We start from the raw sequence: 144,179 nt of genomic DNA on the forward strand, positions 1-144,179 counted from the left end.
TCAAGGGTGTTGGCAATTGTAAATCAATTGAAGAGATATGGTGAGAACTTGGTTGATTTCCATGTAGTAGAAAAAATTCTACGGTCATTAACTTCTAAGTTTGACTATATCATTGTGGCGATTGAGGAATCAAAAGACTTGGAGTCAGTGACCATTCACCAGCTCATGGGATCATTACAAGCCCATGAAGAAAGGCTCAATAAAAAGAAGCAAGAGCCTTTGGAGCAAGTCATACAAGCAAAGGTCACCTTGAATGAGAAAGGTTGACGTGAAAGTAGCCAAAGAGACCGAGGACATGGACGTGGCAGAGGGAGAGGATATGGAGGAAGGAATGGTCAAAACTCTCCTAATTATGAAGCGAGGGGTCAAAGTTCACAATCCACTAGAGATCGTGGAAGAGGAAGTTTCTAAAGACCATATAGAAGAAGGTATGATAAGTCTAATATCAAATGTTATAATTGTCAAAAGTATGGGCATTATGCTTCTGAATGTAAAAATGCTGCTAACACTATTAAGGAAAAAGCTAACTATGTTGAAGATAAAAATGAAGAAGCGGAGCCGACTTTGTTGTTGGCATACAAAGGAGAAGACAAAGAAGAAAATGGTGCGTGGTATCTTGTCTCTGGTGCTAGCAACCATATGTGTGAGAATAAAAGGATGTTTATGGAGATTGATGAATCGGTGGTCAGGAGTATTACCTTTGGTGACTCATCTAAAGTTTCAGTGAAGGGGATAGGTAAAATTCTTATTCGTTTAAAGAATGGAGATCATCAATTTATTTCTAATGTATATTATGTGCCAAGCATGAAAACTAATATTTTGAGCTTAGGACAACTTCTTGAGAAAGACTATGATATCCAGTTGAAAGATCGTAGTTGCTTAATTGGAAATCATCGAAATAATGTGATAGCTAATGTGCCTATAACAAGAAATAGAATGTTCTTGTTAAATATTCAAACTGATGCTATTAGATGTCTGAAGGCTTGTTTTAAAGATTCTTCTTGGCTTTGGCATCTAAGATTTAGGCACTTAAACTTTGGAGGACTACAGTTGTTGACAAAAATAAAGATGGTGAGAGGATTGCCTTCCATTGAGCATCCTAACCAGCTTTGTGAAGGATGGTTAAACTTGTTTCTCAAGGATGGTTAAACTTGAGAATCTTTGACCCCAAATCAAAAGGAAGCCTTGCAAAAAGCTCGAAAGAAAGATCAACAAGCTCTTATGTTGATCTATCAAGGTTTGGATGAAACTATGTTCAAGAAAATTGTAAATGCAACTTCATCTAAGCAAGCATGGGAGATTCTTAAAAACTCTCTAACGGGTGTTGATAAAGTGAAAAAAGTTCGCCTTCAAACATTGAGAGGCGAGTTTGAAGGTTTGCACATGAAAGAATCTGAATCTATTTCAGATTATTTTTCAAGGGTGTTGGCAATTGTAAATCAATTGAAGAGATATGGTGAGAACTTGGATGATTTCCGTGTAGTAGAAAAAATTCTACGGTCATTAACTTCTAAACCAGTTAGCACCCCTATAGAATGTGGAGTGAAGTTGTCAAAGCATGTTGATGAAGAGAGGGTTAATCCAACATTCTTCAAAAGTTTTATCGAAAGTTTAAGGTATCTAACATGCATAAGACCAGACATTCTTTTTGGTGTTGGGCTAGTTAGTCGTTACATGGAAGCACCAACGATGATTCATTTGAAGACTGCTAAGAGAATTCTTCGCTATTTAAAAGGTACACTGAATTACAGATTGTTGTATTCACCCTCTTAAAATTTTAAACTTGTTGGTTACAGTGATAGTGATTAGGCTAAAGATACAGATGATAGAAAGAGTACTACTAGTTTTGTATTCTATATGGGTGATACTGCATTTACATGGATGTCCAAAAAGCAACCAATCGTGATGCTTTCCACTTGTGAAGTTGAGTACGTTGCTGCTACCTCCAGTGTTTGTCATGCAATGTGGCTTAGAAGTTTATTGAAAGAGTTGAATATGTTTCAAGAAGAAGCTACGAAGATATTTGTGGACAATAAGTCAGCACTAGCTCTTGCAAAGAATCCAGTCTTTCATGACCGAAGCAAGCACATCGACACAAGGTATCATTTTATTCGAGAATGTATTGCAAGAAAGAAAGTTCATCTTGAGTTCGTGAAGTCACATGATCAGGTTGCAGATATACTCACTAAACCACTCAAGTACGATACATTTAACAAGCTGTGAGCCTTACTTGGAGTAATCAAGAAAACAAGTTTAAGGGGGGATGTTAGAAGTTAAGCCTGTTTTTAATTAATCTTTCATAAATAAGTGAGTTTTATAAGTTAATGTAGTGGGAAATTTATTGAAGTTATGTGTGGGATTTATGAATGTAAGAGTTAGAAAATAAATGTAGTGAGAGTTAAAGGTTGGATGGTGTACTATATAAACTCATTCATCCATCAAGTTCTAAGCAAGAGTTGAAGAGAAATACAAAACTTTAAAGAGTTCTAACTCTTCCCTCTCCACTCTCTCTCCCTTTATTTAATTTGTGAGTGTGAATCTCTTCTACACACTAAGTAGTGTGTGGATATTTGTGAGAGTAAGTGAGGAAAGGTCCATCAGTATTTTGTTTTATTTCCAACAAAACAACAATTATTTCTTCATCATTCATAATTTGTTGACATATCAAAATTATGACAAAATTAAAAACAGTATTTTGGTCCTAGATTTTTTTTTTTTTTCCTTTTCATCCTCTTTCCTCTCTCTTCCCTCATTCTAGATACAACAAAAAACACTCCTTTCTCTTTTCGCATTCTGTATATGCTACCAAACACAATGGCAGGGTCTTGAATTGAAGAAAAGAAAACAATTTAAAAAATATCAGAGACCATTGAAAAAGATCTTCTACAGTCTAACCTCACAGCCACATAAGATACTTTCGCAGGCCCAGGCCCAGGCCCACGACCACTACTATTGTCTTAGTCACAAACGTCCTTTTTGTTTTCGGCTTTTGTTGATTAAAAAATACTTAAGCACGTGCATGCCAAACAAAAAGTTAAATTGTTCCCATGAGCCATGACAGCAACCATGCAGAGCCTAGAGGTTCAGCCTTCTTAGGGCACTAGCATTCATTATTTCAATTCTATCTTATTTGACCATCCCAAAAAGCCACTTTATCAATTATACAATACCATTTTCCACTACACCCAACACCCAAACTTCTATTTTCTTATTCTACTCATTAAAATAATATATTTACACATTAAAATATATAACCAACAAAATGTCCTCTTAGAGAAACCCTGTACAAAAAAGAAAAGCCCAGAAATCCACCTTGCCACCACCACGCCACTGGCCAGCAACCACCACCACAACCAAACTCACCACCAACAACAACCACAAGAAACAACCACCAAAAGGGAAAGAAACACAAAAAATTGCCAAAAACCATCACCACCGATCGAGGAAATTGCCAAGAAATCCATTAAACATACCTAGCAAACATATCCAGCAAATCCATTAAACATACCCAACAAACCCATTAAAATACCCAATAAACCCAGCAAACCCAGTAAAATCTTAACAGTATCAGGAAAACCCATAAACCGATCTCTACACCGATCTCCACATCCCACGCCCAACGCCGATCTCCACATCCTACGCCCAACGCCGATCTCCATACCACACCCAAACACTGATCTCTGCGCCAAATCCCAAAGGCCGATCTCCACGCTACCACACTGATCTGCAACGAGAGAGAGAAGAGAAATAATGAGTGGGTGGTGGCTTGCCATGGCCGGTGACAGTGGGTCAGGCCATGGTGTGGTGGCTATGGGGTTGAGTCTAAAGAGAGGAGAGTAGAATGAGAGAGAGAAGGAAGATAGAGAAAAGAAAAGAAATAATGAGGGAGAGAGCAGAGAGACAATTAAAAACTACTTTTTAGAAATACAATTGAGCTACAGTAGCATCTTATTAATAAAATGCTACTGTAGCTCAATTGTAAATTTTTTTACAATTCTGATTGTTTACAAGTTTCAATGCTGGGTGTTTTTGGCTCTAATGGCTAAATAATCCTTACATTTCCCATTTGGCATTTTTAGTGGAGATGCTCTTAGACGTGTTTGCATTCCAAACTGTGGTTCATGTTTTTTTTACCTTTTCTTTCTTTGTTTTTAAGTCATGTACTGAAGCAAAAATTTTCTTAAAAAGTTCATCAATTATTAAGAGGTCATTTGGTAATGTTGTTTTAGTAACGTTATTTGTATTTATTGAAAATACGTGTGGGTGAAAAATGTGTGAAAATACGTGTAATATTGTTTAAATACTGAAAACTGTTACTCAAAACACCCTACCAAACAGCCTCTAATTGTTCAACTTTCAAACATGTAAGATATTATATTTTGGTAGATGTAGAAAAAAGTAACCAATGTTCAACTCACTCTATGCTATAGCTAATAGCTATAGTGTATTAGCATGTACTCAGATTATATATATTTTTCTAACGATGAAATTTTGGGTGTGGGTTTATGGTTGTGACTTTAACTTATAATAACTTCACTGTGATGGCTATGGAAGTCACATATGTTAAAGGTTGTTTATTTTATTTTATTTTTTAAAATGCTTTTGGTGGCTATCTGTTTCATTAGTTGCAAAAAGTTTAATAGAATATGGTTTTCTGAATATTTTGGAAAGCTTGTTGGAAATAAAACAAAATACTGATGGGCCTTTCCTTACTTACTCTCACAAATATCCACACACTACTTAGTGTATAGAAGAGACTCACACTCTCAAATTAAATAAAGGGAGAGGGAGTGGAGAGGGAAGAGTTAGAACTCTTTAAAGTTTTGTATTTCTCTCAACTCTTGCTTAGAACTTGACGAATGAATGGGTTTATATAGTACACCATCCAACCTTTAACTCTCACTACATTTATTTTCTAACTCCTACATTCATAAATCTCACACATAACTTCAATAAACTTCCCACTACATTAACTTATGAAATTCACTTATTTATGAAGGATTAATTACAAACAAGTTTAACTTCTAACATCCCCCCTTAAACTTGTTTTCTTGATTACTCCAAGTAAGGCTCGCAGCTTGTTGAATGTGTCATACTTGAGTGGTTTAGTGAGTATATCTGTAACTTGATCATGTGACTTCACGAACTCAAGATGAACTTCTTTTCTTGCAATACATTCTCGAATAAAATGATACCTTATGTCGATGTGCTTGCTTCGGTCATGAAAGACTGAATTCTTTGCAAGAGCTAGTGCTGACTTATTGTCCACAAATATCTTCGTAACTTCTTCTTGAAACATCTGCAACTCTTTCAATAAACTTCTAAGCCACTTTGCATGACAAACACTGGAGGTAGCAGCAACGTACTCAACTTCACAAGTGGAAAGCGTCACGATTGGCTGCTTTTTGGACGTCCATGTAAATGCAGTATTACCCATATAGAATACAAAACCAGTAGTACTCTTTCTATCATTCGTATCTCTGGCCTAATCACTATCACTGTAGCCAACAAGTTTAAATTCTTTAGAGGGTGAATACAACAGTCCATAATCCAATGTACCTTTTAAATAGCGAAGAATTCTCTTGGCAGTCTTCAAATGAGTCATCTTCGGTGCTTCCATGTAACGACTAACTAGTCCAACGCCAAAAAGAATGTATGGTCTTGTGCATGTTAGATACCTCAAACTTCCGATCAAACTTTTGAAGAATATTGGATTAACCTCCTCTTCATCAACATGATTTGACAACTTCACTCCACATTCTACAGGGGTGCTAACTGGATTGGAATTTAACATCTCAAACTTCTTGAGAATATCCTTCGCATAACCTTCTTGGGAAATAAAAATCCCATCCTCCATTTGCTTCACTTCAATTCCAAGATAATAGGCCATAAGTCCAATATCTGTCATTTCAAACTCCTTAGTCATTGCTTTCTTGAAGTCTTCAAACATACTTGGATTGTTGCTTGTAAAAATCAAATCATCTACATACAGACAAACAATTAAGATATCTCCATTTGTATGCACCTTATAATAAAACGCATGTTCGTGTGGGCATTTAAAAAACCCATTAACCTGGAAGTATTTGTCAATTCTACTATTCCAAGCTCTTGATGCCTGTTTTAGGCCATATAGAGCTTTCTTTAACTTCAAAACTTTATCTTCCTGCCCCTCTACAACATAGCCTATAGGTTGCTCAACATAAAGTTCTTCCTCAAGGTAGCCATTCAAAAATGCGGATTTTACATCCATTTGGAAAATTCTCCATTGATTCTGAGCTGCTAAAGAAATTAGCAATCGTATAGTTTCCAAACGAGCAACTAGGACAAATACCTCATCATAATCAACACCTTGCTATTGACTATACCCTTTCACCACCAATCTTGCTTTGTATCTCTCTACCTCTCCTTTTGCATTCTTTTTCAACTTGTACAACCATTTTACACCAATTGTCTTCTTTCCAGTTGGAAGAGTTGCAAGCTCCCATGTATCATTCTTCTTTATTGCCTTGATCTCTTCATCCATAGCATTTCTCCATTTTTTGTCTCGCACTGCTTCTTCAAATCCTGTAGGTTCACAATTTGCAAACAGACAAAAAAGTGTTACATCATCAGTAATCTCTATTGAATCATAAAGATCCTGGATACTTCTCATTTTTCTTGGTCTTTCACTAGAACTTCCTTCTAGTAAAGATGATGATGATGGACTTTCATGAATAGGAGATGATGCTGCTGGTGATGGAGGTGGAGTGGCAGGCTCTTCCTAAACTTCATTCCCTTGATCTTCCCCTCTTCAGATAAAGCAAAGAAATCATCCTTCTCCTCTTCTTAGGTACTCCAATCCCATGTGCCTTCTTCGTCGAATTCCACATCTCGATTAACAATGACTTTTCCAGTGCTCGGATTATAAAGCTTATAGCCCTTAGAGCTTGGATCATAGCCAATGAACACATACTTCTTGCTTTTATCATCTAGCTTGGATCTCTCTTGATCTGGTACATGTGCATATGCAATGCTCCCAAACACACAAAGATGGGAAACTATAGGCTTCTTCCTACTCCAAACTTGTTGTGGGGTTTTTCTTTGTACACTTCTTGTGGGGCAACGATTGGACAAATAGATTGCACAGTCTATAGCTTCAGCCCAAAATTCTTTAGGCATTTTCTTGCTCTTCAACATGCTTCTGGCTATATTAAGAATTGAGCGATTCTTTCTTTCTGCTACACCATTCTGTTGTGGTGACCTTGGAACTGTTAGGGGGTGGCGAATCCCATTTGCTTCACAAAATTCTTTGAATTCATTTGATGTGAATTCGTCTCCTCTATCAAATCTTAAGGCCTTAATTTCATAACTAATCTGCTTTTCTACAAATGCCTTAAATTTCTTAAATGCACCAAATGCTTCAGATTTTTGCTTCAAAAAATATACCCACGTTTTTCTACTAAAATCATCAATAAAGAGAAGAAAGTAGTTACTTTTACCAAGTGATGATGGCTTGATAGGTCCACACACATCAGTATGAACAAGTTGCAATGGCTTGGTTGCTCTTGTACTAGTTTCTTTTGGAAAGCTTTTCCTTGATTGATTGCCAAGGAGACATTCACAAAGCTGGTTAGGATGCTCAATGGAAGGCAATCCTCTCACCATCTTCCTCTTTGTCAACGACTGTAGTCCTCCAAAGTTTAAGTGCCCAAATCTTAGATGCCAAAGCCAAGAAGAATCTTTAAAACAAGCCTTTAGACATCTAATAGCATCAGTTTGAATATTTAAAAAGAACATTCTATTTCTTGTCATGGGCACATTAGCTATCACATTATTTCAATGATCCCTTATTAAGCAACTACAATCTTTCAACCGGATATCATAGTCTTTCTCAAGAAGTTGTCCCAAGCTCAAAATATTAATTTTCATGCTTGGCACATAATATACATCAGAAATAAATTGATGATCTCTATTCTTTAAACGGATAAAAATTTTACCTATCCCCTTCACTGAAACTTTAGATGAGTCACCAAAGGTAACACTCCCGACCACCGATTCATCAATCTCCATAAACATCCTTTTATTCCCACACATATGGTTGCTAGCACCAGAGTCAAGATACCATGCACCATTTTCTTCTTTGCCTTCTCCTTTGTATGCCAACAACAAAGTCGGCTCCAATTCTTCATTTTTATCTTCAACATAGTTAGCTTTCTCCTCAATAGTGTTAGCGGCATTTTTACATTCAAAAGCATAATGCCCATACTTTTAACAATTATAACATTTGATATTAGACTTCCTCTTCCATGATCTCTTGTGGATTGTGTATTTTGACCCCTCTCTTCATAATTGGGAGAGTTTTGACCATTTCTTCCTCTAGATTCTCTCCCTCTACCACGTCCATGTCCTCGGCCTCTTTGGCTACTTTCACGCCAATCTTTCTCATTCAAGGTGAGCTTTGCTTGTAGGATTTGCTCCAAAGACTCTTGCTTCTTCTTATTGAGCCTTTCTTCATGGGCTTGCAATGATCCCATGAGTTGGTCTATGGTCACTGACTCTAAGTCTTTTGATTCCTCAATTGCTACAACAATATAGTCAAACTTAGAAGTTAACAACCGTAGAATTTTTTCTACTACACGGACATCATCCAAGTTCTCACTATATCTCTTCAATTGATTTACAATTGCCAACACCCTTGAAAAATAATCTGAAATAGATTCAGATTCTTTCATGTGCAAACCTTCAAACTCACCTCTCAATGTTTGAAGGCGAACTTTCTTCACTATATCAACTCCCGTTAAAGAGTTTTTAAGAATCTCCCATGCTTGCTTGGATGAAGTTGCATTTGCAACTTTCTCGAATATAGTTTCATCCAAACCTTGATAGATCAACGTAAGAGTTTGTTGATCTTTCTTTCGAGCTTTTTGCAAGGCTTCCTTTTGGTTTGGGGTTAAAGATTCTTCATCTTGTGACTCCACATAACCTTTCTCCACAATCTCCCACGCATCTTGGGATCCGAGTAACGCCTTCATTCAGATACTCCAATTTTCAAAGTTTTGTTTGGTAAGTCAAGGAAATTGGAACGACGCCATCCCATTAGCAATAGCCATTCTCACCACAAACCGATTAGCTCTGATACCACTTTGTTGGAAATAAAACAAAATACTGATGGGTCTTTCCTTACTTACTCTCACAAATATCCACACACTACTTAGTGTATAGAAGAGACTCACACTCACAAATTAAATAAAGGGAGAGGGAGTGGAGAGGGAAGAGTTAGAACTCTTTAAAGTTTTGTATTTCTCTCAACTCTTGCTTAGAACTTGTCGGATGAATGGGTTTATATAGTACACCATCCAACCTTTAACTCTCACTACATTTATTTTCTAACTCTTACATTCATAAATCTCACACATAACTTCAATAAACTTCTCACTACATTAACTTATGAAACTCACTTATTTATGAAGGATTAATTACAAACAAGTTTAACTTCTAACAAAGCTTCCTTCTCGTATGGTGATGGAGATATATTAGTCTTTACTGTTAATGGCTAAACTGCCATTGTATTGTTAAATAGTGCTTTCATGATTCATTTTATGGTCATTGTCATTGCAATAGATACAAGAACCTAACAGCACCCTTTCAGGGTGTATTATTGCAATGTCATTACATGGGGCCATTTTATTTATTTTTGTGAAGCAAAGAACAAAAATAAAAATTGACTTCTCGTTAGCATACCGTATATCTTTCTCTTCGGTTTCTGTGATAATGGGATTCATTTTATGGTCATCTTTTCAGCTAGCATCTGCAAAAAAAATTGTCTGCCATTTAACCCCCATATTGCACTAGAGCTACATATTTGGTTGCTGTTTCTTAATCGTAAGTCACTGGACTGTTTTCAATTTTCACTGTGATGCCTTGAATATGTTATAACACTTTTAAGCTGAATTTTTGTATAGTACTAATGTTGGATTTTTATTTTTCTTTCTTTTTCCTGGTTCATCAGAACATTACCATACCACTAAAGCTATAAAAAAAAAATGCCTTAGTGTTCAATATACAAAGCTCTCACTTTTGTAGGGTTTGATTGTAGGGTTTGAAAGAGATGGTCCGTATAAAGTCTTACCACGGAAGTGTTATGGTATATATAAGCCATGCTGTTTTATTATAGTAATATTTTGGACCTGTCAAGTTTTGTATAATATATAGCTTATTATTAAGTTGCTAGCTCAATGGCAATGGCTATTCAAGTGAAAGTGATTCTAGGCTCAATTGGGTTTGCAATTTTCTGGATATTGGCGGTTTTCCCTGCTGTACCATTTCTACCCATTGGGAGGACTGCAGGGCCCCTTCTGGGGGCTATGCTTATGGTCCTTTTTCAAGTCATATCTGCAGATGAAGCATATGATTCAATAGATCTCTCTATCCTTGGTCTTCTCTTTGGGACAATGGTTGTTAGTGTCTATCTTGAGAAAGCAGATGCATTTAAGTACTTGGGGAGGTTGCTCTCATGGAATTGCTTAGGTGCAAAGGACTTACTTTGTAGAATCTGCGTAATATCTGCCATTTCAAGTGCTCTTTTCACCAATGATACCTCATGTATGGTTTTGACAGAATTTGTACTCAAAGTTGCAAGGCAACATAATCTCCCACCTCTTCCATTCTTACTTTCCCTTACCTCAAGTGCCAATATTGGGTCTTCAGCAACTCCAATTGAAACCCCCAAACAAGGTTTTGAAACCCGGACCGGACCGTACAGTCCGACCTGAAAAATCTTGAGCTGCTCATTTTTGCAGTTCTTTTAACCTTAAGAACCGCTCTATGGGAAAAAATCAGGGACCCGTGCAAACCGTGGTCGGACCTCACGGTTCTCGCGATTCTCATAGGTCCCTTTTTTAAAAAAATTAAAACCTTAAATGGCACCATTCCGGAGTATTTACTATTTTTGGTCGGAAAAAAAATATCCAAACAGAAAACGTAAAAGAAATCAGAAAACGGAGGATCTAACCCAGAAAACATCTCAGAAAACGGAGGATCTAACCCAGAAAACGTCTGATCTTTGTTTCAATCTCTTTGCTTCACTCTCAAAAAACATCTCACGTAATCCAAACACAAAACACAAAACAAAATCCAATTCTTACAATAAAGTTGAATCAGAACAAGCAAATATGAAAAAAAAAAAAAAAAAAAAGACGAACAAGCCGATCTGACCCAGTCTGGTGGTGGGGAGGAGGACGAGCGACAGTGGGGCGGCAGACAAGGTAGTGCTACATGGGGAATGCCGATCTCCACTGGCTTTGCCCTTTCGGCTATCTCGATCTCCACCGACGGTTCAGATTCTCCTCTCTCTCTCTCTCTCTCTGATGTGTTGTGAATAGTGAATACTGAGTAATGAGTATGTGATAAATGTGAAGGTTGAGTAATAAATTGGGTATGAAAAATGTGTGGTGAAGGTTATCCTTATCCCTTAGTTTTATTATTATTATTTTTTATGTAATCGTGTGTTTTTTTTTTTAATATTCAAACATGTGGTATTTAATATTAAAAAATGGGAATTATGAAATGCTACCACAATATTTATATAATAAATTTTAAGTAATAGATTGTTATTAGCTAATATTGGTGAGTAAAAAAATAATTTCAGTGGTGAGTTCAAATTAGAATTAGTAACAACTTTCCACATAAGATTTTGATGTGATTCTTGTGAAAATATTGCAAAAAAATATTGTGGATATAATATAACAATTCTTTCTTCATCGGCTTTTGTTTGTATTGCTTTTTATCTCTTTCTTTAATTTCATTCACTTTTGTTTCTAGTGCTTTTTTAGGTTTGTGAATGTGAGCTAGACAACTGGTCACGTGGGCATTAGAAAGTGGACATTAAAAAGACAATCTGATGCTTTTAATTTATATATATATATATATATATATATATATATATATAAATATAAAATGGTTATTATTATTATTGGATAGATATTTCATATTTGGGTTTAAGACGGATATATTAGATATAGTTAAAATATGGATTTATAGTTTTAATTGGATTATTTTAGTTAATTTTTCTATTTTTGACTAATTTAATATTTTTATATATATATTTAAAATAATTATTAAATTAATTATGACGTCATCCCGGTTCGACCTCAGTTCGACTTCCTTGAACCTCCCCCTTTTACAGTTCAACGAACGGTCCAGCCTTGCCCCCAAAACATCTTTATAGCTTTTCAGAGTAATATTTCCTTTCTAGATTTTTCATGGGAATGCTTCCTGCTGCGCTTGTGGGGGTCTTGTGAATTCTATAATTCTTGTATGCATGTATTGGAGTTTATTATCTGGGTGCAAGGAAGAAGAAGATACTGCCGCAGAAGTTGTTGCTGAGGATGAAGAGAGGTCTCAGGTTTTCACCAGACACAATGTCACGTTTGAGCGATGGAAATACGAATGGCTCCCTGAGTGCCACTGTGGACTCTTCATATTTTGTAACTCTTAGAAGCCTAGTTCGTTCAAGTGAGAGTGAAAGACCTATAGTTCAAAATGGTGCCTCGAAATCTATAAGGAGTTCAAATGCATCATTGAGATGGAGAATGATATTTTGGAAATTTTGTGTTTATCTTATTACATTAGGAATGCTGATTTCTTTGCTTATGGGTGAGAACATGTCTTGGACTGCAATTGCTGCTGCACTAGCTCTTATTGTTCTTGATTTCAAGGATGCTCAGCCATGCCTAGAAAAGGTAATGTTGACCGCTTGTTAGATGAAGACTCTTATACTATTACAAATTTGGAAAATGTCTAAAATCTTGACTTGAGGTCACCATTAGTTTAAAAAAAAATGTGTGTACAATGTGTAAGTAAGTGTGTGTAATAGACATTGTCCTTAATTAACTTTTTATTGATTTATCTCATCAATTTTTTAAATTTATACAATAAATTTGAAAGGTTAGTGTCTATTACACGTACTCTACTCTAGTAGTGTATCCATAGTACTCACAGCTGCAATTTGCAGCGCTATGCGTACTATGTATACACTTAGCGCCGTGTATTAGTTATTTCCGAATTTGCAATATCACTGTGTAATTGGGATTTATAATATAATTAATTCTGTCCTTATTTACCTCCTTGAGCAGGTTTCATATTCCCTTCTAATTTTCTTTTGTGGAATGTTTATCACGGTTGAGGGCTTTGACAGAACTGGAATTCCAAGTTCTCTATGGGACCTAATGGAGCCCTATGCAGGGATTAATCGCGTCAGTGGGATAGCTGTTCTAGCCCTTGTCATCCTTGTCTTGTCAAATTTGGTTTCAAATCTACCAACGGGTATGCTCATGTCTCTCCTTTCTAGTTCATGTCTCCCTTTTCTATATTGTTCTTTCATTTGTCAAGTAGCTTTTTGAGTGATGATAGACAGATGCTACAACTTTTGTTTCATAATCTCATATGTCACCAATGACAAGTAATTTAGACACTTATTTATTATATTGTTGAAGTGGTATCAATTATATTTATTTGTTACGTCAATCTATAAGTCTTTCGTGAGAAAATTGATGATAACATTTTCCTTAACTTTCTATAATACATAACCTCCTCATCTCAGCCATTGGAAAGAAGGGGGGAAATGATGAGTGTTGAGCAGAACTTAATTTATTATTTGATTGGGCATTTTTGTATTCTCGATGATTGCATTCATAGAGTGCTAGAAAACAAATTCTTAATAAAGCAATTATACTTTTATACTCAATTTTTACGTCAACTTTTATATGTTAAAATGTGAATAGTTTCATATCAAATGAGAATATTAACATAAAATAATAGAGATAAATGAATTCTTCTTAATAATGGGTTTTTCTTGTTTATTTAGAGTAGTGATTTGCATTATTATCGCATATAACATCAAAAATATTTAGAGATCTTAAAAAAAAACACACACACACATGTTACAGTTTTACTATTGCCTTTAGCCTCATCATCATGCTTATTAAAATTGTTGTTCAGATTATATGAGAGAAAAGAGAGAATAAGGAGCGGAAGCTAAATTAATGTGATTCAAGTTCAACTTTAAAGGCTTACATCTACAACATGCAGGATGAAGCTTGCTGCAAAAAGACACTAGACACAAGCCTTATTCTCTACAGCAAAGTAGGCTACATCTATATATACTTATATAGAGACTAATACTCAACTATCTATAAACTAACCCCTATATATCCCTAGAGTGTAGTACTAGCTATACTTACAGCACCAATATATATAGTACTATAGTATACTAAACATTGTTAAATGTCTCTTAACAATGTTAACATTAGCTCAGTTCCGTTGCTTGGAGCACGGGTGGCAGCAGCAGCAGCTGCAATTTCTTTAAGCTACGAGCAATAAGGCTTGGCTCATGTTATCTTGGGTTAGCACATGCAGTGGCTGGGAACCTATCGCTATTGGGTTCAGCTGCCAACTTGATAGTGTGTGAGCAAGCTCGCCGTGCTCCACACCTAACCTACAACTTATCTTTTTTGGAAACATCTCAAATTTGGGGTCCCCTCCACGCTCATAGTCACTGCAATTGGTTTGACTCTCATCCAGAGCAGTAGTACGTACCCCCCAGCTGCCAAGACACTGATTTGTGTGGACAACTTTTAGAATCTGGGAAAAGCACTCAGAAAAGTGACAGTGACCTGAATAATTTGGAAGGTAGCATTTTGGAAGAGAAGTTTCTGTTGGAAGTTCTCAAATGTATTTTTTTTTTTTTCCCAAAATAAATGAATAACTGCTCGTTCACGAATCCTGTTACCTGTACCCATAATGTCAGTAGCTATAGTCTATAAATACTTAGTCAATGGTTGAGAAATCAAGATTCAAGAATGTAATGATGTTGTTGGTACTTAAGCTAGCGGTAGATGCAGAACACCAAATGCGGGGTTAGCAGGAGTTTGGTTGGAGCTATGAATCTTCTTGCATTGCCTATATATATGGTTATATTAATCTCAAGTAAACTTTATCGATTCTCTTTTACACTCGTGAGCGTATATCGTTTTTTCACATTATTCATGGACGTGAAAGAAAACGTGTACATCGCGCATGAAATTTTTGAATATAATATTTTTTGTAATTATAATTATTGCTTTTTTTACTTTAAGGCAAAAAAAAAAAATTGAATCTTGAAATATATTTGATAAATTTTAGGCTCCATTGGTTTTGGTAAAATGCTATTATTTTCTTAAAAAAATTGACTCATTTTTTTTATATATATATTTTGTTGCGACCTTGAAAATAAAATAGAAAACGTTTATTGTGGAATTTATTTGTGATGGTTTGTTGGGTATGTGACATTTGAGAAAACATTTTCCACTCTTAATGGCACCTCCCTAGGTAATAGGGGTTGAGAAAAATGTCTTCCATTTTGTTGGATTTGTTTTTCATTGTATCAAACACCATAAAATTTAGATAGTGCTTTCCATGGAATTAAGGACATTTTTCTTAAATTTTTAATTATTTTTTAGTACATTGGATTCCATTAAAGTTTTTGAGTTATTTGTAAAACATTTTGTATATAACTCAACTAATTAGTATTTCTTAGTATTTTCAATAAAAACATCAATTAAATTCCCACTCCCTCCATCATAACTATCAAATTATCCAAAAAAGAATGATATATTTTGAGCTATTCAGTGAGTGATAAACCCTCTTTTCCCTTAAATTTTCTTCGCTGGGCCCAAGGAGGATTTGATTTCTTCTAGTCCACAATCCGCATTATGGGTTTCAAAGGAGATAGTCTCTTCTTATTAATCTATGGTTGTCGTTTTGATCTGGGCTTGGAAGAGGTAGTCCACATTATGCGTTTCTAATGGACCAGCACTATCTTGGGCCATTTCTCAAATCTACCAACTGGTGATCCAATTCCTGATTCATTGGCAATACAAGGCCATCCATAGAGAGCAAGGGCCTGGATCTGTTGGTTTGTTGGCATAAAAAAAAATGTACATTATAAAATCAATAAAAATGAGAAGCAGCGGGAAAAGAAACTTGGGTCAACATATTGAGAATTTGAGATGTCTTAAAACTAAAAACAAGAGCTACTCATCCTCAAAAAAAAAAAAAAAAAAAAAGAGCTACTCAACCAATAAATAAAGTGAATAATTGAATAATACTCCTAGTATTTGGATTCACTCCCATTTCTAAAGCTCTAGGTCTCTTAAAACCTTTATAAGCTTAGTAGTAGGTTGTCCTGTCCTTTCTTTCACTCATAGCTTAAACATTTGACCATATAAATAGAGTCCGTTTGGATAGAACTTATTGCTGAAAACTGAAAACTGAAAACACTGTAGCAAAATAATTTTTTAATGGGGTAAAAAAACACTGTTCACTCTTTTTTTACTGTTTATATGCCTTGGTGCACTGTTCATGTCCCATGAAAAGTGCACCAAGCGCTGGTCTTTAAAAAAAAAAAAAAAAACGCAAACGTAACATGTAAACGGGGATCCAAACGGGCAAATAGTGATATTGAACTTATGCTAATTACTATGCCATATGTAGGTGAAATTTAGCAATATAGCCTCAAAAACCCATGTTATTCAGTCTTAGAGCATTCTTATCAAATATTGTAAAAAATTTAGCATTTACCATCTTAAAACACTACTTTTTCAATTTTGACACTTCATTTTACAATATACCAAACATCAAAACTTCTATTTTTTTTACAACTTCATTTAAATATTATTTCTTTATAATTTTTTTATTCCTTTTTTGTTTTTATTTTCTTCATCCTCTCTTTCTCTAGTCTCACTGTCTCCCTCTCTCCCCCTCACTGTCTCCCTCTCTCCCTCTCGATGACCCACACCGATGAGGCCGATCAAGTTGACAATCCACACCGGTCAACTCGACGATCCACGCCGGTCACGTCAATGATCCACGAACGTAGACCCACAAACTCAGACCCATAAACCCAGACCCACAAAATCGCCGGAGCACATCAGACCAAGACCCAAAATGCCAAATCCATAACCCACACAACCACTGCTAAATCTAACATCGAATCACAAACTTTAAAATAAAAAAATAAAAATCACTGCGATAGAGATTGGCTTGGCTTGATGCTCTGACCTAGGTTTCGTCGGAGAGGGAGGCAAAGACGTCGAGCAGAGGGAGCAAGAGAGCAAAGAAATGGGATCAAGAAGGGGAGACAAAGAGAGAAAAGAAAGTCCAGAGAAAGAAGAAAAGAAAGAATATAAAATGATTTTTTGTTTTAGAATCTTGCTATAGTGGGCTGCTAGACATAGCAGTCCACTGTAGCTTTGTTGCAAAATAAATAAGATTTGAGAGTATTGATGGAACATACTTTTAGTATTTATAGCATTTTGTATGTTAAATTTTAGCATTTATAGGATTTGCCCATCTTGATAAGAATGCTCTTACAATTGCAAAAAAATTTGCAATTGTGCTATAATGTCATCTTAAATGTAGGATGACACTGTAGCAAAAATTGTATAATGTTTATTATATGTTATTAGGTAGGATGGCACTATAGCACTGTAAGATGGCATTATAGCACTTAGCAAGTTTGGATTATATTATTTTATTAAGTAGTATATATTATTTTAATAAGTTGAATTGAAAAATAAAAGTTAAAATGTTAGATGTGTTGTAAAATGATATGATATAAATGATAAAATAGCTTTTAAAATAGTAAAATAGAATTTTTTTTATAGAAATCAGATATGAATGCTCTAAGTACAGCCAAAACAAAGAAACTTTTATATATTTATACAACTTGTACAAAGTTGACCATCATAGAAACTCATGAAAGTTAGCTTATATATATAAATGGACTGTAGCCATTCATACCCACAAAAGTTAAATGCAGTTGATCCAAACCATGCTTAAGGATCAAATGCTTCAACCTATGAGGATGAACTTTTTCTTGACTTAATTATATGCTAATACATATGTAACTTTTTTTTTTTTTTTTGAGAAGTATATGTTAACTATTTTGTTTCGTTTGCTTTGACTTAAAATTTTTTATAACAAAATTGAATCATTTTCTTATGTCTGGCCAGGACTTGATTTGAAAATAAGTTTAAAACGAAGAATCATTAAATATTTTCTATATATAGTTTCATATTATTATATGAGTCAAATTTCCATTCACTAACATGAAAGTTTCTTTTTCTGGTTTGACCTTTTTTTATTTTTGTTTTTTTGCACTTTGATACAGCTTCCTTTGTTTAGATGAAAAAGCATAAGCATTTTCATGTTAAATACACCATTGACAATTTTATAAATCAAACTTTTCTACCATGTCAAAACGTATTTTTCGCAGAAATTACTTTGAAGTTTACTTCCATACATATTTGATTGATTCACAGTCATTGGTCATCCACACGAATCATTGGAGTGAAACACATGCTAAGTTCAAACCTACCCACACGTGTATGTTTTTGTCACGAGGTGAAAGAGAGAGAGAGAGAGAGGAGAGAGAAAATGGCACGTGCCAAGCTGATATTGGAGGGTTAGATATAAAAGGACCCCACAATAATAAGTAACCCTATTATATACATCTCCCCTAGTATAGATTAGGCCGATCTTTCGTCTCCGACATCAACACCCATATACATCTTCCTTATTTTCCATAAAATATTGAACTTGTCTCTTACGTTGTGCCCACTTCTCGGATTTTCAGGAAGAAATCAGATTTTCAGGGATAAAAAACAAAACAGCCTCTCATTTTCTTGCTGTGCTATATATATGGAATACAAAATAATATGGAAAACCCTTTACATACACATCAACATTAATTTGGGACACCTAATCATAATTAGCTTCTTTGTGATAGATGCAAAACTAGTTGACATTTAGAAGAAATTGCTCTAATTTTGTCTTGAAATTTCCAACAAATTATTTATTATTTGAGTGAGAATAAACAACCCCTCTCTAACAATAGTTATCAAAGACAAGAATTTGATCTGGTGTACGTTTTGGGTCATTGGGCCACTAGTAAAAAAAAAAAAAAAGGGAAACACCACTAGTTAAAAATTGATAGATCAATTTAAGAATGATATAGAATATTTCACAATAAAATATATAAGCATATAATTAATGACATAGTTATTAAGACAGTATTAATTATTAAATAGTCTTTATATAAGGACATAAAGAACCCAACAATTTTTTCTTACATAAATTTTTTAATTAATGATCAAATTCTAAAGTTTACAATAAAAATATATATGGAGTTAATATTCAAATAAATACTCATATGATAAATTGTAAAAGAAGATTGAGTTTAACTTTCTTTCTTTTTTTAAAGATAATATTGACAGAAGATATAGGAGATGACAGAAGATTAAATTTAACTTAAAAGGAAAATATGCAATTATTAAAGAAAAGTTGGATTTATATATAGGCCAACACATATAGAAGCACATAATTTTTTTTTATAGAAAAACTAATTACTATTTCATACTCGTGCAATACACATGAAAGTTCAACAAAATATGGTCTCTCTTTGTTTTATTTTTTTATTTTTTAAAATATGAAATTTGATAATTATGATAGTTACTAATAGACATTTATTGTGATTGTTCTTGTATATTAAAATTAACTATTCTAATTCTACCATTTTAAGAATTAAAAATAATGAGGCAGGATTCTAAGGAAGTTTTTTCCCAATAATGCAATTTGAAAAATTATTTGTTCAAATAGAGTTGTTTCAAACTTATATCGAAAAATAGCCTCTTTTTGGAGTTGTTTATAGTGGAACTCAATTCTTCAAAAGTTGAGCTTCACATCAATCGTATCCACATGATTAGATTTGGCATGAAATTCGATTATTGAGGAGTTGAGCAATTGAGTTGTACTTAAAAATGAGTCTGAGTTCTAAAAAGTGTTTTTTTAATATATATATATATATATATATATATATATATATATATATATATATATTAAAATAAGTCAATTTAAAAAAAATTAAAAAAAACATTAAACCACTTTTGAAAGCTATATCTTTCATCATAATAATTTTAGATAATTTAAGAAATAAATTATGAAAATATTCATAAATAAATAATACAAAAATATTATACTCACTTATATCTTCCCTAAATACTGTATTTTTCTTTTTAGGGATTTGAGTGATAGACTGATAATCTAATGTCCTCTATGTTGCTCTACATTTGGTCTTTGAACCCATCTCCTCCCCCGGGACCCCCACCTCCCCCCTTCACCTATAATTTTTTTTTTCTTCAAAAATCCAAAATGCCTAACTATTTATAGTTTTTTAAAATAGTAAAGATTCGTTTGTTACATGTATTTAAACAACAAATTTTAATTTTTTTGAAAATACATGTAGGTGAAAAGTGTGTGAAAATACGTGTAATGTTATTTAAAAACTGAAAATATGTGTTTAAATGCATATACCAAACATGCCCTAAATCACTAACGAACTCGTTAGTGATATGGGGTAAGTTAAAAAAAAAACAAAAACTAATGATTTTAAAGAACCTGTCTAGACTTTCCGAGTTATAAAGAATCTACTGAGTTTGATTAGATCTTACTAGATTATATGTTTAAACAGTCTAATTAATTAAATACTAGAACCGGTCTAATTACTGGATTGCACTGATTCATCTATTCAAGCCTACCAAATTTGTTCGGTTTTAATAACTATGCTTCCATCTATTTGCCTTTTTATATTAATAATACAAAAAAATACCCCACCTATTAAAGTTGAGGCTATAATTATTAATTAGAGTATATACCAAGTCAATAAAGTATTCCACATGGCTTTCTCCCAGAATGAACACACCCCAGGTGGAGAAGGGCATAAGAACAACTTGCAGGAACCATCCAATGTTATAACAACCAGTGTCCCTCTGGCCACAAACAAAGCAACATTTGTAAAGTTTATATTATTTAATTTGGTGGGCGAAGTGAAATTGCAAAGAACTATTTTCTAATACCCAGCAAATAAAAAATAAAAAAGTATTTTCAAATTGGTGGGGTTAAACTGTTTTTGACTTTTAGTAAGTAAACGCAGCTGTCCTCTAGTGAGTACAAATTTACATCATGTTTTCACCACAATGTAAACTTAAAATAATTCAACAAATTTTAATATTCAATTATTTATAATCATATAGGAGTATTACTTTGCTTCAAAGTCTTATTTTATATGACGAACATGACCTAATACAATGTGAAAATGTGTGGCAACTGGGAAAGCACTATACTATGACAAAAGACCTAAACTTTCAATAGAAATTTGACGAAGAATTAGCTGATGCAGGACTTTCATACATCATAGAAGAAACTGACAATTTTGGAAATTACAGTGATGATAGGGATTATTATGTGACTTTGGTAATGTGCTAGAATAAATTAGTTGACTTTGAGAACTTCAACCATCAAGTTGAATATAATTATATAGTTAACATATTTGACAAATAAGAGAATCCCTATCCTTTTCACATGGACTACAACAAAATAAAAGTTTGCAAATTGAGTAGGAAATTAAAAAATAAAAAGGTTTCACATTGAGGAAAAAAAAATTCGAAGGTAATATATAGCAAGCTACGCAATTGGAAATTATATGGTAAAGTCTAGAAAGAAAACCAGTGACTTTGGTAGAGACCCACTTATCCCTTTGAAACTATTTATAGCAAAAGAAAAGAAAGTGCTTGAATGAACACTTTATTTATTTATTGGAAACTTATTAAGATATAATTGCATTTAAATAAATAATATCTTTTAAAACAAAAAAAACAAAAAGGGAAAACGGCTGGCTAGTGTATATCTTAACATTAAAGTAGAGGTATTCATGAACAAAAAAAAAACTGATCTCCTTCAAAAGTCCAAACTTATAAACAAAAAAACAAAATTTTTTATTAAATTTCAAAATGGTTAATCAGAAAACCCAAAGACTTTTTGGGATCAGACTGGTTATTGTTACTCACTCTTTAGGGGTACACAACCCTTGAAAATACTGGAGAATTAATGGATTGTTACTGTGTGTCTGAAAGTTATTCAGGGGAAAAAAAAAAGCTTGAAATTGAAATGGAATCAAATCTAAAGGACAACTTTTATAGTTTTAACCCAAATAAGAAAAAAAAAAAAACAGAATTATAAACTCTAAACAGCAATTTAGTAACTAGTAAGTACAGTACAGAATCTACAGTTACATTACATGTATGGAAATAAAAGAAATATATATATGTGACAAGAACAGTAAAAATAAATACTAGTAATAATTAATATCATCAATTATAAATACCATTAAATATTTGATACTTAAAATATTAATAATACTAAAATAAAATAAAAATACTTTCATAGTCTCTCAGACAAAGACACCATGTCTTAAGTTGAGCTAAGACATATACATAGTTTCTCTTTATGTTTACATACTCTCTCTCTCTCTCTCTCTCTCTCTCTGTCTTTACGCGATCTCTTTCATAAGCTTTCAACTAAAGAAAATTCCATCCAAATCCCAACAAAAAAATTAAATTTTTTTCTCCATTTCAGATTCCTAGGGTTTTGTATATTTATGGTGTAAAGCTCCTGCAATTACTGAAGGATTCAAGGAACTTGTATCATTCAGATATTTTTTTTAGCTAAAATACCCACTTGGGTTTAGCGCAGATTCACAGCCTGGAGTATATATAGTAAGTTTGAATTTTGTTTCTCTTATCAAAATTTAGTAGATTATGTTTCTCAAAGTTAGTTAATTTAGTTGAGTTTTCAGTTTTTTTTTTTGTTTTTTTGGGAAGTTTATTAGTAGATCTGTGCTAAGTGGTAATGTTTCTGTGTAATTTGAGATGGTGATATTTGTTTGGTTTCCAAGAAAATTGGGGAAAGAGTGAATTTTTTTTTTTATTTTTATGTATTGTATTCTGGGTTTATGGAATAGAGGTGAAATTGGTGGGTCAGTGGCTTTCAGTAGAGTGGGTTTTTGGTGTTTTTCTGGAGACCCAATTGATCAAAATTTGAAATTTGAATGTGTTATTTGCTTTGTTCTGTATATTCTATTGGGGGATGGAGCATAAATGACTTTTGGATTGGATATGAATGAGTTTTTAGCTGGTTTATGCTAGTGAAACTGAAACATATCTGTTGAGGTGCGTATGTGAAGTTCAGAAGTTGAATTGGGCAGATAAATTGTAGGTAAATGAATTTGGGGTATGTATATGGAGAAAAATTATGATTTTGCTTCAATTGAGGCAGTAGATGCTGATATACTGTGTATATTTAGTTGTAAAATAGATGCGAAGTTGTGAAAAGTCAAAACCCATCAGTTTTGGTGCTTTTGTTGCTATTTGTCTGATCCAAAACCTAGGTAAATTGATGATCAGCAGCCAAGTTTTGGCTTTTAATACATTGTTTATACGAATGTGACATGAAATGGAGTGTATTTGTTGGTTGCACAAGTGTGTCTGGGTGCTGGAGCGGTCTATATTGAGATACAAACAAATTATTCAAAAGTTTCAGTTTTGTTGTAGCATACTTGTTAGATACACAATCATTTCCGAACATCCACTTGACACACAATACTGAATGGGAATTTTACATGCACTTAATCTTGTTTTGAAGATTTTGTTTTTTTATATGTACACTTGTTTAAGCAGATTCTTCTATATATTTTCTTCATGCATGTTAATTTGTGCATGATTTACAAAGTTACATAGCTTTTGTGATCATTGAACACAGTACCGAGTCTCTTTCCAAAACTAAGATGCAGCTTCTCTTCCTGCAGGCTCCAATTATGTGCTACTAATTGTGAAACTTGTTCAATTCTAGACTTGGTAGTTTTGGGCCTTTTGGCTCTCCCTAAGCTCCTTTGTGGTAAAGGTCATTGTTGGACTAGAGAATTGAACCTTTCATTGGTCTCAGAATTGTATAAGTTGTATGTGGTTATCGCATCATGTATAGGTGTTATGTGATCAATCTTGATACTGGAAAATGGATTTTATTTAGAAATCTTCCTTGCTAATTAGGTAAACTTCTAATATAAAGTAACAAAATATGCCTTCATGGTGGGTGAAGTTATCATCCAAAGAAGCGAAGAAGAAAACAAACAAGGAAAGTTTCATTGACGCATTGCAAAGAAAATTTAAGGGTCCATCTGAAGGTAAAGTGGACAGTAGATCAGGAGGGTCTCGAAGACATTGCAGTGACACAGTTTCAGAGAAGGGGTCCCGATCCCCCCAAGAATCAAGATCACCTTCTCCTTCCAAACATGTGGCGAGGTGTCAAAGTTTTGCTGAAAGAAATCATGCTCAACCACTTCCACTTCCTGGCGCACGCCCTGCAAGTGTAGTCCGTATAGATTCTGAAAATGGTATATCAACAAAACCCAGGTTGGAAAAAGGCTCCAAGCCATCGCCTCTTCCAATACCTGGATGCATTCGTGGCAGGCCAAATCCTACAGATTTAGATGGAGATATTGTCACTGCTTCAGTTTCTAGTGAGTGTAGCATTGAAAGTGATGATCCAGCTGACTCACATCACCGTAGTCCTCAAGCAACTGATTATGACACTGGGACCAGAACTACTGCTGGCAGCCCTTCCAGGTGTGTTTGCACCTAATGTTCACTTTAACACTTTCAGTACTGATATTTTCTTGTTCAAATATGTTTTCTATGGCTTCTCTTTGTGCTTAACTGCTATCAATCTTTTATACACATCCCTGACAAATTTATTGAATATTTGCTGAAGTTTGAAGCTCAGGGATCAATCCTCTACCGTTGCCCAAACAAACCCAAGGGAACGGAAAAAACCTCCTAACCTTTCATTCTGCAATCATACGTCCCCTACATCACCTAAACAAAGGCCTATAAGCAGTCATGTGCCGAATCTACTGGTTCCTTATAATGGCGCTTTCTGCAGTGCTCCAGACAGCTCCATGTCAAGTCCTTCCAGAAGTCCACTGAGGGCATTTAGCACTGAACAAGCTACGAACTCTGCTTTCTGGACTGGAAAGACTTATCAAGATGTCACATTTGTTGGATCTGGGCAGTGCTCTAGTCCGGGTTCCGGTCACAATTCTGGGCATAATTCAATGGGAGGGGATGTATCAGGACAGTTTTTTTGGCAACAAAGCAGGGGTAGCCCTGAGTATTCTCCAGTACCGAGTCCACGAATGGCTAGCCCTGGTCCAAGCTCCAGAATTCAAAGTGGTGCTGTCACACCTATTCATCCTCGAGCAGGAGGGACACCCCTGGAGTCACAGACAAGCTGGCCTGATGATGGGAAACAACAGAGTCACCGTTTACCCCTTCCTCCTATAGCAATTGTAAATTCTTCTCCCTTTTCTCATTCAAATTCAGCCGCAACATCTCCCTCTGTGCCACGAAGTCCAGGAAGGGCAGATAATCCACCAAGCCCTGGCTCACGCTGGAAAAAGGGGAAGCTGCTGGGTACAGGTTCTTTTGGACTTGTTTATGTTGGCTTTAACAGGTATATACTCTAAAAGCAAAATTCTGAATCCACTATTTGTACACTTTTACTCAGTCACACAAATGTATGATACTCATGTTTAGAGGATCTGATAACAAAAAAAAGCATCTCAGAAAGCCAGTGTTCTTGTTGCAGATGTCTTTCGGCTCTCAATGATGCCTAGATTGACCTGTCTACTACTTATAAAAAGTATAAAATAAAGTTATATAAAATATGAGTGATTGATCCTTTTTTTTTTTTCAATTTTATCATGGGAGTGTAATGAATAGATAATTTTGATGTTAGTCTTGCTTATCAATTGCATCAATGCTTATTTACTGTATCAAATATGATTAATTTTGTTTATGCATATCTGGTGCAATATCCTGATCCCTTTTTATTTTTCCAATTGTTGGTCATATCTAATTTGTAACCTTGATTGGTTTAGTGAAAATGGTGATATGTGTGCAATGAAGGAGGTCACATTATTTTCAGATGATGTAAAGTCTAAGGAAAGTGCTAAGCAATTAATGCAGGTAAGTTGATCCCCATTAGATAACTGTCCAAATAAGTCATTTAGTTGCTTGTTGTTTTGTTGAAAGAAGTTATTCTGTTCTGTTTTGGCAGGAAATTGCTTTATTAAGTCGTTTACAACATCCAAACATTGTGCAGTATTACGGGTCTGAAACAGTAAGTTTAATGTTTTATGTCTGCAAACCTACAGCTAGTGTGATAAGCATTCTTTATAACTACTTAAGATTTACTCTCTTTTTTTCTTTGTATATATTGTATCTTATGGTTTTGAAATCTGGAAACAGTCAATGTCTTAAATGATACTCACTCTGACCATTTTTACTTATCAAAAAAAAAAAAATACTCACTCTAAAGAAGAAGTTTTAAATAGAATTTTCCTATGGTGGTTCCCAAGTCTCAGAAACTTGTGGGAACTAACTTTTTTTGGTATTCTGAATAACCTAATTGCATACTACCATATATTGGTGTGGTTAATGCCGCATCATTTGCAATGCACATTTTTAATTGTCAATTCAACTTATTGTAGTATACTAAATTTTTAAAAACTCCTTGAACAGGTAGATGACAAACTTTATATATACCTTGAGTATGTATCTGGTGGCTCCATTTATAAACTTCTCCAAGACTATGGGCAATTTGGTGAACTAGCGATTCGTAGTTATACTCAACAAATCTTGTCAGGGCTTGCATACCTACATACTAAAAATACTCTCCACAGGTGAATTGAATTTCCTAATGTCTGAGTATAGTGATTCGAAATATAAAATTTTCTGCTACTATAGCTGTTTATTTGCAAACTTTACACATTGTTTATCTTATTAAACTGGATTTCCTGTGCAGGGATATTAAGGGAGCAAATATACTCGTTGACCCAGCTGGCCGTGTGAAGCTGGCAGACTTTGGGATGGCCAAGCATGTAAGTATAGCCATAATCAATTTGGATTTGAGGTGAGAATTTAGTAAAAGCAGATGTACCTGAAAATAGTAAGTTGGAATTATCATAAAAATAGTAATCATGCTTAAACGATCACTACCTTCGAAAAGTACAGCAGTGCAACCCCCCCCCCCCCCCCCAAAAAAAATGTTATCTTTCCTAGACTGCATGATCAAGCCTGCTTGTCAAACTTATTTTGTTTATGCTTTGCAGATCACTGGGCAGTCTTGTCCACTATCATTCAAGGGGAGCCCTTACTGGATGGCACCTGAGGTCAGAATGATTCTCATTTTAGCATGATTTCCTTAGTACACGTTTCTTAATGGTAGAACTCAATTCTCTTTTCTTTGGTTTCCCAGGTTTTTAAGAACCAAAATGGTTACAACCTTGCTGTGGATATCTGGAGTCTTGGGTGCACTGTATTGGAAATGGCTACAACAAAACCACCTTGGAGCCAATATGAAGGGGTCAGTGATTTAGAAAAGTAGATAGAAGCTTTAACAACAACCCACCCCCCCCCCCCCCTTTCCCCGGGTCTGCTCTCCTTTCACCCCAAACGCTCTTACTTAAATATTGTAGTCAGTCAAAGGTTCATGTAGTTGACCATTCTCTCATGTATTGGAAGCACACATCATTGAATGTTGTTAGATTCTGTCTGATATTTGCATGTTATGCTCTGAAGGTTGCTGCCATGTTTAAGATTGGGAATAGCAAGGAACTCCCAGCAATTCCAGATCACCTCTCAGAAGATGGGAAGGATTTTGTAAGGCAATGTTTGCAACGAAATCCAATAAGTCGTCCAACTGCTGCTAAGCTTTTGGAGCACCCTTTTGTGAAAAATGCTGCACCATTGGAAAGACCTATTATGGGCCCTGAGCCTTCAGATATGCCTGCAGCGGTAACAAATGGAGTAAAGGCTCTGGTATGAAATTTATTTTTACCTTAAAAGCTAATGGATGCCTTTGATACAATTTCAACATGTGAATTATTGTATAGTGGATTACTGGATTTTAATCTTCTTCTTCTTTAATGTGTATATTTTGTTTTATCAAGTTGTATGACTGCCAGATGTCTATGCATCCTGAATGTGTATGAACTAAGAACTTGGCTAATCAGTAGTGTAAGGTAGTAAGAAATCAACTGGATTGTGTTACTTTTTAAATCTTTCTTATTTTAATTTGCTAAAGTTTGGCATTTGAGTGCTTTATACATGTTGTGAGAGAAGGTTGGCATAGAAAATAATATCAGGAATTTATGTAGAATTCTCGTGAACAGCATATGTCAATACTTGGAAATGGAAGGCAATAACACTTATTTTTCCTGATTTTTGACACGCTTAGATTTGTCTTCTAAGCAAGATGGAATTGAGAACCTTTTCAAAATCTTGGTTTCATTCAAGTCAGATTAGCACAGTTCAACCAGTATCAGGTGGGAAACTTCATAGAGATCTTCTGGCTATAGCCATAAGAGATTGCATAAGGCAGATTTTGTTAGCCCAAGTATCAGAGAGACAGATTAAATAGAGGATGTTGCTTATAAAAATAGAGCTAGTAGGCTAATTTTCTTTAGGAGTTTTAAGCTAATCAGCTGTTAGGATGAAAAGTTGGATTTCTGAAGGACAAACATATTATATAGGCAATGGAGACCTCAGTTTGAAGAAATTAATAGTTCAAAACTCTAGTTAGGTGGCATCCATCCTAAACTCAAGGGAACTCGAATTCATTTGGTGGGCAATCAAGATATATGTGAAAGTTAGAATAATTCTCTTCTAGGACTCTTAAGGTGTATTAACCGCACCACTATCAGATCAAATAAGTAGTGCAATGAGTAGAATATATGTGGGCGTAAGGTAAAATGTTGGGCTAAAGGAAGCAAAAAAAAAAAAAACTGACAGGCATTGTCAGCTCATTGTACAGAAAAGAAAAACAAAGAGAACTGGTGAAAATTTATATGTACATTTGGAGGATTTTGAACATACAATTGAGATACTAAAAGACATTTTTAGTAGAGAGCATAACTAAAATAGCTCATAATTATACTATAAATATGTTCCAAAAAGAATTGATCAGACAAAAAATTGAGTCCAGCTGATCCAAGAACATCTTAGTAAGGCATGGAGTTGAGTGATGACACTGTTATGGACACAAATGTAATTTCATGCTTAGATAAATCATAAAACTATGGTTGATATTTGGTCTTTGCTGCAGTTCGAGTGTCTCTGCATGTGAATGGTGTATGTCCTAGGTTAAGCTTTCACAAGTGCCCAGCCTTGGTATATTATGACATTAGATTTTATTTTTAAATTGATGTCCTTGTGTGGAAATGTCTGTTTTATATGTGACTTCTCTCTTTGTATGCCTCTAACGCTTAACTGTTGCTGTGGTTTACTGATAATTTTTCAGGGCATGGGGCAAGCAAGAAATCTTTCCACCTTGGATTCTGATAGACTTTCATTTCACTCGTCTAGAATTTCAAGAACTGGTCCTCATGCCAGGTCTCTCTCTCTCTCTCTCTCTCTCTCTCTCTCTCTCTCATACACACGCACACACCCTAATAATGATGATGATCTTCGTGTAACACCTGTCCTCCAACAACAACAATAACAATAATCTTTTTATCTGATTTAATTTTCATTATCTCCAGCGAGATCCATATTCCAAGGAACATATCATGCCCTGTCTCACCCATTGGAAGCCCTCTTCTGCACTCAAGGTCGCCACAACACCTAAATGGAAGAATGTCTCCTTCTCCGATATCTAGCCCACGGACCACTTCAGGCTCGTCCACGCCCCTCACAGGTGGTTTTGGTGCCATTCCATTTAATCACATGAAACAGTCAGTATACTTGCAAGAGGGTTTTGGAAGCATGCCCAACCCCCGAAATGGGCCCTACGTCAATGGCCCCTCCTATCATGATTCAAATCCTGACATCTTTAGAGGGATGCAACCAGGGTCTCACATCTTCACAGAACCAATTCCCAGTGACAATGATGTTTTGGGAAAGCAGTTAGGAAGGCCTGTTCATGGAGAATTGTATGATGGACAGTCAGTCTTGGCCGATCGTGTATCTAGGCAGCTCCTGAGGGATAATGTTTTGGATCTAAGTCCCAGATCTTCTTTGCCCAGCCACACAAAATTGTTTCTAACTTGATTTATAATCATGGATCTCCACTAGTCAGAGCAGGCTCTCAAGTCTGTTAGACTGTCTTTTTGGTTCATAGGATCAATATATTCGCCATTCTAACTGCTAAGGAAGCTAATTTGTACAATAAGGACCCTAAGTGAAAGAATCCCTGGAATAAGGTTGGATCTATGGGAAAATGAAGTGGCAGGAGGGAAAGTGTTTTAAATGGCATGGCATTCAGGCTTATGGGATTCAGATCCTTGAATGAAAACCATGCCAAGCTATATGAAGAAACTGGTGCTGGTGGCTAGACCAATTATTACATCTAGAGCTCGCTTCCTAGCAAACAAGTCACTTGTTGTCATTCATAGCTTTTTATGATATGATGCGGCATTGACTTGAGTGCATATATTGTCATCTAACGCTTGACTGGTTTGAGGAACGAAGAGAGTTCAATTTTGTCTGGTGATCCAATGCATGGCGGTTCTTTCAACACAAAAATTTCACGGCAGTAAGCACTGTATATGTTGTCAAGATCATATAGAAGAAAATAGAGATTGGGTTGGTACAATTATTAGCTTTGGCACTTTTTTTTTTCTTTTTTTTTTCTTTTGGTTGGGGGGGGGGGGGGTGAGGAGGGGGTGTTCTGAAATTGAAACTGCTGTACAGAGAATATGGAAACTGAATTGTGGTACAAATAGTTAATCCAACTGTCGGGGGATTCGTGGAGGCTGTGCATTTCTGTTTCCTAGAACAGTTTATGCCGGCTCAGTTAACCGTCCATGTATACCTTGTTACATGATCTGTTGTATGTACTCACCACTTTGTCTTATTGAAGAAGTATACTTCTGTTGTCCTATAATTTTCTGGCAATGTAATTTGGCATTGGCTTGTCATGCTTATTGCAAAATATCGCGCTGCAATAGGGAAAAATAATATCGAACTAATTTATTTTTCAGTTTGTAACTTTCATAGAGAATATTTGAATATGCTGTCAAGATATGCAGTTCTAATTTCTAATCTTACTGCAAGATAACATATAACATTGCAATTTGCGTCAATTCTCATATGGATACCTACTACTTATTTTGAAGTAGAGCACAGTAAAACTGATTCTAACACATCATTTTCCAAATAAATCAAATATCCATATTATTTGTAAACCACATGAATACACCTATGATTTGTAATATTTTATTTGAACCATAAAATTGATTCATTTCAAATGAAGAGGATCCATATCCTACAGAACATAGTGGTTTATTCATTGCAGGAAAAAAAGAACCTGGGTGGTTCCCCTTTGTCCTGAAAAGCCAAACATATTGTGATTTAGGAATTTACAATGATAAATAGGTCTTCCAGATTCACAAATATATTACAGCATATATATTTTTCTCTTCAGTGAATAGAAAACACAAGTTAGTGTGAATTTTTAATACATAAATTAGAAATCAAACGGTATATAACCTCTATGAAACAGGAGTACATCCGTCAATCATATTCAAGCTGAAATTCCAGAGTTTCTTAGCCAGCTCAGAATCATTAGCTTGTGGGCTTGCTTCAACTTTGTTACTGTCTGAAAAATAGTGGCCACTAACCCCTTTAACTTGTGGATGCAATGCCACATAGCATGTTGTTGCTGCCCCCTATACCAAATCATGTCAACCATAATGAGAAACTCACACCATAATTCAAGCATTAATCCACCCATCCTGGTTGAATTTGCATGTGTGTGTGATAGATTAATTGAAAAGGACAGAATTTTGATTGTAACATTCATCTTTTGGTTGAAATCAAAGTATTACATTACAATAAAACACGGAAAAAATCCAACTGCAATAGTTTTTTTTACCAGTACATCTCATCAACAACAAAAAATGAAAAAAAAAAATGGTAGATTTAATGACCACAGGAATATGCATCTAAAAAGACAATTCTACAATGTCTTTTCTTATATTTGTAAAGTACAAAATTACCTGTTGAACATTTTTAATCATATATTTACCAAGAAGACCAATCAGACCTGCGCCAAACCGAAATGAGAAACCATCAAATGACAAACTCAAACAACTTTCGTTAAATGATGCAAAAGAAGAAAAAGTATTGTGCATTTACTTATAGCATAGATTCTACAAAGGATTAATATCAAGCTTAGGTGAATTTTCATCTAAGATGGATTAAATTATGGTGTTTTTGCAATTTGTAATCTTGTGCTTTAAAAAATATATATATTGTTTCACCCTAATTATGTTTTCCATTTATCCCTTGCACAATCAACCCAAAATTGTGAGCAAAAAGAATACTAGACATGTATATAGAGATTATTTGTTAAAATGTAGAAAAAAGCCTGAATATGAAGCGACACATATATCTTTAGGTGAATTTTCATTTAGCCTTCATTGTATTTCCTAATTTTACAGCACTTTGTTTTAATCTTCTTCAAACATGTCCCAGCATTTCATACACCTCAAAAGAAGCTACTTCAAAAGCATTATGTGACCAGAAATTTCACTTATGCATTTGGGCATCATTATTTACAATTCAAGATGTGGACTTTGGCCTTTATAAAGATGAGATCAGAATCAGATCCATAGCTGAGGATGGTTTGGCCAATTTAACACTTTAATTTTTTGGCAAATTTATCATTTTCCATTAAGGGTAGTTCTAAATCCTGTACAGGAGTAATACAGAAAATGAAACCATGGAGACATATTAGATGCACCTAACATTAATAGTCAAAATCCCTGAATCAATGCAACTAGTATGTACTTTTGTATGACAAAATTTTTCCAACCGATGAGCTGTTGTTTTAAAGAAACCAGAGGAATATATATCTCTTTCATGTGAAAACTATAAGTTTAGAAAGCATCATAGACAGTAAAGCAATTACCACTAACAAAGCTATGATGACGGAAAAGATCAGTGGCAACTGCTCCAGGATGCACTGAATTTGCAGTTATCTCTGCCCCATTTTCCTGTTAGGAGAAACATGATAGCAAATTACAGTTGTGGCGTGAACTACCATTTTCCTGCTTTGTACTGTATCAGTATTTACCATTACAACTTAACTATGAGCTTTATTGGTACTAATTTGTGTGACAAGTAATAGGGACATATAGGTCCACATATCCCATTAAGTCAACTTCCATGTTGCCAGTTTCAGCCACATTTGGAAAGTGCATTAGAGGAAGTATATTATCTTATCATCCCTCTTTATTTTTTTCAATAACAAAATTTCCATTTTCCCACTATTGCTTATGAGCAAAGGTCATCCCAAAAATTACAGTATGAAAGTGATAGGGATTCTTTGGGTGTTATACAATGTTATCGTTTATCTGATATTTTATATTATTAGAATATATTGTTCCACATTGATTGATATCCATGAACAAGGAATACCTTTAGCCGTCTAGAAAGTTCATTAGCATGCAGAATATTAGCAAGCTTTGATTGACCATATGCAGATAAACCGTTATATCTGTAGATAAGCAAAGCTGGCTTGATTAATATTTTCTGGGGAAAAAAAAAAAAAAACTAAGAATAAAAACCTTAAAGTTGCAACTAACTCCAATCTGTATGTCTTCATAATAAGCTCAAATAGTTCATGAAAAGAAACACAGAGCATACTCACAAAATTGACCTATTTCTCTCTTGAAATGGAAACACCAAGCCTCTCCCCCTTCTTTTTTTTTTTTTTTACTTCATATGGGAGACTGTAAAAGGAAGTCCCCCCCCCCCCCCTCAGAATCTCAATAAATTATAAGAAGTCTGAAGTTCATTAATTCTTTTGCCTGATTCATTGGCCACAAGCTGAGTGGAGGGGTGGCTTCTTGACATTATTTTGCCAAGTTTACCAGTAACCCTCATGGGAGAAATGCATACTAGATGAGAAGTCTGCAAATAGTTGACAGACTACTTCTCAACCACAATGGCACACAACTCAAACTTAGCATTCTGACAAAAGGGAAAACAATATCCTAAAAGTATATCCAGGATGCCCTCAGAATAGTTGCAGTGTTACCCTGATGGATCATTGATTTTGTCAAACCGAATCCCTTCACGATATGAAAATTGGTGACGGCGTGAAGAGACATTCACAATCCTTCCTTCTCTGCCAGATTCAAGTGCTGTTTTTTTCATTTTCTCCAACAATAGATTTGTCAAAAGAAAATGACCTGCAAAAAATACAGTCTATCTTGTATTCCCTTTAGAGCAACACTTAACAAATCCAATTATCCCAGTTGAATATTTTTCCTTTTTTTTTTTTTTCATTCCTTGTCATTGAGAAAACAAAAAGAGACAGAATGAAAGGAAATAAATGATATGCAATTCAGCTGTATCATTACATTTGAAACCATCTCAGGGAACTGTTAAAAAAGCCTCTAGCATTTCTGAATCAAGCTTCAGAAGGAAGCACTGAAAGTTAAATACTTTTTCAGTCTTAAACGATCACCAGTGATGGTTGAAAGTCCAAATAAATTCCATCTCAGTAGCACAGGATGAAAGCTACCACTTAATTAATGTATTTAATTTCACACAAAATATTGCATAAGGGAATGAAACATACCTAGGTGGTTTGTTGCAAATTGTAGTTCGATGTTGTCTTTGGAAAGCATGAATGGTGTTGCCATGACTCCTGCATTGTTACTTACAAGGAAAACAAATCACTCTGATAATATGCACTATGTAATCTGTTCGGAATTATAATGAAAGGTAAAAGCGTTGGAAAGTGACATAATTAATTAATGTTAATAACATATAAATTATAATCACCATTCTCAAAGAAAACATGTAAGAGAAATGATTAAACCAGACTTGCACGCATGAGTACTAAGATGTGTTTTTCCTCCTCAAATCTAAGATCATTAACTAGACTCTATTCTCTAAATGAGTAACAGATCTTTTCATATGGTCAATAGATAAACTTGTAAGTAGGTTTAGATGTTTTACAAGAAGGAAAGTTTGTTTGAGCTAACAGTCTCAACTGTGATGAGACCAACACCAACTAGGATTTAACAGAAATAGCTGCATCCAAATATAGCCTGACCTCTATCCAAGCTCAACAGGGATTCTACCAATCCAAGCATGACATGCAGTAATTGGAATAAACTGTCTACACTCCACATGTATTCACACACACGCACACGTACACAATACAGAGATCAATGCTGATATATAACTACGTAAAAACAGATTTAAAAAGAGGATGTAAATTACAATACATTGCAGCTGATCCTATTGCCATTCATCTTACATGAGAATGCTTAGTGGAAGACCCGAGGAATTGAACTCTTCTGCAAATTTTCTTACTGATGCGATCGAACTTAGATCTAACTCCATAGCATCAATTTTTGCAGTGGGGTTTCCTTTGACCATTGCTTCTTTGACCTCCCTACCAGCTGTCATATTCCTAACACCCATAACTACATGGACACCACGCAAGGCAAGAACACGTGCAGTTTCAGTGCCAATACCACTTGATCCTCCTGCAAAGACAGGACCACAAAATGACAAAGTGATGTATCACAAATGCTTACTTCAATGGGCTTCGCTCACTGGCAATAATATGCATCATATGCCCTTTATATGAAGATACAGAAGCTAGACATCTTATCACACAATCATCAATTGAAAAGGCGCAATGCAATAAAGATCCATGATGTATAAAGCCACAAATATGTGTGCGTGTGTGTTACCAAAATGCCAAGGGATGGAACCCAAGTACATCTGTAGAATACAACTGGGATCACCCAAATAAATAAGGAGTCTATGCTCAAGGGCACGCCGAACAACCCGTTGTCAAAATTGTTGTTTGAATTGCTAATATACTGGCATACTGCCCTCTACTAGTCTAAATTGATTACATGTAAGAGTATATGTTCAATGATGTAAATTTAGAACATGAACACACACACACAACATAAATATCTTCTCAAATCCAGATTTTGGGGTGCTTGCCATGTTCATTACAACTATTCCCATGTCTGGACACCAAAACTGTGTCCATGACCAAAACACATATAATATGAGCATACATAAGAGTAAGCATGCCACAAACTCTCTTTAGCATCACACATATTCATGAAATTTGCTGTTGAATCTAACCAAGATATCGTATTGATCATCAAGCTTAGCTAATATCAGGAACTGTGAATAAATTAATGACACTCACACGAACAGAAATAACTTTAACAATGCACTGAAAAATTAAATAAATAAATAAAAATAAAAAGCCTACAAGAACCTCAACAATGCACTGAAAAATGAAAACTTTAAACAAAACCCACTTTTTTTTTTGACTTATTATTATTGTTTCCTTTTTCTGCTAAGATTAAAAGGATGACCTGTGACAATGGCAGTGAGACCAGTCCCATCAATCCCTTCTGTAACTTCCTCAGCTGTAGAAGAAGCTGAAAACCCAGATGCCCCTTTTCTGTTAAACAACCACATCTCTCTCTCTCTCTGTGCAAAGTAACTGATTGTACTTTGTTTTATTTTCGTGGGGAAATGCTCAAATGCAATTTTTTTTTTGGGCTTGTAGGCCCTCATTCATCCATTTTGTTTGGAGAAGTGTATAAACATACACAAAATAAATAAATAATTGACATAACTTACATGGGTTAATGATAGATAAAAAAACGATATTTGTGATAAGTCCAAACGAGAACTAGTATAAATTTAACACATCCGTAAAGGTTACAAATGCTGTCAAATTTTTTGGGTATTGCTCTTTTGTTTGGGTATCTGCTTAGGTCTTATATTGTCATATGTGAAACCAAATAATTCAATTAAATTTTGATATAAGTTAATTTTTTTATTTTTTAAAGTTTTGACTTATTTTGATTTTAACATTTTTAATTTTCAAAATTTTCATTTTAGTTATGCATATTTGATTTTAATTTTATATTAGTTAGTCATGTTGTCCATTTCATTGGTAATTTGACTGTTCATAATATGTTTTTCTACCTAGAAGGCTACAATAATAAAATTATTTCATTCCACAACATTTTAGCTTATAAGATTTTTCAATCCTTGGCACAAATTAGAACTTTAAGTCCTTCTTCCTCTTTTCATGTATAGCGAAGTCAATAAGAATTCCTGTTTGTTGCCATTAATCACTTCAATACTCCCTGCACATTGCCTTCAATAACAAACCAAGAGAAGTCTAATTCCTAACCAAATTCTTTTTTTTTTCTTTTTTCTTTTTCTTTTTTTACGTTATTGGATTGCTAGTTATTTCCCCATGTTAAGCTTTCATAAATTTACTTAGAGCTTTGTAAATCAATTAGTTAACACTTCCTGGTGTTTCTAACAGAAACATCTGAAGTTCAAATCCTTCCTACCTTATTGTAACTATCATTGCTTTTGTAACGTTTCACACCTTATTTTGCAGGGTTCAAAGGCTTGATGTTTCTCACTTTCTTTTCCATCCAGCAAGAAAGTTCCCATTTACATCCTGGTGTACTATGCCAGGCCCACCCAGATGTTCACCTTTGATCCATGCCTTATCCACATTAGGTTTAGTACATTTCTTGGTTGAGTAGGTTGCATTTGGAGCATAACTTTTCCGCTGAACCGTTGGAATATAAAATATTGAGTTATTCAAAAAAAAAAAATTATAGAATATAATTTTTCTAATATACATATAGGTTTAGTACATTTCTTGGTTGAGTAGGTTGCATTTCGAGCATAACTTTTCCGTTAACAGTTGGAATATAAAATATTGAGTTATTCAAAAATAAAATTATGGAATATAATTTTTTTTAATATATATATATATATATATAAGACTTGGGGTTGGGGGGTTTCTAAGGTAAATAAATTTTTTTTTTAATAATTCAATAGTTGGGAAATGAGAGATTTAAATCCAAGATGACTTCATTATAAACATTAAAATATACTAACTAGTTAAGCTACAAAACTCTTGACATAAATAAACTAGAACGACATAAAATATAAATAAATTTCTACAACACCAATTGGTTTAATATAAAAGAAAAACACCAATCAACATCTGAACCTCAAAAAGAAAGATTATTTATTCGCTTGATCATAGAATTGTCACGCTCCAATAAAATATGGTAAGTACTATACAGTTAAACACAGCTACTACACCTTTCAATATTCATGTCTTAATTTGGCATGAAATCAGAACTTAAGTATACATTTTGCTAGAATTCTTTCAGAATTTAGATACAAGGACATGACAAATGTGCTTGAAATAGGTTATTTAACTATATATTCTTAGTAAAGAAGACTAGCAATCTGTGAGGAATACTGGTACATCATTTAATCAGGTTCATGCTGAAATCCCAGAGTTTCTTTGCCAACTCGCTGTCCCTACCTTGTGCACTTGCCTTGGATAGGTTACTGTCCGAAAAGTACTCGCCACTCACCCCCTTGACTTGAGGATGAAGTGCCACGTAGCATGTTGTCGCAGCTCCCTATGATCATATTTGAGATCATAAACATCAAAATCAGAAGCAAGAATTTATGTATATATTGATAAGTGAATGCTTATACTCAAAGTTACCAAAACTATGCAAAGGTAGAATATCTGTGAAGTGACTTCAAAATCTTATTCATTCTGGTGGAAACTAAGAACATGAGCAATTAACATTATCAGACAAGGCATGTTTCACTATAATGGTAATGACATCTTGCACAATAAGGCTAATATATTTTTATGAGGCATAACTTCGAAAGAAAAGTAAGTTCATTGTGAATAAATATATTTTGCTTTCAACGTATAAACATTTTTGTACAACAAACAAAAGGATAAGTTGGGAAAACCATTAACTTTTGAAAGAGGACCATATTTTGGGACATCCTAAAATGAAATGGAAGAATAAAAATAAGGGACAGAGAGAGTATAAAAAGTCCACCCACCCCCCCCCCCATTAACCCCTTTCCTTCACTGGCATCCAACATAGACAAAATTAAGAAACTGCAAAAGGTTCAAGATTAGAACAAAACTAAAAAATATATATATATATCAGTTACTTATTCAACAGAAAATTGATAAAAATTTAAAGCCAATGTGAACGCCTTATTGTGGTTTCTGCATGATGTGCACAAGATTCATACGTCTTTATTGATTAAGCTAACAGATCCAATTAAAATACTGCTTACCTGCTGAACATTTTTAAGCACAAATCTACCAAGCGTATTAACAATACCTGCATCAAAATAAAGATAGCCATAAATCCATGATATTTCCATCAAATTCATCAGCTAAAGTAGTCACCTATGATATATCAAATCTACACATGCTAATATAGGACACCTGCATGTCAAGACCTTCTTCATTTATGAAAAGGAGTCAAGAATTGGGGTCCCAAATAACAAAAAACATCTTTAGCAAAGTGGCTTCAAGGACAACAGAAATGAAAACATGTAGGAACTGCTGCATAATTTCCAAATTTATGTCAAGATGTTTTTTACATGTATGGCTGTGTTTTGTCAAAGAAGCAAATATCCATAGGATTGAAATAAAATACGGAATTTGTTCAATGTTATACAGTTTCACCATATGTTACTATACTACATGCCTGCATTGACATTTTTCAATGCAAGTGACCTATCTTCAGCCCAATAATACCAAAAAACACATAAAAGTTAGGACGACATTCATTAAGTAGGTACCATTCATAATGTTGCTCTGACGAAAAAGATTAGTGGCAATTGCTCCTGGGTGAAGTGAATTTGCAGTTATTTCCACCCCATCATCCTGCTGAAGAAACAACCAACGAAATTATGGATTCTGTTTTAACATGACTACCTTCATACGGACAGGGTGATAAGTATGTATAGGTGTATTTATGTGCCTGAAAAATATATGTAAAGCTGATATTCTCAATGCTCTTTCAAGGACTTTTTTTCCTTTTCTGTGAGAAGGGTGTATAAATTATGACAGGTAATTGGACAATGATAAATGATATGGAGGATATGAATAACATTGGTGTGATCTATACTTGTTAATAGTGAGTTGCAGGTTCATTTCTAAACTGCAGGAGTAGGTAAAAGGTTCAACAAATAAAAAACTTCAGAAAAATCTCACTTCAGAAAGTTCATTTCTCATAGGCAACATTTCACAAAATATATTCCAGTTGTTCGAAAAGCAGAAGCTGCTAATGCATGGTGAATATATTTATTTTGATACACGATATGCAAGACTCTTGACAGTCAATTTGAAGTTTCCCTTGCAGTTCACCATTGTAATTCTCTTCAAAGACTTGTGGATACCTCAATTAACAAAGAATGAAACATGATACTCTTAAGTTAGTAACTAAATAAAGGCTTCAAAAAATGATTAAATGCTCAGAAGTCAGAAGACAATCATTGGATAAAAGAAGCATTTCAAATTAATTATGGGCCAGACAGCCTGTTAGTCATCAAAGGCTTGCATTCTTCATAATACTTATTAAAAAAATAAATAAATAAAATAGGCTTGCATTCTACATAGAGCAAAGATTTACACTGCAGACAAAATAAAAGCTACAAAGGGGTCCACATAAATCCTCACCTTGTCTTCCTAACAATTCACTATGGTCTTTCCCTTCAAAGGCTCATGGTTATCTAAGCTAATAAAGAATGGAACCATGGTACCATTAAGTCACTAACTGAGGCACTTTATCCAGTGCATAAGTTGATAGAGTTGTAGCTATATAGTTAAAAACCTGCTACCTTTTCAGTGTTCATTCTATACTTTGAAGCAGGGAACAGATAAAACCATTGGGAAATCCAATAATATGTTTGATCATTATACCAAGAGTCAGTTGCTTTAGCAAGAATAGAGAATAGCAGAGACAAGAACCTATAGCTGAAATATCTATCAGATGACAAAGAAATTTCAAAATGAATTTTATAATTCAGGATACTAATAAAACATGAGATCCATAAAAGTAAAACATTTGAGATTATGTTTCTTAGAGTGAGCTAATGATCATACATAGTAGCAATCAATAATGTTGAGCTTATACAGTTGCCTAAAACTCAGTAAATAATTAAGAGAGTGCCCTGCATGAACTCTTTTAATGTTAATATATAATCTATTTCACTGCTATTGCAGAGAAGTTTATATACCTTGATAGTTCTCGCAAGCTCGTTCGCATGCAAAACATTGGAAAGCTTTGATTGGCCATATGCGGCAAAACTGCTATACCTGTACTTAAGCAAGCCCAAACACACAAATGCATGGAAAATTCTCTTGTCAACATATACCTTCATAATGAAACACAACATTTAAATATACCAATCAACTAGAATGTGCAGAAGTACACAGATGGGTGTCAAATCCAATGTGACTACAACACATTATTTAAATCCTCATTTTGACACTGTTAGATATGTAAGGTAACATACTTATCAGACCCTGAACTAACAATTGTATTCGATTCACATCATATAAGGATAATCCAACAATTAATAAGACTGCTATGATTAGGTAATTACTTAACAAATGCATCCACGGAAATTGAACTTACTATCATGGATGGAAAAGCTTGATAAGTCATGAATTATGTCAAATCTTAGAGGGAAAAAAGCTTCTCTTCATTTTTGGGTAGTGTTATAATTGACTTGATGATACATGATCTATTTTGTCAAGCAGGATAGAATACCAAAGCAGGGCTACTGTCTGATACCATGGTAGAAATCTCAGTCTGTCAAGAGCATGTGTGCAAATTCAAATATCAAAAACGACCACTTAATAATTTTTTTTTACCATGTCAGGCCTCCTATATCATCACTTTGAAGGGACTAACAATAAGAAATGGTCTTTAGGCTATAATATCAATGAGATAGATGTGCAGCATATAAAAGCAATCCATTTAAAATAAATTATGTATCTAGAAAATGAAAAAATAACAACAACAACAATAACAAAGCCATATTCTCAAAACTTGGGGGTCAGCTGTGTACCTAGAAAATGAAAATGAAAATGATGAGGAAAATCTCTGGAAACTTAATAAGTGGTTTTTGTAGTGAGCTACAACCACAAAATTTGGGAGTTTCAGGTCTTTGGAGGATGTAAGAAATGAAGAGCACCAGCTTTTATACCAGAGACAAACTTGTAATTTTTTTCCGAAGGAACTAATTGAGCACACTAAAGTGCTGACTTGCTGATGGTCATGTAATACTATCATAAAGTAGAATTAAATGACATTTTAGGTTATGACTAAATAGTATTACCCAGATTTATCATTTAATTTATCAAAACGGATTCCTTCACGGTATGAGAACCTATGAGCCTCTGAGGACACATTGACAATTCTTCCTTCTTTGCGACTTTTACGAGATGTTTTTTTCATATTCTCCAACAAAAGATTGGTCAAAAGAAAATGACCTGCAAGTACCATAAAAGATAAAATAAGGATTTAGCCTGCTCCCATATTATTCAATTGATGCATCTAAATAGACTACATGTGTTATGTATGAACTGTCACCCGATTCTATGTGCAAAAAATATATGGCCGGGGAGGTTAAAGAACTACCAAGTTGTATCTCAAAACTTCAAAATTGGAAACAACTTAGACTGACAAATGAATTTTCCACAAGAAGGGGGGGGGGAGTCTGTGATAAATGCAACATACCTAAGTGGTTTGTTGCAAACTGTAGTTCTATGTTGTCTTTGGAGAGCATGAATGGCGTTGCCATAACTCCTGCATTGTTACTTAAAACAAAGAAGACAAAATTAATACTTCTTGTATAATACCTTGAACTAAGGATGCTTAAGAGACAACTATTTTCAAGGATGTAGACTTGGGGTTGGGGGGGGGGGGGAAGAGGGGTTTTTTGTGTTTTGGGTTTGGGGGGAGGGGTCTGATCAGTGCAATAGTAAGACACATCTAAGCTAGTACAAGCAAAATGTGGAATAGCAGCTACCATTACAGCTGCAGTTTTGATCTTACATTAGGATGTTCAGAGGAAGACCAGATGAATTGAAATCTGATGCAAATTTCTTCACAGACGCCATTGAACTAAGATCTAACTCCATGGCATCGACTTTAGCCGTAGGGATTTCCTTAACTATTGCTTCTTTGGCATCTTTACCAGCAACCATATTCCTGACCCCCATAATTACATGGACACCACGCAATGCAAGAACCCTTGAAGTTTCAGTGCCAATACCACTGGATGCTCCTGTAATTGGTGTCCACAAGCAGCAAGCACACAGTTAAATGCATGTAGCAGATGCTTTTGAAAATATATAATTATATATCCAAAATGATGTGTTAAAATGCTGGCACTTTTTTGTGTAATTGTTAACTAAAATCTACGGCAAGCATTCACAGAAAATTCTCATTAAGTCAAAGACCACATAAATAGATTTCAATTCCACTAATTTACATAGTTTAGAACTAAGGACTCATATATTTATCTAGACAAGTAATCAGCTGATCAAACAAGTAACTATGGCTCCTATTGCTATCTTAGAAAAGCAGAATGAAATCCTGCAGGGAACCCCAGTTGACTTTGTTCATTCATTATGACAATATAATTACTTTGTTAGCAACAAGTCTGCCTTAATTCAAAGTTATGCAAGACAGAAAAATCCTATTATAGGTATGCTGTTTCAAAAACAGTAAATTGGGTTTTCCAAGGTTCATAATCAAAAACACCTCTTTTGGTTTGGGGGTTTCTCTTTAGGTTTTTCCTTCTGAGTCCTCCCTTTGTCCTACCTTGCTTGTTTTTTCCATGAGGCATGTCTCTTTGCCATTGGAACTGTAATCTTTCTCATTTTTGGGAACCTCATACAGTCTCAATTAATGGGTCTTAATTTCAGCTGCTTTGGTGCATTTTTAGTTTGTCTCATTTTAAGGTGGGGAACACTTTTTAAGTTTTTATTCTTAGCTAGTATTTATCAAAAAATAATCATCCTCATATACCACCATGAAAACATGTCTTTCCTAATAACCTTTTCCAAAAATAAACAACAATCATACTTATTCTTAAGTAAAAATAGAATCAAATGTTTAATTATTGACTCCAAACTCACTAGTGGCACTTCATGATATGCAGTCAATGCTCAGTGCAGTAACAACAAATTGAAGCTATACTCTAAACTAATTGCCTTGGATTTATGCCAATATTTAATCGGAACTCTCCCCCTTTCCCTATCGTTGGTGCCAAAGCAGCCAAACTCACTCACCCACACGTGATTTGAACCCTGAACGCCTCCCTAGAAAACACTAGGAAGGTGTCAATTGAGGTACAACACTCTTAGCCAAATTTCATTGTTGAAACCCTCTAAAAATTGACCACACCAAGTGCTATATTATAGAGATACTCTCCTCCTCCTCCTATCCTTGGTACTAAACTCACGCATCAGCACGTGCCAAACTCCCCGCCCCACATCCCAGTGAGCCACCAATGAAGTTGCCTCATCAAAAACACCGAATTTTGTTGTTGAAACCTTTTAAAAATTGACCCCACCTAACAGAAATGGACCCTTGCCGAAAACCAATTAAGGAAGAATGAAAATTCAACTCTAAAAACATAAAAGCAACAAAATTTGTCGATAAATGATAACTACCATGCACTTATATAACATCCTCAAATGAAACTTTGTTATACTCCAATTATCACAAGAAATAATTCAAGACACATAGTATGCAACAAAATTTAATCACTCTCTATCCATTCATGCATAACAAGGAAAAACAAATTTGCAAAATTATTTCATCTAACAATTATCAAATAAAAAACAAAACCCATATTTTTTTATTACATCAAAATTTAAAAGGAAAAAAAAAAAAACAGAACATGGACCTGTAACAATAGCAGTGAGACCAGTCCCATCAACCCCTTGAGTAACATCTTCAGCTGTGGAAGAAGATGAAAACCCAGATGGCCCTTTTCTGTTAAAAGGCCACATTCTCTCTCAATCTGTGTGTGTGTGTGTCTGGCTATGTTTGTCTCTCTCTCTCTCTCTTTCACTCTCGAGTGTTGATAATAATAATTTTGAGAGTCTCACACACACACTCACAGCCAGCCAGGGTTGCTTGGCTATAAAAAAGATGGATCAGAAATGGTAGCTTTGAAGTGACAGTTGTTGTTGTAGTTGTTGGTAACGTACAATTGTAAAACAGGAAAGAAAGGGATATTTGCTGATGTTTATGTATTTGGTCTGGTGGACTCCATGTTGGCATTTGCCAAACCACGCTCTTTATTCCTCTCTTGATTGGGGACCATGCAACGTTTCTAATCAGCTACTGACACTGGATCATTTCCCTGTATCACACTACTCACACTGATTTCTAATTTTTTTTTTTTTTTTTAATTTATAGAATTTCAACCCGCTTACGATGGTTTTGTTTTAGCGTCCACTTATGATAACTTTGCTTTTTATATATCAATTTGTCGACTTTACAGGTTGATTTATAATTGAAAGTCGGAACCCTCTTAATTTGGCGTCCACTTATGATGATTTTGCTTTTTATACACCAATTAGTCGACCTGACCATTTGATCTATAATCAAAACCCTTCTAATTTGGCATTTGGATGTTTTTTTTTTTTTTTTTGAGAAGATGGATACCTATATTATAAAATAGGAATTTTTTAAGAAATTAGCATTGCTACATATTTTGGAACTATATAATTGTTGGATAACACGTTATATATGCTTTTAACACATATCAAATTTGTTGTCAATCAGATATTATTTACTATATATGATTGATAAATTCATTTTATATACATAATTTTATACTATTAAAACTTGTAATTTAAACAATTAATTGATGACATAACAATTAATCTTTGATCTTATATAAATTTTGTAAATATTAAAGATATAAGAAAAAAATGTAATCCAAATAGTAGATTTTTTTCAAATTCACATTTAATAAAAAAAATATTAAATGTAATTGTAGTTTTAAGGTAAGTGATAAAAATAAAAATAAATAAATATACATGAGTTATTATCTGATGCGGTGGAAACTATTAGGCTAGCTATTACCTATCATCATATTTGATGCCGTCTTTTTTTGACCCTATCATAAGCTTTAAATGAATGTTTTGTAATTTGAACTTCTTAATGGGACCAACAAAAATTTATTGTAAATTCTTATATCTTGCCATTGCGTGGAATTCATTCTCAACCGTGTGCTCTCAGCCCGTCATTCTCATACGTGGATAAATCTCTGTTCATTTCTTTCTCTTTTCTCTCCAATTTTTCATTAGTTTTTGTACCATCAATGCATCGAGACCGTCACCAGTTGTGCATTGCTGAATCGCTTTTTGCTTTTTTTTTTTTTTTGGCTGTTAACTTCTTATTTATTTACGAGTTTAATCACATAAATCCATCAAAATTGTTAAAAGTACTATTATTTAATTAATTAATTTTATTATTAAAATTTTGTTAATTGACCTGATAAATGACTTTGATTGCTGTTACAATTACATCAACAACATCATGCAAATCTACCCTAAATCATACCCTTTTTTTTTTTTGTTGAGATAACCCTAAGTCATACTTAAAAAATATATTTACTTGTATTTTATATTCTCGAATGATAAACTTGTAATGATCATTTCAATTGTAAAAAAAAAATTAAAAAAAATTTAAGTTGTAAATAGCACCCTATTATTAAAATTTTATTAATTGCCCCAAAAATGACCATAATTGGTGTTACATCAACAACATCACTCAAATCCACCCTAAATCATACCTAAAAAAAAAAAAATCCATTTACTTGCACTTTATACCTCCAAATGATGAAAACTTGCCATGATCATTTCAATTGTAAAAAAATAATAAATAAAAAAGTTGTAAATAGCACCCCCATTATTAAAATTTTATTAATAGCCCTGATAATGACTTTGATTGATGTTACATCAACAACATCACTCAAATCTACCCTAAATCATACTTAAAAATGTACTTTTTTTTTATATAATCAAAAAGGGGGGCGGGGGCGACCATATGTGGTTTACCCTCCAGGGTGTGACCTTGTTAGGGGCACCATCGCTAGAAAATGTTGAATTGAGTCATTGCTACTATGACCGGGATGCCACAGACCTTACTCTACCACCCCAAGAGAGCTAGCAGAGGAGGCGAAAAGCATGCTAAGAACCCACCCCCCATATGGTACTCGCCACGACTCAAACGAGGGACCTTGTGCATGCTTGCGGGATCTCACATCAACTGGGCCACCCTCTTGAGTACCTAAAAATATACATTTGCTTGCATTTTATAGCCTCAAATGATGAAAACTTGCAATGATCATTCCAATTGTAAAAAAAAAAAATATTTTAAAAAAATTGTAAATAGCATCCCATCGTCCATTTGATTGTTAAATTTAGTAGCCACGTGAATGAAATTTTCATCTTCAAGTTTACTTAAATGCCCCTCCCCTCATTTATTGCCTTCCTTTATCCAATTGAAAACTACAACCTGTGACCCCTAAAAATGCTCATCCAATTATATAATAAGAATGGCATTTTCATCTTCAAATTCACTTAAATGCCCCTCCCCTCTTTTATTGCCTTCCTCTATCCCATTGAAAACTACAACCTGAAATCCCTTAAAATAGTTATCCTAAAAATAATAATGATAATTAAACATGATTTAGGTGCAACATATAACCTATCATCTATGAGGCCTTGTCTCTTTTTAACCCTATCATAGTCTAACGTAATAATAAAATAAATAAAATAAAAATACCTTGAAATATATGGAGTTATTCTTTAATTTGTCTTGAGTTACTCACAAATATGATAAATTAATGCAATGCGTAACACTGTTACTAGTAAAGGTATCATACCCACAACAGAAGTGTGGTACCAATGTACCATATAACTTAATGTTTATTTGGTTATCAAAATTATTTTTTTCAAAATTTGGTTCTTTTAGATAGAAAGTAAAGAAAGGAAATTTGTTTCCATTATTTTCATTTTTTGGTCCCAAGGAGAGCAGAAGGGATAGATTCAAATTGGTGATCATGAGACATTAGTCTCAAACAATTGTGTTACTTCTCAATTGTTTCTTTAATCATATACTATATAATAAAAGTTTATTATAAAAATTATAAACTTAAATCTCAAACAACAATTTATATTTTTTTTCTATAAAAAAAAAAAAAAAAAAAAAAACTCCCCACATTTTGACTTCACTCAAACTAAAAGTTTATTATCAATATTTTAAGAACAACTAATTAGTAAATTAATTTTATACATTTAAACTTTAACAAATTTAAATTGTATTCAAACTAAAAGTCTATTATCAAAATTTTTTTAACTCAAATATTTCAACAAATTTAATTTCTATTCAAACTAAAAGTCTATTATAAAAATAAAAATAAAAAAAATCTAAAATTTGGGCTTAGAAGCCAAGGTTGTGCCAAGTGGCTACTCTCACAAATTATTAAATTAATTTTATATTGTTTGTTATGATATATTTCCTCAAATTAAGGGATAATATTTAAAAACGGTTTAATTTGTAAACCTTTATCATTTAAATTTCAAAAAAATTAAATCCTATTCAAACTAAAAATATATTATAAAAAATTCTAAATTTAAATCAAGAACAGCAACCCATGTTATTTTTTCTCAAAAAAAAAAACCAATGTTTTGAATTCTACTCCAACTAAAAGTTAAATTTAAATTCTATTCAAACTAGAAGTCTATTTTAAAAAATTCTAAACTTAAATCCTATACAACAACCCATGTTTTCTTTCTCAAAAAAAAAAAAAAAAAAAACTTTTGACTTTCACTCCAACTAAAGTTTTCCTCGAATTAAGGGATAACATTTATGGGGGGTAAAATTTCCCGAATAAACATTTGGGCTTTAGGCTTTATTGACGGGTATCAGTTTGTTTTTGGTTGAGGCCTCTAGGCCCACAAGTCAGTATGCACTATAAAGGTCCAAGGAGTTGTCTGAGGAAGGATGTCTCCTCGGACTGGCCCGGCAATGACCCTGGGACTTGCCAAGAAGGTTAAAGGTAGAATTCTGGAAAAACTAATGGGTAAGAGGGTGATCCAAGCACCCTCTAGACGCAAGGATGTGATAGAAATATCTAGAGAAAAGGCTGCTACTTCCACATTAAAAACCCTGCATCTACCTCCCTGGCCACATTAATAGGAAAATGACCTCTGAACAATAGAGTTGCACCTTCCTGCTATTATTTAAAGACTTCAAGAAGGTGGTGGATGGGACAAGTATCTAAGGGAAATATTTGTATGACACGTGGATGAACAATGAAGAGGAAGAAGTATATAAGGAGACAAGAGAGGAAAGAGAAGGGGATCGGCTCTTAAACTAAAAAGAGAACTAAGAATTGTAAACTTTGGCCTAAAAAGAGAGTATTTATACAAATTATCCTCGGCTTACGTCTGAGGAGATCTATTTGTCATATTCGTTCTTCATTTACGCAGATTGTAACATTCTAGCTTGCTAATCAAACCTCTAACATCCCGAACCTAGATTTCAAACCCATACTCTACAAATTATATTGTATAAGACTCATTGGGCCTGAGCCCAACATTCGTTTTTGGGTCTGAGTACAATTGTGCACTTACAACATTTAACAATTTTTTAATTTAAATAAGACTAAAAGTCTATCATCAAAATTTTCTAAACTTAAATACAACATAACTCATATATATATATATATATATATATATATATATATATATATATATATATATATATATATATTTTGTACTCAAGTTTGTATCATATTAAATTAATATTTTATTAGGATATTAAGCTACAAGACTCTTAACTAAAAGATAAGATTTAACAATAATTTAATTTAGATACAAATTAATCATCTAAGTTTTAGAAATTTAAATTTTACTCCAACTAATAGTCTTTTATCAAAATTTTCATATATATATATATATATATATATATATATATATTATTAACCGTGGCTTTTCGATATAATCAATAAAGTCATCCCTATAATTAAATCTCACACAATACACCCTGTAAGTGCACAATTGCACCTGGACCCAAAGACAATCACGGGCTCAGGCCTAATGAGCCTTAAACAATGAAATTTGTAGAGTGTGGGCTTGAAATCTAGATTAGAAGTACTGAGAACTTGACAACAGGCTAAAAAGTACAAACACTTGTAAATATTGAATGATAATTGCCGATGGACCTCCTCGGACGTGAGCCGAGGACTCTTGTTATATTATTTCTCTTCCTTTCTTAAAGATTACAATTCCTTTTTTTTTTTAGTTACAGACTGCCCCCCTTAAATACTTCATTTCCTGACACTTTATCCACGTGTTGCTCAAACCCCCTCCCCCTAGATATTTCTTCCCTTAGTGCCTTTGAATAGTGACCAAAAGTTTCAGCCTTACTGTTCAGGGGTCACTTCCCCATTAATGCGGCCAGGGAGGTAGGTGCAGAGTCTTTAATGTGGAGGTGGCAGCATTGGCTCATGATACTTTTCTAACATCGGTGTATCTAGAAGGTTCAGGGTTTCCCCCTCTTAACCAACAGTCTTCCCAGAGTTCTGTCTTGACCTTCATACTGAATCTACGAGCTTTCTTGGGTCTGTCCGAGGAGAAACTCGCCCTCGGCTGCATCCTCGGACCCTCGGCATGTGGGCTAACCCGCAGTATTAACAAATTCTTAGTTTCAAGAACAGATCGGCCCTCCTTGTTAGAGCCCAAAGGCCCAGATGCCCACTTGGGTCCTTTTACTCTCCACACACCCCATGCTGTATGGTTTTTTTCACTTTTTTTTCCCAAGATGCAACTTATTCTTATGTTTTAATCTAATATATTCATTTTAATTATTGTTCTTTGCTTTTGAATTTGCACGCAGGATATTATGTCAAACAAAGTTTTCTATAAAGAAGCAAAACAATGGACACTCATTTAAATTCTTGGTTCTCTTATGTAAGTTTTTAATTTATTTTTTTATACTCTCAATTTTTGAACTCTTTTGTGTATGTTTTGAATTTTGTTTTTGATTATTATATTTAATTTGTGAGTGTGTTGATTTTTTTAATTAGACTATCACTAGGAAAAATTTGTATTGAGGAATTATTTTGTTTATTATTTTTTGTGTTGGCTAGAGCATCTGTTAAATACAACCCAAATAGGAATTACCAAACTCATTTCATATCTCATATTAAGAAATTAACACAAAGTATAAAGACAATTTTCAAATATGAAAATAGATAAACACTAGTATAGTTCAAACTATAAACAATTAGAACTTAATCCAATTTTTTTATTAAAATTATTTGCTTATTTTATAATTTATTATTGCTATTTATTTAATCATTTTTTTTAATTATTAAAAAAAAATTAACTTACGTATGAATCTTTATCAAGCCGTCCATCACATGGGAATAATACTAGTGTGTGTAATAAGATTTGAATGTATGACTTCAGCTTCATATAAATTACTCTTTATCATCATATCAGTATACCGATGAATTTATTTTTTGTGTCAATGATATTCGATCCATTTTTTTTTTTTATGTTAATAGATTTCACTAAACTAGCACTTACCTCACCGCAAAAACTTTTATTATATCTAATTCTATCCCGAGCCTATTGATGAAAATATTATACATTTTTTTTAATACAAGATAGAAATTCTACTCTAGCGTAATCTAAGCATATATGTGTCTAAAGCTTCCTTCTATATACTTGAATCTCAACTCTTACCTTCCACCACACAAAAACATTGTACAAGATAAAAAATATTATACATTTTTGCTAAGCCCAATTCATGTGATTTAGCAAACACCATCCAATACATTTTTTTTTTTTTTTTTGGAATATTTGATGTTCCACTATCTATGCACAGCGGTTGCACATGAAGCCAATACAGTTTGATACTATAAACAACACACTATGATAATTTTAAGCTTTCAAAGAACTGTTTTATACAAAATTGATGTGAGTCAGGTTGTCCATCAATGTCATTGCCAGGAGTTATCAAATTAGAGACTCAAGAATGATAGATTCTTTTCATGTGATTCCCCCATTTTTGCTAGAATTCCAGCATATTAAAAAGTCTTTAAGTCTTAACACGTTCGCTGCAATTGTTCCATAAGTTTGGTAAAATTTTAGTTGTTGCTTGACCCCATTTTATTGAAAGCTGGTAATGTAGATCCTCTAAAGATTGTTGGATCAATTAATTACAGATTTAACTTATAATAGCAATTAGTTTTTAGATGAGTAGGACCTTACTTTAATAAGATTTGTACTGAGTGTCTTTCTCGTCCTTGATCAATAATTCACTAAGAAGACACGAACCTAACTTTGGTTGATGAATAATAAATTTGGCAAATTACATACTCACATGGTTTAGTCATGTCACATTTTAGCCTACAAAATTTAATATGTTACATTTATAACTCCATAATTTTGCTTGAATTGAAACTATTAGGTTTCCATCTAGATTTAACATTTTTTTCACACATTTAGTCTACGAAATTTAATATGTTACATTTATAACTCTATAATTTTGATTGAATTGAAACTATTAGAGTTCCACCAAGATTTAACATTTGTTCACACATGTGGGACGTGTAAGCAATTTTATGAGACTATCTTGACAAAAAATACCCAGAATATCAACAACAAAAAAATTCCTTTCCCCAATTATTTATCAAGAAAGAGTGAGAAACCAATGACAAAGTATATATATATGGAGAAGATGAACCAAGGGAGCTCATTGGTGTTTTTCTCAGCCATGATGCGTGGAAGGAGGAGAAGCAGGACCCGAGGTAGTTGGGCATAAGGCTGGCTTAATACATTATGAGGCCTAAGGAATAAAATATTAGTGAGATTTGTTAATACTAAATGTCAATTAAATACTATTTATTTGATTTTATATGCATTTATTTGTTTAAAATCTTTCTTGTTTTTTGAGATGTAAAATTTCTAATTGAGTATTTGTATTATGGTTTGATTTACTTCTCATTGGCAATTTGCGAGAAAATTTTGTCAATGATTATTCGGCACATTAATAATATATTTTTTTGGGTAAAATAGTTTATAATTTTAATTGAGTTGAACTGCTATTAGCCCAATATTTTGAGGGTCCTCTTAAAGATGGAAAAAAAATGCAAAATTCACCTATATATTTTTTCTTTAAAAAATTATTATTTTACAATTTTGAGACATTTTATATAATTTAAGGAGCCTTTAGCTTATGCAATAGGGGGACTTTAATTTTTTTGGGTACAAGTGAGCCCTTAGGCTTAGGGCTTGAGCTGCTCTAGTTGAGAGAAAATTATTAAATAGTCCAAGAGCAATGCCTTCTATTGGGGGCAATTGGCCCCTCTGACTATTCAGAAAAGAACTTATAGGTACTTTTCTCTGAACCTTTTAACCCTCCTGGCCTAGCCGAAAAATAGAAAAAGAACTTTTTGGCCCTACTGATATAGATATAGACCCTGGCATGGAAGAAAAGGAAAAAATTAATTCCCGCACGCCAAACCATTTACCTGTTGTACTACCTATTTTAATATAGATAAAGTTTAGTTATAAAATTGATTGTAATTTTAGGGTTGAAGGGGGTGAAAAAGTGGGAGGATAGAAAGTTATAGGAAGATAGAAAAGATTTTATTTTCTCTACTTTTTATTTGGTTGAGAATGGAAAAGTGGAAAGACGAAAAAAATGAGTTTGAATAAATTTACTCATATGTCCTTGTTAAAGAATGATGCCAAATTTTTTTTTAAAAAGTGACAAAGAACCACACAAAAAAGAGCAATCACCCAAATTTTTTATAAAAATAAAAAACATGTTCCAAAAAAAATCACATCTAGTAAAAATAAAAATAAACTATCAGGCCCAAGCCCTAAAAAATAAAAAAAATAAAAAAATCCAATGTTAATGCCCAAGAAAAAAAATAAGGAAAAAAGTGACAACTGGCACCGTGATTGCCCAGAAAAAGAAAGAAAAAGAAAAGCCAAAAAAAAAGTCAAAAAGAGGGGGCAACATGGCTGCCAAGTGAGGGGAGAAGAAAGAAAGAAAAAATGTAATTTAAATTGAGGGTATTTGTGTAAAGTGTATTTTTTAGTATTTTTTTTTTTCCCTCATAAATTGGGAAGATAAAAAAAGGTGGGCTCGGAGGGAAAATTTTCCCCTTATTTTTTGTCTCTCTTATTTTATCTTCTCAACTAAATAGTGAAAAATGTAATTTTTTACCCTATTTTTCATCCTCTCTATTTTCATCCTAACCAAACATACTTTTAAGTTATAAACTCACTCAATAAAATAAATATTGCTACCTATTTTGAAAATTTAACTGTTGAATTGCATGTTTTTTACGCTTTTAATACATATGTCAAATTTTATGTCAATTGGATATTATTTACTATATAATTTATAAACTTATATTTTATGCATAATTTTAAATTACAAAAATTTGCAATTTAAAAATGTATTGATGACATAGCTATTGATCTTTAATTTTTTTGAAATTTTGCAAACATGGAGGATATAAGAAGAAGAAGATGTAATCCAATGGTGAATTTGTCAAAATTCACCTCCAATAAAAAGATATTGAGTGAGTTTGTAGTCTAAGACTACAATCAATTTTGTAGCTAAATTTTATCCTTTCAATATTCTTAATTAGATCTTGTATTGCTTGTGTTGTAACTCAAGGGTTATAATTCAATAATATACTTCTTTCCTCTCGCATAGCAGTAAGTTTTATCTACCATGCATGTAGTCCACTCCCATACAAGAGTGAAAGAGTATTCTCTCGAACTATCTAATAAATTTCCGTAACTCAAATGGTAAGATTAATAACTGTCAGAATTATGTTGAAATGAAATTCACAAGTTTCCTTATTTATTTATTTATTTTAAATAAGTAATTTTTAAAATATGTAAATAGTACTTTGTGACCTATTTTTAATGAAAAAGTTGCTAAAAAGTGCATAAATAGTGCATGAAAAGTGCTTACACAGTACATGAACAGTTACCAGTCCCTAAAGCTGAAACGTGCACAGGAGAAACAAAAAAAAAAAAAAAAAAAACTGCAAACGCAAACGCGTAGACGTGGACGCGGACGTGGATCCAAACAAATACAAGAAAATATATAGAGGGCGTTTGGATAGCCAAAACGTGCGTTCACGTCCAAAATTTTTTTTTTTTTTTTGCGTGTTTGTTATTGTTCATTGGCCATGAACAGTGATTTTAGGCCAATGAACAGTAACTTTTGGCATTAACAGTGTTTTTTACCTATTTAAAAATTATTTTGCTACAGTGTTTTCAATTTTCAGTAATAAATTCTATTCAAACGGACCCATAGTTGTAGTTACATTTGTTCATTTGTTTTATAATTATTATCAATTAAGAGTATTATTTTATAGTTTAATTTTGCTTTCACACGAGTCCCGCCATGAGGCCCATCCTCGTGTAAAAGGAAGAAACAATGCTCCTGAAATATGTAAGTGAGCATTGTACCTTAACTCCAACATAGGGATCCTGTTGTCCCCACTCCCTACTGGCATCAAAGTGGTTGAATACTCTCCATATTTTCCATGTTCCAGAGCTAAAGGATACCACTTTTTTCACGAATAATAGGTTTTATTTCGAATTTAATTAATAAGTTATAGAGGGGGAGTATTTATTGTATTCCATACAAAGTCTGCGTTAAAATTAGGTGAGAATAATAAATAATTTGGAGAGCTGCATGCATGCTACTAGTCTAGTCTACTACTGCTTCCTGGCTTCGCCAAAAGGCCAAGCAAGAATTTGGAAAATAAAATGTTGACAAAAACATTATTTTGGTCCCTACATGTTAGGGTCATAATTAATTTAACTCTTATATTTTAGTAGCGGTCAATTTAATCACTGGTATTGTCAATTTGTAACTAATCCTTACTGTTAACTTACAAATAAAAATGTTTTATATGATAAACAGTTTTCATTGTTTTAAACAGTTAGTGTCATACTGGTACTTTTTCGGAGAATTTATTGTTTCCCAAGACCATGAATTTCAAGGAGCTGCAATTTTTTAAGGATAAAGGAAAATCTCCAGAGAAATTGTTATTACGTAGACTCAATGTTACAAGCATTGACAACAAGCCCAAAGAGCTTGGAGCATCACCAGAGAAATTGTTGCCAGCCAAATTCAAAATAAATAGGTTAGGCCAATGCATAAAACAATTTGGAAGTGCTCCAGATAATAGGTTATCAGATAGGTCTAGGAAACCCAACAACCCACCATTGATTTTACAAAGAGGCATAAGTGAACCAGAAAATCTAGAGAGACTGAAGGAGCTGAGATTAGTTGAAAAAAGTGGCAATGGACCCTCTAAACGGTTAGCGTTTAAATCAATTGTATGAGCATTCAAAGGCATCTTCGACACATTATGTAGCAGTCCGTGTATTTGGTTGCAGGAAAGATTTAAAAGTACTAATTTAGGAGGCAAGTTCGCAAACCACTCTGCTGGGATGGTATCAGAAATTTCAGCATGGGAGTGTGTATGTGTTTTTTTAAATAAAAAAAAAAGATATTTATTGTTGTCGAGTCATTCCACATCAATAAGGTGTAATATTAAGAAGGGGTTTATCATTGTTCCGCAATACTAACTGTCACATACAATTTTGGTATTGGAGTATGAATATATTATCTTATCTCATATCTCATCCTTTTTATACATAGGAGATAAATGTGTCAATTCAATTATAAGACCTTTGAATGTGGTCTATTTAATCATGAATTAACTGCACCACTCTTAATGGATAATATTAAGGATAATATTAAAATTGGCGTAGACTTTCTGCTAGATGTCCCAATCGTCAATCCTCGTGAGTTGGAAAACCAAAAAATAATAATAATAAATAAAAAGTTGCTATCCTTTCGGAAAACCTACAGGCAACAAGGTACTTTTAGATCTTTAATAAACCCAACCATTCCTAAACTCTTACGAACCACTAACTAAGATTATAATGTGAATTATTCACACTGGATAGTTTATATATATGATACTCTACATTAATTAAAAATAAATTATTTAATACACAGATTTTGACGTAAATTCCTTCTTTTTTAGAAACAATTTTTGACGTAAATTTAAAAGATCATATAATGAAGTTAACCTTATATATTATTTTCAAAAAAAAAAAAAAAAGTTAACTTATATATATGGACAAAGTTTGGCTACAAATTTTGTTGTAGTCAATAACTACAACTCTTATTAAAAATATATATATATATTTAATTATATATTTTGAAAATTTAATTATTAGATTTCATATTATTTATATTTTTAACATACATGTCAAATTTCATGCCAATTAAATATTATTTATTAATCAATCTATAAACTTATTTTTTTTGTATAATTCTAGATTACAAAAAAAAAAAAAAATTCTAGATTACAAAAATTTGAAATTTAAATATTTGATTAATGACATAGCTATTGATATTGGATTTTTTAAAAAAAAATTGGAAGAAAATGTAATTCATTATTAGATTTGTTAGAATTCACATCCAATAAAAAAATATTGAGTAAAAGTTTAGCCATTGACTATAATCAACTTCTACATATATTCTTATAATAAAAAAAGTATACATATTAGGCAGCTTGTTTTGATTGGTATAAAGTATTGTGTTGTATTTTAGTAATATCTAATAACCAATGCTATAAAAATAAATAAAAAAATAAACCTAGAACTTTAAAGGGGGATGTATCAAGTTTTATATACACACACACTAGTATTATGCCCATGCAATGCATGGCTTAATAAAAAAATTATATATAAATTAAAATATAAATTTTTTATAATAAAATTTAATTTAAAAACAAATAAAATAGTAATTTTTAAAAATTATGGCAAGTTTTAAATTTTTAGAAGCTATTTGTAGTAAAATTTTAATTTGTTTATATATATGGCACTTAAAAATCTTTCCATTATACTTGCTAACACATGGAGTAGTAGAAGTGTTAACCATATACAAATTTCTTGCATATATAACCAAAAACAAATTCCATGAATTACAAAAATTGAAACAAATTTCATAAATTACAAAAATAAAGTATCTAGACTGCAATGTAATTGTAAATTTCATAGCCATTTTAACGTTGCCATAAGTGAGGAAATAATTAGCATAATCAATTAGGAACACCAAATCAAAAAATAATATCAATAATTAAGATGAATTGTATTATCTAAATTTTTTTAAATAAAAAATCATAGAATTTAAGTAATAATTGAACTGAGTTAATAGAAAAGTAGAAACACAATAAAATAAAATAAAAAAGATGGCTCTTCTCACATAAATCTCCTAATTTCATATTGTAGATAAGTTCCATCCCAAATAGATTTGGTGAAAAAATTTCTTGTATATATGACCAAACTAAATATTCCATAAATTACAACAAAAAAAAAAAAGTATCTAGACATTCTAGGGTACCACATTCAAAAATAGATAAATAAAGGTACATAAAGAGAAAAAAAAAAATATATATATATATATATATTGTATTGCAATGTAAATGTAAAAGTTTAGTTATGAATTACCCGTGTGTAGCCATTTTGATATTGACATTCATGTCTAGCCATTTTGAAATTGCCCTTAGTGAGGAAATAATCTACACAATCAATTAAGAACACCAAATTAAAAAAATATGTCACTAATTAAGATGAATTGCATTATCTAAAATACTTTATAAAAAATAGAATTTAAGCAATAATTGAACTACGTCAATTGAAAAATAGATACACAATGAATAAAAAATAAAAGACGAAACTACACTATTAGTCCCTAAAGTTTGCCTGTTAAGCGCTTTTAATCCCTGAAGTTTCAATGGAACGCTATTAGTCCCCAAAGTTTTAAAACTAAACACAATTACTCACTTCACTAACTTCTAGTAGTTTCTTTGCTTTCTTGTCTAACAGAAGAATGAGCAGGCATATTTTTAATGATGTCATGATGTGGTATCCCTGTCATATCAGCTGCAATGTCTAAAAGCAAAATCGTTGCAATGTAATTTAAGTGGCCGAATCAAAATTTGACACTTCATTTAAAAATACACCTAAAACCAAGTCTCCAAAATTCTAACGGAACCTTAAAATCTCTTTTCCTATTTGGTACTCCTTTCTCTCTCTGTAAATTTTAGCCAAACATGAAACATCAGATAGATACAGGAAACAAGGAGGACTCAAGACAGCAGCCACTTGATTTGGATCAAAGTCTCCAAAGACCTTCAGATCTTCAAAGAGATGCAGCACACTTGAAGTCTTATAAGATCCTAAAGTAAAACATTCACGAAGCCCAATTTTTAGCGTATAAATCTCAGGAAAGCAACGCTCAAAGAATTTACCTGGATTGTCATAGTTTTCTTGTTCAACTCAAGCTGAATTCTTTCGCAGATATTAGGCCAATGATTAAGTCAAATACCAAGACAAATTATATAATATTAAAAAAAAAAAGAGATATAGATGGAGAAAATGAAAGGGTCCTATTGGGTTACTGAGAAATTTAATTTTAAATGTTCACAGCAAGAGATCTGCTCCAGGTATTGCATATATGTAGGACTATGTAGGTTGTGCACTGATGTGTGGAACTCTCGCTTGCGGATCTCCTTGTCTTGCTGTCTCTAGAGATTTTTGACATGGATTTCATTGAAGTTGCACATAGAGAGAATGAGAGGTAATGGAGAGAGAGGGGTAAAAAGAGGAGAGACTTTTGGGATTTTTTTAAATAAAAAATGTTGTCATGTCATTAAAAGGATGCCTACTCATTTATTCATTAGATGCATAAGCACAAAACTAACAGTAGTTAATGGAGAGACCAATTGTGTTTAGTTTTGAAATTTTAAGGACTAATAATGCTTAATTAAAACGTTAGGGAGTAAATGCCTTCAGTAAGTAAACTTCAGGACTAATAATATAGTTTTGCCAAAATAAAAAGAAGATAGCTATTATGAATAGAGATGAATAAATTAGAGTAAACAAATACATAGAGAAGAAGAGATGAATAGAGAAAAAAAAAAGGGTATGGTTATATGAATTATTTGATATATATATATATATATATATATATATATATATATATGTCCACTCCACATAAAAGAAGTTGATATGAACAAAAAATCTAATGTTAGTCTAATTTGTAGAGGTGTGAAGTTAAAATCTAAATGTTAGAAGTCTCAAAAAAAGATACCATCAAATATGTACCATAACAAAAGTTAAGAAAATCCCAAGAACCATATTCGAGCACAACGGATTCAACTCTTTGGAATAAAAAAAACCCTGCAATCCAAATTTCTGAGTTTTGTACAGCCTAGACTTTCTCAAAAACTTCATTCTATTAAATTATAAACAAACATTATTGTAGCTTTTAGATTGAGGAAGACAGAAATTTACCTGAGAGGGATGGATTGCAGCATGCCGTGTATATAGAATGAAAGTGTGAAATTGATATCATTCCCTTGTAGCAATGGAATTGTTTTACGTATCATTATATCAAAATCCAATAACTGATCTACTTTAAATAGTGCTATATTCACACGTACTTGTAAGAGAAGTAGAGTTCCAGTTAAACTTTATTACATAAAATCCCATTAGGAAGATGATATTTGATTAGAAGAAAGAGATAATGTAACTTTAGAATATTTATTATAGGTAATTAAGTTGTATCAATTATTTAATTGTATTTTTCTTTTTTAATTGTTTTTATCTAAATATTTTAAAAAGAAAAAAAAAAGAAAAAAGAAGAAGAACAAATTGACAAATTGTCGAAATCAAAAAAATGGGAAAAAAGGAAGAATAATTTTTTTTTTTTTTTTTTTAAAGAAGAACAAATTGACAAACTGTAGAAATAAAAAATTGGGGAAAAAAAGAAGAATAATTTTTTTTAATGCACAGGAAGAAGTTAAATTGATATTAAATTATTAAGTTTTTGTGTCTATCAAACTTTATCCAAAGAAGTGATTTCAAATTAAATTTTTTATTAACTTAGAAATTATAGGAGAAAAAGATAAGAACAAAAGAATATATATATATATATATATATATTTTTTTTTTTAATCTATAAAAAATTCAGCAATTTAGTGAAGTCACTTATGTGACGTTTGGTACGGGGAATCCACATTACTCTTGGCATCTAGATTCCCAGGAATGTGATTCCTAGGAATCACATTCCTAGGAATGTAGCTATTCCTATGTTTGGTTTTATTGGGAGATTCCCAGGAATGTGAGATGATAATGTTTGGTGTATTATTAGGAATCTTAAATGAATTATTTGTTTTTCCCATTTTGTCCTTAGATTTGAATGTGAAGTACCAAGCCCATTAAAAAAAAAATCTTCCTTTAAATAAATAATGAAAAAATATATATAAACTATTAATTAGTCCTTTAAAAAAATATCTTACTCTAAATAGATAGATAAAAAACATTATATAAACTATCAATTAGCAACACATTCATTAAAACTGTGATCTAACGTTTCAAAATGACAAGAATAATACAAAAATAACTATTAGCAGAGTTATTTATTTTGTTTATGTTGTTTTGGCAGGAAAAGATAAAGACAAGAGAGAAGATATTGATAATTTGTTTTATAGTTTATCTTAATTGCTTAAATGATAAGGAAAAAGGGTTAAAATTGTCAATTTATAAAAAATACAATTTTTTTTAAGTTTTGGAATTTGGATTCCCACCTGTTTTAAAGGGAATCCACATTCCTACTGAGAGGGGTTTAAGGATTCTCCTGGCATCTAATTCCCTAGCGTAATTTGCAACCAAACATGAGAATCTTTAAACATTCCTGGGAATCCTAAAACATTACCCCGTACCAAACGCCACCTTAGTGTAACCACGGTTTCTAAACTCAACTTTTATTATATAGTATATGATATGATATAAAGTTAAGTTTATCGTCTAAGACCAACGATGCAAGAATGTTGGGGGAGCAAACAAGTTGAACAAAAAAAGCATTAAATTAAATGGGTCATTCATTTGTTAAAAGTTGCTCTTGGAGTGCTTTATATATATATATATATATATATATATATATATAGAGAGAGAGAGAGAGAGAGAGAGAGTATTCCCCTTGCTCTATAGAAGAGCTTTTTTTAGGTTCAGGTTGTTTGTTAAACTTGACTTCTGCATTCTCTCAAAAAAAAAAAAAAAAGCTTTGGCTTCTCCAAGACTGACTGAACCTTCACTGGGGAAGAAGATGATCATGAAAATAGTGCAAAACATAACATATGGTGTATATTTATAGTGATTAGGTCCACAACATAACTGGGGAGTTCTTGAGAACAAGTGGTTTGACTTGATGGCGGCTAATACAAGTATCTATGATTTTGTGTTTCTCAAAAATAAAAAAGGAAGAAAAGAAAACCAAAAGTATTACAGTGATATTGGTATTCTCATAACTATATTCTCATAACGGGGTCTTTAAGCCAATTATTAATAGATTATATAAGAAAATTTTTGATATAATTTTTATGAAAAATATACAAAATTGTCAAAATATTAATTTTTTTATAAAAAAATTTCTAAAATAGTTCTCTAAAAAATACATCTTAAAACATCCGTTAATTTTTCCAAATTCTAAATCACACCTCAATATCTATGGAAAAAATTGTGAAAAAAGAAGAAGATGGATACCTCTAACATTATCTTCAATTAAATGCACTGCATGTTATACTAGTCCTTGGGCTTAGCAATTGAAGGACCCAACGAACCTCTCTCTGTATTTGGACATAAACTAATCAATAGTGTGCGTTTGGCAAAGCCCAAATGACAATAAATAAATATTAAAAAAAAAAAACCGTTTTTTGTGTGGACTTTCTGAACTTATTTTGAGTCTTTGACAGGTTCCACACCAAAGAAAAATTTTCCCTCTCATTTTCCAAAATTCTTTCAGTCAACAAACAATCAACGAAACACACTCAAATGCACTCATAACTCATAAGTAATACTGCATCAGTAAGTTTGAATGGTTTTTGGCTAAGCCTTTTAGCCTAAATGCTGTCCATAGAGTTAGTGAGTCACACCCATTATTTGTCCAATTCAATAATAGATACGCTATATTGTTATAGGTTTTCTAATTTCTAACATTAAAACACCCTACTGTTTCTTATCCATAGAAGTTATATTTTGTTGTTCAAATTAGTCTTAAGTATTGTACATTGGATTCTCAAAAAAAAAAAAAAAAGTATTGTACATTGTGTGTATGCAAAAACATGTGTATATCTACGTATGTTCACGAGTGTATGGAGATATATAAATACTAATAAAATTTTCCACTGAAGTCAAATTTATTTCTTCACTACTAGTGGCACCTGGAAAGGAGTCTGGCAAGCAAAGATGATGTCCCAAACTGCCCAAGCCACTTTGGTCAAATCAAAATTATCATCAATGTCTTACTTATTCTTTTTTTTTTTTTTTTTTGGTTGTGTTTACGGGCACCCTGCGGTGTCCATTAACCACAAAATTTTTTTACTTTTTCTGATTCAAGTTTTGTACTTTTTTGCTATTCATATCATTTTTTTCAGCTTTGTAGTACTATTCAGAATCTTTTTTTTCTTTTTCTAACATATTATTTTTTGTCTTTTCTGCCCTTAACCAGCACCGGCTGGTTAACATTATCCTTTTTTTTAAGAGTTTTAATTTATAACATTCACTCTTAATGATAACTCTTTATTATTAGACCAAGACACTAATTGATTTTTTGTGTAGGCAATGATTGAACCCCAGTTTTCTTATTCACGTCATAGATCTTACCAGTTGAGCTAACTGAAACCGACGCCTTATTTATTCTATGTTTGTTTTTATTCTGTCCAAATTATATGCAAAACAATTGACCAACTGCTTCGGGACTTCCTATGGGGCTTCTAAGACAATATGAGACATCATAAATCATGGGAAGATTTAAGCAAACCTAAAACGATCAAGAGATATCAACAAAGCATTAGTGGCCAAACTTGTATGGCATCGCATGTACTAACATAACAAGACAAAATATGGATAAGAATCTTTTATGCAAAATATTTGAATAACACTTCTATGCTCAAAGCATTAACGAAAAACTTGAACCTTTAATACTCGCTACCCAGTGATTATTTTTTACCATTAGGTTAAGATACTGATGAATTTATTTTAGGCATTAATGGATTCAATCATAACTCACTTATTCGTAGGTTTTACCAATTAATCTAATTGATCAACAACAGTAACAACAACAAAATCTTTATCTCAAAATTTTGGAGTTAGCTATAGATTTAATTAATCTAACTAAACTCCATTGAAAAATCCAAATGGGTAAAATATAAAAACAATCATTGATATTCAAGCTAATACCATGTATTACCATAACTTTTCAACAATATCAAATTTGTTGTCTAAGTACAAAGCCATCAAGACACTTTTTTCGTGCATATAATTACCATAATATAGTCACTGTAACTTTTACTGTTCCCAGAATTCGCTTTAGGCATTTCCTACATAGCTTAAGTGAAGGGAAAGAAAGCCTATTGACCTGATAAATACAAACAAACATGAGACAACATATATATTTAAGAAAAAGTCGTGTTAAGTGTAGTCTTGTAACATAAGGGATTAGCCTAAAATTGTAAGTTTTAGTTAGCTTAACTAGTATAATCTCTACCACCATGCACCCTTGGTACGATAATCACTTCACAAGTGTATAAGTGCTTATAGGATGTAGAGGGTAAATGTCACGGTTTAAGTCTCATACACACTTAGATTAGACTAAAGTATAATTTCTATCTTGTGAAAAAAAAAAGATTAGTAAAATTTCTTGTCGTCAAATAAGAGATACGAGCTCCAATTTTTGCATTGAAAAATATCGATAAAAAAACTATCTCTAAACAAAAATACCGATCAAAATTAAATGATTTATTTGCAGATGCACGATGTTACTTAGTCGTGGCCCAACTTTGATACTTCTAAAAAGCAATGCACCAAAAGGCCCAAACAAACAAACAAAAAAATCCAACCCAACAACCAACAACGACTATCTATCAGAATTCAGAACTCAGATAAAAAGAACCGACCCGGATTCGGAAACGAACCGTCCTGTTCAAAGATCTCCTTCATCCACACCGGATCCAGATTGGGCCTTTTCAGGGAAAAAGTCTCATCTTCATTTGCCCCCCCAAACCCTAACTACCCGCACGTGCAACGGCACCTTTCTTTGAGGACAACTCCCACGTGCCGGACTCAACTGCAGCTCTCAAATCGGAATAGAGAGAGAGAGACATAGAGATAGAGAGAGAGAGGTAGAGATAGAGATACATAGATATAGAGAGAGAAAATTCACGGAAGAACACTCAGAGATTTCACATTATTATTATTAAGCTCCACAGCAATTACCAGACGAAGGCTTTTCGAAACCCTAGTCTCTCTCTCTCTCTCAGTCTCTCCCTCTCTCTCACTCCTCTGCATTTCTGATTTCGCCCTCGTCGTCTTCAAGGTACACATATACGTTTTGTGCGTGTTCGAAGTGATTTTGATTCTCGCAATTGCTAAAGTTTATTGGTTCATTATCTACGTTCAAATGGATTTGATGAGTAATAGTTATGCGCTTGATTTGATTGGAAATGAGTGGGATTTTACTAATTTTTCTTTGTTTTTTAGTTCTTGAATTTCATTTCACGGTTAATATGTATGTATTTTGGTTTTGGTGCAGAGTAGTTGTGATATTTAGGTAATTAAATTATGAATGAAAGTATGCAACTAAGGCATTTGTTTAAATTACAATAATGAAGAATGTGTGGTGAAAATTGAAAACCTAATCTGTACTTTTTTGAGGTCACCATCACTGGCTTTTGATAGATAGGGATTATGTACAAGTACTTTAGGTGAGAATTTCTGAATACTTTGTATGCATAGTTGTTAGTATCTGTGTTGCATAGCTATGGTGATGAAGTTGAATAGGGCAAGATGATGAATATGGTGAAAACGAAATTATTATTTTGGTTTATATAGCATGAATGATCAATTTCGAGTTTAATCAATTTGAACGTGGATTTTATAAATATATAGTTTTAATTTGATTTATTTAGTTAAATATTATTACATATTTGACGATTAAATTAGTCATTAATTGAATATATTTCAAATTTATACTAAATAGACCTTTAGTCTATGCATATCTATAACTTTTTAATAAATTTTATATAGTGTAGGTATCTTACAATACACAATATGAAAAAGTAATTCATAATATAGTTTGTTTTTTAAAAACTATGTTTTTTGTTTATATGAAAAGTCAAAAGTAAAGGCATGCTTACTAGAAAGGTAATTGAAAATGGCCATAGATAAGGTCAAGTGACAGAGAAGTATCAATGGAGCCAACCCCAATTAGTTGGGATTTTAGTTGAGTCGATACGCACAGTTCCTAGTATTGGTTGTTTATGGCTAGGACTACTAGGGTGTTTAATCCCATTCACTCCCCTAGACTTTGTCTCTCAGTGTCAATGTCAGCCCAAAAAGTGCTTTCGCCATTGTTGTTCTTTCCAATCTATATGCAGTTCACTGCTCCACTGGAAATTCACTCTATCCCTACTGTACTCCAGCTTGGTTAGTTGGTTGTTTCCACAGTTAATGGACAATATGTTACAATTCTACTTCTCATCTAGAGTATGTTTAATAATCTACATAGGAACATATAAAGAAGACTATGCAAAGTGAGAAAATTTCAAATAACAAAATGTTATTACAAATGTGGAATTGGACTGGAGTTTGATTCTCCCTTTTGATTTTTTTTTTTTAATTAAGATGTCATTTATCTTTTTTTAATTGATTCTGACATTTGTCTGTTCTGTTTTAATTTCAGGCATAAAAACATATAGGGTACTGCTTATCTTGTTTTGGGATTTACAGCTGAGTACAACATCTGAGGAAGCTGTCTGAGAAGAAGGCTTACACACGTGTTACTGAGATTCAATGTTGCATGTTTTGGAAAGCACTGAAAAAGAGTTTGTACCATCATCACAAAGTTAAGAGCTTGAATAAAGGGCATCTTTTGTTTGCTTTGTCACTTCCTTGTTTTTACTGGAGGTGCAAAGTTCAATTCTTAATAAATTTGCATTGCCCTTGTCAAATGTCCGAAGGTGCCATGGCAGTAGTTAAACCTGAGGTATGTTCTTTTATTGCTATTTTGATTATTTTAGATGAATTATGCTGATAAAAATTAGATTAATTCATTTTGGGTAAATTACTTAACCCCCTCCATATAGTTTGGATGTGATTTCAAATTAAAGCCTGAATTTTAGAAAGTTTCAATTAAAACCCTAAAGTTTTAAAATTATTTCAATTCATCTCCTCTTTGAGTTGCTTTTAACTACAAGAAACAACAATTCATATAAGATGTAATTAGAACCTATATGGATATGAAAAATTCATCAATGTGAACCATAAATGTTATTTTGGCATAATCTAATGAAGATGCCTACCTTTTTATGTGATTGGTTTTTGAAGGCCTCAAATGCAATTTACTTGAGTTTCTGTTATATTTAGTTAATACTTAATAGTGACTCACTCAGAGGGCCAATTAAAACAATTTAGCAAGTTCAGGATTTTAATTGAAACTTCTGTCTACGGTTTCATTTGAAACCACCCCAAACTACTGGGGAAATTGTGTAATTTACCCATCATTTTTTGAAGATGTGTATATATATATATATAATTTTTTTTTTTTCCCATTAGTTTGTTGTGGACCCGAGGCATTTTTCACACACACTTGCATAAATATTACAACAACAACAAAATCTTAGTTCCATAATTATGGGTCGGTTATGGATCCTCAATAGACTAATTAAGATCATTCACCTATATTCTTCTCCGCCATTCTATCCTATGATCATGCTATATGCCACCTCCTTATATAACATGTATTTTTTACTACTTTTATTTGTTTTATTTTGGGTTTTACTCTACTCTAGTTCATTCTCTCAACTTGAATCAAATCACTCTTTCTCACTTGTGCATTTAAGTTTAACGCTATTCTTTGCACATGACCAAACTATCTCAAGCGACTCTCACTTATCTTTTCATCTATGGGAGTTGTCCTTATTTTTAATAAAATTTCTTCATTTTGTATCATGTCTTTCCTTATATGTCCACTTATCTTTCTTAACATTTTCATTTTAGATATGCTCATTTTATGAATATGTTAATTTATAGCCTAACATCTACTACCATATAGTATGGCTAGTCTTATAGCAGTCTTGTAAAACTCTTTCTTCAACTTATAAGTATTCTATGGTTATTGATCAGATTATACACTTCTGAAGTGATTTTCCACTTCATCCACATATCCTATGATTCACACCCTCTTTGATCTCACCATCTTTCTGAATTATTGATCCAAGATATCGAATGCACTTATTCTTTGGTATCTCTTGACCATCAAGTTTTACAACTCCTTCATCTTCATTTCTCTTGTGATCTTCGATGGTATTATTTTTAGGAGGAGGAGGAAGGGAAGTACATATATAGTTACATGCATTAATATTTAAACATTATTTGTCAAATTAATACCATAGCATTGTTAAATTTTACATTTAAGTTATTGTTGCCCCTTTGATTAGAAATTAATATTTTCTGCCATAGGCAGAACCCAATTGGGGATGACAGCATGATGCACTCAGGTCAAGCTTAGAGCTTAGTTTATTTTTGTGGTCCTTTTGATCTTCTTGTCTTACGTAGTTCTGTTTATGGTTTATGATATTGTGTATTCAGATGAAGTCTTACATCTGGCTTCAAACTGCTGATGGTTCAATCCAACAAGTAGAAGAAGAGGTCGCCATGTTTTGCCCCATGATATGTCGAGAAGTAATTCAGACAGGCACGGGATCTTCCAAGAACTATGCCATATCACTTCCACAGCGAGTCAATCCTGCTATATTGGGCTTAATTCTTGATTATTGTCGATTTCACCAAGTACCAGGTCGTTCTAATAAGGTCTGATACACTGTTTGACTCTCTTGTGATTTATTTTTTTTTCTTAGATAAAATTTATTCTCCAATTAAGTTATTATCTTGAATATGTTAATTTGTTTTTTTTCCAGTCACCTGAATGGACCAAAGAAACATCTTCTTTCTTCAACAATTTTTGATCTCTAGTGGACCTCTCAATAGGATTTGAACTCAGATGAATTTCTAACATATTTGTAGTTATGGATTCTCTGATTTTTAAAAATAAAATTTAAGAAATAAAAAACTTTTTATGCCCTGCAGGGAGGTTTTCATACCATCATGTTTGTTGTGAACTTATTATTTTTAATTATATTTGCGTACAGTAGAGTGTTAATTAGATGTCATAGCTTATAACTGAATAGTTTAATAAAATTGTCTGCTCGATTTTTTTATTATAGGAGCGCAAAACTTTTGATGAGAAGTTTATTCGGATGGATACAAAAAGATTGTGTGAGTTGACATCGGCCGCTGACAGCCTCCAATTAAAGCCTTTAGTAGATCTCACCAGCCGAGCACTTGCTCGAATTATTGAAGGAAAAACTCCTGAGGAGATACGTGAAACATTTCATTTACCCGATGACCTTACAGAGGTGTGTGTTGCTAGCTAAAGTCATGTTTTTAACATCTACAATGCTTGTGGTTTTCATGTTGATTTTGTTTTCTCCAGGAGGAAAAGTTAGAGCCCTTAAGAAACATAACTGACGATCCACGTATCCGGCTTCTGAATCGATTGTACGCAAGAAAGAGGAAAGAATTAAAAGAGAGAGAGAAATTGAAGGTGTTTGCTCTTACTCATTTCCTTTCTCTTTTCTGCCTTTATTATATCTGAGTTCAATTTATGTGCTAAATTTATAGTTCTTGCTGTATATGAATTTGATGTTTCAATTGAAATGGTTATATTCCAAAATTGTGGATTCTCAAATGATCATGTATATATGTTAGCATTAATAGCAAACGGATTCCATTTGTTTCAGAATGTAGAAGTTGAAGAGGAGCGTGTGGATGACCGCTCAGTTGATGATCTCCTGTCATTTATAAATGGTGGAGATGGAGGTATATGAGAGAATTGATCTTTTTTCCATTAAATTGTTAGATAGTTTGCCTCTCTTCTTCTTATCTGTGAGGTTCTAAGCTCTTGCGACTTATCCGTTTGTTAACAAATTCCTGAACTGTCAGACTTTGCAGTGGTGCCACCATTAATTAATTGCAAAAAGTAATTTATGATTTGGATTGTGTATTTGCTCCCTTCTTTTTGAAGATATTCAAACCTCCCTGTAAAATTGATTTGCATCTCTTCTGGTTCTAAAGGCAAGCATTACACAGTGGATGGGTTTTTGAGTTTTCAAACTTTACTGTGACTAAAAATAGAAGGGAGAAGTTTATTTTATATATGTTAAAAAATAGATTTTAAGACATTAAATCCGTGAAAATTTCATGGGTTTTTGTTATATTAAATTACTTAGAGAACCTTGTGCCATGGTTCACAGTAACTCTCAATCTTGTTTGACTTGTTCAGGACCTAGATTTGCACATAAGCCTTAGATATTATTGAAACTTATTATTAGAGATGGAAGAAACAAATTTCAGTCTATAATTGCATTCACACATAGATCAGTTGATTAAAGTTGGGATATTTGTTATTGTTTCAAGACTCTACTGGGTAACAAGTGGTTTTTTTTAGAAATCATGAGTATAATGAGAGTCATTTTTGAGCAATTTGAGTTGAATTAAAGAGGCCGCTTTTGAATTTTAATTTAATTTAATTTTGTTTGACAGTCAGAGATTTTGAAGTAATATACTGTTGAACATGTTAAGCATTTTAGAGGGCAAGTCTGTGGAGCTTGTTTTTTAGGAGGTTCTATATCATTCTGTATCCATTCTATTTAGAATTTTTATTGATGAGATTTATCCTATCCCTTCTTGTTATGGAACTCTATGGTATCTGTGGTTACACATTTACCTCTGTTTAAAATGAGAATCAATCTCCCAGTTGAAGCAACTATTTTACAAGAAGCTGGGAATGAGAATCAAGTATGATGATACACTATATTTAGCACAGTGGATGGATTTTAGATGACTGATCTAAGAGAATTGTCAATTTAAAATAATAAAAAAATAGAACCGTCTGCATTTCATAATTGTTGATAATTGTTGTTAAATTTGAACAGTTTACATTATTTATGTTTTCTCTGGTATTTGATGTCATTCATTTATAAAATTTATATAGTTTGCTGATCATGCTATAGCCAAGGTTAAACCATTGCGTGGTGAAAATTCTGATTTTGACACAACTACAACTTTTGCGTTGTAGTTATAAATAGATTTGTTCTTTTGCATGTGCTGTGTACCTGTGTCCTGAAGTAATCATATCCTTGAGGTTTTTGATTTTAATAGATGCTTCAGTTCGTTGATTTCTTGGTGATACTTCATGAAGTAGTTGCTTTTGTCTCTGCATTCAGTGGCTTGTTGGAATATTTAAGAGTACGTATTCTATATAACCAGTTTTGTTATTTCTTGCGTTACTTTACATAATCTATTCTGTTTTGCAGATACAAAAGGGACTAGAACCAATAAGAATAAAAAGAAAAATCGGAGGAGAAAAGATCAATCAAAGGACTCTTGTTTAAATAGTGTAAATGGAAACCATAATGAGGTTGGCACCTCTCCCCCCCCCCCCCTCTCTCTCTCTCTCTCTCTCTCTCTCTGAGTGTGCTGTGCACGTGTATTCGTGTTCACGTATGTGTATTACTATGAGGTTCTCTATTTATAATTTTTTCTATTTTTTATTACTTAAAAATGTTCTCATAGTTGAATTGCTGGTATCTTTTGATGTTTTAGGAGATGCATGATCTTCATTCTGCTTGCCATGATGGTGAGGGTAACAATGGTTTGTTGGCCTCTGCCAGTACAAGTTCAAAGTTGCAAGATTCTGCAGCTGTGACATTTTCCTCAAAACTTGAGTTTGATGATGGTGATATTGATGATGATTTAGATCCTGCAATGAAGGAGGAACTTGACAGGTATGATGAATATGTGTCTTGATTAAGATAATGAGTTCGACTTTTGGCTTTAATTGGATGTTTCAACTTTCAATTTTGTTCATTGTATTTCCTGATGAAACCAGAAAATTATTTATATTTATAGGACTGCCAGTAATAGTACTAACTCAATGCTTGAGAAGTGAATGCCAAAATAATCTTTGTTTATTAGAAAAGCTGGTTTGCTTCTTAACTTCCACTGCGGCATTGGTTCTAGTCCAAAATTTTCAATGTATTGCAATTCAGCTTTTACTTTTTTTTCTTAAAGGTCTTGGGGGAACACTTCTGGTTGTTCATTTTTTGTTTTAATGATTGCTACTGGTTGTTTATAGCCTGTGAAAGTATTCTTCTTATTCTTTTTTAATAAATTTTTTGGGGTCCACCTGCCTCCTTCCTTCCCTTTTCTTTCTCTTCTGCTCATGTCTCATTTGACGCCCCATTCCTTGATTAAAAGGTTATTTTTCTTTAATGTTCTCTCATCGAAGTTTGTATTTTATTTTTCCATATAGGGAGGTGGAGGATTTTGCGCGAAGATTGAATTCAGTTTGGCCAGAGAGGATGCAGGAACTTTTTCAAGGAAGAAAGCTTGTTCCTATTTCTTTAAATGGCAATTCTTCCATGAGTAGATACACAAGTAGGTTCCTTCTCCAAGTTTCGTTTATACTTGGAATTGATGCCCCCAGTCTCCTAGTCTTCATTGCTTCCATCACCCCCCCCCCCCCTGTTTTGGAATATTTCAGTATTGAGCTAGTTTGATATTTATCATTTGTTAATGTGAACAGGTTTGGACCAGAGATAATGAGCCAATGCTGGATAAATTGTTCCTTAAAATGGTCAGCAGCTCGAGCGGTCTGGAGAAGATGCTAATGTGGTAGCATGCTGCTGTCAAAAGGTAGAAGAGTTGACATTTTTTTGGTGTGGCACCATGTGAGTATTTTTGTTTGTTTTACCATCACCAAAATGCCGGGTGTCTTGTATGTTGGAAAGAAGAAGAAGAAAAAAAAAAAAAAGAGGGAGAAAGAAGGTTAAAAGGAATAAATATTTCTTAAGTAGGCAAATCAAGCATAATTGGTTTATTTCTCTTGACCTTATTTGTTGTGTCAGGTGGGTTTGTGACCTTTCAGGCTTTGACCAATTGTCATTGGCTAGACCCTGTTAGTTTCTTGAGATTCTCTGTTAATTTCACAAAAAATTTTCCTTTGTCGTCGTCCATTAGGGCCCCTGTGGGTAATTGCTATGTTAAGTTTTACGGACAATAAGTACTTTGAAGGAACGTGAGAGATGAAAATTGATTGTTTTAGAAGGGGCTATCTGAAATATATAAAATTTTGGATAAAATATTCATTGAGACTGGAAAATCCACAATATATATGATATGATATTATGACCCAGTCCATTTCAATTCGCACATCTTAGTATTATTACAACATACAAGGCTTGGGCAGAATGCATCCATGCAAATTCAAACAAAAAGATGTAACGCCTTTTTGTCTTAGGAAAACATGGTCTTTGTGTTAAATCGAAAACATGGTCTGTGTGTTAAATCACAAAGTGAATTATTGTGAACAGGTTTGGATGTGGTGGCATTGAATTTGGGTACGAAGTTATTAGGTGTACTTCACGTGCACGTATCTACACTACTCACTTGTCCGACTATCACTTGCGGTTACCAATAAGTCAATAACAACGGCACCGCTACTACTAGCAGGTCCCAATTCCCACGGTTCTTAACTCAGCTTTAACAATAAAATTATTATTTTCTGTTTGGCAAAATCTTTTTTTTTTTTTTTGTCTCATTAAAAAAAAAAGCAAAATTAACTTTTTAAATAATAATAAATTAAATTAACTTTAGCTTTTTGTTACACCTTTAGTATAAAAGCTATCAAAAACTGTACTTTTTTGTATAATATTTTACATCTCAGCTACCAAAAGCTACAAGTGCACAAACAGACACTCATCATCAATTCCATCAATCCTAGGAATGAAAACTTGGTGATCAAATTAATATTCTTGTAGTTGTAGATAGATTGCTTAACCAGCCTAGCTTGGATGAATCTCTATAACTTGGTGATCAAATATTCTTGTAGACGTAAATAGATTGCTTAACCAGCCAACTTGGATGAATATATGTGGGCGATCGTAACTAATCTTGTCGCAGATCATAATCAACTTTAAGAAAAAAATGGGACCAAGGATTTTTGTGTTGTGGACAAGGATATTTTGCATTTATATAACCCTAAAGACAATTTTGGAAGGGAAGTAGTTGAACTTAAACATATTCATTGGAACATCAAGAAATGTCAATTAAGTTACAAAATTTTTGGATGTATCTGTTAGAACACACTGAGAAGTGCTGGTTGGGTTACAATTTACAAAGACTCCGCAAGACAATAAGTTAATACTCATTAGCATCGGTAAAGCTTTAGAATTGAAGCGCAATATCTTAGTTTTTATATAAAATTGACAGTAGGCTAATTAACAATCTCAGTGTTGCTTATAGAAGGCTCGACCAAGTATTTGACTACATAGTACATACACAACCCAGCTTGAACATAATTTGATTGCATTCAAGCTAAGCTTTTTTTTTTTTTTGGAGAATGTATTCAAGCCAAGCTTGAATAAGGCTGATTGTTATTATTTTTATATACAAAATAAGGCTGATTGAGTTTCGGGTTAAATGCTAACGAGCTCTTTCTTAAATGATAGTGTACTACCTTCTCATATAATGAGTATACGAGCATGGTTATACACTTATGCTGGATTAGTTCACTTACATAATGTGGTAATTAAGTTCAGACCTTCAGTAATATTTGCCTCCCTGTTTTGAATTAGTTCACGGATGGTGTACCATATTTCTCATGATGGTAAATCAGCACAAAACATATGTAGAACCAGAACTTTATATTTCTAGAATAAAACTACATGTATTTATGGAGCACACCAACAAATCACTCGTTGAACTCTCAATAAGTCACAGAAACAAACTTACATCACATAGCGCTAACCATAAAAAAAAGAAAGAGCTCCAATCATTTTCAGTCTTTCACCTTATACGCAGAGTAATACCTCTTCAAAGCTTTCGGAAGATAGACAGGCAACAAGAACCCAAAAATATTGAAGGACCAAAACGCCATATTAGCAATGGCAAGCCCTCTCCCAACATACAATCTCCTTTTAGACCCTCCAAACTCTTCACCAACCTTTGAGAACTCACTCCTCAGCCAGTCATCAATGGTAAATAACCTCTTTGCATTATAGCACACCGGCACAAAAGCACGTACTGGCAATGAAAACCCGCCCGAGAATGTCACTCCTTCCATGAAAATTTGGCTTGATAGAAGAAAAACGTGTGGTGCTGCAGCCTTGATTCCTTGTTGATCACCTTCAAAGATGCCATGAAGTATATATGCTATGGGGAGGAAAAGACCAACGATTGCACCAACAAAAACATAGAGTCGAAGAATCTTGTTCTGAGGGCTAAAAACACTTGGTTCCTTTGAAGGGTGGAGGGGTGGGAATGCAACCTTTGAAATGAAGTACACGTAGAAGAAGGAAATGATGACAAAAGCAAAGTCCTCAGGGCTTACCATGCCACTGGCTGAGAAGATGATAATGACAGCAAGAGCATTGAGCTGACGGAGAGAGAGGAACCCAGCTTTGCGTGATGGGTATTTGGTGGTGGTGGTGTTGGTCTTCAAGGGATTTTGGTCATTGCTTTGTTTATTTTCATATTCTTGCTCTTTTGGGAGGCTAATATCATTGCAAGTTGGCCCAACCCCACCTGACATTTTCTCTCTTTCTGGGTGAGAAACTTGGATTAGGATATAGGGGAATTCTCTTGCTTGAAATTAAGAAAGGGAAAAAGAAAGAAATGGAACTAAGACAAAAGAAACTTGGGTTTGGATTTTCTTGCTTGAAAGTAAGGAATTTATTGAGCTGGGGATTCTCAGTTTTTTTGAAAAGAGATGGGAAACGAGAACAAAATTGAGGAGAGAAAATTAAAGGAGATGGAAGATAAGAAGTGAAGCGGTTAAGGTGAAGAAGGTGAACAAGTGGCAGTTTAATAGGAGATTAAGGAATGAAATGTATACGTGGCTTGTTATGTTGGGAAGAAAGAAAATGTGTGGTCTAAATCTTATCTCTTTGTGTTTTGTGGTCGCTGTTTGTCAGATCAGATGTCTCTGAGCTACTTACAAGCCATAGGATTCGGTGTAAATAGGGAGGTGGTACACGTTGAGATCTGGTGGAGGGTATTTCCCCTGATGTAATTCACCTTTTTTTTTTTTCACAAAATTTTTTTTTTATATATTTTTTACTTTTTGATTTTAACTTTATAACTCTTTTTTAATATATTTTATTAAATGGTCAAGATTGAAATTGCTTTTTCAAATTTTCAATCTCAACCATTGATTACAATTGCATCAGGTTCAATATCCTAAATATTGCACCTGATCTGAATCCATATATGTTGTATATGTTGTTTTTGTTGCATGTGTCTTTCCCCTCACATGGGGTGGACCCCACTTTGTTGCATGTGTCTTAGTGTGGGGTCCATCTCCATACGAGAGGAAGGACACATACAACGAAAACAACATGTATTTTTTTGTAAATAAGAAACAAATTAATGTAACAATGAGTGCATGTGACCCCTCTGGTATGCTCTTCCCAAAGCAAATAAACATGGGCTTTTGTTAATTGAGTTGAGCTTATCTTTGGTATTTCTTCAATTAGATATATATTTTTTAAATATACAATAATAGTAAGTTTTAATTTCTGCATTTTATTTAGTTAGTAAGTGATGTAATAGTTTCTCATTAAAATAAAATGAGATTCTAGTTAAAAAATTATTTGAGATAAGACAAATCCTTATTAATTAATGAGCACATAAATACAGAATTTTATTAAATATATAAGTTGAGTGATAAGTTTATGCATGTAAATTTATAAGTGCATTTTTCTTTGGAAAAAAAAATGTAAAATAAGAATTATATAAAATAGTATACTGTTTAAGATTTAGAGTGGTGTGCAAGGCTCTGACTTTGCTTTCAAATCATGTTGTAAAATTCCTTCACAGTAAAAGATGTGTAGCTGACTTACTCTCCCAAAAAATTATATACGATTAAAAGAACTAGGATAAGCTCAACTCATACATCCATATAAAAAGCAAGAACCATCATAGAAAAATTAAAAAAACATTGCAATTGTAGTTTCAATTTTCAAGTAATGGGAAACCCGCCGTGGAAACATCAATGAGACATATAGAAGAAGAAACACACCATGACCAAGTACAGAAGATCATCCAATCTTTACATGCCAAATATGCGTAGAATCCATACAATCAAACTAGAAATTCAACTACAATAACAACTGTTTGCATTTTTTATGATACCAAATACATCAAAACCCATATTGGCAACAAGGTGTCAAACATTGAATGTCCTAAATTTATTTATGATGTATGAATTGCATATTTAAATAAGAATTAATAAATAAAACTTAGAATATATATATATATATTCTATAGCTATATTTGTTACCTCACTTTGAAGGCTTCACAACCAAATTTTATCACTACAAATGTGTTTCTCTTATATTTCTGTTGTATACTTTGGTCCACTTTGGTTATGTTCGGTCTTATTTGGTCCACTTTGGCCCTATTTGGTCCACATTGATCTTATTCAATCCACTTTTGTAAACTTCGGTCCTATGACCTATCCAGTCCACTTTGGTTCTATTTGGTCAATTCTGTCCACTTTGGCCCTACTCGGTCTTATTTAGTCCACTTTGGTCCTATTCGGTCCACACTGGTCCAATTTGGTCCACTTCAGTCCTATTTGGTCCATTTTGTTAACTTTGGTCCTATTCAATCTATTCTATCCATTTTGCTCCTATTCGATTCATTCTGTCCACTTTGGTCCTACTTTAACTAATGTGAATATTAATTATTGTAATTTTAATTGTTTCAATATCAATAATTTATATATTTAATAGTGTAAAAAAATTAGAGGAAAAATTGGAAAGAAAAAAGGATGATAACATGACCGCTAATATAACTCAATAGGAGCATAGTAATAATAAATACTACACTTCTATTTTTAGATATTATATAGATGGGGTAGAATCAACCGTGAATCAACCAACTAGCATTCCCCATCAATTAGTTTAATTTTTTGGACATTGTATTAAAATTTAGGGATTTAAAATCTAAATCATCTTTATCAAGGGTACATAAAATAAGATTTGTGCTAGCCAACCAAAAGAAAAAGATAACAATATAACAACTGTAGGGTCATTAGGCCCAGGAATATGTGTGGGGATGGCCTAAGAATATTTTTTTGAGCTAAAGGCCCAATCCGATGACACTGTATGGTCCGAGGATGTAAGAATGCCAACTCATAAAGCAACACTAATAAGTAAGGAGGTTACACCTAAACAAGTATGTCTAGTAAGATAGCCCGAGGAAGATTATGTCCTCGGCTATGTAGAGCCGAGGTAAGAGAGGGCTGGTTAAACATTCACAGGCAATATGCTAGAAAATCTTATAGATAAGGGTAAATATGGTAAACGGGGAAGATGAGAAAGAGGACGGTGAAATATCTAAGATAAAGCTGTTACCACCGCCCCCGCATTGAATGCTCTGCAAACTGTTATTCTGGCCGCATTAATGGGAAAGTGAAACCTGAACATCAGAGTTTAGCCTTGCTCCTGTTTCCAAAGACTTCAGGGAGGTGGATGGGACAAGTATCTAAACCAAACAAATCTAACCCTTACGTGGAGGATGAAGAGGAGAAGAAGGAGGGGATATAAAAAGGAAGGAGGGACCTTGAGAAAAGAAAAAGAGAAAAACAACATTGTATACCTCATGATCCATAGATTACATATCTGAGGAAGAGATAATGTAAACGATCCTCGGCTCGTGTCCGAGGAAAAGATTCTTTTATATAAACAGTTCCTTTTGTGTATTATTGTGAAGAGACCCATCATTTTTGTTATCTAACATCACTAAAACCTAGATTCCAAACCCACTCTTTACAAATTTTATTGTAAAAGACCTTTCAGGCCCATCCCCTTTTGACTATGGGTTCAGGCTCAAATTGTGTCCTTACAACAACAAACCTAGACATCCCAAAACCATGATTCTATAGTAGAAAAAACGCTCAACAATTTACTGACATCCTTTTAATAATGTCTAAAAATATGTATCTCTAAATTTATAGAATGATTGCACCAATTTAGATTGTTTGCATTTATTTGAAATGAAGAAAAAAAAAAGCACACTTGTAAGAAAATTTTCTATAATGAGGTTCCACTCATGTTGGGAAATAGTGAAGTGGCTTGATTTTTTTATACACAAATAAATAGTGGGATAAATCTTGTTCGGTCCACATTGGTCCACTTTATTCTTATTCAGTCTAATTTGGTCTTATTTGGTCCATTATGTCCATTTTAGTCCTGTTTGGACCATTCGGTTTTATTTGGTCGACTTTGGTCATATTTGGTCCATTTTGTCCAATTCGGTCATATTCGCATTTTCAATCCACTTTGGTTCATTTTGTTCACCTTGGTCCTATTCGGTCCACTTTGGTTCTATTTAGTCCAATCTATTGGCTTTGTTTTATTCGGTCTAATGTGGTCCTACTTAGTCCAATTCGGTCCTATTCAGTCCATTTGTTCTACCACTATAAAAAGTCTGTGTGTGTGTGTGTGTGTGTGTAAGGATAGATATTGTACGGTGAATGAATCCACCAGCCCATTGTCTAATGGCTCATGGGTCGTAGATCGCATGAGGGCCATGCCATCGGCCCTAGGAACTGTTACAACCTCGGGGTCCAGTGTTGCTCGGAGCCTATTTCTAATGTATTTCAATAATGCCTTGGGGGAGGTTGCCTACCAAACAATATCCGATGGCAGTTGCGAATTCCAAAATTGACACACCCATTCCCAAAGTGGGACTCCTTTTTGTCAAGAGTCATCCCAAAGGGGCCCCACTTGCACAAAAAGCAGTTCCACACAATCATAACAAACCCATTAAGCAAGCTTACAAATAGAGAAGGAGAGGAAGGAAAGGGGGTTGGAAATTTCTAGGTGAGATATCAGAGAGAGAGAGAGAGCTTAGGGAGTCATTAGGAGATTGTCAAAAAGGTAGAAGAATTGCGTTTCTAGAAACTTCCCCTCGTAGGATACCCATACCCACACAACAACAAATAGATTGTGAGCATAGATTGGTAAACAGCCCATTAACTGAGCTGTACACGCCACAGATATGATAGAATTTCAAACTATGATATATGCTCTATGATGTTAATTGCTCTTATTATCAAATTAAAACACTAATCAATTTTCAATTTTTACTAGCTGGAATTCACTATTAAATTTAATCTTAAATCCATTAACTAGATAAGGTTTTCTATTATTATTATCATTAATTAAATGAAACTAAACGCTAGGTGAAACCTATCAATGAGCTCACTCTTTGGTTGGATAGACATTCTACTGAAAAAGATAGCATGAAATATTCCCTTGAAAAGACCAATCTTCAAACAGCGCATGTCTATATATACTGGCTGTGTTTCTTAACAACCATTGGAGAGGACACTTAAACTAGGGAAAGGCTTTTAGGGTCCAGATCTTAAATCCGCTCGTACATCATTAATATTTCAGTGAAAAAAAAAGTTAGTTCAAAATTCAGACGGGGAAATTTTCCAACATCCATAATTAATTTAGACATTACGGGAAGAAAATTGATTAAAAAAAAAAAACCACGTTCCATTGCTATTACAATTCTTATCTAAATATTAAAATCTTAAAATTTTATGATCTTAAAAATATTGTTAAGAGTTTTGTAGCTTTTCCTCAAAAAAAAAAAAACAAGAAAAAAAAAACTTCGTAGCTCAACAAACATATTTTGGTGTATATAATAGAGACATTCAAGGTTTAAATATCACCCCATTATATATATATATAAAATTAAACTTCTAGATTTTAATTGAACTTTTTTTTTTTCACCCCCAACAATTAAGACGGCATTAACAACTCATTTTAATGATTTTATCAATCCACAGCCCTATATATTTTTTGTTTTTTGTTTTCCCCCTATTCAAGTTCATACGCATGGGCCTTTAAGCGTAAAGACCATTCGAACATTTTATATTTATTATTATTAATATAAAATAAAGATGTTAATTTTGTTTTTTTAGGGAGGGGTAAACAATACACAAACATAAGGATCCATGACACTTCTCGCATGGGTATCTTATTCCTCCATCTCGTTGATGTTCTGCTTCGACAAATAATAGCAAAGAGATGGGACTAATATTCTTCTTCGTCCAAATGTCAGCAAAGCCCTATCAACCCTATTTTTTCGCCATCATTGGATGAAAAAAATATCCTAACCTCATCAATTAGATGAAAGTGAGAAGATATGCATGCGAGAAGTTGTACATGTCTATTGCCAAGAAGATGTATATAGACACAAGTACTTTTCATAATGAATTGTAATTTGTAAACATCTATTCATGAATTCTTTAACTAAAAGGCCATTTGGCGTGATAGAAAAATATCATTTATTACAACGACACATATTGTCCTATTAATCATCTCTCTTTATTGTAGTTTGTCAGGATACATCTTTTTATGTTACAGCCTTGATAGATGTAACTCATTTGTATAGGGCAATGAAGAATAATTCCAGTTCTCTTTCATAACTGGTATTTTGTCAGAGGCATTCGATTTTATTATAACTTTTATGCAAAGATAAAGTGGTGAGAAGTTCGGCTTTCACTGGCGAAGCTTATTCTAAAAAAAATGATGATGATGATGATAATAATAATAATAATAATAATAATAATAATAATAATAATTTCTTTTATGAAAATCTTATTAGTCAACTAAGTTAATTGCTTCATCTACTCTAGCACAAGTATTGGATTGCAGAGGTTTATTTGTTTGAAACACAATGTCGTAAGCTAGATTTGTTAGTTGTACGCACTTTCTAAACAAATAACCTCAAATTCTAAAAGAAAATTAATCATTGTAACCGTACAAACACATTATTATTAGTTGTTTTGATAGTACTTGGTAAAATTTTAGGTCCTCAATCAATTACAATCTGATCTTGAAAACCCTCCTACTGATCTCTAGGTATTTAATACCTCTAAGAAAACCCGACCTAAAAAAGGGAGGAAAGAACCTCAAAATTTGAATTCAAACTAGCATTAGTAATAAAAATTCGGAGAGAAAACTAACATTTTCAATGGGCATGAAAGGTAAAGTATGAGAAGATTGGGTATTTAGGAATGAACATTCATGTTCTTATGCTCTGTTATGAACCTATGACATCATAGGGTATCTTGGATATGGGTTTTCTGGGACGATGAAATCTTATAAGCTATATACAACTTTAAATTACAACCAAATTGGAAATTGAGCAGGGAGATTCAAGGCAAAAGAAAATAAGAACTTTGAATTAATTGAAACACCAAATTTATTACAGAAAAATTTAGACAATTAAGCCAAAAGGGGGAAAAGAACCTCACTAATCAATCAATCTGCTATGGCACCACAGGAAAAAAAAAGAACTGATCTGTAAAAAGATTTTCCGGCAAAACTTTTTTTCAATTTTCTGACAGAAGGCCATCTGTAAAACTGGAACCTCTGCTAGGAATATAATGACGGTAAATTAAACTGTGCACATTTGTATAACAAAAAACAAACCTCACCTCTCTCCCTCCCCTACTAGGTAGCATTGCTCTGTTTGGGAATGTATTTTTTCTTGACACCCTTTTCAGGCTTTGCTCTGTACTTTTCTTTAACACCCCTGGTGATTGAAGAGTCAAAAGCACCTGCATTAACCAACCGATTCTCTGCACTACCAAGAATGCTGCGTTTGTGCAAGTTTGATGATTGAGATGCTACTAATTCAGAGTCATTTTCCATCTCTGGGCATCCTGGAGGCTCAGAATCTGGGGAAAGGACCAGTTTCACATGGTCAGCTGTAATAGCCTCCTTCCATCCTGCATGAGATTGTAGGAAGTTAAATGCCAAATCAAATTTAATGCAGTCACAATTGCATAGCCAAAAGAATAAACATCTTACTCTCTGAAAGAAAAGCTTTTGCAGCATGGATAGAAAACCCCATTGTTCCAGGACAGACACTTTCCTTAGCAGCACCATCATTATCATCCATTGCATAGGATCTTAAGCAACCTTCATTTGGGTTTTGATCATTGTCCTTTTCAGCAGTCACGTCCAGTTCAGATTCAATATTGCCATTTTGAACTGGCATTGGACCTTTGTTTTCATGCCTGCTCACTGGCCTCCAAAGCTTAATCATTGATCGGTTTGTGCCATTCGGAAGAGAATCAGGTTTAATGGGCTTCTCCTGTACATTAGTCTTTGGTATTTGATGCTCAGCCAGGCAATCTTCACGAGCTCCAGCCAGGTTATTAATCTCTTGGTCACAAGTTCGAAGTGTAACACATATAGAGCCAATCAAAACCTCACGGTTCTTAATTTGATCTGGTTGATTTATTGCCTCTTTCTGTACTCTGGCTTTCAAAACCTCCCCATCAATTTCCGGTTTAGGCTTTCGGCTCCAAACTTTATTACCATTCGCTGCTGGTGCAGCCCTTAAATCCCTATGGATCCCATGCTTTTGCACAACCCCAAGCTTTGATGCTTGAGAATTTTGACCTGAATGAAACCCATTGGAAACTGCCCTTTGTGATTTTGGGGGCACTTGCCATCGAGCAACAGTTACATGCCGGCGAACACTTCCATGCACCATCCTCCGTTCAACATTCTGGGTAATGCCAGGTTCAGCATATTCAAAGCCATACCCTGATTGAGAGTCAAGACCCGCCTCTTCATCAGAGTTTGTGTGTCGAAAGTCTTCAGAAGATGAGGGAGCTTGATCTGGCAGCATTTCTGGAACAGATGTGTCAGAATCACATGCAGCTGAAGGGCTGCATGTTTCTTCTTGTGGCACGGGCATAGCCTCTGATGTATTGTCAATGAACTCTACAACATCAACCTTTTCCCCATGTTTTTGCTCCTTTGCTTTCTGTTCTTTTTGCCTGAGTTTTTTCTGCCTTTTCCTTTCCAAGAGCTCAGCTTTCCTAAAGTAATTCAGGAACTAAAATCAGTACAAGAACAAGCATCTTTATTTCCATTAAAAACCTCCATTCATGGAGAGCAAATTAGCTATCCAACTCTCACTAATGGTTACGATAACTTGAGTTAATATGAACTGTTAAAATGCAATCTGTGAAACTGGGAGATTGCAAGGCATAAGTGAAAAGTGAATGCTTTTATGTTCTAGTAATGCCAACAATGAGCAACTCCAATTAAGTTTACAGATCTGTCCCTGTGCTACACAAAGGTCCACTTATCCTTAGTAACTCCCCTATAAAGGAGGACAAGGATCAGGACATCCGTAATTCCTAACAAGACCAAGAAAAGGTTCATGGCAAATGACTGGCTCTATAATCATCAGTACAGAGATTTTCCATGAAAGAGAGGAAGAAATAAGAAAAACACACCAACTAGAATTTTTTCTTCTGTTCTTTAAAAAATAAATTAAAAAGTAACACACGCACCCAAATGGTTCTTGAACCCATGACCACCTACAACTTATAACAGGAGGAGGTGCTGGTTGAGCTATATAGCTCATTTGCCACACCAACTAGCATTACTAGACAGTTCAAGAACCGTAATCAGACAAAAATGAATGACATGATGCTACATACCTTTTCTGAGCAGCTTCTTCTTCCTCTACCAGCAACTTCTGGCACCTCAAAGCTTCAGCATCCTGATCAGCAAGCCATGCTTTGACCTTATCAAGAACAAAAAAACAAGGTAATCATGATGAACATAATTATTACATGCAACTGAAAAAGTATTAAGGGAAAAAAAAGCCCCAGAGAGGTACCAATTTCTGTTCCACCAAAAAACTAGTGCAAGCAACTAAGTTCTTTGTTTCAAGGCCAATCTTCCCAGCTTCCCCATCAAAAATATATTTTTGCATCAATCCAGCTGTCCCACATAGAAATGTGTTTTCACTTGCAACATCAAGGATACCAAATAATTCCTGGGCTGATATAGGGAATCTTGAAGGTCGAGCTTGGATAATATCCTGCAAAGACTCAGATACTTCACATCCATAGAATAAAGAATATGGCAGATCATTACAAATAAAACCAGAAAGATTGAAATTGATTAGCGGAAAAGGATGTCCCCTTACCAAAAGGGCAGAACCAGCCCTCAAATAAACTTGAGGCAAAGTAGAAAATCCCGGTTTCCTAGTAAGTGCTGTCAATGACTTTACAATTGAAGACCCTGGAACTCCCTAGAAAAGGAATGTCGATTAGGAACCAATTATAGGGGAGAGAGCAAGAAACACATGAAAATTGGTAGTAAAAATAAATTAATTCATGCATTGCGTCTCCTACTATAAGCGTGTCAATGACAAATGAGTGTGTTTTGATGATAAATAAACACAGATGTATTGTGTCTCCTAGTAAGCGTCATCAATAACAAATGTTTTTTTTTTGGGGGGAAAATTTACGCCAGACAGATGACAGGTATTTAGGGCAATTTCCCTGAGTTATGAAAGCTCATATCAACATAACTCTATGCAGTAAAGAAATCAAACAAACAGGCACAAAAACAGAAAAGCTTCTTACATCTAATGTGACATTCTTGAATGACACCACTTCCTTCGCCTCTTCTAAAGAGAGCTGCATGTAAAATAATTAATGAGCACGACATGCAAAGAGAGAATTACCTTGTCCTATAAATAACTGCTAACATAATGATTTACCTTATCCCAAAATGCACCCAGCAGATCCCTATTTTTGGTAGAATCCTACACAATTTAGACAACATCAAGCATTGCTCAGGAAAGAATAATCAAAGATTGACATGCCATGAAACAGAGCTGAAATGCATTACTAAGAACTGGAAAGTCCAAATTCCAAACGGTCCAAAAAGGATAGGGGAAAAAAATAAAAATAAAATTGTACGAATAGAGGTATAATCACACCTCCCCCTCCCTCCCTTTTTTCTTATTAGCATAATAAACATATGATCACAACTGTAAGACAGTAAGAAACCTTATCAAGTTTTTTCAACCGATGGTGCACACGTGTATGTCTTCTGTGGTTGATGGGTGAGCAGAATTCTAGAGAACACTTGTCACACTTCTGCATCTGCACCTTCAGAGGAGTGAGTAAGGGCCAACCTGGTAGTTCTGCCAAAAATAATGAAAGGTGATAAATCAAAATACATGGCTTTCACATCAAATGCCTCATGGTAGCTACAAACCAAAAACCTACTTATTACTAAGGAAATTCATTTATTAAAGTCACTGTTGGTCTTAGCATTAGCCTGAGTAAAAGCAACAACAGCCTTTTCAATCTTGAATGTTTGTACAAGTTCAGAGGCATTCTTTTTATTTCTTTACATGGAGGCCACCACTATTTCTATGATTAATAAATTATTTAACCCCATTAACCCTCCCACATTTTACTTAGACCAGTGCAGTGCTCAAGAGAATCCTTCCCCCCACCCCAACTCACCCACCCAAAGATGCTGTTAAAACTTTCAAACTGATAATAATTTGCAACTACCTTGCTGATCTAAAGCATGAAGCAATTGGATCAATTGAACTGGGCTGTCCCCAGGCCTTGAGAAAGACAAAAGAGGCTCTTTTATTGCTTGTCTGATGATAGTGTCTGAAGAATCATTTCCCTCCGATTTCATCAATTCTAGAGAACTAGAGGACTTGGGCTTTACAACTGGCATCTATAAACACAGAGTTTAAGTTTGCTAGGTCACAAGAAGCCACTGCAAAAAATATTAATTATTTAAAATTTAAACACTGAAGTAATTTGACAGGACTGTGCAGCAGAAAAAAGCATGACAATTAAAACAGAAAAGTCATTCCCAACTATCCATTCATTTACCAGGAAACAAGTAAATTTCTATACATTACAGAACACTTTTTGGGATAAGTCACTACAAAACAGTTTACAAAAAAGAACTGACATTCATGACTTCTTGGAACCAGAGGCAGAAAGATATAACACAAGACCTCCTTTGAATACATTGTTTTAATCTTGCACTCCCTTTGAAACATCAACACATTGGAAAACGTTAAAACCTGACTTTCTTTTTTTCCTTTTTTATAAATTGGCAACAATTCAAATATAAAAGTATGATATTTAGCATCATAAGATTCGATTGAAATTTTATCCATACTGGTAAAATAGATACAAGTCATTGGAAAATTTGTATTGTGTCCTGTTTTATTCAAATGACAGCATAACATTAAAACCAAACTATCAACCCTGAAACACTATGACTTGAACCAATCATCCAGTGTTTGGCCCACATAATAGAAGAATGCCCAAGTAGTTATTATCATACACTGGATCAGAAATTTATAAGATCATTAACATTAAACAGTGCCTAGAACATCTTGATTAGCATAATGCATCTTCTAGTAGATTTCTGCCCACCAACCAGTTACAAACCAGTTGCTGACATGATCCAACATCCTACACCAATTTGGACATTGAACAAATAGGAAACCTTCTGACTCAATAAATTTTCAAAAGAGCATGCCATTGTGCCTAATGCCTACTTACGGTAGCTCCTATTGATGAAAATATGAGAGAGAGTTGCTTGAGCAATTAATGCACCAGTAAGAGAGTGAGTTAATATAAGTTGAGGGATTATAAAAGGTAGATGAAGACCGAAATTAACATTAATAGAAGCAATAAAAGAGGACTTATCAATTAGGGTAGTAACATAGAATATGACTTTAGATAGAATAGAATGGAGAACAAGAATATATGTGCGACCCTAACAAATCTATTAAGGATCCATGGCAGACCCCAAAAATTTGGGTTAATTAAGGCATGCTGTTGTAGTTAATAATAGTCCATTACAAACAAGACTCAAGACGCAAATATAATGTCTATGTTAGAGATGGAAATGTCGAAACATAAGCATATCCATCACCTCAAATCTAGATTAGGAGTTCTTTGCGACATCTGTATCAAAATAAGTATATGGCATATCTTCAGTAAAAGTAATAAATTTACTAACAAATGCAAAAAAACCATGGTTCTACTTCTGCGTCTATATGTGAAATTGTTGAATAATACAGCCCATGATCATTTCAGAACATGGGTCACTAATGAACAGCCAAGAATCAGAGCTAAAATAAAATATAGATGTAGGACCATGTTTGATGATGATATTTGCCAAATGCTAGCAAAAAATAGAAGACTACATAGGCACCCTAAAAGCTTTCAATAGAAAGAACAATTTCCTTGAGATGGTAAATAGAAATAAGTCAACATAATATGAGAAAACAGCTTTTGGTACTTTAGACACAACATCATAATGCGTCATGTATAAGAAATGCGTAAACTATTTTATCCTTCCTAATACAAAAGCAACTATCTATCTATACACACACACACACACACACATATGTATATTTTATAGGTAATACAAAATCAACTATATTGTCATATTGCAAATTCAGCAATGACGAGTACAGAAAAAAAACTTGGACTAGAAAATTTGAACTCAAATTGTCAACATTGTTCTGTAACCTACACATATAACAAGCCAGCCCGAGATCCACTAAAAACAAAGCTATCATTAATTCATAATAATAAACAAAAATTCAATTGATAACCATTACAGTACTTACTATCATTGATTTGTTGATTAGGCAAAAATAGCAATTACTCTAAACTCATCCTAAAAACAATTAGCCAACAAATTTCACAACAATAAACAGGAAATTGAGTTTTCCAAGAGAAAGATAATCAATCGCATAGAAACTCAATAGAAATGCATCAGATCACCGAAATCACAGTCCTAAAACTCTGTTTGCTTTCCAAGAAAATAAACAAAACGAAAACGAAAAATTTAGGAATCTTTCATTGTCCAAATGATCAGCACAAGTAAAACACAAACACAATCCTACTCTAAAATGAACCTTAACACAAACCACCACAGTTTACTCAAGCTAATTTTTCACTATTCACAAAACCTACATATAGAAAAATTGTTCTTTACGATTTTCTTTTGCATTTCAGAGTTCATCTGAGCTACAAAACGTGAAGCAACCAAAAACAAACACAAAAAGCAGAGAAAATATTCGTGCAATTTAGAAAAGCAAAGCTCGTTAGGGTTTCGGCGCTCGTGATCTGAGATTAGCAGGTGAAGTTATGCATATAACGATATTAACATATATACGTACGTGCGAGAAGAGAGAGAGTGAGTGTGAGTGATCGGTTTTTTCACGTACCAGTTGAGATGTGCGAAGATCTGTTTGGCGAGAGAGAGAATCTTCGGAGATCGGAGAGATTTAGAGGAAAAGGAGAGAGCCTCCGGTGGAGTGTTTGGCGGGTAGGAAAACCGCCGAGAAAGCGCCGAGAAAGTGATCGGCCGTGACGAAAATGAAAAATATGAGAGCGAAAGAGAGAAAGAAAAAGAAGAGACGAAGAGAGAGAGAGAGACTTTGTAAGGTAAAAAATATAAAGGCCAAACTGGAACCCTCTTTTTGAGTCTTTTCGGCTGTGGAAAAAATAAAGGTTTTGGAAAATTATATTTTTAACCCTCAATTTAATGGGGTTTTCAAATTAAAGCTTTATAATTTTATAAATTATAGGGGAAATTACATAAATTTAGGTTTAGATTTTATACTACGTTTCATATAAGATCTTAGGTTTTTAATTATCAAAAAAAAAAAAAAAAATAAGGTTTTAGATTTTGTTAATTAAATTTATAAACTTAGGAAATCACTCAATTTGAAATGTATGTCCATCTCTTTTGTTCATTTCTATTATTCTAGATAGTAATGGATTAAGAAAAAAAATTGAAAAAATGTTGATCAATTTTTGTATTTCTCTTAGGTGAACAACTTCGATTTTCTAACACTAAAGAATTATTTTCAATTTCTTAGTCTAAGCAAATCTTTCTCTTTATCATCTATTTTTAATGGTTGTCAAATTTATGAACACATTATAAGTGAAACACAACCTAACCCCCACAAAATTGGGATTGAGGCTTGTTGTTGTTGTTGTTGTTTTTGCCTCATTACTAACTAGAATAATAAAAGTGAAAAAGCTAAACAGAGGCTTTAAATTGAAAAAAAAAAACATTATTAGACTTGAACTTGAATCTACAAATTTATAACATGGGAACCAATATGGAATGTTTTGGATTTTATAATGTAATTTCCCAAAAAAAATCATAAAAAAATGTTGAAACTTAAAATCAAACTATGTAATTTAATTTAATTAAAACCTAAAATTTTAAATATATTTCAATTTAAACCCACCCTTTCAATTCAAATCGTGTGCCCTAGGATCAATGTTTGAATACATAGAACTTTAGCATTTAATTTGTAATTTACGAAACTATAGGGTATAATTAAAATTTCTTCCTATAACGTATATGATTTGTTTCCTAAAACGTTTTTCATGATGATGACCTTGGTAGGGTTTTGGCCCACGCGCTGAGGAGAGTGTGGGAGCACGTCGTGCCAGGGTGTTGGGATTCAGAGGGACAGGCCCAAGTTAGGCAGATGGGCATGTGAAACTGAAACCTGTGCCTAGGAGTCTCATGCTTCGCTGAAAATCACAAAGCCTATAAACAAGTTTGTTTCAGTTTTTCTTAACAAATTAAGGCTTGTTTGGTATATGTTTTTAAAATGGAATATTTTCATTTAAAAATATTTGTGAAAATATGTGTGTGTGAAAAAGTGGGTAGAAATACATATAATATTGTTTAAAAACTAAAAATTGTTGTTTGAAAATACAAACCTAACACCCCCAAACTTTTTAGGAATGTTTCTCAAAATAAAAATTTAGGAATGTGATATAATTCACTAGGCTTGTATGATGCATCCCTTTGTTAGTGACTTTTTTTTTCTTGCTCCAATGAAATATTAAAAGTCATTCTTTTTCTAATATGATAATGATGGAACCACTGCACTCTTGGTACGGTGGTCACTTAGCAAAATATAAGTGTTCGTGAGGTGTGGAGAGCAAATGCCGAGTTTAAGTCTCTAGAAGAGAGTTTCACACACATATACATTTAGATTAGGTTATAATAGAAATTCTATCTTTTATATATATATATATATATATATATATATATATATATATATGTGTATATAATAAATTTTAAAGAAAAAAGAAGAAGAAGAAGATGATGATGGAAAAATGTTTAGCCTTTTAGAGCCACCTTAGATTAGAGATATAGAAAGTGCAAAATTGGTCTCACACTGATAATTTGACCTTGATTTCTATTTGGGTTTATGGAGGTCATCATGTTAATCCAAATGTTGATCATGTTAATAATGTATTATTATTCTCAATTCTCAACTATAAAGAAAGTGCGTCCAAATGATAGAGAATTGGGCTTCAAATTGTGCACGTTGTTAACTGCTTCAGATTGAGCCTGACCTAAGTTACTCTAACAAAGTTGACATAAAAGTTAAAGAGAAAAATAAAGGGAAAAAATCTCTTTGCTTGGTATATAATACACCAAATCCTTTGACTAGCTCTGTTCTCTTATGGTTTTAATTCATTGGTTGATTTTATACCAAAGTTGAATAAACTCATTCAGATGCAACAAGTGGGCCCTATTGCAGACCCTACTTGTTGGCTTAACTTCCATCTCTTGTCTTATCCAACATTCTTAGGCCCCAAGTTCCTATAAAAACAAATATATGTTGACCTTTCTATTATAATTAATTGTTCTATACATCGCTGTTATGTAGGTTATACTGGTATTTTAAAGTATAAAGGTTAAATCAGTATCAAGACCGGTGTGATCACATTTTCAGCATATTTATGATAAGGTATAAAAGAATTAAGAAAATCATTACTGTTGATTCCATTCTAGAATTGCATTTTGGAGGGCATAATTAGGGACTAGTTTGCAGTGTTCAAGCTTGAGATTTGTCATGGGTGAGGTGTCATGGCCACTGTCGAACCATCCTCTTATTGCTTCAGATTCATATGTGTAGCCATCTGCAGCTATTTGTGGATTTGTCATAACTTCCTGCAAAGTCAAATACAGTAGCCATGGTCATGAGAAAGATTTTAAAAATCAAGCCCCTTAGATTCTACAAACACCACTTTGATAAGCCCATCAACAATCAGAGCACGCTACAAAATGGTCGAGTAATGCCAGGGAGTAGGGGCAAAACATTTTCACAACTCCTGGCATGATCTATTGTGATTGAAGCAACATCAGTTTCATATGGGTCCACCACTGACACTATTTTATTATTTACCAATCACAACAGACCATTATGCAGTTGTGAAAATGTGATGTCCCTGGACTTATTGAATGGTAAAGGTACTCTCAATAATATAAAAAAGGCAAGAGCACACTATCTATGGTTTACTTCTATTTCCTCATACACAAGTGAAATGGCAGGGGTGCCCTCTTCTCATATGAGAGGCAGCATGCAGTAATTGTTGATAGCATAACTGGACAGGTTGCAGAAATAAGAGCAACCAACACTTCACAAAGAGGTAATCTAAAAATGAGCCATTCCAATACAAAACATATGACAAGAGGTATACAGTATACTGGATTCATGGTTCATACCTGATAAATGGGACACATAAAGTGGGAGGGAATCCGGTGAAGCTTCTTGGAAACCAAGCATGATGCTGAGGCAACACATGAAGCTTTCATTGGCTCAAGAAGAGGCCATATCTCTAACACAAGGTCTGGCCGATTCAATGGGTGCTTCTCACAGCACCTCAATCCCAACTGAGCCAACTGTTTGGCTTGCTCAAGTGGCCAGTCCCCAGCTGAAAAATCCAACACTGCATTGAAATTTTCATTTTCTAGTGCACATTTCACATCCTTCACCACGCTCAAAAGTGGTCGCCCAGTTAAAATTTGTAACATTAAAATTCCAAATGAATAGATATCTGACTCTGGTGTAAGCTTTCCAGTCTCAAGATATTCCGGATCCATATACATAGAGATTCCCTTTAGGTTATTACATAATTTGGTGGTGTAAGCTGGATGTTCCTTTTGTGGGATCAAGTGAAAGATGCCCAAGTCACCAAGTTTACTAACGAAATTGGCATCAAGGAGGACCTTACTGGGTTTTAAATTCCCATGGATAATGCAGGGCTTATTGGAGTGAAGGAAAATAAGGGCAGAGCATATGTCAGCAACAATCTGTGTACGAATTTGCGATGAAAGTGAGGAAGTGTTGCCTTTGCAGGCAAGGTGGTCTGCAAGACTTCCATTCTTCAGGTACTCGTAGACAAGTGACCTAGATTCAGGACAAGTTCCAATTAGTGTCACCAGGTTTGGATGCCTTACCCTGCTCAAAACCTCTACCTGAAATTCAATCAACAGAAGAAATGAACTGTCAGAAACTATGCTAATTTTCCCTCAGGAAAAATAAATAATAATTGGGGTTTGGCCATAAACTGATACCAGTTGACTAAACAGGCAGATGTATTTTCATGCCTTGAAGTCTAACAACATATAGTATAATTTAAATGCCATTATTGCCATCCTTCCACCCAGCCCAACTAGACAACAAAAGAAACAACAGAAATCCTATAATCACCAAAAAGTCTAGCACCAGGGATAAAACAAAAACCACCTTTGATCATTTCTTTCTGATGAATTTCTTCATGCTCAAACATCCATCCTAATGACAATTATGCTATGTTTGGAAGTTTGGAGGGGGAGGAGAGTAGAAGGGGAGTAGAGGGGAAAAGAGTAGTAGGGAGGAGAGTAGAGGAGAATGGTTATCCTTCACCTTGTCTAGATGTTTTTAAAATTAAGGGTCTGTTTGGATTGAGAGGATAAAGAGGAGGAGTGGAGGGGAGTAGAGAAGAATTGACTGAAAATAGACTAATTTTATGCCAAATCTAATCTCCTCTACTCCCCCTTCTTCCCCCCTCAATCCAAATGGACCATAAGTAAGGGAGAGGAGAATAATTAGCATTTTCATAATTTGTAATTTGTTAATATGGTAAGTATAAATTTGGTAATTCATTTGGTCAAACATTTCTATGCTCTACTCTCCCTCCAAACCTCTCCAATTTGGGGGAATTAAAAAATGAGGTGTTAGAAGTAGTTAGAACCCCTCAAACCCCCCCCCCCCCCACCCTCCTCTCTTAAAAAACATCCAAATAAGGTAATTTAACTCAGTCTCCTCCCTCCCTCTACTCTACTCCTCCATCCAAACAAGCTATTAGTTTGCTCAATCTTTGAAATATGACATTTGGAAAATCTTTCCCTCAACATGAGAAAAGAGAACCCGAGAAAACATTTCAATAGTACAATCACATTGGATTAGCAAAGTCGCTAATCCATGGGTCCATGCTCAGACAGTAGAGAGGCAATGTATAAAAATGCACCATGATCATGCCAATGTGGTCCATGATCCAAACCTACACATTACCCTAGGGGACAAGTTAATTTTCTTTTGAAAGCTTTAATTTTTCATTTATGATTATGATCAAGGTCGTCAACACAGTGTTGCCTTTAGTCCACCATATTATATGGTTAGTATTACAGAATTAGCTAGTTTAATAAATTTCAGTATTGGGGAGGGAAAAATCCTTTGTATGAAATTTACCTCCTTTTGGAAGTCCAACTGGCTTTGAGAGCCATAGGAAGGCAACATCTTTATAGCAACATGCATATGGCGAAGGATTCCTCTATAAACAGTTCCATATCTTCCTTCTCCAATCTTCCGAGAAGGGTCAAAATCATGAGTTAACTCATTGATCTCCATGAAAGAGAATGTAGGGATTTGTACACTGCAAAAGCTAGAAACTTCCCCATTTAACGATTTACTCAGTTTTTTTACTTCTGCCACTGCATTTCCACGCTCAATCCGCAGTCTATCCCTTTTTTCCTTAAAACTTATCAAGAGTTCCACAGCTGATATGATTTTCTCCTCTAACTCCTGCACCGTACTTTGGTACTCTCCAAGCCGGCCTTCAAGTATTGATTTCTGGTCCTGGACCATCTGAAGTTTTTTCATGAGTTCATCTTGCAGACTCTTCATCCTTTCTTTTTCTTTCTTTTCTCTAGTCAGTGCTTCCTCAATCTCTTTCTTTTGCGTCAACTCCTTAGCGCATAAGTCTTCCAATGCTTTGGCCTGTAAGAAGGAATAATCATCACAAAGTTGTTGGTGAAAATTTGAAATTGACCTACAATATCTATAATACTAAGGCCAGCACGCATTCCTTCACTCACACACACATGTTTTACATTTGAATATCATCAGGATGATATCTTACTGCTGCTGCTTGTTTTCCTATTATTTTTCTTTCTACTTACTTTGTTATAATGGCAATTTTTTTTTGGGGGGGTGGGGGGGGGGGGGGGAGATGATGGGTGTTGCCCACAATTGGAAGGGAAAGGATGAAAATAGAAATCCTGCACAGAATTTAGTGATATTGTTTGAGCTTAGACAAAAGAGCTAAAATATATATATACACACACACACATCATTGAACCAAAGTGACTGGAGTTTGCTGCTACCCTAATGAATTGTGATAAGGAATCACAAATCCAAAAGTGGTTCATTCCAAGACACTAAGATGTAGAACAACGACCTTTAATACCAAACTTGATGCAAAACTACAAGCTCTAATACCATATTTGATGCAGAACAATGAGTTCTGATACCAAAATTGTTGCAATACAAAATTTCAAGGAAATTGAGAATCTAAAAGAGCAAAAAATATAATAAAACAAACCTTGGAATCAACACCAAGCAAGAGAAAATAAGACATGAGATTCAGCAACTAGAGTTGGCTGGAGATAGTGCTAGCTAGACCATTTGAAATATCGGCTAAAATTTTATTCATCAAAAACTTTTCTCTATTGTAGTACAAGAGCACACTTGTATAAAATACTAGAACCAAACTCTAATCCTAATTGACTTGGGTTAAAGCCCAAATATTAAATATGAAAATACCTTTGACTCTACAAATTTTTTTTTTATAGGTTTGACTCTGCGAAATTAATAAAATACTAACAGCCTAATTAATTAATAAGATCTAAAATAAATTCACCAATAGTGAAAATACAATTGACCTCTGAAATTAAATAGAAGTGTCTTCACGCTTCCAGCATGACACTATTTTAGAGGTCAACTCTAACTCCTAATTACATACCTATAAATAACCCTACCCCCAACAAACCATGTTTCAAATGAGCACCTCCTCTATTCCCCCATCCATATACCAAATCATTGTACATCTTATACATCTTATATAACACAAGATTAGGCTTTCGGTAGTTAGAATCGGGAGAGGATTAAGTTTCACAAGTTGACAAACCCTAAAGGTTAATTTTTAGGTATAATTACCCCAGAAATTGAAATAAAAGTTTTGTTGATCAATTCATGTTCCGTTCAAACCACGAGTGCAGTACGTATCATTTACTCAGTTCACTACAAATGTTTATTTTCAGACAAATACGATTCACAATAGGGTTTAATAAACTGTTAAAACAAGTGGGGGAGGGGGGAATATGAACCTTGGTTCTCCCTATAAAGGAAACCAGGCTACGCCATTGAGCTAAAAGGTTCTTGGTTGATTCAGAACAGAGTTTAATCAAGTTTGAGAGATAAATTTGATAAACCAACAAAAATTCCCCCAAAAATAGAAGCAATTGGTAAATATAAAGTTTGCCTTGCATCTAGCCTCCATGGCATTGTCTTCTTGTTTCCATCGCTTAACTACCTCTTCAAATTCTCTGTGTTTTGAGCTCTTTGCATCTCTAATGACTTGTTCTAGTCTAGAATAAAATCCAATAGCCTCTTGTCCTTGAGATTTTTCCCCCTACAAAATTAAAAATAAATAAATAAACTAAAATTAGTGTTTCAAACTTTTTTTTTGATAAGAGAATATTATTAATAAAATAAAAGCAAGAAAAATACAAATAATTCACAGTAGTGAATGAAGGAAAAAAAGAAACAGAAAGACAGAAGCAACCCCTAATCTATTCTAATAGATGAAATAAAATCCGTAAGGGAAGAACAATCTGAGAAACCCCAACAACGAGACCAATCAAAGAGAGTCCGTTGGCAAAACTCTAATAACTGAACCATAGTTTTCCCCTCATCCTCAAAAGACCGCCAATTCCGTTCAGTCCAAATGGTCCATAATAAATAGTCTGGAACCAAATTCTAAATATCATAACTATGCTTCCTAAGCCAATTATACCAACAAAATAATAAGTCCGCCATTGGACCTAGCATGACCCGATCGATCCCAAACAGTCGAAGCATATACATCCACAAAGAATGAGCTATCGGACAAAAAAGTAACAGATGATCCACAGATTCCGCATTACAGCAACACATACAACAACGATTTGCCAAAGAGTGACCACGAAGCATAAGGTTATCCAAGAAAAGAATCTAACCATGAGCTGCTGTCCACATGAAAAAAACCACCCTTTTAGGAACCTTAGCTTTCCAAATGCCCTTCCAAGGGAAAGTGGAATGAGTTACATTTTGAATCTTATGATAAAAAAACCGAATATCGAACCTCCCACTTCCATTAAGATTCCAATAAAGCCCATCACACCCTCCACCCCTAGGGATACGGGTTCGGATGAAATGAAGAAGGGAGTAGGAAGCCGCTAACAACCAATCATTGAATTCCCTATAAAATCTTAAACTCCACTCTGTCATTATCACTCACTGGAAGGCTCAACACTTCAGAAATACAAGCCTCCTTATTGGAGGAGCACAAAAATAACTGAGGATAAAGAATTTTAAAAGGAACATCCCCAGTCCACTTATCATGCCAAAAAAGATTACGAGAACCATCCCCCACCACAAAAGAGAAATGCTTAGCGAAAGTATCCCACCCTTCACTAATACTCCACCATAACCCACAACCATGAGCCCTTCTACTAGTTCTAGTGCACTAACTTGAATGGCATTTATGAAAACTGGAGCTGGACAGCATATATACATATATGCTTTTTGTAGCAAATGAAATTCTATCACGTGCTCCAATATTACTCCAACCTTCAGAAACTAAAGTTCCAAGAATTCTGTATACTCATGACTTTTCTTCTTTTTTATATTGAAGAATGGGAATGCACATGTAATGATTTACCATACCAAAAAATAATTCTTTTACCATGCCAGTAAAGTAATAGATGATGCGTAATGCAATCGTATTAGGAATTATGCAGTGACGTGATGGAGAACCTCTTCTCTCACCTCATGTGTCGGCCATGAGGTCAACATTGATGTGCCAACCAACATGTCAGTGGACGAACTTGAATGTGCTGAACACTGTAAACTGAAGCTTCTTGAGATTCTTTCCAGGTCATCAACACCTTGCTCTGCAGCTGCACAACTCTGTGACAAGTTATGCCCCTAGTATTCCACTGAGAACTTGATCATGTAAGGCAAAACTATCTAGGTTAGTGAGCCTACCAAGAAATCTCAGCTCATCGGTGAGAGATTCTGATTCTAAGTTCTCTGGTAGCTCATTTTCCATATCTGAATTCAGCAGCAGCAATGGAGGAGCAATCTCCAAATCAGATTTATCTTTTCTGCCTCCCCTGTATCCAAATTATCCTTGTATAAATAATGGAAATGATAGTATGTATCCATAATAGATGATGGACAATGTTTTTGGAACAAGACATAACTTATCATTAAGGCAATCATCAAGCATTAATTATAGGCCTCAGTGTTAAATCAAACATGAGTTGCACAGTTAACATATTTTGAACTTTAGACTAATGAAGAAGATAATATCTCTTTCACAAAATTAAGAATCTACAAGAAAGCTACCACTGCTGGAACAACCGGGGATGTGAAGGACCAAAAATAAAAAAGTATTTTAGATTATTCCCATCAATCTGTTGTTTATTTATTTGTGGATTAGAAGAAATGATCCTTTCTTGTTACACAAAATGAGCTCCATTATCTGTCCTTGTCTAGCAATACCATGATTCAGTTCCTGTAAACGTTTGTCTCCGGATAATAGGCAACCAATTTCAACAAGAAAAAGGAGAAAAATAGAGTTTCCATTGTGAGTAGATTCCAAACTCCAAGACAATGCTGCATGTGCTAATGCATTTATTATTTCCAAAGATGTGCTGTGCTACATGATAGTGTGGTGTTCATCCAGATGCATCCAATTAGTTCAAACCATACCATAAAAATTAGGTCTTCAGTGCTCATTTAGGTGCACCGAATTAGTTCAAACCATATCATAAAAATAGGTCTTCTGTGTATAGATACTTTTTATGTAACTAACTTCTGTAGATAGATACTGTTTGTGTCACAATACTGACATAGTGCTCAAGAACATCCAATATATTAGTTATTGAGAAAACCACTACGTCAAGAATCAACCTAATCAGAAACACACGAGATGGCAATAAAGTCAAAAGATTGATGGACAAGAGGAGAAGTTCAAAGATTCAAATCCAAATCCATCCATAAATTTCATTAACAGAGGGAAAAAAGTGGCATTTCATACTCTACTCAAGTCCTTTAAACTAAAAATCCAAATCCAAATCCTTCCTTTTTAAAATACCGCTATCCAAATAAACCAAAAATGTCAACACTCATAATGTCAACCAATTGCTCTTCATTGTCTGAGAGAAAGAGAGAAGTTAATCATAAGGTAATATCAAATTACCTCGTGTATATGAGGCAACCCTTGCAAACAAACCAAACGTTACAGGAAGTTGGTGATTGTTGGCATACAAAAATTGCTTTTTTGGACTTTAGCTCTACCAGTTTCCTGCAATCACAACCAATATGAACTGGTGAAATTACATGATGTTTGCAGATGGGCCTTAATAGGTTTGGAAGAGATTTTGATTGATCACAAAGAAGAATCTACTTTCAATTGATATGCCATTAGGCGTGGCCACACATAATACAGAAATTACACTTGGAAAGAATGCAAAATTAGCTAAAGCAGTGGGTGCTGCAGTGGAATTGATTGCAAAAAAGGGGAAATCGGCCACATTAAATTACTTTTTCGGGAGGTCCAGTTGATATCCAAATACTAGGCAATAGTTAGACAAGTGGGAGTGGGCATTGGCACAGTTCTTCGAGTCATCAATCATTGAACAAATATTACTACTTTTGGCTGGCAAGCAGTAGCAAAGGTTTTTTTTTTTTGCCCGGGGTGGGGGGGGGGGAGAGAGAGAGAGAGAGAGAGAGAGAGAAGGGGATTATCAATTATGTAGATGCAGTGGAAATGAGTAAAAAGTACTTTTGAGTTTTGGCTAATCAATGGATTGACAAACTCTCTTTCTGGGCCCCCCCCCCCTTTCTCTACACACTCAGTTGGATTAAGGGTCAAAGTAAGATCATATTCATCATGAATAGTTTAGTTTTCTGCAGAATCCTTTGCCTTTTTTTTTCCCCTCTCTCCCTCACTTCAGGACAAATAATTTATCCTTTGAAATTCATGATCCTATTTTCATTTCTGGATATTTTCTACCAGTTACAGGCATGATAACAGGTATATCAAGTGAACGTAAGTCATAGTTATGAATCTCCAAATGATTTTGGTTCCAATTTTTCAAAGCACCAACATAACAATCTAAATAGGTAAAGTGCCTAAAATATAATAGCATCTAGAATAATTTCCCCTCAAATCCTAGATTGGTCAACTCAAATAGATTTTGAGATGCTGTGAGCTTGAAAAGGAATCAAAAACAGTTACTAACATCAAGAAAACCCCTTAAGAGTACTCATACATTCATGAATTAGAAGTAACCATAACAAAAAAATCCACAAATTTTATTGAAAAAACAATTGTAGCATCATAATATTGGTAAACAGTAATCAATTACGATGGGTTGTTCATACTTTGAGTAGTACTTTTCAGCTGCTGCCCCCATGACTAGCCATCTAATATCGTGCCTGGCAACAATATCTACAATCCCTTTCTCAATGTTATCTGTCTCAATCCATACTTTATCTGCCTCTACCTGCAATTATATGTTATTAATATTTAAAACTCTAATCTATTCTTAACCCAATTACTAGAAGAGCTCAAAAAGTACTAAGATGCATGTTTTGAAGTCCAAAATATAAGAAGTGTGTCATAACATTTTCGGTATACATTAACTTCTAAAAGAGCTATTAATTGATTCAAGTTGAGGAACTAAAAAAAACGAAGATGAAAACCAAGATCAACATTAGTAGAAGTAGTAAAGAATGACACGTCAATTAGGAAAGTAACTAAGAGTATGACTTCAGATAGAATAGAACGACAGAAAAGAATACACATGGCCAATCCTCTGACTAGTCTGTTGAGGATCCATACCCAACAGCAAAAAAAAATTGGGACCAAGGCTTGGTGGTGGTTGTATGAAACTTCTAAAAAGCTTTTAGAGCCCAATCAGAAATTCAAAGTTTGTACCCAACTGCAGAAAAATAATGCTTGATATTGCTCCTCCAAAAAAAAAATGAATCAACCATAAATTCAATGCCAGTGAATACACCTTTTAACTTTTATATAGGTAACTAAGGTAGCAATTAAAAGAATCAAATAAAATAATACCCCTGCTTGCAGAATAACATGACGATATTGCTCTAGAAGCTCATGCATCTTTTGCCTTTCAACTTCCATCAATGCCTCAACATCAAGTTGCTTCACTCTATTACCATTAAAGTATCTATTCGCTGCTGCATATAACATTAACAAATTAGCCCAATAAATTTTTTTTTTTTTGAAAAGTCATAGCTATTCAAGCTCCTAACATTTAAAATCAAAGATATTAAATAACACCTACCCCAAATATAAACAGCTAAATAAGACACAAAAAATTGCATAATTAATATCAACCGTACCCATATACATATTAATCAATTCTAGCCCCAAAAAAAAAAAAAAAAAAAAAAGCAAAACCCACAAAAAAAAAAAATCAGACCACAAAATTCAATTCCCATGTTTCCATTTTCCTAAAAAAAAAAAAAAAAAAAAAACTTTTCCCAGCAACCAAACAGGACCCAACCCAGCATTGAGAGAAGACTCACTCAGTTCAGCTACAAATTGAGGTTGGTGAACATGGAGCACGCAAATCCTCTTGCCGGCGAAGTTTTCTATAGCCCAAAACAGCGTCGATTTGCTCTCCTCAACCTTCTTTGACACCGCAACAAATATAGTCTCTTCCACATCGAATTCTCTCTCTCGCTCCTCTTCAAGTTCAATCTCACCCACCTCGTCATCAACAACGCTACCCATCTGCGAGTTTCGGAGAATCCGAGGCTGAGGATTGGTTATGGGGTTCAGAACTCGGGGAGTGTGAGTCACTGAGTTCGTCACCGAGTCATGGGTAGCTTAAAAAGACCGTGAGCTATTTCTTAAGCGAGTGTACTACTAGTCTACTACTAGGAAGTAGGAATGGCTTTTCTTGAGAGTTTGTGATTAGTTAAAAAGGTACAGCTTTTTATCTCTTTTTTAATGTAGTGGAGTGTTTATTTCCTACTTCTTTAACCATGTTTTCTTGGAATTTGGGAAGTTCTTGAACCAAACTGCATGTGGAATTTTTTTTTTTTTTTTTTTAATGGGAACTGCATGTGGATTGTGGAATGGAACAAATTGGAATTTGATTTGCTTTGTAAAAAGTTAGATAAGTTGATCTTAAATGCACACTAATTTTGTTGAAGGCTCCTAACTTTCTGATTTGAATGTAGCCTCGAAACTAAAGTTTTGACTTTGAGATTAAAAAAAAAAAGGATTATTATTTACCCTAGTTCATACCCACTATTTTAACATATATCAACCATTGGAATGAAAATATCCATATTTTAAAAATGTCAAAATAAATTATTGATCATTGAAATTTGTCTATTGAGCTCTATTAGTCTTAATGCCAGTCTGGCTAATAGAGTAATAATGTTGCAAATTTTGAGTGATAAGGCGTTACCTTTAATATTAAAAAATTAAAACTCACTACAAACTCATGAGAGAATGAGTATTCCCAAATCCAATATGAAATTGCTTGCCTTAATATGAGAAAATAAGAAAAAAATTGCAAAAACATTTATTTGTCGAAAATTTAAAAAGATATGGGACTTTTATGCGGTTAATGAGAACTTAGTATTTTAGTCAAATTTAAAATTTTGTATTAATAAAGAGTTGTATAATTCTATGACCATAATCAGTTTCAATTATTCAGAACTATCCAATTTGTATTAGTCGTGACTAACAAAGTAGAAATACAATCTGAATCCAAATAGCATATGATTATAGTCTAATATATATGATTAATGTGAATTTAACATGCACATTTTCGATGTCATTCTCAAAGTTCTAGCATATGCATGATGTCTTACAAAAATCAATTATAAAGGTCTTGTTATATTTGAAAAAATTTTGTATTTGATGGCTCGAATGCGAATGTGAATAGAGAAATTTGATGAATTATGGTGCTTTGCAAATTTCATCAAGTGGAAAATTGTTGTAGAGATTAGTTCAACGAATCAACTTGTGGCTTGAGCTATGTGAAAGCACGCTACTTGAAATAAAAATTGTAATGTTTGATTGTCGCCAATCTACTTACCAAAAATAGGAGAGAAGGGGAGTCACTAATCTGTCGAGGCATTATTTTTATTAAAAAATGGCTACTATTTTGAAGGCATAATTACATAATTGTTATAAGGTTTAATCCAACTTTTATTTTTTAGGATAAAATCCAAATTACGCCATTATTAATTTGGGTGAATTATCATTTTTGTCTCTGATTTTTGTTGGGGTCATTTTAACCATTGATTTTACTAGCATTTTTGTCATGTCTGTCATTCCATCCATTACCATTTGTATATACAAGTACGCATTTGTGGCTTTTTAATGGTGTTCTTGTTCATAATTAAAATTACACTAATTGTATGATGGTGTGTAATAATCATTGCTCTAAAAAATTATAATCAAGTGGCAAAACTCACAAAAGGGTGTAAAAATAATCATACCATTTGGGGACCCACCCAAATTGGCCAAAACATCCCATTTTCATCCCTAGCATGATATGATTTGTGGTAGTTTGCCCTTAAAAGTTTGATCAGATTTAACAAAAAGGGAACTAATGGAGTTCAGAGTTTTTAGACTCCAAACCCTTAAACCTCCTTTTATATTTAGGTAAAAGTTAGAAGGTACAACTTTTTATCTCTTTGTTAAGGTTGTGGAATATTTATTTCCTACTTTTTTTTTAAACTATGTTCACTTGGAATTTGGGAAGTTCTTGAAGTAAACTGCGATGGATTATGGAATATATGGAAAATTTTGGAATTTGATTCCATTAGCAAAAAGTTAAATAATTTGATGTTAAACACACACTAATTTCGTTGAAGGTTCCTAACCTTCTGATTTGAATGTTACTAGAGCCTTGAAGCCAAAGTTCTGACTTTGAAATAAAAATAATTGATTAAAAAAAATATTTTCCACACTTGTTTAGATCCACTATTTCAGCGCATATCAACAATTAAAATGAAAATATCCATATTTTAAAATTTTCAAAAAAACCTATTGATCCTTGAAGTTTGTCTATTGAGCATGATTAATATTAGTGTGGCTAGCTGAATAATGATGTTGCAAATTTTGAGTGATGAACATTACTTTTAATATTAAAAAATTAACACTCACTACTAACTCATTAAAAAACTCATGAGAAAACGAGTATTCTCAAATCAAATATGAAATTGCTAGCCTTAAAATATGTATGAGAGAGAGAGAGAGAGAATTGTCGAAAACATTTGTTTGTCAGTAATTTAAAAAGATATGAGACTTATTCCCTCAAAAAAAAAAAAATGAGACTATTACATGGTTAATGAGAAGTTAGGATTTTAGTCAAATTTAGAATTTCGAGTTAATAATGAGACGAATAATTATAGCACCATAATCAATTTCATACTCATTTTTACAACTATGTAGTCATTAAACATAATAAATGGGTTTGCTAATAGAGTCAAAGGCAAGATGCTTACTTTATATGTGACTAATAAAGTAGAATTACAATCTGAATCCAAGTAGCTTATGATTATAGTCTAATGTATATGATCAATGTGAATTTAATGCGCATTTTAGATTTCTTTCTAAAAGTTCTAGCATGTGTATAAGGTCTTACAAAAATCAATAAAAAAGGTCTAGTTATATTTGTCAAAATTTTTGTATTTGGTGGCTCGAATGCCAAAGTGAACAGAGAAATTTGATGAACTATGGTGCTTCGCAAATTTCACCAAGTGGAAAATTGTCGTAGAGATTGGTTCAACTTGTGGCTTGAGCTATGTGAAAAGCACACCACTTAAAATAAAAAATGTAATGTTTGATTGTCACTAATCTACTTACCAAAAATAATAGGAGAGAAGGGGGGTCACGAATCTGTTGAGCCATTATTTTTATTTAAAAATATGGCTATCATTCGATCCAATATATATATATATATATATAAAATCCAAATTACACTATTTTAAATTTGGGTGAATTATCATTTTTGTCTCTAATTTTTGTTGGGGTCATTTTAACCATTGATTTTACCAGCATTTTTGTCATGTCAATCCTTCCATCCATTATCATTTGTATATACAAACATGTATTTGTAGCTTTTTAATAGGGTAGTTTGCCCTTAAAAGTTTGATTAGTTTTAACAAAAAGAGAACTAATGGAGTTTAGAGTTTTTAGACTCCTAAACTCCTTTTGGATTTAGGAAAAAGTTAATTAATATCTTGAGAACATTGGTTAAAAAAAAAAAAAAAAGTATAACTACAATATAAAAAAAAGGTTCTTATTAAGAAGTGCGGACATTTTTTAACATATAAAAGTTTTAATATTATATTCATAGGAAATATAAAAAATTGTTAAAAACATTAGGTTTTTTTTTTTTCATAAAAAATTATAAAAATATTTTGTAAACCAACGTTTTTATTTCTTCAGGCGCACCAATTAACTTTATCTCACTTGTTAATAAGAACCACTTATTTATCTTTCTATATTGTGGTTATATGTCTCAATTTGTTTGTCTTTTATTCTATTTTGGGATGTCTCAAACTATTGTCCTGTTTTTAAAATTAAAAATTATTAATTTACAGAAAATTATTAAGTATTTCTAGAGTACCATAAATGCGTACTCTTTCTTCTCACAATAGTGGGTCTTACCATGAATTTAATTAGTGGGACTCACCATTCATGTGAGAGGAGGGTATACACATTTATAATATTTCGATAATACACAATAATTTCCCTTAATTTACTAATGTTCTTATTATGCCACTAATTTATTTTCAAAATTATTTTTGATAAATTTATTTAATTGTAGTTTTGAAAACTTATATATTTTTATACAGAGACAATAAATAATATTTTCTTAAAAATTTTAATTTTTGGAATAGGACAATCAAATTGGTACAGAGGATATATATATATATCTATATATATATATATATATATATATTAATTTTTTTATTAATTTTCAACTGTTTTGGTTATCAAATTCAAGTCCCGCGCCAAAACCAAACTCTCTCTCATCTATGCACCTACCTGACCAAGCTTTCTTCCCTCTATTCCGTTGACTGGTAGCTCTCTTTTCATCCAAAAAAAAAAAGTCTTTTCTATCCAAACTCCAAACCTCTCTTATTCTTCACCTTCTTCATGAAAATCTCTAATCACCCGCTACTCTATGGACTATGGAAATCACTATTGAAAACCCGCCCGATACTCAAATCAATGGCCCAGATTCACCCACCACCATCCCCCATCACCTCTCCGATCACGATGACGATCTTCGTGCAGACCTCGAATCTCTCCGCGAATCCCATCTCAGTCTCCAATCGAAGTCCATGGAGACCGAACAAGCCCTAACTCTCGTCCGGCAAGAAAGAGACGACGCCGTGGATCACAGCGCCGATTTGACGAAACTCGTTTTCGAAATCTCGAGGGAGCGAGACTCTCTGAAGGAAAAAATCGAGGAGCTCGAAGCTTCGCTGAAGGAAAAAGAGGACGAGTTCGCGAAAAAGCTCGACGAGGAACTGAGGAAAGCGGAGGAGTTCAGGAATGAAGTTGAGGTTTCGAGAGAAAGAGTTAAGGAATTGGAAACTGAAATCGAGAAGAGGAACGATTACTTGTCGAAGAGCTTGGATTCGTTCCGATTAGCGAAGGAGAGTTTAATCAAGATATTCGAGAGCATAGACGAAGAGAAGGTCGAAGAAGAAGAGCGCGAATTAGCGATCGTTGAGTCCAAAATAGGCGAAGGAGGCGAGGAATTTAGGGCAATATCAGAGGAAATAGTGGAAATGAATAGGTTGGCGAGCGAGGTGGAGGTGAAGGTGAGAGAGTACAAGGAAATGAGGAAGAAGGAGAAGAGGGAATTGGAGAACAGTGTGGTGAGTTTGACGGAGGAGAATCGGGACATCAACACTTTGCTTAGGATCGCGTTGGTGGAGAAGGAGGCGGTGGAGAAGAGCTTGAATAAGCTGAAGGGGACTAATGAGCAGAGAAGGGTGCCGATTTTGCAGAGAGTTGGTTTCGGGTTTATGATGGGAGGTGGGGGTAATGAGCAGCAGCCAGAGAGTTCTGCAGTGAGTTCGAGTGGAGGGAGTCAGAAGTCGGATAGCGAGTGTGAAGAGGAGGTTGTTAGTTTGGTATGTTGAGAGCTTCCCTTAATCTATGTTCACAATTTGGAATTTGGGTATTTTGGTTTGAGCTTAAAATTTCAAAATTTATTGTTTTTGTACTGTTTGTTTTGTGGGAAATTAGCTTATACCGATGACTTGAACCCCAATAAATCGTTTAATTTGGATCATATTCATTGTTTGCATAGTTACTCTTAACACTCTCACCTTTCGATTCCTAGCTTAAGTTAAGGATTCATGTTACCGTATATGATGCTTGAGTTTCATAATTCTGTTTGGTTATTTATGTTGTAAGTAGTTGAGCCAAGAAATTTATCTATGTAAAAATGACTATCTAGTCTTCTGATACAAATAAGTAAATAGAAGAATAGAACATAAACTCTTTAATTGCTAGGAAGAGAGGCGGGTCAGCTTAAGTTTGTACATATGGTCCAACAAAATCATGTGCATTTTTCACTGTAAGATACCTTGATGCCATGTTGTGGAGTGTTCCATTTAGTTAAGACAAATATATACTGTTTATGGTTGTAATTATCAGTTACTGAATTCAGACTCTCACTTGTAGACCATGAGTTCCTACTAGACTTCGTGACCATCAACTCAACAAAACAACCCTTGTAGGCAGGACAACGCCTTTTCAATCCTCGGAAAATGTTAAAAGAGTCACTTTTTTCTTAAACAGAATCCCCTCTTTTTGGTCAAAGTGTAAATAGTAACACTTGAAGTCTATCTTTAAAGTATCTGCTGCTAAATAGAGCTGGTCTTTTATATGCTTGACTTCCAACTAAGGCATTCAGTTTCTTACATGCACTTGAAGTAAGATCTTCCTTATAGCAAGTCATTTAGGAGGAAAGTGTGTGAGATTTCTTGTGCAATTTGTGACCTTAAGAGCGAGTTTATCCAAAGAACCAAGTTTGTTGGCTAACTATGCCAATAAATGGATAAGTATTGCTCTGATGTCCATCATTGTTCTTACCAGGCCTCAACTGTGGAGAAGATAATGAAGAATTTGCGGCAAGAAATCACTCAATTGCGAAGATCTTTGGAAGAATCTAGGTACATCATTATTGAACCGAAATGCCTGCATTTTAACTTGGCATTAATATTATGGTTTTATCCTATAATTTACACCAAATTTGATTGTGAGATAGCGAGTAGGAGATAAAATTATTTCTAAGGAATGAAGCAAGGTGAAATTGTTACATTGTAGTGTGGAAAACTTCCCCCTCCTCTTCCCCCAACATATACACACACAGACACAGACATCTGCGCTAAATCTCTAATGCTCCTGCCTAGGCTATACATCTTTGTGTAGTTTACTGCATCTTTCAAAGGCAGTTTTATATAATAAAAAAAAAAACCCGTAAAAAAAAAAACTGAGATATACTGTTGCAGGAGTAAGCCTAGGAGTTCACTGAATTTGTTATTGTACACCAAACAGGGTAGAAATGAACCAATCTTTTTTATTATCCATTTAGAAAATGTAAAAAGTGATATTTGGATATATCACATGCCATCCAAAGCATCCAATATATGGACTACGTCAAACTAATATTCAACTCAATCATGGAGTGTGGGTTCAAGAATACTTGTTCAATCATTGTGAACGTTTTCTTATATATTTCATAAATTATGATGCCCCATTTTTGAGTAAATTTGCATGGTTCTGAAATACATGGTATTCATGACCCAGTTGAAGGACAAATCCCGTCTCGATTTTAAATTTCTCAATCTTATAATATCCCCAAAGAAATGAGCATGTAATTGATCTCTCTACACACTTAATTAAACTGAAGATGAAAATCAAGTTGAAACATGTCAAACACCCCCCCCCCCTTCCTGCATTTAGCATAGAAAATTTTCAGCTGTTAAGTGTTGTGTAAATATTATTAGTTCTAAACACAACTATGGTGAGTTTCCATGAGATGACAAGTTATGGAGAATACCTGTCAAAATTTTGAGCTCCAAAATAAAACATATCTGTTGCCGTCTTCTTGTTGATATTGTGATTGGTCATTACATGACAGCACAGTTCTTGAAATGGTAAAAAACTGAAAAAAGTACATAGCAATTAATCTAGGATATATCAACATTTCATTCATTTAAGGACCACTTAGTGGTGTAGGAAAGAGTACATGGCTTGCTATATAAACATGTTTTTACATGAATATTTTTCTGGTTTTGGACCTTTCTATGGTTGTTGACATCTTCAACCTCCTCCTGTCCCCACGATATTTATGTTTTAATATTTGGTTTTCAAGTACTTATTATCTAGTCTATGCCAGGTCAGACACTGAGCGCTTGCAGAGTCTTACAGAGAAACAAGCTCAACAAATTTCCGAAAACACTCTGTACATCAAAGAATTGGAAGATAGAGAGAGGGCGTTAATTCAAAATGTGATACCTATTTTATCAAGAAATTGAAAATTTTCTGGTTCATTCCCGGAGCAAACCCTTGTCATTTCTGACATTATCCCTTTAATTGCTGTAAGGTTGAAGAAATCCTGACGGAAATAAAAGAAACTGAAGCTGAGGTTGCTAGATGGAGGGAAGCATGCGAGTTGGAAGTGGAAGCTGGTAAAAATGAAATTGGAGAACGTGACAAAGTGGTAAGAGTTTATGTCTTTTGATGTCTGTTTTTGTTGATGTACTGTCTGCTTGTTCATTACTTAGAGGTCTCATGATGTTATTATAGTAACAAATGCAATCATTATTCCATGCATGAAGCTAGAAGTTTGTTTTGTGAATAACTTGGAAACTCAAACAGCATGTCTGATTTTATGAATGAATAAAGGTATGCTAGTCATGGGAGCCTAATTCTCCAAATTTCTTTGAAACCTCTTACTACTAATGAACAAAAGTACATACTGGCTATATGACAACCTTAAGTTGTAATTATCTCTCATGTTCGGGGTTACTCCTATTTTGATATTATGACCCGTATATAAGTTGTAGGGGATTAAGAAATGGCATTGGGCATACTTAAGCTTCCAGGACAACTTTTTTTATTTTATTTTATATATATATATATATATAATTTTTATTTTTTATTTTTTATGATATAGGCCAAAGGTAAAGTATAGTGAGAACATACTTGACATGCTTATGTGCATTCGCATGGGAACAGCTGGCTCAGATTTTAACAGGTGTTCTGTGTCAATTGCATATAAAATGAGGGGCTGAGATTTTAATTTGGTATATGCTATCAATTAGAGTGGCATAACCTCAGGTCCACAGGTGAACCATATTTTTTATTCTCCTACACATACTGTTGAGTGCTGAGGTCTCTTCGGTAGGTAAATCAGATACTATTTTTTTGTGACAATTATAAATTGAAGGTGATGCATCTTGGATCCTGGAAATCTGGAACTGAAGTTCTGCCTTGTAGTACTACTTCGACATTTCTGGAAGTCATTGTTTTGTGTACAACGAAATCATTATGTGTTGGTAAACATACTAGTGGAAGACAGCTTCCTTTGGTGAATAATTTTCCTCTTGGTGTTTTATTCATGTAGTAATTAGTCTTTGAAATCTAATGCATAAAATTTAACTTCAATTTTGCATCTCTCTCTCTCTCTCTGTTCCTGGATTGCCCTTTATCTTGATAGGTATCAATTTTGAAATTCATTACAATTGCATTACTGTTTTACAAGGTGGCCATTCTGAAGCAAGAGTTGGAGAAAACAAGGGCTGCTTTGGACATGTCCAATAGCAAATTAAAGATGAAAGAAGAACTTGTATCTGCTGCAATGGCTGCCCAGGCAGCAGCAGAGAGGTCTTTGCAGCTTGCTGACAGCAGGGCTGCAGGACTTTGTGAGCGAATCGAGGAGTTGACAAGACAATTAGAGGAATCCGAGAGCAGGGAGCGGAGTCGACTTAAGATAAGGCACATATGTTGGCCATGGCGAATATTTAAAGTAAACACTGCTAATAGTGCTAGTAAAGTTCGGGATGTGAGGAGGATGCTACCAGAAATGCAAGCCTTGCTTCATAGTGCCTGATTGTACTTGGTCCCAATTTGATTTATTTTAATTGTTTATTTCTTACACTGTCTTCCTGCCAATTACCTCTTTATTCCTGTGTTTTTATCTTCTTTTATTTATGTATATATTTTATTTTTTTTGCTTTCCCCATTACAAGCAAATTCTGTAAATTGCTTGTCAACATGTATAATATGCCGTGATTAACCATACCTTTCCCATAATCTTGTACTGTATACAAACCTGCATGACAGTTTTTTTGGTGCAGAATGCATATAAAATTCTGACATATTTCTCACAAATCATAAATAAAAATGAATGTCTACATGCTTCCTTGGCTAAGATTCATCAGACCAATTCCTAATGATGTGAACAGGCAAGGATTTTGTTTACATATCAGATATTTTAGCGAGTTGCAAAAGGAACTCATCTGAGGCCACTGCAGTTTGGGAACTGAAGGAATGCATTAGCCAACATCTTCCCGACTTGAACCTGAGCTGCTGTGGATAGGTGCAGATGATCCTGTTCAAGTGGCAGGCCTTTGGCGTCAACAGTTTGCAGGTCTGGGAGGTCAATTCCCAGCTGAGCAGCTCTAACAATCTCTTTTAGAGTGTTGTCATAACCTGACGCTAGAGCCACCTAACCAATGTACGAAAGAAAATAATATCATCACTTGACAATAAACCCACTTTCAAACAAGATTGGCAACTAAAGCAGGAAAATGTAGAAATAAAAAAGGAAATCATTGTAGATTCCAATTGATTTTTTTAATAAAAAATTAAATGAAATAAAAACCATACCTGTATTATTTGTAAATTTGGAGAGTTCAGATCAGCTCTAATGTTTGTAAACAGCCTCTTTAATCTTCTCTTATACAATCTAGCATCTGTTTGTTGTTGAGTATCAGACTCCCCTTGATACCACAGAAGCGCTTTGATTTTGCCACCACTCTTTAAAGACGCATTAGCTCTTTCAACCAATTGCTTGTAATGACCAGTGCTACTTCCCTTGGCCCAATCAGTGATCTTAGTCCCCCCTATGGCGCAAGGCACAAGACCAATCACCCCAAAGTTGGGGTCCTTTGCCAAGACTTCATGAGCAAAAGGCATGCCTGGTCCAACCCCACATGTCTTGTACTTGTCAATTTCTTCATGAAGAGGCTCATGTGCTACAACCCATGTCTTGTGCAAACTGAGTTGTAGAATGGAAGGATTGGGACTGCTTTCTGTTGGGACTTTCTTATTCCAATGACCATTCACCTTGGGAACGCCTCCGCGTCCAGCCATGTTGCTTTGTCCCCCCAGAAGAAATATGTTTTCTGGGCTGAGTTCTTGAGGCTCAACACATGCAGCAAGAAAGCATACAAAAATGAAGAAGAGGAACATCTTTAACTCTCACTTTGAGGCAAAATGTGGAGAAAAGGCAATAGGAATAGGAGTCTGGAAGGTGCTGAGGTCCTCTGGTGTTGCAGAAGCAAGATGCTTTTTATAAGAGTAATGGCTGGCAAGGAGTGGACCTAGATCATATATGTATGCACAGTTGCACACTACAATTTCCTCTATAATCCAGTATATATATATATGGATTGGAGGCACTTATCCCAAATGCTACTTAATATTCCATGAGCATGAACCCTGACCTTCTTTTTGGTGAGAGGCAAGAAGTGCCAATCAGCTGATTCAGCTCATAAGCAAATAAGCAATTGGCGCAATGAGTTGAGAATGAGATAGCTTCTTTGCTCCGTTTGTTTCAATAAATAACCTTATGTGAAAGAGCATTTTTCTGTGTTTGGTAGTATTAGAAAAAAATTAGTAAAAGGAAAACTATCTCTTAACTTCCTTTATTTAGCTTAGTATAAGATAGAGTTGTTTTCTACTAAATTTTTTTTTTGAAAATAACTCTATTTCATGTGAAACAAAATAAAAAAAAATTACTCTATTTCACACAAAACTAAATAAGGAAAGTTAATAGATAGTTTTCCAACTTATTTTAAGGTTGCTACAAAACATAAGAAAATGAGATAGTTTTTTAGAAAATACTTTTTGAAAAATGATTTATTTTCTAAAAAACATTAACGTCAAAACAAATTGTGTCCAAAAAACATTTCCTGAACCCTTACTAGTACATGGAACCTACAAAGGGAGCTTACATGTGATTTTGAGTGGGCTAGACAATGCACTTGAAGCATGTAATAATTTTTAGTAATTGCTAGTGAATCGAGAACATGTGCTTATGGAGTAGAGGTTGGTTAAAAATCATGATGAAACCTAAATTGTGCTTAATTATGCCACTGTTATTTGAGCTTTTGTGCAGTTCACCCGGGTAAGTTAGTTCCGAATTTTGAAATTTAGTTCAGAACAAATAAATTACCAAGTGTTTATTGGTAAAATAATTTGGATTAGACCTAGTCTTTTTATTTTTTGAATAACTAAACTTTTATTAACAAGAAGAGGAAACAAAGCAGAGCAAATGGGGACCAACTTATTTCGTATGTTAACATAATAAATGGATATCATTGCCACAACAAAGTTGAAAGCAAGATGATTACTTTTTTTTATGTTACTCATAGAATTCCAGAAATCAGCGGGATAAAGTGGCATCTAACTCCACCATTATTATGGTCTCCGACCAACCTCTTATATTGCATAAAGTTTTCATACTGCTCCTTCCTTTTAAAGGAGAAATTATTCCATTCACCGGTGTAACTAAGTGTAAGCATCCCCAAAATTCTGAAAAAATAAAATTAAACTAAAACTCATAAATCATAATGTTAACAAGTTACTTAAAAAAATTAATTAAGAAGTTAAAAAAAAGATTGAATCAAGAATCTTCATATGATGTTAGTTTACTCATTTCTTCCAACACTTTCTAAGCATATACGTATATGTATAGATATGTTTGCATGCATGTGTATGTGGATATCGACATTAAAATCTAACCCACCTCCCCCAAAGAAAAATTCTTAATTCCGCCCCTCTTTATATAAAAGAAATATGTAAGTACCGAGTACACTAAATAATTAAACGCAAGAATATTGTATAATTTTTTGAGTATCATAATCAGCTTTGATATTTGCATTAGGGTTAGGATGGTTTGTCAGTTGTCAAGTAACACAGTAGCTAGTGATACAGGTTGGCCAATGGTCCAATGCGGTGCTTTGCTCGGATAAAGCATATAACTTTTTAATTAAAAAGTTTAAACTTTATAGTCTCTATCCTAGGGTTGGGGGGTTTAAAGGCAGATATAAGTTAAGAAAAGGATGAACCAATTAAGTACCAACCCCATCTAATTTATACAGACTAAGACTAAGACACCACAGAGAGATTTGAGGAGATGGAGATTGTTCTTTTCCTAGTTTTTACAACGAGAGGCCCAAAAGTTAGAGATGCAGAATTGGCTTGAGGAAAGACATGGACAACTCACAAAAAAGAGAGAGACAAATTAAGCCTAAAAGTCTAGTTTTTACAACAACCGGCAAAAAGAGTGGTGGTTAAGTGGTCAATTGCCAAAAGCAATATTATTAATAGGAATTCGTACATGCCATGTTCATAGTTAATGTGCCTTTATATTATTATTTTTATTAAAAAAATTATTTATTGAAACCAGACAAAATTTTGATTGAATATATATATGTTAATCTAAATACAGATTTAATGTAAGTCTTCGTGGGTTCTAATTAACTTAATTGGTAAAAATTATTATGATTGAATAAAAATTTTGATTAATTATAAAAAATTATTATGAAATGGATGTCATAAATTAAAATTTTACTATCATATACCGAAAAATGTAAACAACTTGATATTTTTAAGACCATTGTTTTTCCATGCAAGGCCGGCCTAGGCCCCCTACTAGAGAAAGGCCCCTAAATTTAGGGCAAAATTTATTATTTTTTAAAATAAAAATATTTTTTGGAGATATAGGAAAAATATTTAGTTTTGCATTTTTTCTCTACTTTTAATAAGTCCCAAAGAATTGAATAATGCTAAAGGGAAGGCAATTTTAAATATATTGATCTTATAAATATATGTGTCACTAATCACAATAAGTAATTTAGATAGGAAAATTATAGAAATACTATAAATTTTAATTCATAGCCTTTACAGATTGATGTGACAATTAATATGATTTGTGAACTTCAACAACCTATTAAATGCATTTTTAAATTACTTCTCATGATTGATGATACATCTTTATAAGTCTCATGTTGTAAAAATTTATAATATCCTTAATATCATTCATTCAAATATTTGTTTATTATCTTTTTGAAGTGTTACTGATCACATTCGTTGCTACATTGTTTGTAAGTTTTTTGTAGTAAAATTTGTTATAATTTTAGCTCCCCCCCCCCACAAAAAAAGCATATTAAAAAAATAAAAAATATGTTTTTTTATATAAAAAAAATAATGACATTAAAAACTAGTAAAATTTTATTTAAGTGAAAACAAAAAGGGGAAATGACACTTTGCTTACTTGTGGTTTGCTCGAAAAACACTTTACTTACCTGTGGTTTCCACTTTTTTTTTTTATAAAATTTATTCTAAAGAATCCCCGTAGGCTTCCACCTTAAAAGATAAAAGTATTAATATTCTCCATAAGGAATATTTCTAAGTTTTTTTGTTCTTTTTAATTTTAGCTAAAATTGAAAACTTTTTACTGAAAGTACTGTAAATAAAGCTAAAAGAAAGCTGAAATAGTATAGTAGAATAAACTGAATAGTAAAAAAAGCTGAATAGAATTTATAAATAGTACCAAAAAGTGCAATGAGATCTATCAATAGTAGCAAAAATAAGCTGAATAGTAAAAAAAAAACTAGCTTTTTAAGCAATGCCAAATGCATACTTCATACATCATTTTTCATTTTATTATTTTTTATATATATAAAAAAGTAGAATCTTACAATTGGATCTTGTATAGGATTTCAAATTTAAGGACCATGCTTGTTACACCTTCAAACTACGTTCAAGCTAATCAAACTGACCAACAAATCCAAGCATAGAGGAGCTAAATGTCACAAACCAAATCACAAAGCACCTTCGTGTTTTAACTTTTAGGTGTGTGTATATATATATAGTAATTGTAATTATCCCTAAAAATTATTATGATTAGATCGATCCACTGCTTAAGTTCTAGGTCTAATTCACTCTCTCTCCTTGACACATCAATTGCACAAGTAAAAAAATAACGATGTTGAGCTAATCAAATGTCTAATTTCTTCCGCAAGTAGGGAAGAAAAGGAAGATGATTAAATGTTTAATTTTGTTTGATTTCTTCCCCCCAAAAAAAATACATATAGGAAAATAATTTTTCGTTCTTATCTACCTTTGCTTTTTCCTTCCCTTTAATCCAGCCAATATCTTATAGTATACCTTTACAACATGATCATGGAGTAACCAAATGAGTAGTATGTTTATTATCAAACAAATGTAATTATATTTTTCACCATATTTCAAAATTGATTACATTCTGTATGTATACATAATCATTAGATACCAAACTTTTATGATTAGAATGAAATTAGTATAAAACCTATTATCATTTTCACTAATCTATTGAGGCCTTATTGGGTTGAAGAATTTACTATTTTTCTAAATAGATAATTACATATTATTTTTTGCCACATTAAATTGGAGAAGGAGATTCAAATCCTAAACCTCCTAATAGGGCAAATTAAGAGATGCCAATTCACCTAAAGGCGGATAATTACAAAATTGATTATATAGTCAATTCTATTCTCATATTCTATTCTAATTAATATTGCATTTTAACCACTTTAAAGAGATCAAGACCTCCTTCACAGTCTTGCTTTTCCAAAGAGTACTTAAGATCTTATTTCGAAAAAAGAAAAAAGAAAAAAAGAAAATTAAGTGACTATTGTATATAAATCTATATTCTTAATACATAAAATCTTCATTAAAAAGAAATCTATTCTTTAAAGGCTCTGCAAAGAAGCTCTAGCATGGAAGTATAGCTTTGCTTTCTTCAATAAATAAGTGACAGATTTTGTTTATGTGATAAGGTTTAAGGGAGCTAAATTAAGTAGGTCCAGTTAATTTAACCTGAAATAAAAATATCTAGAATATTATTTAACTAAATTCAACCATTATAAAATATTTTTACACTACACAAAACCATTTAAAGCATAGTCTGCCTAGAAAGTAAAAGTAAAAGAAAAGAAACACCAATAGGATTTTTATGATTTGGTCGTGTACTCAATATGTACACACCAGAGTCACCACAAAGCATGTGAATGGCATGATTATAAACAACTCTATTAAAAAAAAAAGAATATGATTATAACAACCTTGACAGATTTATTAAAAATACAATATATTAAGAAAACTAAAACAAAATAAAATTACTCAAAGAGTGGATTAAAATAATTTTTGCTATTAATGAGAAAGAATTACATAGCACATAAATTCATTAGCGAAAAAAATAGGATTTTTATGATTTGTCATGCATATACACTCATGTTTTATTATGAAAGCATGTAATTGATATGATTATAAACCACTTGATGGACATTTCATACTCCTATTATAAATCCATCCTCCTACTTTAATAAAGCAAAAAACTCAAAAACAAAAAAAAAATCCAATCATTGTTTCAAGATGGTGAGTATTCCATACTATGTTTTGGGGGAAACGTCTGATATATATGCTGAAACTTGATTTAAGTGGAGGGGCTGCTTCAAAAAAATTAAATAGAGAAGGGGTATATAATTTTGATGTGGGGCTTATTTTACAGGGTCCAAAAAATGGCCTAAAATGTATATTGATATATGTCTACTAAATAACTTAAATGTGGAATGATGATTGGACTTCCAAGCAAATCAGAAAAATGTCAAATATATTATCAAACCACATTTAATCTACATAGTAGACATATATCATTATATATTTTATTTCATTATTTGGAAGAAAGTAAAACTAGTACTCTACTGCTTGGAAAATAGTTTCCACCACACAAACATATACCCCCTTCTAACCAAAAAAAGAAAAAAAAAAAAAACTCCCAAATGTCTAAATGAAGATTAATACAAACATTTTTATGATGCTAAAATGGTGTATACAGTGAATCGATGACATGAAAAGTCTAGCTAGTTCACCATTAAACTGTTTGAAGGAGGAGCATACAAGTGTAAATTACAGCCATTTAATATATAGTAAAATGTATCAAAACTTGTTGATTGATGACGTGAGATGATATTTATTGCACATGCATTATACATTTACACACACTCACATAATAAGGAAATGACTTCTACAAAGGAGAGGAATTACTGATAACTTGTGTGTAAATCAAGGTAATTAATACCCACATTATAGAAACTTACTTTGTTGATGACTTGCATTAAACTAAGATGTAACATAATGCAGTTAAAAACCAAAAGAAATTATATTTCTACAAATTAATTTCATTCCAAAAATCTCTCCAACCAAAACAAGAGGGATTATCATTTTCATTCACCATGTCATCATGATCTGATAGCTTCATTGTCTTATTGGTCTTATTCTTGGGTAGTGAAGCAGCTATGGTGGTACATGGACTAACAACTGAAGACATTGCTAATGAGAACAAGTTTGCAAGTGCCCAGGTGTGGACATATGTGATGATACTGTATTTTTCAATTTGTTTAGGGATCAGAGGAGACTTTTCACCTATGAGTGTTGTAAAAGAATAGTTGATAGGGGACGACGTTGCTTTGATGAATTTGTGGTTTCAAACCTTACAGGAGATGAAACAATACCCACTTATTTGAAGAATTTTCTTGTCCAATTACCCTTGAGTGAGAGAATATGGGATAAATGTGTTTTGGCTGTCGAATCAAATTCATTTGCTCCATTTTTTGTTTTTTGAGAAAGAGAATCACTTGCTCCTCCAAAAGAATATTAAGATCTGCTATGTTTTTCTAGTATGTATGACTACCAAACTCAAATAAAGTATTAAAATTTCTAATATTTGTTTTTTCTTATCAAAGTTATCAACATAATAGACATGTTCTTATGATTTAATACCAAATTTTACACTGGTGGTTTTTTTACCTTTTCTAATCAAGATAAAAATCTTATAAAACCAATAGTTTATTTTTCATGGCATTTTAACAAATGAGATGATATTTATCTCCTAGAATATTCTAGTTCTAGGTTAGGTTGTTGAGAGAGCCAAGTGAGAGAGTGAAAATTTGGTAGTAGCTAGAGATATTCATTCCAAGTTATACTTGTCCTATTTTTATTCTGAGTTTTTTGCATTACCATTTATGAAAAAAACAAAAACCCATCTTGGTGGTAATTTATCTGGACTGATTTTGTGGATTGGGCTCACTCACTAGATAGGCCTTACCCAAGTATGGACTAACTCGATGCTTTATAAGCCTAAAGCTTCCCCATCCGAAAATAAACATAAAAAAGTGTGTCACTTTTCTGTCCGATTAGATTGTTTTGTAGTCATGCCAGCTGCTTCTTACATCATTGATGAAGAGGAACTGAGGAAGCATTAAGTAGAGAGAATGACATTTTTCGAATTCATAAATTTTACATGTGACCTCATTAACTATAACGTCCCCTTCATCACTTTAGTAGTAGTAATATTTTTATTCTTTTCAAGGTGGAATTATTCGGGCTATTTTGTCTCCGCGTTAATTATGATTTTTGGATGTAATTCTTACCTAGTCCGGGAATGCAACAAGGACACCAAGCCTGAAGCTAGTAGTCCAAGCCAATAGATTCAAGACATCTCGCTGAAAAACCCATAAATGCCATAGCTTCTGAAGGAGACCAGATCAGCACAATCCTCAAATCCCACAAAACAGAGCTTACATTCCTTCTTTTTTTTTCAGCAACCAAAAAGAGATCATCAAAATAAATTAATTAAAGAAAATGACAGAGAGAGAGAAACAGAAAACTTACTGGGCAGTGACGTCGGCAACAGCGCAGGTGGTTGGGTTAATTGAAGGGCTGAGAATTGAATTTGAACCTAACAGAATGGCAACACACTAAACGCCATTATCTCTATTGCTGACTTGGTTTCCTTAGGTGTCTCATTTTAATTGCTGACCTTGTGCTTGTAGTCCTGAAATGCTCATTTAAATAGACCAATTACCAACTCTAACCAAAAAATGCAAAGCTGATGGAGGACCACTATAGGTCTTTTAATTGGCGTTGGTGAGTAAATTTTCACGTTCCAGAGTTTCGTAAATACAAAATATTAAAAGCCGCTTTGCCAAACTCTCCTATAAGAAGCAAAGCAGCTTCGCTTCAAAGTTCCAAGCTTTGAGAGCCTTCTGCCAAAAGCCTTGTACTTCTTGGTTCGAAGACACCTCTTGAATTTACGACCTTTCTAGCTCCCTTACTCTCTTGGAAAAAATGTCTCTCAACTTTTTTCTAGCATTTCTTCTGGCCTTCTCTTTTGTTCAATCCCAAGAACTCAGCCCCACAAAGATATTTCTTTTGGCTGGGCAAAGCAACATGGCTGGGCGTGGTGGGGTTAACAACGACACATGGAACATGTTAATCCCCCCAGAGAGCACTCCCAGCCCTTTCATTCTACAACTCAGTCGGAACAAGACCTGGGTTGTAGCTCATGAGCCTCTTCACAAAGACATTGACTCTACAAAGGTCTGTGGAGTTGGACCGGGCATGCCTTTTGCTCATGAGATTTTGGCAGAGGACCCCAACTTTGGGGTGATTGGTCTTGTGCCCTGTGCCATTGGAGGGACTAACATCACTCAATGGGCCAAGGGTTCTAATAATTACAGACACTTGGTGGAAAGGGCTGATGCTTCCTTGAGGAGTGGTGGCAAAATCGAAGCACTTCTATGGTATCAGGGGGAATCTGATACTCAAGATCAAACCGATGCCAATATGTATAAAGAAAGGCTCTATAATTTCTTTACTAACATCAGAAGTGATCTGAACTGTCCTAATCTCCCTATAATACAGGTATAAATGGTTTTTTTTTATTCCATTTATTTATTTGTTTTTAATTTGAAGCAAATCTTGTTTGAAAGTGGGTGAAATCATATATTTTATTTTGTGTGTTGGATGTATAGGTGGCTCTAGCTTCAGGTTATAACCCCACTCTAGAAGAAATTGTTAGAGCAGTTCAGCTGGAAAATGACCTCCCAAACTTACAAACCGTTGATGCAAAAGGTCTGCCACTTGAAGGAGATAGGCTACACCTATCAACCCCAGCCCAGGTTCAACTTGGAAAAATGTTGGCTGATGCATTCCTTAACAACTTCCCAAAGCCCATCCAGTGAATTTCAAGTAGACCTGCATCGTCCCTTATTTAACTTTTTGAGCAATTTGTGTTAGAGGTTTATAAAATATTAAAATGTTGTATTGTGATTTTGTGGCTAAATTATGGATGAAGTTGCATACTCCCACGGTTACATATACAAGGAAATGGAATCTATGTTTTTGGTTGTTTCACCGTTCTATTAATTAAGCTATACGATACGACGGGGAGAATTGTTGAATATAGTGGATTTTCAATTAACGTATTATCAATTTATCATGTTCCTATCAAAGAGAATGGTTTGCTTGGGGTTGAGGGATTATGGTAATTTAAAAAAAAAAAAAAAATTGAGAAACACACGCCTATATGAATGGGGTGAGATAAAAAAATATGCTCACACGCAAACATTAAAATTGCATGTGGCAATTAAAGGGATTATGGTAATCATTGGATAGAAATGGGAATAAATTCGATTTATAAAGAAATTAGAGCCAAATTTAGAGCTTATAATATCTATGCATATATATATATATATATATATATATATATATATATATATATATAAAGTTGCTAGCTAGCTAGAATATTAACAACTTAAATGAATGGAAATGAAATTATGAAGAACAGGAAAATCAGCAGACATATATATATATATATATACTAAATAATAAATATGGCATAATTTATTAATGAGGAAAAAGTACTTTCTCCCTCTATCTTTTTGGGTAGTTCTCAATTCCTACCTTATTTTTAAAACTAACCAACTTCTTCCTCTATGTTTGGAAAATGAGTAAATACCCCAATCTATTACCCTTTTAGTTAAATCCAACAAAACCATAATTATTACTAATGTAATCTAAGAAAATAACAATGCAATTCTCAACTTTTTCCTTTTCTTATGATATATGCCTAATAATTTCTTCAAAAAAATGGTTTTCTAGTGATCTATAAACAATGTAATCAATTAATTCTGAACTATGATGAAAAAAATAATAACATTTTTATTTTTTTGGATCTGGAACAATAATATTATGTTAACATTTTTTTTTGATAAACTAATATTATTTTAACATTTATTTGATAGTAAAAGTACTATTAAATATGTCATTTTGGGTTTTAGGTAGTTTGCTTTCCCTTTCAGTGAAAAAGGGGGGAAGCCATGAAAAATACACTATTATTTTCATAAAATTTTGACCTTGATTAGAAAAGAACAAAAATGCATTGTAAAAGATGGAGTCAAAATTAGAAGAGCATATATATACATTATACACTATTAAGTTGATAAGACAAACAAATACTAATAGAAATAATTTTTATACTTTATTCGAAGATGGTAGTGATAACAAACAGTGATACATACTCAACAAACATAAATAATTTAAAGACCCAAATACTGAACAACCAAGACACACTTATCCCATATTTTCTTAATCTTGGGAAATTGGACAGATGGGTTTCTCATATCATCGGGCATTTTGTCATCCTCTGAAAGCCATGAAATCACATATTCATCAAAACAACGTCTTCCCCTATCCACTAGTCTACGACAACACTCATTGGTGAAAATTCTAGGCTCATTCCTAAATACAGTATAAAACACAGCATCATCGCATACGTCCACACCTGGGCACTTGGCATACTTTTTTTCATTATTAATGTCTTTGGTTGTTAGTCCATACACTATCATAGCTGCTCCACTAGCCAAAAAAAAGACCAAGAAGACAGTGAAACTAGCTCTTGCCATGGTGAATGAAGATAATAATCCCTCTTGTTTTGGTTGGAGAGATTGTTGGAATGGAATTAATTGTGGAAATGTTGTGTATTTATAATGGAAATCCTTTGCCAAGATGGTTTTCTTTCGGTTTTAATTGCATTAAGTTTCATCTTCACTACACTTCATCAATGAAGTAAGTTTCTTCAATGTGGGTGTTAATTCTTCTTGATTTACACATAACTGAGCAATAATTCCTCTTTTTGATTGTGCTGGACAAGCTGTTATTGTAATTAGTATGGGAAAAGTTAACGAATGTCTTAAAAGTTTTGATTTAAAAGACATTTTAGAAATTTTTTTTGAGAAAAAAAAGCAACTAAATATTTTTTATAGCTTATTAAATTTCTTTCTTATAAAAGTGGTATAAAAACTTTTTGAAAATTGTCCATTAACAAATTTTCTAAGGGCACCCATTAATAGAACTTAGTTAGTATATTGGTAAGATCAATGTTAAGGGTCTTGTAGCTTACTTATATCTTTTAATATTTTTAAAAATATTCATGATTCAAATCCTCTCACTCTCATTGGTAAATTTTAATGTATTTCATATTTTATAATTAACACGCATGGTTTGCTGGTTTGCTTGAGGGACTATGGCATTTTTTGGGGAATCGTTGAAATAAATTGGTTTTAAAGCAATTAGAGTCAAAATTTGAGCTATATAGATGATGTGGTGAAAATAATTTCATTTGTGTGTTGGATATATAAGATATCTCTAGCTTCAGGTTATGAGTTATGAGAGGACTTCTTCTTAAAAAAAAATAAAGATTATGATAGAACTTTAATAGAGATTGTTAGAGAGGCTCAGCTGAAAAATGACCTATCTTTTATTTTTATATAGAAAAAATAGATTTTCCAATAAAAAAAAAAAAGATAAGATATGATTGCTCTAATCTCACCAGTTGAGCGAAAGTCATTAAGAAATGATCAGGAATATATATTATATTTGCCAAAAAAACAATAAGATATTCGTTTATATTTAGTTTTTGAGCAATATTATATTAAAGGTTTTTATAAAAAGCTCCAACGGTTGTGTATGAAGCTGCACTTTTTTTAGGTTGAAGTTTGTTTTCCAATTATTAATCCCTCAAGCAAAATCATTCTTGATATTTGGAATTTGATTTTACGATAATACATTGATTGCAATTCACGAAACCTAAATTAAATTTTCCATATCCTATAGCTTGAAAAGAACAGTGAAGCAATTAAAAATATAGATTCTATGTACATTTACAATGAATTCGAATAAATGTGATTCTCTACGCACTTAATGATGTATAGTTCTATACTACATACTAGGGACAATCATAATTTGGCTTCACCCCACTTGTAGAATCGAACGTTTTTTGTTGGCCAATTGGTTATCAACTTATCAATAACAAGCCCTAATTAATTTTTTAATATGGTACCGACCTGAATATTACCAATTCTTTGTACATAATCGACTTGATTTAAGAATAAATTGTTAGTTAAATAAATAGGTGGCTAATGCAAATCAAATTGAATTATGTTTGGTTAAATTTTATCAGGAGTTTTTTTTTTTTTTTTTTTTTTGGTTGAGGAAAATGCCAACTCGGCAATTTACTTAATACTTAAAGAATTAGAAACATAATGATGTAGGTAGAGGGGGCACATGCAAGGCAGCAAGACCCTGACTATGAAAGAATTGTGAGTTCAATTCCACTTTTTTGTTTCTTAAAAAATTGAAAATGCAGGTAGACACACCATCAGTATTAATTGTAATTTGGATACACACGTACCAACATACTTGGATTAGTATGAAGTTCGGAGCAAGATTTTTTTTTTTTGAAAGAAACAAACACATACAAAGGCGAGTGAAAGGAGGTTTAGAGCAAAATTTGCTACAAACTATTGCAGCAACTCCTGCAAATTGCACATTCTAAAGAATATGTGGATTCAAAACTCAAAAGTATATTAAAATTGTTCCACGTTTCTAAGACATTGATCACAATTAATATTATCAAGTAGCAACAAAGAAACTAAATGCAATTGAAACTAAAAAGAAATCATTCTTTAACACAAACAATCTATTCAACCATTCTTAAAACACCGTTCAAATAATTCCAAACAATCTCTCCTACCAAGACAAGAGGAATAGCTATACAGCCTATAGTCAATCATCCATTTAAAAAAAAAAAAATTAACTAAGCATTTCATTTTCAACCCAGTAAATTAGAGACACAACACTCATTTTTAAATTAAATGCTATTTTTCTTTTAGTGTCTCAAAAATAAGAAAAGTTGAACCAAACCCCAGCAAATTACATAAAATTCATTAAAAACAAGAAGAGCTGACCAAATCCACCCCTAATTTATAACAAATTCTGAAATATTAGGAGAACTACAATCTAAACCATCAAATTTAATTAATAGTATATAAATCAATTTAAACCAAAACAACTAAAACAATAAATAAATAAAATCAAAGATGCTTATACTGCTCCATACAAAAAATAATTGATTTTGACACATTTTAATAAATCCTTTTCTTTTGGACATTTAGTATGTCACAAAATTTTCACCCATCAACAATGAAGACCCTTTGTAAATGATATTAAACATTGATGTCTCCTATTCAATTAAATGAATGTTAAATTCTTTGCACAAATATTGTTTGTCAAGATCTTGACACATTATAAGTCTACTCAAAGTATCAGTGTGGAAAATTAGAAACAGTTTTTCTAAATTGAAAAGATCTGCCAGCGTGAGAGAGACTCTGAACAATGACAATGAAGTCATCAAAACTCTTTTTTTTATGCATCCAGTATATTTGGAAACAAGCTTTGTGGACCACCTCTTATTGATAATTGTTCTATAAATGGTGTAAGACCCAACAATGAAAACAAAGGGAGTAAATACACTGGTGGAGTTGAAGTGGATTGGTTCTATGTGAGTATGACACTTGGCTTTGCGGTTGGGTTTTGGAGTCTATGTGGTCCTTTACTATAAAATAAGCAACGGAGAATTAGGTATTTTCAATTCCAAGATCACAAAAGTTACAAACATAAGGGTCTTGTTTTGTTGTGAGTCAATGTTGTAAGATTCTTAATATTCAGTGCAAATATCATGTGATCATGTTAATAAATATTTTGATGATTTCTATATCATCTTTGTGCTGGTTAATACCTATATTATTAGTTACTTCACTCAATTGGCATATATGAATATGGTGTTTCTTCACATGACCGTCCAAGCAATCCAATTTGTAATTTTATTTCATTCTTTTAATATTGTAAAATCAAATTTTAGTTCATGAAAATAATTGATTCATTAAAAAGTAGTATACCATATCTGGAAATGTACATTACATTGATCAATCTCCCTTATAACAATTGATCGCAATGCATCCATGGTATTGCTAAATTCGGAAGACGTTAATTGTGTTCAATCTAATTGTTTCAAGGATCCGCTATCACAAAGATCATTTCTCACTGATCCTAATTAATATGGTACCAACTTGAATATTATCCCGTCAAATTATGAAGCAATCACCAATTCTTTGTACATAATCAACTTGATTTGAGAAGAAATTGTTAGTTAAATAGGTGGCTAATGCAAATCAAATTGGTTAGATTTTATCAAGAGTTGATTGCCCTAGGTTTCAGCATGGATTTCAAAAGTGAATCAATATTTTTCAATGTTTTTGACAAATTGAGTACACATTTTATGGATATATTATATGATGTACCCATTATAAACGATTGAGACTTACATATGTATCTTTGGTAAATCTCATTAATTTCTCTTGCATAGCACATGTAACTCAACAAGACCCTGACCGTGAAAGAACCGTGAGTTCAATTTCACTTTTTTTATTTCTTTAATTAATTGAAAATGCAAGTAGTCCATACCATCAGTATTAATTGTAATTTGGATACACACTTACCAAATACTTGGATTAGTATTAAGTTCATGGACAATTTTGAATCTCTTAAAAGAACTCCCTACGAATTTAGTTGTTTGCCATATTCCAAACAACAGGTGGATTCAAAACTCAAAGTATATAAAAATTGTTCCACATTTTTAAGACATTGATCATAATTTAACAGATCTTTTTCTATTGGACATTTAGTTCTTCCAAAAAATTTCACACCATGAGCAATGAAGACCCTGTGTATACAATGTTATATATTGATGTCTCCTATTCAATTAAACGAATTTTGAATTCTTCACTTGTATGTCAAGATTCTAACACATTATAAATCTATTCAACTTCATTGTGGAAAATTAGAAATAATTTATCTAAATTGAAAAGTTCATAAGAAAGACTCTAAAAACTCTAGATAAGGAAAACGAAGTCTCCAAAACTCCCTTTTAAGACTTTAGAAGTTCAAAGTCTCTGGATCATATATTTACAATTTTTTAAGGTATTAAATTAAATTTATCATATTTGAATAATCACGAATTCATAAATCAGAATCATCATATTGTATTTTGATCTTAATCACTTGGAATCTATTGGTTTTTATGTGAATCAACTTTTAAGACTTATGAGACTTCTCTATCATTTTTGAGCAATTCATATTTCATCCTCCTCCTAGATAAAAGCTTCAACTGATCCTTAAACAAATGGCTTAATTAATCTATTCATACAAATGCAAACACGGGTTTTTTTAACTTGATTTTAGTGTGAAATTGAGTTTCAACAAAATTAAAAAAAGAAAGTAAGATTTTCTGTGTATCAGATTTGAATTTCATTAAATAGACCCAATTACATCTACTTCAATCATCAATAATAGTAAGGAAATACTTGAATCCATTCAAAGAAGGTACAGAAAAAGGGCCCCAGATATCATAATGAATAAGATCAAAAATTGAAGAACAAACATATGATTTTCATTAGGAAATGGAAGTCTTTTCTGTTTTGCCAATGGGCAAATAGTACATATAGGTAAATCAGAAGCAGAGAAAGATACATCAGAATTCATAGAACTCACTATGTGCATTCTAGAAACAGATGGATGTCCTAATCTTTTATGCCAAAGCATGGACTTATTATCAACACTAGAAGCATTACAAGCTGAGAAAGACAAAGTTTGCAGAAACAGTTTGAGGAGAGTAGACACCAGGAATGGAGAGGACAAAAGGCAAGAAAGATGACAGTTAAGTTGGTGCAGAAAGCTGCTCAGAGTTGGTTTGCTGTAGGATGTACTGACTCTGATACTTTCTACCCAATCCAATCGTCTTCCATTGCAGTAAGTCCTGAACAAAACAGAAATGGAACAAAAAAATACAACAGCACCTCAAATGATGTGTCAATTTACCAATAGAGATGAGGTTAAAAGAAAAGGAGGGCACACACAGAACATTATCAAGCATTAAATCAGAAGAAAGTTGAACTTGACCAATGTGAGTAACCAAAACTGATTCACCATTAGGAAGTTTGACAAATATATGGGCAACTGAGGTTATTTTTGTGACCAAGGAAATAAAGTGAACCATGTGATCAGTGGCACCACTGTCAATAATCCAATCTTGTGGGAAAATGTCAGTAGGGACTACAAGATTTGATGAAAAAACTGAATGATCTAGGCTAATTGAAGTATGTAAGCAAAGAGGAGTAGTTTATCCAATTAGGTAACTTTATTTTAATCATTATTCTCAATCACAAAAACAGTACCATTATTCTCAATCACAGATACAGTACCTGCTGTATTGAAAGAAATAGAAAACTGAGATGCATTGGGAGGCTGAGTGATGAGGGTGGCTGCTTGACGATGTCCCAAGAGTTGGCTCCAAACCAGGTTGCACCTGCTGTGATGTCATGCTATGAGATGAAAGCATTGACGTAAGTTGTTGGCACTAAGATGAAGTGAGAGTCACTGTGGTGACCTCTTCCATACCATCTCCAGAGTTGGTTAAAAGAAATGAAACTTGATTTGCTGAGTGACCCTTTCCCTTGGCTTTGTATCCAGGAGGATAGCCATGAATCTTGTAGCACTTGTCTACAACATACCCAACAACACTACAATTTCAACAAACTAGATGATATTCCACACAATGCATGGATAATTTATAATTTTATTTTGAAATAATTTCTAACTAATTTTTATGATCCATAAAAAAAAAAAAAATCTTGTGGTATAATATTTACATAATTAGCATCAATTATATTATATATTAAAAAAGAGGAAAATAAAAAAGAAACATGAATTACTATAGCATAATATTTTTTTGATAAATACTATAACATAATTAAGAATATGTGTGTTGTGTGAGTAAATTCACAATTATATAATTATTTCGGTTAAGTTACCTGCACAATTCTTATTTTCACATCCTTTGAAAGAGAGCGAGCATATAATTGGTTTGGTTTGTGAGTATTAACCTAACTCCTATCTAGCAATGAATACGTGGTTTGAGAAATAGATATCAAAACTATATATTTCATCTAGCAATTTCCTTAAATTGCCAAATCATTATGAAGTGTATTCTTCCAAGTAATTCTTGAATCTTTCAGCTAATTACAACAAAGATACACCAAATTATGCCCAACACATAATTTTCCAATTATTGTATCACTATGGAATAGAGTAAAGAAGGAAGATAATTTTCTTTAACCACAACCATCTTTATAAAGAAAATGAAAGGGGTGATATCTCACCATTGTTCAACTTATTAATAGAAGTGTAAGGATTCATTTATAATGAGTTTTCAGCACCCTTGAAGCTTCTAATATACATTATCTATGGCCAAATGCACTAAGAAATACATCCTTTGGCACCAAGACCCAGTCTTCTACTTGGAACTCTCATTATGTATTTCTCAAGAATTTACTGAATACATACCAAGACCTAATACTCTGAAAATGTCCTACACATAAAAGACATTTTTGCCACCATGAATTTTCCATCCAAGTGTTGCAAATATGTCATTAGTTATTGAAAAATTGCCTTTGTAGTAATGTAGTTAAGGCCTAAAAGAAATTTTTTAAAAGGAGACTCTGTGAGTCCATAGATCAACTTTGTTAAAATTATGATCAAAGTTGGAGAACTAATAAATTCAAAAAGAATTTCGTATGGTCAAGAGAAGTAGCATTAGTGACAAAATTTGGCAGTAATTTTTTCAAACATATTCAAAGAATGTCATATGCTAAGTTGCAATTTCTAATTTGAACTGATTCAAAGTCTAGAACTAAAATAATTTTAAAAAAAAAAATTAAAGAATTAGTAGTTGCACAAATTTTTTAGGCTGCTTGACTAAACTTAAGAGAATAAAAAACTCGAACCTAGTAACCTTCAGTGGATAGGCATGCCAACCCTCCCATCTTGAGCAACAGTTGATGCACAACTGAGATAGGTGCAACTACAAACAATACAATTATTGGAAATTTGTTGAGTCTTTGGGGACCATGATCCAAACAAAATTTAAAAATAAAAAGGTCCAAAGATTGGAAGGATAAGAACTAATATTAACAATTTTCAAGTTTATAGAATCTTTATAGAGCCTAAGTATTAACAACCAAATGCATCTGGCAAGCTATAATATACCAAAACATATCCATCAAATATATATATGCACATACCTAGAACAGAAAATTACAAAAATTTCTAAGGCAGCCGTAAAACACATGAAAATTTTGAGTAGGGAAGACATGGAGTGGAATATATACATCATGAATAACAAAGTTAATTTTGGACTTTGCAAATGCTAAGCCCTGAATGGGAAAGTTACTTGTATCTAGTAGCTACACAGAAAATCTTGTGGCTTCTTCAACATCCAGAAAAAGTTGAGAACACATATACCTCTGCACATGTTGTATTACACGTACTACCTTAAGAGTCTTAAATTTCTAGCTATGTCCCTACACTTATTTTACGTGACTAGTGTTACCTGGACCCAAGATCACTGCCAATTACTTGGAACCTTGGACAACTACCCGCACCAAAAGAAACTCAACTCAAGCCTTTACATTAATCTTCTTGATACTTTCAAGTAATTGTTCCTCAGTTTTTATATTTCACGAGCAAATTATGTGTTTGGCGTGAATCCTAAATCTCTGGGATCCATTTCTATTTACATAAATTTGGATATGGATTAAAAAATTAACAGAATTTTTTTTAAAGAATTTAACTACACCATGCAAAAAGAAAAATTATATAATAAAAAACTCAAAAGTAGGTTATTTTTTTACCTTGACTGTTTGGCGTGAGGTTGATCTTCTGGGTCGGTCGGTCCTCAATTCCTGGAACAATTCCTGGAATCATCACTCAGAATGTTAAAAGACCACATAGAAACTCAAAGTTCAAATTCCATTTAGTCTTGGCAAAAAAAATAAAAATTCTGAAAATTTTTTTGAAGTGCTACGTGACTGTCTATGGAAACAAAAGGTACATTTTATTTTTAAGAGAAACAGAGTTAGAGAGATTTACAGACCTGGCGAAATTGATGCCAAGCATAGAGAACATCTCAATCATGTATTTGAGGCCCTTTGAAGTCTTTGCTTTAAAATAGAGAGTGAAAGGTCGGAACTCAGTATAACTAGAGGTAGAAAGTGATGAGTTGGTGTAATTGAGGATGAGAACGTTTGGGTTTTGTAACAAGAGACATAAAGAGGAGAGGGTTGTGTTATAACTTATAAGAGAGAACTTCAAAGCCACACTGTTAATTGTGGCTGGGCCTGGCGGTAATTCTAGCTATTATTACTTATTAGAGTTTGGCTGGGGTTGAAAATGGGCTTGGGCTTGGGCTTTCTATGAATTTTGATTTTGGACAAAACCTTTTGTTAATTTTAAATGCCAGCCCATGTTTTTGCAAAACTACTCTATTAGCGCGTCACATGTAGAACCTCATGCACTCTCGTATGAGGTTTCTGCTTTTATATATGATATACTAGTATTATGCCCTTGCGATGCACGACTTGATTAAAATTCATATGTAAATAATTTATTTTTCTTAATTTACTTAAAAATAAATGAATACTTTATTTTTAAGTTAATGAATGTATATTGTGTGAGACTAAGGTATCATAAAATACATACACACATACATATAACTTAATGGAAGATAGTAGAGATACCTAAAAAAAATATAAAATGACTTTCAATAATACATTGAACTTTAAGGCTCAATTGATCACATGTATTTAAATGGAAAAACCTTGAATTTAATAATTAAAAACTATCAAAAACAACAATTGAAATCATATTTGAATGAAAACCTTAATTCAATAATTAAGAACAATCTAAATTGCTAAAAAATAAAAATTTTGAAGTAGAGAGACTCACATGAGAAGTTAATTTTTGTCCTTGAAAGAATGGGAGAAGACACTAAAACTTGAAGTTTAAGTCCCGTGAGTATAAATTCATAAAACGTATAATTTTATTTATGAAGAAAAAGTACTTTCCTCCTTTATTTTTTGGGTAGTTCTCAATTGGATTTGGATTTGGTGTAATACCTTGCAATTACACCACACCCATTCACATCAATTTTTGCCACTTTCATTTTTTAACTTTAACTTTTTAATTTTTTCAACTTTTTCTTTTAACTTTTTTTTATTCAATGGTTGAGATTTAAAGTTTATTTTTTGAACTTTCAATCTAACTGTGTATTACTATTGCATCAAGTGCAACATCCTAGGTATTGCCCTTGATCTGAATCCTTCTCAATTCTTCACATTATTTTTAAAACTAACCAACTTTTTCCTTTATATTTGGAAAATGAGCAAATACCCCAATCTATTAACCTTTCAATTAAATCCAACAAAATCATAATTATTACTAATGCAATCTAAGAAAATAACAATGCAATTCTCAACCTTTTCTTTTCCTTATGATGTACAACTGATAATTTCTTCAAAAAATGGTTATCTAGTGATCTATAAACAATGTAATCAATTCTGCACTATAACGAAAAAAATAATAACATTTTTTATTTTTGGATTAGGAACAATAATATTATGTTAAATTTTTTTTTTTGATAAACAAATATTATGTTAACATTTGTTTGATAGTAAAAGTATTATTAAATATGTCATTTTCAATTTTAGGAAGTCTGCTTTAATTCCCTTTCGGTGAAAAAGGGGGGAAGTCATGAAAAATACACTGATTTTCATAAAATTTTGACCTTGATTAGAAAAGAACAAAAATGCATTGTAAAAGATGGAGTCAAAATTAGAAGAACATATACATTATACATTATTAAGTTGATAAGACAAACAAATTCTAATAGAAATTTTTATACTTTACTCAAAGATGGTAGTGATAACAAATAGTGATACATACTCAACAAACATAAATAATTTAAAGACCCAAATACTGAACAACCAAGACACACTTATCCCATATTTGCTTACTCTTGGGAAATTGGACAGATGGGTTTCTCATATCATCGGGCATTTGTTCATCCTCTGAAAGACATGAAATCACAATTTGATCAAAACAACGTCTTCCCCTATCCACTAGTCTACGACAACACTCATTGGTGAAAATTCTAGTCTCATTCCTAAATACATTATAAAACACAGCATCATCGCATGGGTCCAAACTTGGGCACTTGGCATACTTTTTTTCATTATTAATGTCTTCGGTTGTTAGTCCATACACGATCATAGCTTCTCCACTAGCCAAAAAAATGACCAAGAGGACACGGAAACTAGCTCTTGCCATGGTGAATGAAGATGATAATCCCTCTTGTTTTGGTTGGAGAGATTGTTGGAATGGAATTAATTGTGGAAATCTTGTGTATTTATAATGGATATCCTTTGCCAAGATGGATTTCTTTTGGTTTTAATTGCATTAAGTTACATCTTTACTACACTTCATCAATGAAGTAAGTTTCTTCAATGTGCGTGTTAATTCTTCTTGATTTACACATAACTAAGCAATAATTCCTCTTTTTGATTGTGCTGGACAAGTTGTTATTGTAATTAGTATGGGACAAGTTAACCAAAGCCTTAAAAGTTTTGATTTAAAAGATATTTTAGAAATTTTTTATGAGAAAAAAAAAGCAACTAAATTTTTTTTATAGCTTTTTCAATTTCTTTCCTATAAAAGTGGTATAAAAACTTTTTGAAAATTGTCCATTAACAAATTTTCTAAGGGCATCCATTAATAGAACTTAGTTAGTATTGGTAAGATCAATGCTAAGGGTCTTGTAGCTTACTTATATCTTTTAATATTTTCAATAAAGATATTCATGTTTCAAATCCTCCCACTCGTAAATTTTAATGTATTTCATATTTTATAATTAACGCGCATGGTTTGCTTGAGGGACTATGGCATTTCTTGGGGAAAAGTTGAAATAAATTGGTTTTAAAGCAATTAGAGTCAAAATTTGAGCTATATAGATGATGTGGTAAAAATAATTTCATTTGTGTGTTGGATATATAAGATGGCTCTAGCTTCAGGTTATGAGTTATGACGGGACTTCTTCTAAAAATAAAAATAAAAAGGTTATGATAGAACTTTAATAGAGATTGTCAGAGAGGCTCAGCTGAAAAATGACCTATCTTTTATTTTTATATAGAAACAATAGATTTTCCTGTAAAAAAAGAAAAAGAAAAAAGATAAGATTGGATTTGGACTTACTATGATTGCTCTAATCTCACTAGTTGAGCTAAAGTCATTAAGAAATGATCAGGTATATATATTATAGTTGCCAAAGAAGCAATAAGATATTCGTTTATATTTAGTTTTTGAGCAATATTTTATTAAAGGTTTTTATAAAAAGTTCCAACAGTTGTGTATGAAGCTACACTTTTTCTAGGTTGAAGTTTGTTTTCCAATTATTAATCCCTCAAGCAAAATCATTCCCGATATTAGGAATATGATTTTACAATAATACATTGATTGCAATCCACGAAACCTAAATTCAATTTTCCATATCATGTAGCTTGAAAAGAACACTGAAGCAGTTAAAAATATAGATTCCATTTCTATGTATATTTACAATGAATTCGAATAAATGTGATTCTCTACGCAGTTAATGATGTATAGTTGTATACTTTTTTTGATGAACATGTATAGTTGTATACTACATACTAGGGACAATCACAATTTGGCTTCACCCACTTGTAGAATCGAATGTTTTTTGTTGGCCAATTGGTTATCAACTTATCAATAACAAGCCCTAATTAGTTTCTTAATATGGTACCAACCTGAATATTACCAATTCTTTGTACATAATCAACTTGATTTGAGAAGAAATTGTTAGTTAAATAAATAGGTGGCTAATGCATATCAAATTGAATTATGTTTGGTTAAATTTTATCATGAGTTTTTTTTTTTGGTTGAGGAAAATGTCAACTCGGCAATTTACTTTATACTTAAAGAATTAGAAACATAATGATGTAGGTAGAGGGGCACATGCAAGGCAGCAAGACCCTGACCATGAAAGAATTGTGAGTTCAATTCCACTTTTTTGTTTCTTAAAAAATTGAAAATGCATGTAGAGCATACCATTAGTATTAATTGTAATTTGGATACACACTTACCAACGTATTGGATTAGTACGAAGTTTGGAGCAAGAGTTTTTTTTTTTTTAAAGAAACAAACACACAAAGGAGAGTGAAAGGAGGTTTGGAGAAAGATTTGCTACAAACTATTGTAGCAACTCTTGCAAATTGCACATTCTAAATAACATGTGGATTCAAAACTCAAAAGTATATTAAAATTGCTCCACGTTTCTAAGACATTGATCACAATTAATATTATATCAAGTAGCAACAAAGAAACTAAATGCAATTGAAACTAAAAAGAAATCCTTCTTTAACACATACAATCTGTTCAACCATTCTTAAAACACCGTTCAAATAATTCCAAACGATCTCTCCTACCAATACAAGAGGAATAGCTATACAGCCTATACTCAATCATCCATTTAAAAAAAATAAAAATAAAAATTAACTAAGCATTTCATTTTCAACCTAGTAAATTAGAGACCCATTTTTTAAATTAACTTCTATTTTTCTTTTAGTGTCTCAAAAAAAAGAAAAGTTTAACCAAACCCTAGCAAATTACTTAAAATTTCTTAATACAAGAAGAGTTGACCAAATCCACCCGCAATTTATAACAAATTTTGAAATATTAGGAGAACTGCAATCTAAACCATCAAATTTAATTAACAGTATATAAATCAATTTAAACCAAAACAACTAAAACAATAAATAAATAAAATCAAAGATACTTATACTACTCCATACAAAAAATAATTGATTCCGACACATTTTAATAAATCCTTTTCTTTTGGACATTTAGTACGTCACAAAATTTTCACCCATCAACAATGAAGACCCTTTGTAAATGATATTAAACATTGATGTGTCCTATTCAATTAAATGAATGTTGAATTCTTTGCACAAATATTGTTTGTCAAGATCCTAACACTTTATAAGTCTACTCAAAGTATCAGTGTGGAAAATTAGAAACAATTTTTTTAAATTGAAAAGATCTGCCAGCGTGAGAGAGACTTTAAAGACTCTGAACAATGACAATGAAGTCTCCAAAACTCTCTTTTTTATGCATCCAATATTTTTGGAAACAAGCTCTGTGGACCACCTCTTACTGGTAATTGTTCTATAAATGGTCTAAGACCCAACAATGAAAACAAAGGGAGTAAATACACTGGTGGAGTTGAAGTGGATTGGTTTTGTGTGAGTATGGCACTTGGCTTTGTGATCGGGTTTTAGAGTGTATTGGTCCTTTAGTATGGAATAAGCAATGGAGAATTAGGTATTTTTAATTCCTAGATCACAAAAGTTACAAACTTAAGGGTCATGTTTTGTTGTGAGTAAACGTTGTAAGATTCTTAATATTCAGTGCAAATATCATGTGATCATGTTAATAAATATTTTGATGATTTCTATATCATCTTTGTGCTGGTTAATACCTATATTATTAGTTACTTTACTCAATTGGCATATATGAATATGGTGTTTCTTCATATGATCGTCCAGGCAATCCAATTTGTAATTTTATTTCATTCTTTTAATATTGTAAAATCAAATTTTAGTTCATGAAAATAATTGATTCATTAAAAAGTAGTACCATGGAAATGTACATTACATTGATCAATCTCCCTGATAACAATTGATCGCAATGCATCCATGGTATTGCTAAATTCAGAAGACGTTAATTGTGTTCAATCTAATTGTTTCAAGGATCTGCTATCACAAAAATCATTTCTCACCGATCCTAATTAATATGGTACCAACCTGAATATTATCCTGTCAAATTATGAAGCAATCACCAATTCTTTGTACATAATCAACTTGATTTGAGAAGAAATTGTTAGTTAAATAGGTGGCTAATGCAAATCAAATTGGTTAGATTTTATCAGGACTTAATTTCCCTTGGTTTCAACATGGATTTCAAAAGTAAATCAATATTTTTCGATGTTTTTGACAAATTGAGTACAAATTTTATAGATATATTATAGGATGTACCCATTATAAACGATTGAGACTTACATCTATATCTTTGGTAAATATCATTAATTTCTCTTGTATAGCACATGCAACTCATCAAAACCCTGACTGTGAAAGAAATGTGAGTTCAGTTCAATTCCGCTTTTTTATTTCTTTAATTAATTGAAAATGCAGGTGGTCCATACCATTAGTATTAATTGTGATTTGGATACACACTTACCAAATACTTGGATTAGTATTAAGTTCATGGACAATTTTGAATCTCTTAAAAAAAAAACTCCAAACAACACTTGGATTCAAAACTCAAAGTATATTAAAATTGTTCCACGTTTCTAAGACATTGATCATAATTTAACAGATCTTTTTCTATTGGACATTTAGTACTTCAAAAAATTTTCACCCCATGGGCAACGAATACCTTGTGTATACTATGTTCGATATTGATGTCTCCTATTCAATTATATGAATTTTGAATTCTTCACTCGTATGTCAAGATTCTAACACATTATAAGTCTATTCAACTTTATTGTAGAAAATTAGAAATAATTTATCTAAATTGAAAAGTTCATAAGAGAGACTCTAAAAACTCTAGATAAGGAAAACGAAGTCTCCAAAACTCTGTTTTAAGACTTTAGAAGTTCAAAGTCTCTGGATTATATATTTATAATTTTTTAGGTATTAAATTAAATTTATCATATTTGAATAATCACGAATTCATAAATCAGAATCATCGTATTGTATTTTGATCTTAATCACAATGGAATCTATTGATTTTTATGTGAATCAGCTTTTAAGACTTATGTGAAAAAAATAATAGCATTTTTTTATTTTTGGATCAGGAACAATAATATTATGTTTAATTTTTTTTTTTGATAAACTAATATTATGTTAAAATTTGTTTGATAGTAAAAGTACCATTAAATATGTCATTTTCAATTTTAGGAAGTCTGCTTTAATTCCCTTTCGATGAAAAAGGGGGGAGGCCATGAAAAATACACTGATTTTCATAAAATTTTGACCTTGATTAGAAAAGAACAAAAAATGCATTGTAAAAGATGGAGTCAAAATTAGAAGAGCATATACATTATACATTATGAAGTTTATAAGACAAACAAATTCTAATAGAAATTTTTATACTTTATTCGAAGATGGTAGTGATAACAAATAGTGATACATACTCAACAAACATAAATAATTTAAAGACCCAAATATTGAACAACCAAGACACACTTATCCCATATTTGCTTACTCCTGGGAAATTGGACAGATGGGTTTCTCCAATTATCGGGCATTTGTTCATCCTCTGAAAGACGTGAAATCACACGTTCATCAAAACAACGTCTTCCCCTATCCACTAGTCTACGACAACACTCATTGGTGAAAATTCTAGTCTCATTTCTAAATACATTAAAAAACACAGCATCATCGCATACGTCCACACCTGGGCACTTGGCATACTTTTTTTCATTATTAATGTCTTCGGTTGTTAGTCCATACACTATCATAGCTGCTCCACTAGCCAAAAAAAAGACCAAGAGGACAGTGAAACTAGCTCTTGCCATGGTGAATGAAGATGATAATCCCTCTTGTTTTGGTTGGAGAGATTGTTGGAATGGAATTAATTGTGGAAATCTTGTGTATTTATAATGGATATCCTTTGCCAAGATGGATTTCTTTTGGTTTTAATTGCATTAAGTTACATCTTTACTACACTTCATCAATGAAGTAAGTTTCTTCAATGTGCGTGTTAATTCTTCTTGATTTACACATAACTAAGCAATAATTCCTCTTTTTGATTGTGCTGGACAAGCTGTTATTGTAATTAGTATGGGACAAGTTAACCGAAGCCTTAAAAGTTTTGATTTAAAAGATATTTTAGAAATTTTTTATGAGAAAAAAAAGCAACTAAAATTTTTTATAGCTTTTTAAATTTCTTTCCTAAAAAAACTTTTTGAAAATTGTCCATTAACAAATTTTCTAAGGGCATCCATTAATAGAACTTAGTTAGTATTGGTAAGATCAATGCTAAGGGTCTTGTAGCTTACTTATATCTTTTAATATTTTCAATAAAGATATTCATGATTCAAATCCTCCCACTCGTAAATTTTAATGTATTTCATATTTTATAATTAACGCGCATGGTTTGCTTGAGGGACTATGGCATTTTTTGGGGAAAAGTTGAAATAAATTGGTTTTAAAGCAATTAGAGTCAAAATTTGAGCTATATAGATGATGTGGTGAAATAATTTCATTTGTGTGTTGGATATATAAGATGGCTCTAACTTCAGGTTATGAGTTATGACGGGACTTCTTCTAAAAATAAAAATAAAAAGGTTATGATAGAACTTTAATACAGATTGTTAGAGAGGCTCAGCTGAAAAATGACCTATTTTTTATTTTTATATAGAAAAAATAGATTTTCCAGTAAAAAAAAAAAAAGATAAGATAGGATTTGGACTTACTATGATTGCTTGAATCTCACTAGTTGAGCTAAAGTCATTAAGAAATGATCAGGTATATATATAATATTCGCCAAAGAAGCAATAAGATATTTGTTTATATTTAGTTTTTGAGCAATATTTTATTAAAGGTTTTTATAAAAAGTTCCAACAGTTGTGTATGAAGCTGCACTTTTTTTAAGTAGAAGTTTGTTTTCCAATTATTAATCCCTCAAGCAAAATCATTCCCGATATTAGGAATATGATTTTACGATAATACATTGATTGCAATCCACGAAACCTAGATTCAATTTTCCATATCGTGTAGCTTGAAAAGAACAGTGAAGCAATTAAAAATATAGATTCCATTTCTATGTATATTTACAATGAATTCGAATAAATGTGATTCTCTACGCAGTTAATGATGTATGGTTGTATACTTTTTTGATAAACATGTATAGTTGTATACTACATACTAGGGACAATCACAATTTGGCTTCACCCACTTGTAGAATCAAACGTTTTTTGTTGGCCAATTGGTTATCAACTTATCAATAACAAGCCCTAATTAGTTTCTTAATATGGTACCAACCTGAATATTACCAATTCTTTGTACATAATCAACTTGATTTGAGAAGAAACTGTTAGTTAAATAAATAGGTGGCTAATGCATATCAAATTGAATTATGTTTGGTTAAATTTTATCAGGAGTTTTTTTTTGGTTGAGGAAAATGCCAACTCGGCAATTTACTTAATACTTAAAGAATCAGAAACATAATGATGTAGGTAGAGGGGCACATGCAAAGCAGCAAGACCCTGACCATGAAAGAATTGTGAGTTCAATTCCACTTTTTTGTTTCTTAAAAAATTGAAAATGTAGGTAGAGCATACCATCAGTATTAATTGTAATTTGGATACACACTTACCAACGTATTAAATTAGTACAAAGTTTGGAGCAAGAGTTTTTTTTTTTTAAAGAAACAAACACACAAAGGAGAGTGAAAGGAGGTTTGGAGCAAGATTTGTTACAAACTATTGCAACAACTCTTGCAAATTGCACATTCTAAATAATATGTGGATTCAAAACTCAAAACTATATTAAAATTGTTCCGCATTTCTAAGACATTGATCAGAATTAATATTATCAAGTAGCAACAAAGAAACTAAATGCAATTGAAACTAAAAAGAAATCCTTCTTTAACACAAACAATCTATTCAACCATTCTTAAAACACCATTCAAATAATTCCAAACAATCTCTCCTACCAATACAAGAGGAATAGCTATACAGCCTATACTCAATCATCCATTAAAAAAAAAAAAAAAACTAAGCATTTCATTTTCAACCCAGTAAATTAGAGACACAACACCCATTTTTTGAATTAACTTCTATTTTTCTTTTAGTGTCTCAAAAATAAGAAAAGTTGAACCAAACCCTAGCAAATTACTTAAAATTTCTTAATACAAGAAGAGCTGACCAAATCCACCCGCAATTTATAACAAATTCTGAAATATTAGGAGAACTGCAATCTAAACCATCAAATTTAATTAACAGTATATAAATCAATTTAAACCAAAACAACTGAAACAATAAATAAATAAAATCAAAGATGCTTATATTGCTTCATACAAAAAATAATTGATTTTGACACATTTTAATAAATCCTTTTCTTTTGGACATTTAGTACGTCACAAAATTTTCACCCATCAACAATGAAGACCCTTTGTCATTCATATTAAATATTGATGTCTCCTATTCAATTAAATGAATGTTGAATTCTTTGCACAAATATTGTTTGTTAAGATCCTGACACATTATAAGTCTACTCAAAGTATCAGTGTGGAAAATTAGAAACAATTTTTCTAAATTGAAAAGATCTACTAGTGTGAGAGAGACTCTAAAGACTTTGAACAATGACAATGAAGTCTCCAAAACTCTTTTTTTTATGCATCCAATATTTTTGGAAACAGGCTCTGTGGACCACCTCTTACTGATAATTGTTCTATAAATGGTCTAAGACCCAACAATGAAAACAAAGGGAGTAAATACACTAGTGGAGTTGAAGTGGATTGGTTTTATGTGAGTATGGCACTTGGCTTTGTGGTCGGGTTTTAGAGTGTATGTGGTCCTTTACTTCTTAATATTCAGTGCAAATCTCATGTGATCATGTTAATAAATATTTTGATGATTTCTATATCATCTTTGTGATGGTTAATACCTATATTATTAGTTACTTCACTCAATTGGCATATATGAATATGGTGTTTCTTCATATGATCGTCCAAGCAATCCAATTTGTAATTTTATTTCATTCTTTTAATATTGTAAAATCAAATTTTAGTTCATGAAAATAATTGATTAATTAAAAAGTAGTATACCATGGAAATGTACATTACATCGATCAATCTCCCTGATAACAATTGATCGCAATGCATCCATGGTATTGCTAAATTCGGAAGACATTGATTGTGTTCAATCTAATTGTTTCAAGGATCTACTATCACAAAAATCATTTCTCACCGATCATAATTAATATGGTACCAACCTGAATATTATCCCGTCAAATTATGAAGCAATCACCAATTCTTTGTACATAATCAACTTGATTTGAGAAGAAATTGTTAGCTAAATAGGTGGCTAATGCAAATCAAATTGGTTAGATTTTATCAGGAGTTAATTTCCCTTGGTTTCAGCATAAATTTCAAAAGTAAATCAATATTTTTCGATGTTTTTTACAAATTGAGTACAAATTTTATGGATATATTATATGATGTACCCATTATAAACGATTGAGACTTACATCTGTATCTTTGGTAAATCTAATTAATTTCTCTTGTATAGCACGTGCAACTCAGCAAAACCCTGACTATGAAAGAACTGTGAGTTCAATTCCGCTTTTTTATTTCTTTAATTAATTGAAAATGCAGTTAGTCCATACCATTAGTATTAATTGTAATTTGGATACACACTTACCAAATACTTGGATCAGTATTAAGTTCATGGACAATTTTGAATCTCTAAAAAGAACTCCCTACGAATTTAGCTGTCTGTCACATTCCAAACAACACGTGGCTTCAAAACTCAAAGTATATTAAAATTGTTCCACGTTTCTAAGACATTGATCATAATTTAACAGATCTTTTTCTATTGGACATTTAGTACTTCAAAAAAATTTCACCCCATGAGCAACGAAGACCTTGTGTATACAACGTTAGATATTGATGTCTCCTATTCAATTATATGAATTTTGAATTCTTCACTCGTATGTCAAGATTCTAACACATTATAAGTCTATTCAACTTTATTGTGAAAAATTAGAAATAATTTATCTAAATTGAAAAGTTCATAAGAGAGACTCTAAAAACCCTAGATAAGGAAAACGAAGTCTCCAAAACTCTCTTTTAAGACTTTAGAGGTTCAAAGTCTCTGGATTATATATTTATAATTTTTTAGGTATTAAATTAAATTTATCATATTTGAATAATCACGAATTCATATATTAGAATCATCGTATTGTATTTTGATCTCAATCACAATGGAATCTATTGATTTTTATGTGAATCAGCTTTTAAGACTTATGAGACTTCTCTATCATTTTTGAGCAATTCATATTTCATCCTCCTCCTAGATAAAAGCTTCAACTGATCCTTAAACAAATGGCTTAATTAATCTATTCATACAAATGCAAACACGGGTTTTTTTAACTTGATTTTAGTGTGAAATTGAGTTTCAACAAAATTAAAAAAAGAATGTAAGATTTTCTGTGTATCAGAT

The 144,179-nt window shown here is 33.1% G+C and overlaps 11 protein-coding genes, 1 long non-coding RNA gene, 1 other non-coding gene and 1 pseudogene across 22 annotated transcripts in view; 6 read left to right on the forward strand and 8 right to left on the reverse strand.

Annotated features, from left to right (window-relative positions):
• The window catches only part of LOC142620197 (uncharacterized), a 432-nt gene extending 165 nt beyond the window's left edge, over positions 1-267 (forward strand). Inside the window, exon 1 of the mRNA XM_075793599.1 lies at positions 1-267. This exon is cut by the window's left edge and continues 165 nt beyond it. Coding sequence (XP_075649714.1) covers positions 1-267 — 267 coding nt within the window.
• Positions 268-10,214: 9,947 nt separating this feature from the next.
• On the forward strand, positions 10,215-14,643 carry LOC142621235 (silicon efflux transporter LSI2-like; annotated as a pseudogene).
• Positions 14,644-22,327: 7,684 nt separating this feature from the next.
• LOC142619545 (mitogen-activated protein kinase kinase kinase YODA-like) lies at positions 22,328-30,852 on the forward strand. The gene is made up of 12 exons (XM_075792672.1): positions 22,328-22,628; positions 23,717-24,533; positions 24,679-25,419; positions 25,847-25,934; positions 26,026-26,088; positions 26,490-26,650; positions 26,773-26,848; positions 27,080-27,139; positions 27,226-27,333; positions 27,549-27,788; positions 29,269-29,360; positions 29,510-30,852. Exons 2-12 carry the CDS (start codon positions 23,986-23,988, stop codon positions 30,015-30,017), a joined length of 2,685 nt encoding a protein of 894 aa, XP_075648787.1. The 5' UTR covers positions 22,328-22,628; positions 23,717-23,985; the 3' UTR covers positions 30,018-30,852.
• Positions 30,853-31,165: 313 nt separating this feature from the next.
• Positions 31,166-36,575, reverse strand: LOC142621238 (short-chain dehydrogenase TIC 32, chloroplastic-like). Of its 3 annotated transcripts, XM_075794556.1 has the most exons (9): positions 36,335-36,566; positions 35,245-35,476; positions 34,558-34,637; positions 34,012-34,165; positions 33,390-33,468; positions 32,881-32,965; positions 31,967-32,013; positions 31,458-31,636; positions 31,166-31,295 (listed from the first exon to the last, which is right to left on the reverse strand). In XM_075794556.1, exons 1-8 carry the CDS (start codon positions 36,537-36,539, stop codon positions 31,460-31,462), a joined length of 1,059 nt encoding a protein of 352 aa, XP_075650671.1. In that variant the 5' UTR covers positions 36,540-36,566; the 3' UTR covers positions 31,166-31,295; positions 31,458-31,459. The 3 variants fall into 3 exon arrangements, with proteins under 3 accessions (XP_075650671.1, XP_075650670.1, XP_075650672.1); XM_075794555.1 differs by having other exon boundaries at positions 31,166-31,636; XM_075794557.1 differs by lacking the exon at positions 34,012-34,165 and having other exon boundaries at positions 31,166-31,636; positions 34,558-34,626; positions 36,335-36,575.
• A 1,430-nt stretch (positions 36,576-38,005) lies between these two features.
• LOC142619868 (short-chain dehydrogenase TIC 32, chloroplastic-like) lies at positions 38,006-45,080 on the reverse strand. 2 transcript variants are annotated; one of them, XM_075793208.1, is made up of 8 exons: positions 44,763-45,080; positions 42,902-43,133; positions 42,584-42,663; positions 42,183-42,336; positions 41,076-41,154; positions 39,636-39,720; positions 39,123-39,169; positions 38,006-38,434 (listed from the first exon to the last, which is right to left on the reverse strand). In XM_075793208.1, exons 1-8 carry the CDS (start codon positions 44,866-44,868, stop codon positions 38,276-38,278), a joined length of 942 nt encoding a protein of 313 aa, XP_075649323.1. In that variant the 5' UTR covers positions 44,869-45,080; the 3' UTR covers positions 38,006-38,275. The 2 variants fall into 2 exon arrangements, with proteins under 2 accessions (XP_075649323.1, XP_075649322.1); XM_075793207.1 differs by having other exon boundaries at positions 39,636-39,723; positions 44,763-45,079.
• A 19,955-nt stretch (positions 45,081-65,035) lies between these two features.
• Positions 65,036-73,367, forward strand: LOC142621023 (SKP1-like protein 21). Its single transcript, XM_075794343.1, has 10 exons — positions 65,036-65,383; positions 66,749-67,051; positions 68,656-68,877; positions 69,291-69,482; positions 69,560-69,670; positions 69,867-69,945; positions 71,442-71,545; positions 71,731-71,912; positions 72,440-72,564; positions 72,713-73,367. Exons 2-10 carry the CDS (start codon positions 66,866-66,868, stop codon positions 72,727-72,729), a joined length of 1,218 nt encoding a protein of 405 aa, XP_075650458.1. The 5' UTR covers positions 65,036-65,383; positions 66,749-66,865; the 3' UTR covers positions 72,730-73,367.
• Positions 66,266-66,563, reverse strand: LOC142621425 (18S ribosomal RNA). Its single transcript, XR_012841803.1, has one exon. It is a non-coding gene; the product is annotated as an 18S ribosomal RNA (ribosomal RNA).
• Positions 73,368-74,814: 1,447 nt separating the features above from the next.
• On the reverse strand, positions 74,815-76,112 carry LOC142619497 (uncharacterized). The gene has a single exon (XM_075792617.1). It carries the CDS (start codon positions 75,716-75,718, stop codon positions 74,966-74,968), a length of 753 nt encoding a protein of 250 aa, XP_075648732.1. The 5' UTR covers positions 75,719-76,112; the 3' UTR covers positions 74,815-74,965.
• A 6,254-nt stretch (positions 76,113-82,366) lies between these two features.
• On the reverse strand, positions 82,367-89,460 carry LOC142619498 (uncharacterized). Of its 2 annotated transcripts, none has more exons than XM_075792619.1 (10): positions 89,260-89,460; positions 86,558-86,732; positions 86,042-86,178; positions 85,750-85,794; positions 85,613-85,666; positions 85,171-85,275; positions 84,859-85,062; positions 84,677-84,762; positions 83,025-84,046; positions 82,367-82,942 (listed from the first exon to the last, which is right to left on the reverse strand). In XM_075792619.1, the coding sequence occupies exons 2-10, from the start codon at positions 86,730-86,732 to the stop codon at positions 82,665-82,667; spliced, it is 2,106 nt and encodes a 701-aa protein (XP_075648734.1). In that variant the 5' UTR covers positions 89,260-89,460; the 3' UTR covers positions 82,367-82,664. The 2 variants fall into 2 exon arrangements, with proteins under 2 accessions (XP_075648734.1, XP_075648733.1); XM_075792618.1 differs by having other exon boundaries at positions 86,558-86,774; positions 89,260-89,398.
• Positions 89,461-91,670: 2,210 nt separating this feature from the next.
• Positions 91,671-102,356, reverse strand: LOC142619945 (U-box domain-containing protein 32). 5 transcript variants are annotated; one of them, XM_075793342.1, is made up of 10 exons: positions 102,004-102,356; positions 101,528-101,649; positions 100,831-100,952; positions 99,644-99,748; positions 98,425-98,552; positions 98,206-98,336; positions 96,710-96,808; positions 94,588-95,115; positions 92,580-93,332; positions 91,671-92,024 (listed from the first exon to the last, which is right to left on the reverse strand). In XM_075793342.1, exons 1-10 carry the CDS (start codon positions 102,209-102,211, stop codon positions 91,845-91,847), a joined length of 2,376 nt encoding a protein of 791 aa, XP_075649457.1. In that variant the 5' UTR covers positions 102,212-102,356; the 3' UTR covers positions 91,671-91,844. The 5 variants fall into 5 exon arrangements, with proteins under 5 accessions (XP_075649457.1, XP_075649455.1, XP_075649456.1 ...); XM_075793340.1 differs by having other exon boundaries at positions 96,659-96,808; XM_075793341.1 differs by having other exon boundaries at positions 101,528-101,652.
• A 4,169-nt stretch (positions 102,357-106,525) lies between these two features.
• Positions 106,526-111,793, forward strand: LOC142619795 (uncharacterized protein At3g49055). The gene is made up of 5 exons (XM_075793080.1): positions 106,526-107,598; positions 108,569-108,645; positions 109,875-109,986; positions 110,082-110,198; positions 111,243-111,793. Exons 1-5 carry the CDS (start codon positions 106,645-106,647, stop codon positions 111,588-111,590), a joined length of 1,608 nt encoding a protein of 535 aa, XP_075649195.1. The 5' UTR covers positions 106,526-106,644; the 3' UTR covers positions 111,591-111,793.
• On the reverse strand, positions 111,769-113,117 carry LOC142619796 (putative carbohydrate esterase At4g34215). Its single transcript, XM_075793081.1, has 2 exons — positions 112,370-113,117; positions 111,769-112,208 (listed from the first exon to the last, which is right to left on the reverse strand). The coding sequence occupies exons 1-2, from the start codon at positions 112,952-112,954 to the stop codon at positions 111,996-111,998; spliced, it is 798 nt and encodes a 265-aa protein (XP_075649196.1). The 5' UTR covers positions 112,955-113,117; the 3' UTR covers positions 111,769-111,995.
• Positions 113,118-120,826: 7,709 nt separating this feature from the next.
• On the forward strand, positions 120,827-122,036 carry LOC142621179 (putative carbohydrate esterase At4g34215). Its single transcript, XM_075794496.1, has 2 exons — positions 120,827-121,513; positions 121,624-122,036. The coding sequence occupies exons 1-2, from the start codon at positions 120,938-120,940 to the stop codon at positions 121,831-121,833; spliced, it is 786 nt and encodes a 261-aa protein (XP_075650611.1). The 5' UTR covers positions 120,827-120,937; the 3' UTR covers positions 121,834-122,036.
• A 6,486-nt stretch (positions 122,037-128,522) lies between these two features.
• LOC142618437 (uncharacterized) lies at positions 128,523-132,107 on the reverse strand. Of its 2 annotated transcripts, XR_012841286.1 has the most exons (4): positions 131,979-132,107; positions 131,737-131,799; positions 129,250-129,547; positions 128,523-128,804 (listed from the first exon to the last, which is right to left on the reverse strand). It is a non-coding gene; the product is annotated as an uncharacterized LOC142618437 (long non-coding RNA). The 2 variants fall into 2 exon arrangements; XR_012841285.1 differs by lacking the exons at positions 131,737-131,799; positions 131,979-132,107 and adding an exon at positions 130,831-130,938.
• Between the last annotated feature and the right edge of the window lie 12,072 nt (positions 132,108-144,179).

Source organism: Castanea sativa, chromosome 12 (genome assembly GCF_040712315.1).
Source record: "Castanea sativa cultivar Marrone di Chiusa Pesio chromosome 12, ASM4071231v1".
Lineage (NCBI taxonomy): Eukaryota > Viridiplantae > Streptophyta > Magnoliopsida > Fagales > Fagaceae > Castanea > Castanea sativa.

Coding starts and splice junctions, on each gene's coding strand:
- LOC142619545 (XM_075792672.1), top strand. CDS start 23,986: ATGCCTTCATGGTGGGTGAAGTTATCATCCAAAGAAGCGAAGAAGAAA. Junction 25,935..26,025: donor GTGCTAAGCAATTAATGCAG/GTAAGTTGATCC, acceptor CTGTTTTGGCAG/GAAATTGCTTTATTAAGTCG. Junction 26,089..26,489: donor AGTATTACGGGTCTGAAACA/GTAAGTTTAATG, acceptor CTCCTTGAACAG/GTAGATGACAAACTTTATAT.
- LOC142621238 (XM_075794556.1), bottom strand. CDS start 36,539: ATGAGGGCCTACAAGCCCAAAAAAAAAATTGCATTTGAGCATTTCCCC. Junction 33,469..34,011: donor AAAATCAATGATCCATCAGG/GTAACACTGCAA, acceptor GCTTATCTACAG/ATATAACGGTTTATCTGCAT. Junction 32,966..33,389: donor AACTTTCTAGACGGCTAAAG/GTATTCCTTGTT, acceptor TTCTCCTAACAG/GAAAATGGGGCAGAGATAAC.
- LOC142619868 (XM_075793207.1), bottom strand. CDS start 44,868: ATGTGGCCTTTTAACAGAAAAGGGCCATCTGGGTTTTCATCTTCTTCC. Junction 43,134..44,762: donor TCTCACTGCTATTGTTACAG/GTCCATGTTCTG, acceptor CACCAATTACAG/GAGCATCCAGTGGTATTGGC. Junction 38,435..39,122: donor TGCTTAAAAATGTTCAGCAG/GTAAGCAGTATT, acceptor ATATGATCATAG/GGAGCTGCGACAACATGCTA.
- LOC142621023 (XM_075794343.1), top strand. CDS start 66,866: ATGTTTTGGAAAGCACTGAAAAAGAGTTTGTACCATCATCACAAAGTT. Junction 69,671..69,866: donor AAGAGAGAGAGAAATTGAAG/GTGTTTGCTCTT, acceptor CATTTGTTTCAG/AATGTAGAAGTTGAAGAGGA. Junction 69,946..71,441: donor TATAAATGGTGGAGATGGAG/GTATATGAGAGA, acceptor TCTGTTTTGCAG/ATACAAAAGGGACTAGAACC.
- LOC142619497 (XM_075792617.1), bottom strand. CDS start 75,718: ATGTCAGGTGGGGTTGGGCCAACTTGCAATGATATTAGCCTCCCAAAA.
- LOC142619498 (XM_075792619.1), bottom strand. CDS start 86,732: ATGCCAGTTGTAAAGCCCAAGTCCTCTAGTTCTCTAGAATTGATGAAA. Junction 86,179..86,557: donor TCATGCTTTAGATCAGCAAG/GTAGTTGCAAAT, acceptor TATTTTTGGCAG/AACTACCAGGTTGGCCCTTA. Junction 85,667..85,749: donor TGGGTGCATTTTGGGATAAG/GTAAATCATTAT, acceptor TTTTACATGCAG/CTCTCTTTAGAAGAGGCGAA.
- LOC142619945 (XM_075793338.1), bottom strand. CDS start 102,211: ATGGGTAGCGTTGTTGATGACGAGGTGGGTGAGATTGAACTTGAAGAG. Junction 98,337..98,424: donor CGATGAGCTGAGATTTCTTG/GTAGGCTCACTA, acceptor AGAGTTGTGCAG/CTGCAGAGCAAGGTGTTGAT. Junction 95,116..96,658: donor CCATGGAGGCTAGATGCAAG/GCAAACTTTATA, acceptor TCCTTCTTACAG/GCCAAAGCATTGGAAGACTT.
- LOC142619795 (XM_075793080.1), top strand. CDS start 106,645: ATGGAAATCACTATTGAAAACCCGCCCGATACTCAAATCAATGGCCCA. Junction 108,646..109,874: donor AGATCTTTGGAAGAATCTAG/GTACATCATTAT, acceptor AGTCTATGCCAG/GTCAGACACTGAGCGCTTGC. Junction 110,199..111,242: donor TTGGAGAACGTGACAAAGTG/GTAAGAGTTTAT, acceptor CTGTTTTACAAG/GTGGCCATTCTGAAGCAAGA.
- LOC142619796 (XM_075793081.1), bottom strand. CDS start 112,954: ATGTTCCTCTTCTTCATTTTTGTATGCTTTCTTGCTGCATGTGTTGAG. Junction 112,209..112,369: donor CAAATTTACAAATAATACAG/GTATGGTTTTTA, acceptor TACATTGGTTAG/GTGGCTCTAGCGTCAGGTTA.
- LOC142621179 (XM_075794496.1), top strand. CDS start 120,938: ATGTCTCTCAACTTTTTTCTAGCATTTCTTCTGGCCTTCTCTTTTGTT. Junction 121,514..121,623: donor CTAATCTCCCTATAATACAG/GTATAAATGGTT, acceptor TTGGATGTATAG/GTGGCTCTAGCTTCAGGTTA.